Source organism: Boleophthalmus pectinirostris, unplaced genomic scaffold, assembly GCF_026225935.1.
Source record: "Boleophthalmus pectinirostris isolate CB_2022bp ecotype Guang Dong unplaced genomic scaffold, ASM2622593v1 HiC_scaffold_4, whole genome shotgun sequence".
NCBI classification, from domain to species: Eukaryota; Metazoa; Chordata; class Actinopteri; order Gobiiformes; family Gobiidae; genus Boleophthalmus; species Boleophthalmus pectinirostris.
This window is the reverse complement of record NW_026571353.1, coordinates 8,197,606-8,341,784: the sequence shown is the minus strand read 5'-3', so window position 1 is coordinate 8,341,784 and position 144,179 is coordinate 8,197,606. Positions and strand designations below refer to the sequence as shown.

At 38.9% G+C, this 144,179-nt stretch overlaps 2 protein-coding genes across 2 annotated transcripts; both read right to left on the bottom strand.

Moving 5' to 3' along the window:
- Nucleotides 1-5,937: 5,937 nt before the first annotated feature.
- LOC110161056 (cholesterol 25-hydroxylase-like) lies at nt 5,938-13,540 on the bottom strand. Its single transcript, XM_020925765.2, has 2 exons — nt 13,004-13,540; nt 5,938-10,101 (listed from the first exon to the last, which is right to left on the bottom strand). Exons 1-2 carry the CDS (start codon nt 13,423-13,425, stop codon nt 9,744-9,746), a joined length of 780 nt encoding a protein of 259 aa, XP_020781424.2. The 5' UTR covers nt 13,426-13,540; the 3' UTR covers nt 5,938-9,743.
- A 21,859-nt stretch (nt 13,541-35,399) lies between these two features.
- On the bottom strand, nt 35,400-112,214 carry LOC110161061 (erlin-2-like). Its single transcript, XM_055161820.1, has 12 exons — nt 112,084-112,214; nt 108,946-109,053; nt 96,201-96,282; nt 96,006-96,052; nt 94,073-94,134; nt 91,457-91,582; nt 61,348-61,421; nt 56,070-56,128; nt 46,988-47,079; nt 46,785-46,874; nt 40,163-40,242; nt 35,400-37,375 (listed from the first exon to the last, which is right to left on the bottom strand). Exons 1-12 carry the CDS (start codon nt 112,167-112,169, stop codon nt 37,205-37,207), a joined length of 1,077 nt encoding a protein of 358 aa, XP_055017795.1. The 5' UTR covers nt 112,170-112,214; the 3' UTR covers nt 35,400-37,204.
- Nucleotides 112,215-144,179: the final 31,965 nt, after the last annotated feature.

Sequence of the window (144,179 nt, the reverse complement as noted above, 5' to 3'; positions counted from 1 at the left end):
GGATTTGGTGCATTATTGGTTAAATCATGATTGGTTAAATAAAAAAGTCCCCACCTACCATCGAGCGAACGAATCCTGATGCTGCGAGGTCAGACGGTTTCCATGAAGTGAAACCAGCTGATGAATCAAGCTAATGAAAAACGCCCATTTTACCCAAAACTGTGAAAATGTCAACACAACTGTAGCTCTTACACAAAGTAATTTAGTAAAATAAACCAAAAAATACTCTTAGTGATATATCGATACAGCAGCCCAAAATATCGATCAAATTAAATTATACAATATATCAATATTTTGATATTTTTGCATACCCCTAGTGGTAATACAGGAAGTGCTCCACTGTGTTTTTCAACTCCATACACCTTGACTAGAATCATTTAGACAATTTCAGTCCTCTCTACTCTCTACTAAACTAAAAGGTAAAAGGAGCTGTTAGCTTAAAACTACCACTGCATGACATCACAAGGTGGAGCAGAGCATTTTGAGCTTTGGAGATGTACACAGAAAATACAAATAATAATAAAGGGTTACTCAAACACACGTGAATGAAAAAAAAACAAAAAAACACACACACACAACTTCAGGTATGTTTTTATAACATTACAACATGACTTAAAGTTCACAAGAATCCATGTTTGTGTAATATAGAACCTTAAAGCTGATCTGTTTTAGATTGTATAGTCATTCTCAACTAGAGGGCAGTATTCAGCTATTTTCTTTAAACAATATTGTCACATTTTAATCATGTTTTTAAATTCCCTGTACCTATAATTAAAAATAATAAGTAGGTTATAAAGAGCAATCTCCCTAACATGTCTCCATGGACACAACCAGGAGCTGGACTGACTAACCATCCAGTTTCTTTCACTTATCCGGGGCTGGGTCGTGGGGGCAGCAGTCTAAGCAGAGACTCCCAGACTTCCTTCACGCCAGACACTTCCTCCAGCTCCTCCGGGGGACCCCGAGGCGTTCCCAGGCCAGCCCAGAAACATAGTCCCTCCAGATTGTCCTGGGCCTTCCCATGGGTCACTTTCTGGTGGGATGTACCTGGAACACCTCTCAAGGGAGGCGTCCAGGGAACAGATGCCTGAGCCACCTCAGCTGGCTCCTCTCGATGTGGTGGAGGAGCAGCAGCTCTACTCTGAGCTCCTCCTGTGTGACTGAGCTCCTCACTCTATCTCTAAGGGAGCGCCCAGCCACCCTGCAGAGGAAGCTCATTTTGGCCGCTTGTATCTGCGATCTCATCCTTTCGGTCATTACCCAAAGCTCATGACCACAGGTGAGGGCAGAAACAAAGATTGACCAGTAAATCGAGAGCTTTGCCTTTCGGCTCAGCTCCCTCTTCTGCCCCTCCCTGAACGCCACCTTAACATGGTGGAGGGGTTTGAGTGCCCGAATGATCCTGGGATTGACATGGAGACTAGTTCTGGGGACATGGAGCTGGACTTGTACCAGAAAAGTTACCTCTTAATGTTTGGGTTTTTTTTATATTTCAGTTATAGCATTTGATTATTTTCCAAGCCATTAGGTTGTGTAATAAGTGAAAAGTGTCAACAGTTCCTGGGTTTGTTGCAGTAGCTGTGTGTACGGCCTGGACATGTCTGAAGCCTGGAGTCTTTTCCATTTGGCATTGAAAGAAATACCTCTGATTGATTATTTAGTTCTTCCCTGAAACATCCCTGAAACCACCTTATGATGTCATGTGGTCATACAGGAAGTGCTCCCCTGTGTTTCTAAACTCCATACACTGTCACTGGAATAATTTGAATCATTTCAGCCCTGGAATTGCCACTCTCTGCTGAACTAAAGGTAAAAAGGAGCTAACGTCACATCACAAGGTGGAACAGAACATTTTGAGGTTTGGACATGTAGACAGACTAACAATGCAGGATTACTCCAAGGTGTGAATGAAACAAAACATAACTCCAGGTTTGTTTCTGAGGAATTAACAACGTTATTACACGATTTAAAGCTCACAAGAGTCAGAATCAGAGTCAGAAGATACTCAATTGTGTCTTTTGGTTTTCACTTTTGGTCAGAATCTGTTTGTTAAGAGAGCTAAAGTGCCTGTAAACAACATTGAGAAGGTGATTTGTCCCAAAACATTGGTCCAAGTAAAATTATGTGTACTTTAATTAAGTACATTTTAAGGAGAATTTTTACTCTTTCTTCACTACATCTGAGAGCAGGTAGCTGTACTTTCTACTCCACTGCATTTTTGAACAGGATTGAAAAATAAAAGTATATTTTATTATAGTTTGAGATCTGAGACATAGAAAAAAATCTAGGGGAAAAAAAAAATCGATTCAGTTGTTTCTGTTTTGCACAAATTTTTACACTTGAAGTACATTTTAAAACAAGTACTTTAATACTTTTATTTAAGTAGATTGTTTCATATGATACTTCTACTTTGCTCTGCTTAAAGGTGCATTGTGTAACTTTTCTGGCGGGGGTCTGTCAAACGCTTTTCTCCATGGAGATGTCATCGCTTTGTCTGGAATGTTTCACAGTATGGCATTAAACCTTTCTATCTTCACTGAGACCAAACCAGACCAAGTTATAAGTCAGATCTGTGGAGAGGCGATACCGCTCACAGTCAGAATGCCAGTTTTTGTAGATATTTTTGAGTTATAAAACCACCTGTGATTGAATAAATGTAAAGTAGAGCTGTGGAACATTCTGGGTAAAGCGGCGACGTATCCAGGTGATGGACCAACCAAAAAGTTACGCAGTGCACTTTTAAGTAACAAAACTGAGTACTTCTTCCACCACTGCTAATGACATTGAAAATAGGAATACAAGCGTCTGCAGGGGGCACCTTTAAAGCCTGTGCCAGCATATAAAGCCTAATTTGCTCCATACTTCAGGGAAAACATGCCACTTTAGAAACTTGACACTCCTAATGGGGGCTGAAAGTAACATATTTTGGACCATGTCTGTCATAGCTCCAAAAACAGTGTTATAATCAACCTCAGACTCCCAAGAATTTACTACACTCATATTTTTGGTCAGACATTCAGATTGAATATTTTTATTTCACAATATTCAAACAGCCAAACATTCGAGTCAACATATCAAGGCAGTGTAATAAATATAATAAACCATTTCAACATCTGTGTTCTTGGTTATGTAACTGTCATTTTTAAAGGCACTTGAGAAATGCAGGTAGGCTATTAAATGACTGGTCAACCCAACTTAAAGAGCCCATTTAATACGATTTTCAGATCTGTGTTGTAATGTAGTTTCCTCATCACACAGCAAAAAGTGGAGTGTTAAAACTGACTCTCACTGAATCAGTTTTAACATTTTATCAGAGTTTATATGAGTCCAGTTTGTTGTAGAGTTAATTTAACATTTTTGGAAATGTCATTTAAGTAATACTGGGCCAAAGTTCCTGTTTAACACTGGGAGGAGGCCCCAGGGAAGACCCAGGACACGCTGGAGGGACTATGTCTCTGGGCTGGCCTGGGAACGCCTCGGGATTCCCCCGGAGGAGCTGGAGGACGTGTCTGGGGTGAAGGAAGTCTGGGAGTCCCTGCTTAGACTGCTGCCCCCGCGACCCGGCCCCGGATAAGCGGACGAAAATGGATGGATGGACACATAGAGTTGTTTTATTTTTACACTCTATTTTAATAAATTTAAGATGAAATTATGTGCAAAACTGGTTCAAACTGGTCTTCTCTTGCAGGAGTTTGAATTGGTGGGTGAGAGGAGCCAAATGAACACTAAGAGAAGTTGAATTAACACTAGTGGGGGTTGAATTAACGTCAACCATAACAACTCTGGCAAATAACTCCAACTCAAACCCCCATTTCACTTTCAAATAGTTAAAATAACACAACTCTGAAATATTTCACCCTGAAATTTTAACCCTCCAGTTTTTGCTGTACACAAACAGACCTGGAGTTGTGTTTGTTTCATTCACACATTTAACACACAAACCATGTATATTTAGGCCGATTCTCTCAAAATTAACACTGTTCCACCTTGTGATGTCACGTGGTCATACAGGAAGTGCTTCACTGTGTTTTTAAGCTCTGCACACCTTCACTAGAATCATTTGGATAATTTCAGATCTGGAATTGCCAATCTCTACTGGTAAAAAGTGGCTGTTGAAACACCATAAAACTACAGCTTCAGGACATCACTAAGTGGAACAGAGCATTTTGAGCTTTGGAGAAGTAGACCAACTAATAATAAAGGATTAGTCATGTGTGAATGGAACAAAAACAGCTCCAGACAATGTTTTGATGAGGCAACAACATTATAACATGGCTTAATGTTCACAGGAGTCGATGTCAATACTGGACCTTTAAGTTAATTACTCCAGTCTGTATTATCTGGCCATTTGGAAGAACGTTAAGGTTATATTCAATGTCAAATTTATTTATAAAGCACATTTAGACTTAGACTTGGACAAACTTTATTGATCCACAAGGGAATTTTTTTGGACACTAGCTCACAGCATATTATAATAACCAAGGGAAATTGTACAGATTGTCCCAAAAAACTGCATTCCATTGATTTTGGCGATTTCACATAATCTATAGAAACAGATCAAGATTTTTTTATTGAATGTTTTATTATTGTTCTGTTTTCAGGTTGACCTATTCACTCCCAAAGAGAAGTATTTTTGCATATTGGAACATGCTCGCACACACTCACCCAACACTGTGCAGCCTTCAGTGCAAAATCTGGAAAAACTTCCCCAACTGACTATTACGGCCTCCAGTTCTAACTTGTTATGTGTTCTTTTCATTCCTTTTGGTGGCTGTCCTGATTCCTGCATCAAAGTCCTGGTCCGTGATTGTTGGGGCTTGTCTACGCCCACCTCACCTGCAGCCACCGCCCCCTGTTTAGGGAGAATGCCGGCGCCTGTTTGGGGCTGTGGCCTTTGTCGCCAGTCTGACATTTTGTGTTTGTCCGTGTGTCTCTTTAGTGTCAGTCATTTCTTTCGTTATTAGTACATGTCTGACTTTTTTGTGTTGAGACACTTGTTGAGTTCTGTTTAGGGTTAGGTTTTACTTTGAAGCACTTGTGATTTAGTTTTACTGTGTCCCTTAGATTAATCCCTCGTTTTTGTATAGACCTGCGTGACCTGTTTTTTTTCTTTGTGTTAATTGTGTCAGGTCAGTGGTGTCAAACTCAAACTCTCATAGGGTTAAAATGAAAAACTGGGACTAAGCCATGGGCCAAACTAAATATTTATTGAAAAATTTCAACAACATCTGCATGTTTTCTCTTCTTTCGAGATATATAATGTTAAACCATTTCTTATTAAAATAAATGTTTAATAATAATTTTACTTAAACATTGAATTCAGAACAAGCAAAATATAAAATAATAACAACAGCTCTAATACATATTTGATATGGTTTTGAGGGCCAGCATTATATTATTGTATGGTTTGGTTATTTTCTGTACCTATTTTAGTTTGTTTTTGTAAATTTATCTTTAACATTCCAGTGAACAGTAACAGTGAATTAAACATTACTTAATTTATTCCATTCTCCACCTTGGATTTTTTGTTACTTCCCTGACCCCATTGAGCTGGGTCTTAACACTGGCAAATAAAGTCTCAGAATAAACTTATGATGAACACCTAAACTGTTCAGTTTCTTAAGGTAGACTTGATAGTTTTCAAGATAAATACTTTTAAAATGATGTCAAATTTTTTGGGACACCTTGTATAATAAATTTTAAATAAGAAGCAGAAATAGCAAGAGACTTACGTTAAATAAAGCATAATGCAAAATGCAGAAAAAATAGTCACATTTTTGTCCCAGGACTGTCTCAACCGGAGGGTCTGATCTATAGCGCATGTTTTGGGTTGATGTAGGAAACTTTAGTGCCCAGAGGAAACCCAACCAGACACAGACACAACATGCAAACTCCTCACAGAACCCCTTATATGTGTAAAAACTCAACAAGACTCACTTCACATTTGTACATAATCTTTATTGTTACTCACATCCTGCTACAATACATATAAACATTTATAACACTTCACTTGCATATTTACACTCCCATGATTCCACACACTGTTCACATCATTTACAGTCATTCAAAACTTTTTTTCTGTAGCAGTGCAAAAGCGTTTCAGTACAGTAAATCTTAAATATACAATCTGTTCTGTGTCGGCTTTGGCTCACTGGGGTAAATCTGGAGCCCATTACTGAAAGCATTTGTTGAAAACTGAAGCCATTTAAAATCACAATAACCCTTGGCTAGTTAAAGTGCATTTGACAGATTTTCATATTTTTCTAATTATGATATGGTTTGGTGGGAAAATAATGCCACAGTTTTACTTGAAGGTGCATTGTGTAACATTTTCTCCGTGGAGATGTTTTTGCTTCGTCGGGAAAGTTTCACAGTATGGTTTTAAAGCTTTCTGTCTTCAAACCAAACCAAGTTACACATCAAAATGCAAATCCAGAATGTTTTTCTTTGTATTTTGCACTATAAAACCACCTGTAATTGAACAAATATAAGGTACATATCTATAGAAACAAGCAGGTGATGGATCCCTAACCAAAAAGTTACATAGTGCACCTTTAAGTTAAGTTTTTGCAAAAAAGTTGAAACAAAAAAATACAAAAATACAGAGTTCTAAAACAGTTTAAACCTTCATTTAACAAAATAAACATGCTGCCATTTATTTTTTTATTAGTCTAAGCTTATCCATTGTGTAATTTTAACAAGTTTTGGCCTTTGTTTACATTGTGGTTGCTAGGTAACCACAAATTTTCAAATGAGTGCTTGAATTTGGGAATAATTCAGTGATTTCGGTGATTATTTGACCAGTTTCAGTCATCTAAATCAATAATAAGACTTTGAATTGAATTGTATAAAAGAAAAAAAATAAAAGTTCCACAATGTTCACAATCAAGCCAGCTGAATTGAACATTATTATTAATTATTATCGCTTTTGTGAAAATATTCCGCGGTATGGCTTTAACCCTCAAAATGACATTGAAAAACATGCATTCTGAATGTGAGCAGGCTTGCCTCTTCACAGATCTGACCTTTCACCGGGTCTACAGTGGCATCATCTCAGTGTACATACGTTTAATGCCACACTGCGGAACATTCCAGGCAAAGCAATGGCATCTTCATGGACACAAACAGGTGACAGACCAGACAAAAGTTACATAGTGCAAAAAAAAACAAAACAAAAAAAACAGTATATATACTAAAGCTGCATATGAAAACACTCTGTTCCATCTTGTGATGTCATGTGGTAATGCAAGAAGTGCTCCACTGTGTTTTTAAACTCCACACACCTTCACTAGAATCGTTTGGATCATTTCAGTCCCAGAATTTCCGCAAATCAGCTAAAGAAAAGGTAAAAGATAGTCCCTTACGACATCACAAATAAATAAATGCATAAATAAACAAAGTGGAACAGAGCATTTGGAGATTATGGAGAAGCAGAAAGACTAAAAATAAATTCAAACATGTGTGAATGGGACATAAGAATCACCCCTCTTGTATTTAACAATGATTATATATATATATATTTTTTTAATCAAATTCCAAGCCTGATTTATTGAAGCTTTAACTAAAAACTGAGTTGAAATTTTGCTTTCTCAAATAATATCCAAAACTCCCTGTATATGTATTTATATTATTTTTTTATTTTTTTATTTTTTATCATCTAATATGTCAACAAAAAGAAGCAACATTTAAACCTGGCTCTTGAATCACAAAAATGGTAAATTTTGTCAGCTTTTATACATAAAATGCCTTAACGATTACATGCTGAAAAACTCATAATAGATTTTTTTCTTACATTTATATGAGTAAAGCCCAGGAGAAGTTTCAAACTGATATCTTTACACTTACGTTTACTCTCACACTTACACTTACACTTACACATTTTTCCTTTTCACCTGCAGTGTCTTGTCTTCACTCTCTGACCTAAATGATGAAATGTCTCGTCTCTTTCAGTAGCGTTTGTTTAGATATGCAGTAAAGACGGTTCAGGTTGCAGCACGCTCCATTAATTTGAGTATAATTACAGATAAAAGAGTGACGCACCAAAAGTCATTCATAAAAAATCCTGATGCGTATCTCCGAGCTTCAGATCACATTACAGTTTGGGCTTGGTCTGAAATGCCCCATTGTTTCGAATATTGCTGGATCCTGTACCTGATTTTTGAGTTTCGTATTTGAGTTTTGTATTTGACTTGCCCCGGTACAGCTCGTACAAGCGGCTCTTGAGATCAAAATAAGTCTGCAGTGGTCTGTCTGCTACTTATAAACCATTTTATTGTCCGATAATCAGGAAGGGTGTGTTAGCATGCTTGGCAAAACTCTGCTTTATAAGGTTTTATTGACCAGGTCCATAATAATCTTGTTTTGTAGTAGGGATGTAACAATACCTGAAATATCGTGATATCGTATCGTCAAAAGTCTCACAATCGAATTATAAGTTCCTTTGCTTAAATGTTTTATAGTAGCAAAATCTTATAAACATCAGAAACTACATATCCCATGATTCATTTCAGCACAGACAACATGAAGAAATATGTTTTTGACTTGAATTCTTGGGATTAAGACAAAAATAATTCACACCAAAATCTTATCAAGGTATTTTAAAAGTGTCCAATCTAGAATTATATTAACCTCAAATCACTATCGCAATAAATATCGTATCGTCAGATGCATATCGTGATAATATCGTACTGAGAAATTTGAGTATCGTTACACCCCTAATTCATATTCGACAAATATTAAGAGAAATTACCGTTTGAGGAAGTGCACGCATTTTAAATCATGCCTCATTAATATGCACTAGTTGGAGCTTGATTTTATTGTCCAGTAATCAGGAAGTGCCCGTTAACATGCTGGTTTTTGTTAGTTTCACCGTCACAGCAAAACTGCGCTTCATATTATTAGACCAGGTCCATAATAATCTTGCTTTATATACAACCAATATTAACAGAGTCGGTCGTATGAGGAAGTGCACGTTAGCATGCTAGTTGATGTCAGCACTTCGAAACGCATCACGGTGAATAATTAGAATGGTTGGAATGGATACAGTAAGCGAGGAATAACTTTGGATCATCGCGAATCTTTTATGATGAGCTATTTCCATTTTTTAAAGTTTTTAAGAGACTAAAAAATCAGGTACAGAGTCTTTTAAAATCTTTGCACACTTAGAAAAATAACATTTCCCCCCAAAAAGCACTCTTTTTTAATGCATTTTTTATACAAAGTGCTGAAGTGCTAAAGTGCAAAAGTGCGTTTGTTATTCAAAGGTTAGATTCCCACAAGTTGGCGAAATCTTTCTCAGTTTTAATGCCCTGCTAGTATTGTGTGGGCTCAAAAAATATATAAAAAAAAAGTCGTGCATTCTTCATTCACTCCATACTCGTTGGCGGTAAGCTTCTATTTTATCCACAGCTGCCTTGCGCAGTGTTTCTAAGCAGTGTCTTGCTGAACGACACGAAAACAGTGAGCACCTGAGCCACTGCTGCCCCATTGTTGCTCTTGGAGGTTAAAAGCGGTTTTCCGTTCACGTACTAACCAGACTCCGCCGTGTTTGGCTTCCAAAATCAGACGAAATCGGCAAGATGGACTGACTCAAGTTTCTGTAGCTGCCTGTTTTTACGTTTTTTTTTCATTGGCTTGGTTACTTGTTTATGTCCTGAAATGTATAAACCCTGAACCAGCTGCTAAAACAGGTACAAACCACGTAGAAACAGTGATAAACTGGTATACTGAACCTTATCTACGGCTCACTGTTTGTACGTGCCAAAAAGCAAGTCCCAGTGCGTAAAGTAGGGGGCGTAGTTCCACTTGTGCTTGGTATGGTGCAGCTGATGGAACGGAGCGCCCCCTAGTCCTAAACTGGGGAGCAGTCGGTGCAGGCCCCACGGCAGGTCGTACCCGCAGTGGTCCTCTATGGCCAGCCAGCTGTTGAGGAAGTGGAAGAGGGCTTCGCTCAGGGGATGGCACCCCACCCACCAGGAGCTGATGAGGGCCAGGAGGAGAAGGGACAGCAGCTCCCACCCGTTGGCATCCTGGGCGGACAGAGCGATCAGGGCCTTGTTCTTGTGGTGCTCCTGGTGCACTTTGCGGAAGAGCCAAGGGATTCTGGGTAAGACAAACACATGAGACTGGTTAGGAGGATGACAAAATGGAAAAATGTGGCAGGCTGAGATTTACACAGCTGCTATTGGACCTGTGAACACTAATGGAAACATCTGGCTTATAAGGCTCCTGTTGGGTATCAAGGCCATTATTTCAAATTATATTAAAGATCATTTTCATTTAAAGTGAACAGTGTAGGGTAGAGGTGGAGGATCTGCCACTTAGTTAGTCTCCATGAAGCTTTTACTGCTTGGAGATAAAGCCCAGGCGGTGCTCAAGCCTCATGGCCTTTTCCTTGTGCCCTTTAAATGCTCTCATGGTCAACATATATACTCTCCATCCATCTATTTACTTCCACTTATCTAAGCAGGGACTCCCAGACTTCCTTCACCCCGGACATTTCCTCCTTGCCAGGCTGGTGCCACCTACTGTCTCCACTCAATTTCATTTCTCTCCAGCGACTAGGTCAGGAATCAGAATACAGTAGAGAGTTTGCGAGAACCCTGGAAGTTGTAGACCCACACTGGCCAATCAGTGAAGAGCTGTGAAGCCATGATGTCAAACTCAAGCGCTTGTCTGGGTCCCTTTTGTGGTACAACACAACAGTAAACAAAGCGGTCGAGATGGATGTAGACGAAGCCAAACATTCTGTGTGGTCGAGGATTTTCACTCTCTGCTTTGTTTGCTGTTGTACCGACAATTACTTGGACATAAGTAAGCGTTCTGGTGCATTACATACGTCGCGACCAAATAGCAGCGATTGGTTAAATAAAAAAGTACCTGTCTACCCTTGAGCAAACAAATCCTGATGTTGCAAGATCAGACAGTTTTCACAAAGTGAAACCAGCTGATAAATCAACTTCCTTCAGCTCGTCTGCGGGACCCCGAGGCATTCCCAGGCCAGTCAAGAGACACAGTCCCTTCAGCGTGTCCTGGGTCTTCCCCAGGGCCTCCTCAAGGTGGGACATGGCCGGAACACCTGCAGGCATCCAGAGCAGATGCCCGAGCCAATTCTGAACTGGAGGAGCAGCGGCTCTACTCAGAGTTCCTCCCCTGTCAGTGAGTTCCTCACCCTATCTCTGCCTCTGAAGTCAAAATATATTTTTCGTTTTATTTTGCCCCATGAAGACAGCAGATGTTTTTGCTGCAAGTCTCTCTCTGTCTCCTGTCTGCCTCTCACACTATGAAAATACACTTTATATAATTTTAGTCTTTTTTGGGCTTTAAAATTATGTATCAAACCTTTAAATCAGTGTTTTCCTAAATAAGACTCACATTTTCAAGTCCAGACCAGCTCCATCAACCATTCTATTATACTGTATTTATATCACAAAGTTTCTGTTTTTACTTTACTTGTACATAAACATTTATATAATTCGACCTTATTTGTAATATAATGTCTTGAGTGAGCTTCTGTGTCCAAGTCATTTCCCTGGTGAATCAATAAAGTTTGTCTAAGTCTATTACCGTGACACTCAGTGCTTCCCCACACAGAACCCCACTGCCTCATGTAAAAACAGAAATGAACTCAGGCGTTTCTTGACATTTTCTTAGAGGGAGAGTCTCTGTGATCGATGTCCGTGCAGTTTCAAAACAAGACTGGAGACTGCACGGTCGGGAGGTTAACAATTCAGAGGATTAGCTGAGGGGCTGTGGTCATGATTACTGCAAACCTGGTCTCCTGGTGCTTAAATCCTATTATGTGTTATGTGGGCTACTATACAGACCCAGATGCAGTACATTTGTCTTTAGGGCCCGTCCTGTCCGGGTCATATGTCCTCTGTCACTTACATAATGACTGGAGCCCCGTGATAACTTGAGAAAACGACCCATGAGAAAAAAGACCCCGAACAACCCCAAAGCGGACTCATTTGTCAAAGTATTCTGCAGGACTATTAAAGGGCCAGTGGTGGTGCTGTGAAAACACCACGCAAACCAGTTTGACCAGACGCAATTAGCAAAAGCTGTAATTTTTTAAGTGTAATTATCTCCACAAACAACTAAATGTCTTGTTTTACTCTGCTAATCCTGTAGTTTACATCTGGACAAACATCTTATATTAGTATTTCACTCTTTTTGTCAATTCTTCTGGACATAATTTAAATGTGAAATTAATTATTAAATATATACATACATACATACATACATACAATAGATTTTTTTTTTATTTCTACTTTTAATTGTGCAAGGTTTTGATTCATGTGGACTATGCAAATAAGACAGTAGGCCATGCTGTTTGTAACTTAAGTTCATTCTTATATAATAAAAGCATTTTAGTTCAACTGTGCTTATTGGAGTTTTGCTTTTTGAGTTAGGAACCAATAACCTGCGTCCCAGACCGTCTTACTATTTCAAATTAATATCACACTATACGTCATTACAAACACATGTCCAAAAATGACTTGAAAGTCCGAGGACTCAACTGGGAATTTCCAGCTGCCCTGTCACAGTCTGAGAGCGGCGCGCTCTCTTCCTGATTGACCGGGACAGAGGTTGAGCCGGTCCCGCTCTGTAACGCGCTCTGACTCTCTCTAGTGGTCAACATGAGGCTCTCCTCTTTCTAACTACATTAAATTGTCATGACATCTTAGATGTCTGTGTAATCCCTCAGTGGTCAAGGTAGGATCATAGCAAAAGAAAAATTTTATACTGTGAACTGAGCAAAGGTTTTGTGAGAGTCTCATTCAAAAAACTTTTTTTTTTTTTTTTTCCAGTTGACTGAATTTAATTTTCTTTTGCTATACATCTCAGCCTAAGGCTGTAGTCAGCTTTTACTCTGAGAGTGGCTCAGGCTGAAAATATGACATACATTTCCTTCACGCCAAACAGGTTCATTTTGTAGTATCTGCAATAATCATAATTTGCCTTAGTCTTCATAATCCTAAAAAGGAGAGCGTGCTCTTACCTGTGCATGGAGAGGTGCCAGACAAAGAAGAGCGCGTCGAACAGCAGAAAGCACGCCAGCACCTCCACGCAGAACCGGTAGCAGGATGGGGCTCGCTCGGGTAACACGGGGGTCTTCAGGGCGCACTGCAGGAGCGCGGTGACGGGGAGCACCACTGTCAGGTACCGGACAGTCAGCCTCCCCAAACACTCCATCCAGCATCTCACGCTCGGCACCGAACCCGTATCGATTCTCCACGAGCGGATCAGAGGGCAGACGCACGACAGTAAGTCCATAATAAAGAACGGCACGCACAGGAGGACGTGCGTGATAAACGCACTGAAAGCGGGCAGGTAAGGGGACAACAAGATCTCCTCCTGACCGGATCTCACAAAGTCCCACAGCCCCTGAAGTAAACAGTATTGGTGTGTTGACACATTCATCACGGCTTTAGAGCACCTTCAGTGGGCTATGCGCTGATGCTGTAATTGTAACAACACAAGTTGTGTGTGTTTAGATCAAACTGAAATCCTTTCACAAAAAGTGTCCTGGTGAAGCACTGAAAGCCCCTCTGACCCTCTCAGAGATGCAGCAGAGGTTTTCTTCTTCTGGTGGGAGGGACAGAACTCCATCGGAGGAAACGATCCATACAAGTACAGGAGTTCCGCCTCTGCCCGTCACACAGCCCGCGGGGATGGAGGGGATTTCTGAAGATCGACACGGAGATGTCATGTAGGGATCTTCTATGCAGGTCTAACATATGTGTTCACTTTAAAGGTGCATTGTGTAACTTTAATACTGGAGGGTCCCTCAAATGCTTTTCTCCATGGAGCTTTGCCTGGAAAGTTCCACAGTACGGCATTAAACTTTTTTGTCTTCTCTGAGACCAAATCAGATCAAGTTACAGGTCAGATCTGTGGAGAGGTGACCCACAGTCACAGTCACAGTCAGAATGTTTGTTTTTCTAGGTATTTTTGAGCTAAAAAAACACCTGTATTTGAATAATAGTGATATATATATATATATATATATATATATATATATATATATATATATATATATATATATATATATATATATATATATATATATATATATATATATATATATATATATATAAAACTGTTTAATGTCATACTGTGGAACATTCCAGGATAATGATATCTTGAAGTTAACATAAACATGATTTATTTAAACATTCCAAAGAGTTCAAGCTCCTTCTTTTCAAATTCCTATGTCATGCCCTGCATTTCCAGTGAATGTAAAAAAATGCTCATGATGCTCAGACTTGTGTGTCCCAAAAATTATGTAAGCAGCTGCCAGTTTTCCGTAGCAATTAATATAGTTTATTCCTTTTAGTATAACATTTGTGGTGGTCTAAACTGAGAAATAAAACCGTAATTTCAATCTGAAAGAAAGATGAAAAGAACTGCTGCTAAAAACTATACTTATCTGCTATTACACCTCCACAAATGGGAGTTTAACATGGACTTCTGGGGGCATGACGGGTGAATGCATGGTTATAGTTGAATGAAAATGTGTTATTTTACAGGCAAGTCAGCGCAAAAACTACCTGAAAAAATAGAAAATCCAAATGTATTCATAGAACACATTTAAAAGTGCACTGCGTAACATCTCTTGTATATGGTCCATTGAATTTTCCATGGAGATATTTTTTTTATTTGCCAGGAAGGTTTTTGTTTGTCAGGAAGGACTAAACTAGTCTTCATGATTCATTTAATGATTAATGATTCCTTTATTTAGAACAATATTAGGTTTGGACTTGGTCTTGTTTAGCTTGAAAAACTAAAAGAACGACTTCGTGTTCGCTTAATTGCTCCAGGAAATTGACCATTTCTAGTAATCACATGACGTTGTGTGGGGCTCTCTTCACTCTATAGCTGTAACTTAAATACTGAATCGATCCGAGACTGACCAAAGTTATAACTGCAAAAAAACAAAAACAACAACAACAAAAAAAAAAGTACAATCAGAGATAGTAACCTGGTCCCCATGAGGCGTCAGTGGGGTCAGTTCATCACCACAGAAGCAGATTATGAGGAGCCCAGTCCATATTACATGATCATTTTATCCACAATGTAATGTGTGTATCTGAACAGGCCCATGAACATGTGTGTGATGTTGGTCACACATGAGAATGTCTGTGTTTACTAGTGTGGAACCAAAATGTTATTTTTCATGAGTTGTGTGTATGTTAGTTGTGTGACTGTAGATCAGTGTGTTGTGTATCACCAGAAAAAGAAGAAATGGAAATGATTTTCATGCCAATTCCAATTTTAACAGCATATGCTGAGAGAGAAAGGAACTGTTATAATTAGTGATTATCTGGAAAATTATTAATATTTTACTATACAAATGATGTCAACTTGTGTGATGATTGGGTGAATATTTTAGGCCGCAGATGGTTTAGAATTTGCTGAAATTGTCTATCCTTTATAATGGCGTGACCTTTCAATTGACCCGTGTGACCTCACATGACCTCGGATCATCACCAAACTTTTTTTGCTGCATTGGGCACGGGGGCTTGACACTCGTACCAAATTTGGTGACAATCGGTTCATAAATGGTGGAATTATCATGGGTGGACAGGAACACAGACACACACACAGACACATACACACACACATACGCACACACACACACAGACACACACAGGGTGAATACAAAAGCTGGTCAACCCTTCAGGGACCAGGTAAAAATATATGGAGATTTACTGACCTAAAATATGTCTTCCTCCCTGAAGCAAGAGCACCCGAAATCTGGATAGAATTAGAATTTAAAAGGACAATATGTAAATTTTAGGTGATGTTACTGTTTTACCTGAATGTTCCAGAGAAAGAGATGAATTCCAGACTTCTTTGGAAAGCAGAAAGGGGTCTGGATCACTTTACGCAGTGGAAACACTTATCAGCTTCTCCTGGAGGCAGCCTAAACAGAGGATCTTAAGAAAGAGACTTGGAGAGTTAGAAGTCTCTTTATTTGAGTCAGGCAGGTACAGGTCTCAAGATTCAAGTTGATTCAGCATGATTTTGCCTACGCGGCGTCTCTGTGCGTCGGTCGTCCCTCGACAACGCAGTCGGCGTTCCCCCACTGATGCACAGAAAAACTGGGTGCCTTTTATACCAGCATAACTGTTGAGTTAACATCTTCATGGAAACATACACAGCACTTTGTCCCAACACGTGTCCCATAACAGATTGGCAGATGCTAAAGGTTAGAGATACACCCCTTATCTGTCCCATATACATTCACCATTGACACTCCAAAGTCCAAAAACATACACAGCATGTAACGGGGCAAATTACAGGGCGTATTAACATATGAATGAAACTTTAAAAACACAGGGTAGAAGCCCACACACTCCACGTTCAAGTTTGTATTCTCAAGTGTGTTTTTCATTCCTAATAATACATTCATAATAATAGTTGATTTTATTTATATAGCGCTTTTTCAAACAATCAAAGATGCTGCACAAAGAATACAATAGTAAAAAAAGTACCTGAAAGTTTCGACTGCTTTGTCTTCCTCAGAGTGGTCATGTGACGTTGTTGTGACGTGTCCGTTCAGATGATTCCAGTGCTGCCTGCAGTTCGACTTCCTCAGTATCAGTAACAGTATCCCAGGTGTGTGAGAGGATAAAAGCCTTCGTCCCGGTCTATAGTCCCGTGGGAATGTTTCGGTGTTTCGATTGCCTCATTCTTTCAGTGATGGTGTTTGTTGTCCTCTGTTCCAATGTTGCTGTTTACACCCAATGTAAGTCAATTGGAGCCAGAGTCAGAAGGAGCCGGAAGAGCCTGCTGGAGAACTTCCTATTTGACACACGGTGGCGAGTGCTTTAGCTATGTCCACTCATATATATGCTCTATGTGCTTGTACCCATCTTTTACACGCAAATAATGAATTCACCTGAAAAAGAATCTTTCTAAAAACTCAGATGAGAGTGGAGATTCTGGAAAACTACAGTTTGGCGTTTGCGTGTAAAGTGAGATAAACAGAGTTCTAGGTTCTAGGAGCTGATGCGTCAAAAGTACGACCAATGTTTACCTTTTGCTCTGATGATGATGATGATGGAAGCATCAGAGCAGCAGTCACATTTCTTCTGGTGAAACACTTTCATGTGTTTGTATTTACCCACACAGCTGATGTTTCTTATCCATCACCAGAGACCAATGAGGCTCGGAGGTCAGCAATTTTGCCACTTCTTTAACAGATCTGTGGAGAGGCGAGCCTGCTCAGTAATGCACGTTTTTCAAGGTATTTTTGAGTCATACTTAACTGTAATGAAATAAATGCTACAGGTTTGAATCTAATCCAGGTGCCGCCCAGAGGTTTGGTGTAGTTATGACGGCGCTCGATGGAGTATTTATGGGCATTGATGTAAATTAAAACTTTTTTGAAAACGATGCTGTGTGCACGATGTTATTTTGGAAAATGGAGGGAGGGAAATATTCGTTTCTCGACATACCCGGCTCTGTGTAAACGTATCTTCTGCCATAGTCCATTGGTAGGTTTCAGATGATATCACAACATTTTATAGGCCAAAAATGAATATTGTTCATAATATTGTACTGCACATTTTCTTTGTAATAGAGTGAATTTGTGGGTGTAGTCAATAATAGACATCATCAAGTTCAAAGTTTGTGAATTCATCTTTTAGATATTTCATGACAAATACAATGTATTTATGGGAAGTGTGTCTCTTTCCCACATCTGTTAGTATGGCATCATCGCATTATAGAATCTAAAACCACCAATATCTATTCAATTCATCATCAACTATGGAGAAATTAAAGATTGTGTGAAACTGGAACTTTCACATGACACTTCAAAATACTAGAAACGTTTAACTCTCTAATCTACAGGATTTCACAAGATTTAATTTTAATTTAATTCTTTCATAATGTAGTACTCTCCAGCACTCTGACGAAGCCCGCAGACCGCAGCGAGCAACTGAAACTGTCCGTCTATCTAATAACATAATCCATGGATACATCTTCAAAGCTCCAAATGCTCTGTTCCAACTTGTGATGTCATGTAGTGGTAGTTTTCCGCTATATTTGACTTTTAGTTCAAGAGTCTGATGATTCTAGTGAAGGTGTTTAAAAAGTTGTGCGTTAGTTTAAAAAAATTAACGCACAAATAGGGAGCCCAGCAGGTTGCGATGTCACGTGAACCCAACCTAGTGGCCCATTCACAGACTACAGAACGACGTCACACACAGCGAATGTGCTCAGTGTTTACGGATGTCAGCTAAACGCTGGGCTTGTCTCCGAAAATACGATCCAGTTCTTCGTAAAATGGACAGGTTACATGTCGCTTCATTTGTTTGAGTCTTAGGAACTCATCCTGGACTTTCGGCGGAACAGAGCCCCCCCTGCCTCCCTGTACATCAACGGCCAAAGTGTGGAGCGACTGGAGTCCTTCCTTGGGGTTCACATCTCTGCTGATCTCTCATGGTCAGTCTCAACACCTCAGCACTGGTCAAAAAGGCCCAGCAGCGGAAACTAAACACAAGCTGCTGGTGACTTTCTATCGTTCGACCTTTGAGAGCCTGCTGACCTCTGCTGTGACAGTGTGGCACTCTAGCTGCACAGAGGCCGACAGGAAGCGTCTGCAGAGGGTGACTAACACTGCACAGGACATAATTGGCTGCCCTCTCCCTTCCTTAAAAACAATATACAACTCCCACTGTCTCAGCAGAGTGAGGAAAATAATTAAGGACAATACACACCCTGGATTCCACCTGTTGAACCTGTTGCTTTCTGGCACGAGCTTCTTAACAAAGCTGTCGTCATACTGAATGAGAACTATTAATTTGTTTTATTTATTTTATTTCATTCTTGCACTTTGACGGAGCAGCTCTGAATTTCATTATACTGTATAATGACAACAAAGACTTTCTGTTCTATTCTATTCTTTAGCCTCCTTGTATTTGGTTCACAGGCTCTTTATTTTTTTTTACATTAGAGCCAGGACCGCCTGCAGCTGTGCTCGGCCATTTCTTTGGCAATCCTTTCAAAAAACTACAGGTTTAGCTCCAATTTGGCCTGAATACAGCGATCCCATCAATTATATTAATAAACTCACTGACCTCACTTTCCCTCCATTGACAAGACTCCGAGGTGGGATGAATGTGACCTGGCCGTTCAGACTGAAGTCACATGTCAAAAGATTGGATATGTATCAGTTTTAGGAGCATATATCCAAGTGGCCACATTTGAAAAAATCGGATCTGTGTCGCTCTGACTGTCATTAAAAGATCAGATACAGGTCACATGGGGCGAAAAAATCAGATTTGGGTCACTTCAGGCTGCAGTCTGAATGTGGCCTAAGTTTTGTTTTGTTTTGTAGTGCTGCAAAATGACCCAATAAACTACTACTATATACGCAAAAAATTCCATAAAAAAATAAAATAAAAATCACAGACTACATGAAAACAGGGACTGAGGTGTTTTATGTTATTAGGTTCTTTTTTCAGACCTAGAGTTTTGTTTCATAGCTGACAGTTTCGACTGCGCTCTAGCGTCTTCCTCACAGTGGTCACGTGATGTTGCTGTGACGTGTCCGTTCAACTGATTTAAACAGGGTTTTGTCTCTGTCTTTCTACTGGTGGAGGCAGGACGACAGCGCCATCTGCAGTCCAACTTCCTCAGGACAATAGTGGTGTGTGAGAGTAAAAAAGCCCTCTCGTCCTGGTTTATAGTCCTGTGGGCACGTTTCCGTATTTCGATTGCCTCTTTAATCCAGCGGCGATGTTTGTTTTCCTCTGTCCCAGTGGTGTTTGCTCCATCCCAGTCCATAATGTGGTTCTCTCTTTTACAATGGTCAGAAACGGCCGATTTGAGTTGTTCCTGTTCTGCTTTGTGTTTTGTTGCTCGTGTTTCGCCTTCGCTGTTTCCTTCTCGCATTCTGTTCTATGTTCCTTTTTTCGTGCACTGAACGCCCTCTCTGTTTCCCCGATGTATATTTTATTGCAGGATATGCAGGGTATTTCATATATGACATTACATTTATGCTCCTGTTCTATTTTGTCTTTCGGGTGGACGAGTAGTTGTCTGAGTTTTTTGTACGGTTTCAATGGTGTGTTGATATTGTGTTTTTTCATCGCCCTCTGCACTTTTTCTGTTATGCCCCTGATGTAAGGTCATGTCACCATGCCTGTGCTCCTTTTTTCTGTTTTGTTTTTGTTTCTCTGGTTCTGTTTTTCTTTCTCTCTAACCTGTTGTTTCCCTTTGTTTATCGCCCATTTTGGGTATTGGCATTGCCTTAGTGCATTGTGAACAGTGTTGGGAAGGTTACTTTTAAAATGTAATCCCCTACAGATTACATATTACACACCCCAAAATGTAGTTTGTAACATAATCCATTAAATTACTTAAAGTGAGTAACGTAATCTGATTACTTTGGATTACTTGATATTGTCATGTTTTATTAAACGACATGAATGTAGCAACCACATCCTGAAAATTCGTGTTTGTTGTCTTCAATTTGTCTGAGTCCAAGTCTCCATGAATAAGCAACTGTTTGCTGTAGAGAAACAAAGACCACGAGATCTTAATATAAGAGGTTTTGTCTGTTAAAAGACAGTAACAAGATCAGCCTTTCCTTCACCAGATTAAAAAATATTATTGATAGAGAAATTATTTTTTATATGAGATCACCTTAAATTATGTCAACCTACTGTTAGGTGTCATGTTGTTTAAACCTGGTTTAGTCCTGGTTTAGTCCTGATTTTTAGACCTGGTCTAGACCAGGTCTAAAATCTGGTCTAAGACCTGGTCTAGACCAGGTCTAGACCAGGTCTTTAGTTCTGGTTTAGTCGTGGTTTAGTCCTAGTTTAAACCTGGTTCAGTCCTGCTTTAGTCCTGCTTTAGTCCTGGATTAGTCCTGGTGTTAGTCCTGGTTTAGTCCTGTATTAGTCCTGGTTTAGTCCTGGTGTTAGTTCTGGTTTAGTCCTGTATTAGTCCTGGTTTAGTCCTGGTGTTAGTTCTGGTTTAGAGGCGCACAGGAGGAGGTTTACGTGAGAAAACACGGTCCACACGCGGCGCACAAGACGGTGGTGTCTGCCCTGTAACTACGGAAGGAGACGTGGTCCGCGGGTTCTCAGGTTGATGACGATGATGAAGGTGTTTGTGTGTGTTTGTGTGTGTGTGTGTTTGTGTTTGTGTGCACGTCTCCTCATGTGGCAGGTCATTATAGGACAGTGGTGCAGATATTATGAGTCTATGCAGGTTGTTTTCACCAGTGCCAGTAGCTCCTGTTTCACATTTAAGTTGTAGGCGATTTTATATATATATATATATTTTTTTATATATATATCTCACATCGGGAGAAGAATTTCCAAGACACAAATGCGTTTTTACCAATGCACTGCTGCTTCCACTGTGTGACTGACACCGCCAACTTTAACACGACGTTTCCATCGCTCTTATTGCGCGCGTTCTGTTTGAGTTTCCGGCAATGAGTGGAATTACCGAAATAAAAAAATAAATAAATGCGAGGTAGCACAAAATGTGAAAACAGGAAAATACCGCCTTGTAATCCACTTATTTCAGCAAAGTAACTGTAATCCAATTACCACTCATTGAAACAGTAACTGTAACTGAATACAGTTACTCATAATTTGTACTCTGATTACGTAACGGCGGTACATGCAATCTGTTACTCCCCAACACTGATTGTGAATGTGTCTTCTTCCTGTTTGTCTTGAAGACCAAATGAATCTCATTGGAATACAGGAATTGAGGTGTTGACGCAACGTAAGCCCATCTTTTAGTTATCTGTAGAAAGACATGCTCCCAGGCTTCAAACGTGTCCGGACGGTCACATTAGAGTTGTACATAGTGTGAGTGTGAGTGTATACAGTATGGAATGCATGAACTGGCACATTTTATTATTTCTATCCGTTACACAATATGAGGGCTTGGAGAAACATTGCTCAATAAATGAAAGGAAGTAATGGTGTAACAAAGCTGAGTCAGAGGTACTTTTTTCTCACATTCTTTGTAAACGACAGTGTGATGACACGGATGAAAAGTGGGACATGTAGATATACGTAACTTCAAAATACAAATACCATAAAGGTGAGACAGGAAACAAAAAACCTTTAAACTCAGAGATATCAATTTGAAACTTATGAATGAGTTTAAGCACATAAATGTAAGAAAAAATATCAAATTTACTTTTTTAATCTTGTAAAATTTACATATAGATTATTATGCGCAATTTAACAACAAAATGACCATAAATGTTAGCTATTTGGTTATTTTAACTGATTTTAATATTTTAAGTTTTGTATATCTTATTTGAATAATTGAACTAATTTGGTGTAAAAACTCAAATTTTGCTTAATTTTTTAAGTTAAAACATAAATAAATCAGACCTAGAGTTAAATATCTATAAATCCTTTACGATCTGTTAAAATGGTTATTGCTTTTAATATACGTATGTTTATGGAATAGGTTGGTTAATATGCCAGACACAAGATTATCCAAACATGTGTTTAACTGGAGTCTGTTACAGAAATCGTTCTGGAGTAGAGAGATGGAGAACATTTTTGTGGATGCTGATCTCCAGTTCATTTATAGAAATAAGTTCATCTGTAGTATCAGACAAACTAGGAACATTTACTTTGACAAGTATAAACAGAAGTGGCACAGTGAAATCTTATGTAAACCAAAATTAAGAACACATATTTTAATTAAAGACTGTTTTGGTCTTGAGCCTTATGTCACTCTGGGCTTGAGCAGAGGTCAGAGGTCAGTATGTGCCCGGCTGAGGTGTAGGACTCTGGCTCTGGAGACGGGACGCTTCCACTCAGGCTACGTCCACACAACAATGCTCCTGGATTTTTTGTTTTGTGAGTTGAAAAGTCGACCTGTAGACCGTATATATATGAGTGGACATAGCTAACGTACAAGCCACCGTGTGCCAAACAGGAAGTTCACCAGAAGGCTCTTCCATCTCCTTCTGTTTCTGGCTACAATTGACTTACATTAGGGTCTTGTGATTCATCTTTGTAACTGCTGCAGTGAGCCGCGTCACTTTGGTCTTAAAATGTTCATATTAACCTGCTCTACATGATCCAGAATTATTTTTATTCATAACATTGAGTCTTGCTCTAGATTGGTTCCTGTAACCATGAGCATCGTGAGCCTCATTTGAGCGGTGCTGAAGGCTGTGGGTGACATCACACTCTCTTAGTCCACTTCTTTGATACAGTCTATGGTGCCACTTAAAGGACATTGAAAATAAAATGCATTTTCTGTCCTTCTGTCCTTTGTATCATGACCTGCGCTCTCAGTTGTGTCTAACTGTTGGTTTGCTGTGTCTGGGGAGGAGAGACTGGAGTATTTGTTTAAATGTAATGTTTTCAAGCTGGCTCAGTTTGTGTTAAAAACCTGGAACCTCCATAAGTGGACACTTTATGTTTGATGTGGGATCTGTCTGCTTATTGTTTTATGTGGCTTATAAGTCCATGCGGGCTGGGCACCAACTAAATGGTGCATGACACTAAATAAGTACAATAAACTAAACTAAAACGTATAACATTTGTGGTGGTCTAAACCAGGAAATAAAACTGAAATTGCAATGTGAAAGAAAGATGAAAGGAACTGCCACTAAAAACTATATTTACCTGCTATTACACCTCCACAAATGGGAGTTTAAAATGGACTTCTGGGGCCATGTTGGGTGAATGCATGGTTATAGATGCTCTGAATGAAAACAGGCTATTTTACTGGCAAGTCAGCACAAAAACCATCTGAAAACATGTATTTATAGAGCTCATTTAAAGCTGCATTGTGCAACATTTCTTGTAGAGAGTCCATTGAATCCTCCATGGAGATGTTTTTGCTTTGTCTGGAACATTTCACAGTATGATATGAAACCTTTCTATTTGCATGGAAACCAAACCAAACCAAATTACAGGTCAGATCTGTGGAGTCCTTTCAGTAGACTGTTTGAAATTTAGGGAAATATTGGGTTTGGACTTAGTCTTGTTTCTTTGGAAAAATGAAACCACAACAAGAACAATGCTGTATCTCCTCCGGGAAATTCATATTTACCGGTGACCACATGAAACCGTGTTGGGACCTCTTCACTCTGTAGCTGTAGTTTATTATTATTAGTCATGTTACTTCTGTTCTAAATCAGAAAAATGGATAGAGCCCAGATTTAAATTGTGTATCTCATCTTATATGTACTGTATATTAAGGTGGGCGGTAATACAGTGTTATGGTATCCCACGGTATCAAAAAGTGGCAACAGTATCAGTTTCATTACTGTCATTTAAAAAATCTGCAGCGCATAAGGACCTAATATAATATTATAATTTACTGATACCTACATTTGCTTGCTCAGCACAAATGAATGTGTGGTTGTATTTTCAGTTTAATGCTATCACGATAGTACTTCTGCAAGTAGTAGCATTTTGACTTCAGGCCACATTTGTTTACATTTTACAGAAACAAAACTTAAAACCACATGGCTCATTTGCATAAACTATAAAGCACTGATAAAAACAGCTGTTTCCTTGTTCAGCTTCTGTTGGACTAAAGGACACGACTCAGTGGAATATGAGTGTTCTTTCTGTGACAGAGGATGTGCGTCTGATGGTGAGTCTATTCTGTACGTGCATCAGAGTCCTGCATGGGTCCATTTTTGGAGACCCACACCCGCCCCCACCCGCACAGTACAGCACCAAACCCACCAGTTAACCCGTGATTATATCAAAGTTAAACCTGCACTTGCCCGGAGTCATTAACATTGCACCCGTTACCCGCCCGTGCCCGTGATAAATCACACACAAATTACAACTGAAGAATACGAATTGAAAAGTTATGACTTCAAGAATTACAATCACGAATTGAAATGAAATGGTTAAAGTTTCTTCAGTACAAACACAAATTCACAGACGTGACTCGACTGTTAAAAATACATCATCTTCACAATTTTCACAGGCATTATTTACTGAGCTGAAGAAACAATGATCAAGATGCCAGACTTTTGCACCGCACACACCATGCACTGAACCAAGACTGTACCAGGACTAAACCAGGACTAACCCAGGACTGATTCCCAGACTGTACCAGGACTAAACCAGGACTAAACCAGGACTGATTCCCAGACTGTACCAGGACTAAACCAGGACTAAACCAGGACTGAAGCAGGACTGAAGCAGGACTCACTGTCGGGACAGGTCCGGAGGTGCGCTGGCGTAGTCCGTCGAGTGACCGCAGGTAAAAAGACCAGAGCAGAGCTACACGCTGCACAGATGTAAGTACGATGCTTTCCGAACACCCTGCTCCACGGGCTCGGGTTTCTCTCTCTTAAATCCAAGATTAGTCCTGGTGTAGTCCTGGTTTAGTCCTGATTTAGTCCTGACCCGCCCGTGTGTAATCATTACCCACCCACATACCCACCTGTAAAATTCCACAATGTTAAAACCTGCCCGTTTCAACAACTATTTGTTGGGTACCTGCGGGTTCCTCACCCGGTGCAGGACTCTGGCGTGTATCATGCTGGAGATGGTTCATATGATAATTTTCCGAGATTATAAGTGTGCAGGTCATATTCATAGACTGTATAGTGGTGCGGGTTTCTAGCTTACCAAAGTTGTACTAAAACTTTTTGTCATTAATGTATACCCTGGTAAAGTCCTGAGAAGGTTTAACTGTGTAGCAGAGAGGGGGCTTCAAAAGGGGTTCCCCCACTTCTATTTATTCAATTATTATTTACAACACAGGTAAGTCTGGCTAAAACACAAGACAAAGGCATTAAGTGGAAAAATATATGGTCCTTTATTCTAGTTAATATTAAAAGAGCAAATTTTACACATTTTTCTTAAAAAAAGACACACAACTGACACAATTTGGGAACTAAAACCTGGGACACAACTAAAACCAAATTAAAAAAAAAAAAGTGTTAATAGTGTATCCCAGGTTTCAGGAACCAAAGTGCTAGTGCAAATCTATACATTAAAAAAAAAAGGTGCACGATTGTACCCCCCCAGGATTAAACCAGAGATGAACCAGGACTGAACCAGTACTAAACCAGGACTACACTAGGAATAAACAAGGACTAAACTAAGTCTAAACTGGAACAAAACCAGGTCTTAACCAGGACTAAATTAGGACTAAACCAGGTCTAAACCAGGACTAAACTAGGACTAAACCAGGACTAAATCAGGACTAAACCAGAACTAAACTAGGACTAAACCAGGACTAAATTAGAACTAAACCAGGTCTAAACCAGGACTAAACTAGGACTAAACCAGGTCTAAACCAGGACTAAACTAGGACTAAACCAGGACTAAATCAGGACTAAACCAGAACTAAACTAGGACTAAACCAGGACTAAATTAGAACTAAACCAGGACTAAACCAGGTCTAAACCAGGAATAAACCAGGTCTAAACCAGGACTAAACTAGGACTAAACCAGGACTAAACTAGGACTAAACCAGGTCTAAACCAGGACTAAACCAGGTCTAAACCAGGTCTAAACTAGGACTGAACCAAAGCTGAACCAGGACTGAACCAGGTCTAAACCAGGACTAAACCAGGACTAAACTAGGAATAAACCAGGACTAAACTAGGACTAAACCAGGTCTAAACCAGGACTAAACTAGGACTAAACCAAAGCTGAACCAGGTCTAAACCAGGTCTAAACAAGGACTAAACCAGGACTAATCTTGGACTAGAACTTGGAATCTAGGACCACCCCTGAGAGAACCCCGAGCCCGTGGAGCAGGGTGTCTGCAAGGCGCAGTCGGGTGTCAGCTGCGGTTAGCCCCTTGGAGTGAGGAGTTCTGCTCGGTCTTTTTGCTCGTGGTCACCTGACGGTCTACGCGTTTCACTGCAGCTGATATCGTGGTGATTTTAGCGACTTTGACTTTGGCTTTGACAAAAAAAAAAAAAAAAAAGCATTACAGTAATTTGTTACTTTTATAACACGTTACTCCCCACACTGGTCACAGACATACCTGGAGTTGTGTTTTTTTTTCTTTCACACCAGAAAAGTTACACAGTGCACCTTTAAAGTAGACATACAATATTATTACGAGCTTTTAACAATGCAACCATGTTCTTCTCTTGTTATGATCTTATGATGAGTTAGATTTAGAGTTGGATTTTGTTTCATGCATGTTTGAGTAACCCTGCATTTTCCTGCAAACAAAACAAGTCAGTGTCAACACCTTTTGTTCATAAGGAATCAGGTCAAGGTACTTTCCATCATCAAAATGTAAAGAAGTACACACAAATGTACCAATCCCCTGAGAGACAAAGAGAGAGACAAAGACAAGGAGAGACAAAAAGAGAGACAGAAAAGGAGGGAGAGACAACAAAAGAGAGACAAAGAGAGAGACCAAAACAAGGAGAGACAGAAACAGAAAGAGAAAGACAGAGAAGGAGGGAGACAACGAAAGAGAGACAAAGAGAGAGACCAAAACAAGGAGATTTTTGATTTTTAACAGAACTTTATTGTGTCTGTCAAAAAACAAAACAAAACAAGGAGACAGAAACAGAAAGAGAAAGACAGAGAAGGAGGGAGAGCCAAAGAAAGAGAGAGGGAGGGGGGAGAGAAAGAGACATAGAGAGAGAGAACACAGAGGGACTGAAGAGAGCGGAGAGACAGTGAGACAAAGAGAGAGACAGAGAAAGAGAGAGACAGAAAGACTGAGAGACGGGGCAAAGAGAAAGAGAGACAGAATGAGACTGAGAGAGGGGGAAAGAGACAGAAAAAGAGACAGAAAGAAACAGAAAGACAGAAAGGGATGCAGAGAGATAGGGAGTGAGAGAGAGAGACAAAGAGAGGGAGAGGGGGATGAAGCGAAGGGGGGGGGGGGGAGAAAAGGAGACAAACAAGGAGAGAACAGAGAGGGAGACAGATATCAAAAGAAATGCAGAGAGAGGGGAGTGAGAGAGTGATAAAGAGAGGGAGAGAAAGGAAGAGTGAGACAAAGAAAGAGGGGGAGAGAGATGAAGAGAGAGAGAGATGGGAGAGAGACAGAGACAAAGAGAGTGAGACAGAAAGACATGCAGACAGAGGGAGTGAGAGAGATAAAGAGAGAGTGAAAGAAAGAGAGACAGTGAGACAAAGAGAGAGAGAGACAAAGAGAGAGAACAGAGAGTAACCGAAGAGAGCGAGAGAGAGGAGTGAGAGAGACACAAAAAGAGAGAAAGGGAAGGAGAGAAACCAAAAGAGAGAGAAAGAGATGCAGAGAGAGAGAGAGAGAAAGAGAGAAAGAGAGAGACAAAAAAAGAGAAAGAGGAGAGAAACCAAAAGAGTGAAAGAGATGCAGAGACAGAGAGATAGACAAAAGGAGAGAAAGAGAGAAACCAAAAGATAGGAAAAGATGCAGAGAGAGAGTGAGAGGGAGACAAACAGAGAGGAAGAGAAGGAGAGAAACCAAAAGAGAGAGAAAGACGCAGAGAGTGACAGATAGAGACAAAAAGAGAAGGCGAGAAACCAAAAGAGAAGGAAAGAGATGCAGAGAGAAAGAGCGAGCGATGCAATCAGAATATAATTATGTTTTGAAGAACACGTACACAAAACGGAGAAACTCAAAATGGTATCAAACTTTCTTTTATTGTCTGAACCAAACCGAACACAGTGATTCTTGCCAAAAAACGTCGCTATTCCAGAACTCACACCAAAAAAACAGGTGCAGAAACAGACCTATCGTAACGAACTAACATCAGTTCTAAACACACAACAAAGAGATCGAGTCCTTCGCTTCGGGGAATGTACCGGGAACTCCGACGGCAGCAGAAAGCCCCGCCATCGGATTTCCTTGTTTGAAAAGGAGTGGCCCGTGATTGGTCAGATTTCAAAACATCATAAAAATAAATTGGCTGTGAACAATATTGTAAAAACTTGATGCTTTTTTTAAGAATTAACCACCTAAACACGCACATAGCAAAAACAATTATGGAAACGGTATTCCAAAGTTTACAAAATACAAATAATTCTCTCCTCTTAACGACTAAATTTGAATATTTATAAGCGAAAGTATACAATAAAAACGTAGTAAACAAACGTTATTTTTGTGTTTTAGTTCTTTTTAGTCTTGGTGTATGTGGAGTTTTAAAATATAAAATATACAATTTATCTTTTATAACCAAAAAATGTACCGACCTGCTGATTGTCAAAGAGAGAGAGAAAGAGAAAAGCAGAGAGTGAGAAAGAGGGATGCAGAAAGACAGAAAGAGAGAGAGAAACAGAGAGGCAAAGAGAGGGAGAAAGACATAGAAATATAGAGAGAGAACAAGACAGAGAGAAGAGAAACGGGGGGAGAGTGAGAGAGAGACAGAGAGAAGAGAGGTTGAGCGGGAGAAAGAAAGAGTGTCTTGCGCTCTCTCTTTCCCTGCCTCAATCTTTCTTTCTCTAGCTTTCTCTCTTCTCTCTCTCTTTCTGCGTCCCTCTTTCTCTCCCTCTCTTTGTCTTGCTCTATCTGCCTCTCTCTTCCCCTGCCTCGAAGAGAGGGAGAGAAAGAGGGACGGAGAAAGAGAGAGAGAGAGAGGAGGGATGCAGAGAGGCAGAGAGAAGCAGACAGAGAGAGAGAGAGAGAAGCAAAGAGAGAGAGAGACAGAGGAATGCAGAGGCAGAAAGAGAAAGACAGAAAGAGGAAGAGAAGTGCAGAGAGAGAGAGAGAGAGACAGAGGGATGCAGAGAGGCAGAAGGGGAAAGACAGAAAGAGAAGCAGAGAGAGAGATAGAGGGATGCAAAGAGGCAAAAAGAGAAAGATAGAAAGAGGAAGAGAAACAGACAGAGAGAGAGAGAGACAGAGGGATGCAGAGGCAGAAAGAGAGAGAAGCAGAGAGAGAGAGAGAGAGAGAAAGAAAGAGGAAGAGAAGCAGAGCGAGAGAGAGACAGAGGGATGCAGAGAGGCAGAAAGAGAAAGACAGAAAGAGGAAGAGAAGCAGAGAGAGAGAGAGAGAGACAGAGGATAGAGAGAGGCAGAAAGAGGAAGAGAAGCAGAGAGAGAGAGAGAGACAGACAGAGGGACGCAAAGAGGCAGAAGAGAGAGAGACTGAGAGAGAGAGAGAGGGATGTGATCAAAACATCATGTAAGTGTAAAGGTTTAAGATTCTCAGTTCAAGAATACATTTACAAAAGGCTCCAAAAAATGTCAAATCAATTTCAAATTTCACTGCAAGTTTGTAGTGACTTAAATATCCCTGACACATTTACTGTTGCAGCCACTGATAATAAACTATTTTAAAAATTAAAACATAACTTATCAGGCTGGGACCCCAAACTTAAAAATAATAAATTCAAGAATCAAAAATGTGTAGAATCAGATTTAATGTTGATTACTTAACTATGTAATTGTTTTATTTGACCTAATATCACAAAAATATTCGATTGTATTATTTTAATGAGAGAATTGATTAAACGCAACATCTAAATTTTTAAACCATATCTTGAAATCGTCTCGTATCCCGACCCCCCTGTACGTTTCAACCCCCACTTTGAGAACCACTGCATTAGACTGTTACCCAGGATTAATAAATAGAAATATGAATATGAATAAAAAGGCAATCAAAAAGAACAATAAGTCATTAAACAAATTAAAAGTCCTATATTACGCAAAACTGACTCTTGTGAGCTTTTAGTCGTGTTATGTTGTTACCTCCTCCTAAAAACATACCTGGAGTTTAGTCCAAGTCTCACGATACGATATCATCACGGTATGAAGCTTACGGTACGATATTTATTGCGATATCGTGGGAAAGCTCATGATATGGTGGAGAGGCTCATGATTAGGGATGTAACAATATCCAAATCTCTCTGTACGATATTTACACAATATACCATATTTTCTGGACTATAAATCTCTCTGGAGTATAAGTCGCACCAGTCAAAAAATGGCTAATATTTTACAAAAATATGTTAACGTAATATATTCACAGTTATTCAGATAATTATAGCATAAACAACATAAGTTTACCAAACTCACGATCTCACTCTAAATTCTAAATTCTTCGTCCTCTGTGTCACTTCTGCGTGACCTCCAGAGATAAACCATAGATCCATGATGTAAACGGAGCACCACTTTCTCTTCTGTGTAGCTGTGGTCAGACTCAGCATCAGTTCCAGTTAGAATTATTCCGGCCTTTCTGAATCCCGACAGGATGGTTTCAGTTGTCAGTGAAGTCCAGGCTTTGTCGAATTATCCAGTGACTTCCAGGAAAGTTACATGGTGCATGTTCCAGGAAAGTTACATGGTGCATACTTCGGCTGAATAGTTCATTATTGGCAGCGAGACAGCGGCTTTTTCTACAGGAGACATGCGTGAGTCACTCATGAGTGAGAAGTGACAGTGGTATAGGAGTAATAGTAGTACGAGATACTGACACACGAGCCTAGAGCCTCTTGTGGCTGTCACTCTGAACATTTTAATATGTAAGTCGCACCGGAGTATAAGGTACATCTCACGGTACGATATTTATTATTGTTAATATGCTATTTTTTCCACTTAAAATGCCTTGACAAGCCTTAATCCAAAGACTTAAAACTGTTAGAACTGTTATTTACTTGTAGTCTATACTGAAATGCAGCAAAGGATCATGGTGTTTTTGCTATTGCTGCACCATAACTCTTAATTTAAGCAAAGTGACAAGTAATTCGATATATTGTGATGGTCCACGATATTATTGTGAGAACTTTGATGATACGATATCACGGTATTTCGGTTATTGTTACATCACTGCTGGAGTTGTGTTTTGTTTCATTCACACAAATAAATGGGTTAGGAGGGGTAGGTGCTTTGCCCAAGGAAACAACAACAGCAGCATTCATCTTTTTCAGTTGAAATCGCACATCCGACCTGTGGATCAGTGGATCTCACCGTTCAACCAGTGCAGAATAGGGCTTGAACCACCAGCCTTCTGATCAGTGGGCAAATGCTCTACTAACTGAGCTACTGACCCCTCCTGATTAATATTCTGTCTACATATCTACAGCTCAAAACACTCTGTTCCACCTTGTGATGTCATGAAGTGGTAGTTTTCAAGTTAACAGCTCCTTTTACCTTTAGTTTAGTTCAGTAGAAATCTGCAATTCCAGATCTGAAATAATCCAAATTATTCTTGTAAATGTGAGTTTAAAAATACAGTGGAGCACTTCCTGTATTACCACCTGACATCACAAGGTGGAACAGTGTTTTTTTGTTTGAGAAAAGTGCCTAAATATGCAGGATTTGTGTGTTAAACATGTGTGAATGGAACAAAACACAACTCCAGTAAGGTTTGTGATGAGCAAACAACATTATGACATACATCAGGAAAAAGCGTAATGCGGGCCCTTTAACTGTATACTATTAAATCAATCCATTTTCATAGGCTGATATTTTTGTATTTTTGTGCAACTTTGGCTATGATGACTACACAACTAGAATTACTCATGCTTAAAAAAAGAAAAAAAATGGAGCTTTCACCATTACAGCATTACAAAATAGCCAAAATCCCCTATAGCTTTCAAATGAAAACAACTTTCGGTGTTCTGTTGTTGAGTCACTTTCCTCAGTATTTACCGCGACTTTTTGGTCTTATTTTGGCTAACTACCCTAGTAAGATACAAATAGAAGATAAAAAAATGAAAGAAGAGGGAAAGTCTGGTTCACTGCCAAAACAAGTGATAACATTTCAAGTGAAACTGACCTAAGCTCCTGTGAAAATTCTCTGTAAATGAGATATACTAAACACTATTAAAGAGGGCGTACTAACTGCTAACACATACAGATTTTTTTTTTGACTCTGCCCTTGTTTTGCTCTCCATGCTAAGCCACTCCAACTTCAGAGAGGGTTTGTGAAGTGTATTGTTTTGTATCATGCCTCTTATACACTTACGGAGATTTGTCTAACCTGCTAACCATAAGGAGGGTTCGAATTAGTTATGGGCATGATTAGTCGACTAATCGATAATTGATCATTAAGAATTTCGTCGATTACACGTTTGGGCTCTGGCACTTCCTTGGAGATCACTATATCACTCAGTGTGTGTGTTCACATGCACATCAGTGTCCCGGTGTTGTCATGGTCCATGTAAACGCAGTATCCCGGTGACTGCAACAGAAAGAGCTGCGCTAAACCTGCACGTGTCTGATCTCTGAAAGCATGAATCACCTCCCACGCGGCGCACACTCACACAGAACAGACTCGCCATCAGCAGCATCAACATCCCCCCGTCACAGAAAGAACACTCATATTCCACCGACTCCTATACTTTAGTCGGACAGAAGCTGAACCGCATCAGCGCACAAGGAAAGAGCTGTTTTTTTCAGCACTTATAGTTTATAGGCTTTAAGTTTAGTTTCTGTAAAACACAAACAAATGTGTCAGATCTGCCTTAAATACATTATAATCTCAAATGTGGCTCTAGAGTGGTGAGGGTTAATATGTTGTAAAGTTGAGTTTATTAATGTAGATTAGTCATAGTAATAATAATGATAATTTTAATATAAAAACGTTAATGATTAATTCGAAAATTGATCTTTAATTCTCCTGACAATCGATTAAGAAAATTTGATCCAATGCCCATCCCTAGTTTAAATAGGGACTGAGAGATTGCTAGATTACTCAAACCCGGCTCCTTCTGACTCCCATTGATTTACATTGGAATATTGCGGCTCCTCCCTCCATAACTGCTGCAGTGAGCCTCGTCATTTCGGTGTTAAAATGTTCGTATCGTTCTACATGATTCTGGTGTTTTTATTTCGCTATTTTGTTTGTTAAAAAAAAACTATTCATAACATAAAGCCTGGCTCCAAAATTGACTCTGTAACCTTTAGCACCGCGACTTCATTTGAGCAGAGCCGAACGCTGTCAGTGACGCCACACTCGCTTAGTCCACTGTTTTATAAAGTCTGTGATTGCCGTAATTTCCGAACTGTTGAGCGCACCTGAATAAAAGCCGCAGGTGTCCACGTCTTCAAGAGCATTTTCAAGTTCGGGCCGTCTGCTTTTATTGCCTCTGAAAGCTTTTGTCGTCTTTTCGCGTTGAGTCAGATCGTCACGCTGCCGTCGCCAAACGTCGCGGTGTTGCCAAACCATAGAACGTACAGTGATCCCTCGCTATATCGCGCTTCACCTATCGCGGCCTCGCTGCTTCGCGGAATTTTTTACAGTGCTTTATTTTTTACAGTGAATCCTGATTGGCTTAGGGGCGTTACTGTTGTCTAGAAGTGAAAAAGGTTTATATTGGTTTTTCATTACACCCATGCCAACAGTTTTCGTTTCTGTACATTCTGCCAAATTCAGCGCGCGGCACAAGAATGGGACCCTTTGATGTGTCGTTCATTGCAGTTCTCAAATATAATTGAAGGTGGGATGTCCGTTTATAAAAATCTTCTTGCTCAGAAAAAGAAAGAGTGCCAACAACTACCCATAACGATGTTCTTCTCTCGGAGAAAGACCCCTGCGCAGCCTTCAGTAGGAAAAAGACGCTACAGCGCAACGGAGTCAGGACGAAGAGGCGCAGCTGGAGGGACTGTGAAATACGCGAGTGACAATGTTTCCTACCTTGTATTCATTACTATATAAAAATATTGTTTTACAACACCGTTCTTTAAACTATTATAGTTATTTGTAAGAAAACGTTAATATTTCTATTTCTTTAACACATGTTGGGCCTGAAAAGAGGTTTTATTTTTTGTTTCATTCTGCAGTTCAGTATTGCATTGTAAAATCACAGTAAAAAATAAAGCTGACTACTTCGCGGATTTCACCTATTGCGGGTTATTTTTGGAACGTATCCCCCGCGATAAACGAGGGTTCACTGTATATATGAATGGACAATGTGCCAAACAAATAATCCGTCCATATATTACGGAAGTTGAGAGATGTCACAACAAACGCTGCAACAAAAACAAATGCGACAACACACCAAAAAAAGCCACAACGGAAAAGACCGCGGGACTCTATTTTAATGCAAACGCAGCAACAAATACAAACGCCACAACACAAATGCCGCAACACATTAAAAAGCCACAACACAAGTGACCGCGGGACTCTATTTTTCGATGGACCGATCAAGCGAAGAGTGAAGAAGAAGAACTACAACGTGAGAAGTAAAGGAACGGAGAAGTTGGAAATGTAAGTAAAAGTAGTTTATTGTTTTATCATATATTCATTTCATGTTGTAGTTCTTCTTCTTCACTTGCTGCTTGATCGGTCCGTCAGAAAATAGAGTCCCGCGGTCACTTCCGTTTTGGCTTTTTGATGTGTTGTGGCTTTTTGATGTTTTGTGGCTTTTTGATGTGTTGTGGCTTTTTAATGTTTGTGTTTTTAATTTTGCGGCATTTGCGTTTGTGTTGTGGTGTTTGTATTTATTGCGGTGTTTGCATTAAAATAGAGTCCCGCCGTCATTTCTGTTGTGGCTTTTTTTGGTGTGTTGTGGCTTTGTTGTGGCTTTTTGTTGTGTTGTCACATTTGTATTTGTTGCGGCATTTGCGTTTGTTGTGACCCCTCTCGGCTTCCGTAATATATTAGCTGCGTCATTGTTTAAGCCGCAAGGTTCAAAATGTGAGAAAAAAGTAGCTTATTGTCCAGAAATTGCGGTATAACATTTTAGAAAACTCAAGAGTCTAGAGAGAAAGTCAATTTTGCATAATACCCCCTCTTTACATTTTTAAGTCTCATAATTGTAACTGATAACCCCGTAGTTTAGAATCGTATAAATATGTTCTAAACGTGATTCTTGTATTAGTTTGTCAGTTTATAATTCACTCTATCAGTTCTTTAAATACAATTCCATAATATCACAAAAAAATCACAATCGCAATGCTTGTCAAAAAAAACCCCCAAAAAACAAAAAACAAACAGAAAACAAAAACATCAATTACAAATTTTTCCCAAATCATTCAAGCCTCAAACTTTTCCGGTGGAGGGTCCGTCAAACGCTTTTTTCATGGAGATGTTATTGCTTTGTTTGGAATGTTTCACAATATGGTATTAAACCTTTCTTCATGGAGACCAAACAAGACCAAGTTACAGGTCAGATTTGTGGAGAGGCGACGCCGCTCACAGTCAGAATACTTGTTTTCCTGGGTATTTTTGAGCTTTAAAACCCACCTGTAATTGAATAAATCTAAGGTAGTTTAAACTAAGGTTTAAAGCCATACTGTGAAACATTCCAGGCTGAGCAGTGACATATCCACGGGAAAAAAGCAGGTGACGGAGCTCCACCAGAAAATTTACACCTTAAATAATGAAACGGTCTAGGAAAGAAATGGAAAGGAAAAAAGCAGGGAACATCATATCGAAAATGGAATGTACAGTAGTCATTTGTCCAAATTAACAAAAGATGTTCAGCTTGCCTTCAATTTCATAAGGCTTGATTCATTTTCTGATCTGGAATTTCACTATGTCATACTTTCACAATTTTTCAAAAAGTCATCACAGTGAATCAGGGTTAGTGTTCATGATATTCAGAATGCGTAAGACAAGTGTACCACAACTTTGGACCATGGTTTAATATGAACTAATTCTGTTTTTTTTTTTACATTTTTAACACAGTGAAAATAAATTAAAGGGCCCGCATTTCCGCTATAATGTTGTTTCCTCATCAAAAACATCTGGGTTAGGGTTGCGTTTTGTTTCATTCACACATTTTTAACACACATCCTGGAAATTTTGGGGGAGTTCTCTCAAACTGGAAACACTTGGGATGTTCCACTGTGTTTTTAAACGTCATACATCTTCACTAGAATCATTTGTACGGTTTCAGACCTGGAATTGCCACTCTCTACTGAAAAAAAGTTAAAAGGTAGACGTTAACTTCAAAATTACCGCTTCATGACATCATAAGGCGGAACAAAGCATTTTGAGCTTTGGAAACGTACAGTAGATAGATGTTATGTTATTAAAGGATTACTCAAGCATGTGAATGAAACAAAACAACTCCAAGTATGTTTTTAATGACTCAATAACATTATACCACGGCGAAAAGCTCACATGAGTCAATTTTGCGTAATATAGGAATTTTGAACACCAGAAAGTTATGGAATGTTGTGTTATCACGTGAAATCCAGCTATTCTACCTCTCAGCTAAAACAGACTTTGGTCATGTGCGTTACAGTGAGTCCTCTGAGAAAATCTTGACTATGAGTGCTTGTAAATTCCCCCCTTGGTATCAGCCCAGACCGGTAGTCAAGTCCCTAGGTGGTCCGGGGTCCCGTGGGTCGTCCAAAAGCCGGTCTAATCCAGGTCCATCAGCTGCTCTCCCAGGATGTCCATGGCTTTGACCGAGCTGCCCGCTGACCCCGAGTCCACGAACATGTGCGGGATGTCGCTCCCAAAGTAGATCTTACTGTTGGAGGCGATGGCTTTGTACTTCATCAGCTGTAGATACTCCGGGGTTAGTTTCAACTGTAGAAAAATATAAGAATGTAAATTAAAGGGCCCAGCATACGCGGTTTTCTGATCTATGTTATTATGTTATTTCCTCATCACGAACAGACCTGGAGCTGTGTTTTTTTTTCATTCCCACATGTTTAACACACAAACCCTGCATATTTAGGTTGTGTTCTTCTCTCAAAAGTGCTCCACTGTGTTTTTAAACTCCATACATTATCACTAGAACAGGGGTGTCAAACTCATTTTGGTCCGGGGGCTGTATCCAACCTACTTTGATCTCAAAGGGGCCGGATCAGAAAACTCATGTCATATAAACCCCAAAAATAACAATAAGTTCAAATATTTGTGCAGAGAAACGCAAATCTATTACAGAAATCTTTTTTAATTGATTCACTTTTTCTTATTATAATATTATAATATTATAATATTATGAACAATCTGAAACTTTAAGAAAAATTCAATTTCAACACAATGTTTTAACATGAACTTGTGTGCAAATAGGAGTAAGTAAATTTTTCTTGGAAAATCCTGCACTCGGCTCCACTTTTGTCATTTTGACATTTTGCTGATGAGGGTGTCACGGTCAACAGTCAAAACGATTGTCCTTTAAGAGCGTTTGGAAAGAGACAAGTCTTCATTTGTGCTGCTCTGGTGGGAGGGGCCACGTACAGAGACGCTGGAGACGCTGATATGCTAAGCCCTGAAGAAAATTACCAATATTTTAATAGAAAATATAATTAAAATATTTTTAGTAGAAAATCACCCAAGGGCCACATTAAAGGTCTTGGGGGGCCGGATCTGGCTCCCGGGCCTTATGTTTGACACCTGTGCTCTAGAATCATTTGGAGATGGTGGGAGAGAGCATTTTGAGCTTTGGGGATGTAGACAGACTTATAATAAAGGGTTACTCAAACATGTAGATGAAACAAAATGTAACTCCAGGTATCATTTTGATGAGGCAACAGCATTACAGCATGTCTCAAAGCTCACCGGAACCAGTTTTGTGTAATATAGAGCCTTTAATAATAGTACGAATTATAATGCCATTACAGTGCATTATTATCAAGCATAACCTCACTTTGACAAGGCTCTCAAAGCTATACAGCTGCTCTGGAGTAGACTGACAGAGGGCAGACTGCTAATCTGCACCACTGGCCCACATACCACATTCATACTAAGCGAGGAGGGTGAAGTGTCTTACCCAGAAGTGGGACCAAGTCGTTGTTTTGCAAGTCTTAAGTAAGTCTAAAGTCTTTGTTCTCAAGTAAGTCTCAAGTCTTTACCCTCGAGTCCAAGTCAAATACAGGAAAGTCCAAGTTGAGTCTCGAGTCACCGGCCCATAAATCCAAGTCAAGTTCTAGTCGTCTGCTTTGAGCTTCAAGTCATTTCAAGTCTTTAAACCAAAGCACCAAATATAGCTTAGATTTTTGCTATTTATATGATTTTTAAGCTTATTTGTACTTAAAAAGTCACTGTATATAGTAGAAGTAGTAGAGTAACAGAAATGCAAAGTTCTCAGATCTCAGTGTGAATCATTATGGTCTGAACAGATATAATTCAGATTTAAAAGTGCTAAATAACACATGTTCTTTGTAGTTCCCTCTGTTTTACTTTATTGTATTGTATATTACTGTATTATACGTTATTGTTATGTATAGTACTGTAGTACATTTGAGGATATCACAGTACTTCAGTTACATCCAAAGTAACAGAGAAGTGGGAGGGACATGTTCCAGTTTGTTCCTGTAAAATTAAGTGCTGCATTAATTAACTGTAAAGAGAAAAGTGTTTTCAAAAAACATCATTTTTTTTTAGGAAAAGCATCAAGTCTTCTCAAGTCACAGGCCTCAAGTCAAGTCCCAAGTCACTGACCTTCAAGTCCAAGTTGAGTCCCAGGTCTCAATTCCTAAAAATTGTGACTCAAATCTGACTCGAGTCCAAGTCACAAATCGCAATTCCCCACCTCTGGTCTTGCCCAAGGACTCTACCACAGCATGCACTAGTTGAAGCTGGAATTGAACCGCTGGCTTTCAGGTGGATGGATGAACACTAACCACAGCTGACCCACAATTAAAAAGAAATGAAATAAAAATAAAACAGCTCAATATTCAAGATACTGTATGTATATTAGGGCTGTAAAAGAAATTCATGGCTGAATAAAGACATGTCTTGCTGACCGCTTAGACTAAAAAAAAAACTAAAAAGGAGACATGGCAACAAGGGGATGTCCAGAACTATTTTGTTTATCTGACCTTTTCACAAATACCAAATCTTCAGCCCAAAATACCAAATCTTCAGCCCACTCACTATCTGAAATTTCTGCTGTTGTGCCACATCAATCTTTAAAATCCACATACAATGATCGACCAATGCATAACAACTAAAGGTACTGTCAGTGGTGAAGAAGTACTCAATTTAGTTTTTTAATTAAGTAAAAATACAGATACTGCAGCAAAAATCCTCAAGTAAAAGTAAAAGTATCACATGCAAAATAAAATTATTAAAGTAGCCATTTAAAAATGTGAAATACTTTTACTTTAGTACAAAGATTTTGAGATCTTATAAGGCTTCAAATGTAGTGATTCTGAGGACGCGCAGATGTTGGCAGTTCTATTCCCACAACTATTTATTCTGTGGCCGCTGTCGCCTTGTTGACTTGAATAAAATCACGTCATTGTCAAAGTATTCCGGACTGGTTTCACTTTCATTTTTAGTTTACATTAATTGTGAGAAAGTCAGGGACAAGACTGACAACAGAACATGAGAACATTTCAGTAGAATGTCTTTAAAGCCTTTTACCTTATTAGCTTCAGCTGCTTTCTGCGCTGTGTAAAACTCTGCATCTGCTTTGGCCCTCTGTCGCGCCAGGAAGGCACCGTCTGTGAAAGAGAAACAGACTTCATTCAATTTTATAACATGACCCAGATATGAGGAATACATGTTCAAATCAAACACAGCTTTTAATGATAACATCAAAACAGTATTGCAATTGTTATTTATGGTGATGGACAAGGTGTTTCATCAGAGATAAGTCTCATGCCTCATGCCAGTTTGGGAGGAGATACAGGGCTTCTTTATGCAAAAATAACAGGTATAAAAATGTATTAACAACACAGACTAACTGTGCAGATGTGTGGAGTGATTGTATATTGCCCAGTTTTACAGTTTTTCTTTGTCTTTTGTTATGTCATGTCTGTAAGTCCATGCTACTGACCCCTGCTCCGAGCCAAATTTCCCCACAAGGATAAGAAATAAATAAAAGCCTTGGGAACCTATTAGGACGATTGTCCAATCAGAAAGCAGAATGAGCCTCATGTGAGTCTCATTTAGTTTCAGTACTGGCACCCCTCTCATTTGGGGTGCCAGTTTTGTCCTGGACTTTACTGTGATCCTGCAGGACACAAAGTGGGACACCTTTGTCCAGAAGCTTCAAGTCTTTTCAGGTCTTTAAGTACCAAATATAGCTTAGATTTTTGTAATTTATATGAATTTTAAACTAAATTGTACTTAAAAAGTCACAGTATATTTATATATAAGTATTTATAGAGTATACAAGAGTTGTAGAAATTAACTTAGTTAATTTTTCCTTTTTAAATGTCTTGACAAAATTTTAGTGTGAATCATTATGGTCAGAATAGAAAGAACACAGGCCTCAAGTGCGAGTCAAGTCCCAACTCATTGACCTTCAAGTCCAATTCGAGTCCCAAGTCTTAGTCCATTTTATCAAGTCAAATCTCAAGTCCTAAAAATAGTGACTCAAGTCTGACTCGAGTCCACGTCATGACTTGCATGTCCCCACCTCTGGGATCTGCTGACCCTCCATGACCCGTCCTCCTGATAAACTGCACTGAGACCTTTGACTGAGACATAAAGGCCACTGAGAAGCAGAGATCAACAAAGTTTCTCTCTACCTCTCTCTCTCTCTCTCTCAATCAATCAATCAATCAATCAATCAATCAATCAATCAATCAATCAGTCAATCAATCAATCAAAAAGCCTGTTGTCCAGTTGTTTCAAAAGCGAAAGGCAAATAGTGCTCTTAAGGACCTAAAAAAGGAGTGACTTAAAAGTGCATTGAGTAACTTTCCTGATGTAGGGTCCCTAAAATGCTTTCCTCCATGTAGATGCTTTGTCTCTAACGTTTTTCTATCTTCATGGTAACCAACTCAGACCAAGTTATAGGTCAGATCTGTGGAGAGGCGACCCCACTCACAGTCAGAATGTCTGTTTTTCTAGGTATTTTTGAATTATTAAAACCACCTGTAACTGAATAAATGTAAAGTAGAGCTGTTTAATGACATACTGTGGAACATTCCAGGCAGAGCAATGACATATCCATAGAAACAAGCAGGTGACGGACCCTCCACCAGAAAAGTTACACAATGCACCTTTAACTAAAACTCGTGTGTAAAACATGTTAATACATTATTTTGGCAAACATAGCATTTTCAATACAACAAAAGTTATGGTGATCTAAATATATAATGCATGAGCACTTAATACCCCATAATAATGTAGAACTGATGAAACCACGTGGATGAATAGAAAAACATCTTCACTCCAAAACTATAGTCCAGTTGAGTGATATCAACTCTTTTACCAAAAACACTTGAGACGTGACAGTTCTATTAATTCTCAACTGCTCTAAAGGTTATGTTTATTCAGACTAAACCGATGGCACCTTGAAAACCACGCAAAGACTTGGCCGACATGGAGACTCCACAAATGAATGTCTGGAATAAAACTTGCCAGGAACTGAAGGTGAGAAAGGCGCCGGCCACTGCCATAGTGCCTGGAACTTTCAGTTTTAAATGAAAATCTCTTTTAGGAGGAATAAACTGGACCCAAAAAAAATACAGTATTTTCCGGGCTATTAGGCACGCTCTTAAGCCTCTAACCCTATCAAAAAACGACCACACGCCCCACAAGCGGTGGGTATGGCTTCAGTAAACTACAAAGCCGCACCACCCACAGCGCACTCAAACACGCACGGAGCAGACAGCGACCGCGAAGCGACAGACACCCACAGCCACACTCATCACTCCACGCAGACCGAGGAATGGAACAGAGGAACGAACCGAAAAAGTGGGTGCAATGTGCCACTTCTAGACACAACTGAACAACTGAGTCACTGAGAACACGCCGACAATCCGTTGGTCCCAGACAGCACCCTCCCTACACGCCACAACAAAGCCGAGAGTGACCGTGAACGTGCCAAACAAAATCCCACTGAGCCATCCTACTGTTGTGTTTCGTTTAAAGTCTGGTGCGGTTTATTTGTGGAAAAAGTTCGAAAGTAGACCATTTAATGACAGCGCGTTTTATAATCCAGGGTGCCTAATAACCCGGAAAATACGGTTGTCTACATCTCTAGTAACTAAACCCCTGTGTCTTCTCAGTATTTTTAAGATGTTTGAAACTAGTTTAACTACACTAAACAGACCTGGAGATGTGTTTTCTTTCATTCACACATGTTTAACACACAAATCCTACATATTTAGGCTATACGGTAAAACAGGAAGTGCTCTGCTGTGTTTTTAAACTCCATATACCTTTACTACAACCATTTGGATAATTTCAGCTCAAGAATTGCCAATTTCTAATGAACTAAAGATAAAAAAGTAGCTGTTAACTTGAAAACTACCAAAGCATGACATCACAATATGGAACAGAGCATTGGGAGCATTGAAGATGTAGACAGACTAATAATAAAGGAGTGTGAATGAAACAAAACAACTCTGTGGAATACGACCTTTAAAGCCCAAACAACAAAAGTTAAACACTAATTTTTACATCTTGGTCTGAACATTTACAAGATGAGGTTGTATTTCACTGCTCTCTCGTGGTCTGTAACATTTTAGAATTGCATCACCGTTCAAGCTAATCAATAGCCTGTTCATTTTCGAGTGCATGACACAGGTTTTCCTGTTTTTCTAATTATTACAGGATTTGGAGTAGTAGTAGGAGTAGTATTTGAAGTAGAAGTAGTAGTAGTTGAAGTAGTACAAGCAGCCACCTGCACACACTTGCATTGCATTTGCAAGTGAAAAATTGAAAAAAAAAAAAATTTTTTTTGAAAACGAAGCACAAATAAATAAATGTAGCAAAAAAAATTTTAAGTGGAAATAAATGAGTAAATGTAAACGTAAGATTAGTAAAAGTTTGTAAAAAAAAAAGTAAAAAAATATATCAGTGTAAAATATATAAATAAATGATTAAAAGTGAGTAAAAATAAATATATTTAAAAATAAATACATGTAAAATAAATGTAGAATAAAATAAATTGAAACAGAAATGTAGAAACAAAAGCAACCCTTAATGGCCCTTTGTGTAAACAACAAAAAAAAAAAAAAAAAAAAATGAAGTAAATGTAAACAAAAGTACAAAACTATGGGATGTATACTAACTGTAACTGTAACTATAAAAATGTATATTTTCATATTATATATGCAAAGGACATTATAATCCTAAATAATTACTGTATTTTACGAGCTATTAGGCACTCTGGATAATAAGACGCACTGTCATTAAATGGTCTATTTTAGAACTTTTTTCCACAAATAAACCGCACCGGACTTTAAACGAAACACAACAGTTGGATGGGTCAGTGGGACTTTGTTTGGCACGTTCACGGTGACTCTGGGCTTTGTTCAGTTGTGGCGTGTAGGGAGGGTGCTGTCTGGGACCAACGGATTGTTGGCGTGTTCGCAGTGACTCAGTTGTTCAGTTGTGTCTAGAAGTGGCACATCGTACTCGCTTTTTCGGTTCGTTCCTCTGTTTCATTCCTCGTCCGCGTGGAGTGACGTGTGTGACTGCAGGTGTTTTTCGCTGCGTGGTCGCTGTCTGCTCCTTGTGTATTTGTGTGTTCTGTGGGTGGTGCGGCTTTGTAGTTTACTCAAGTCGTGCTGGGACACCAGAGTGGATTCGTGAATAGGGCGCTCTGGCTTGCGGGGAGTGCTGTCGTTTTTTGATGGGGTTAGAGTCTAATAGCCCAGAAAATATGGTACAAAAATGCAATTGCAATTTAAACTTGATGGCAAATAACTGGTAATAGACTAAAATAAAAGTTTTTTTTCTCCATAACACTAAAGGACAGTGTACCAAACATAAAAAAATAAATAGAATTACTACTAAATAATAAATGCAAAGTAATATAACTGAATTCCCCGAAATAATATACAAAACGCTGATGACCGAAATTAATACATTCATACGTAAAATAAAAAGACTCAAATAAATCAAAGTTTACAGAATCAAGCAGGCGACGTTCCAACTCCACACAGCTGCCTACTGCAAATAAACCTGCGGCTGAGAACTCAATGCTTTTCATCGGCATGAAAAAAGAGATAAGCATTAAACCAACAATTGAAACAAAAGCCCTCACTCCTCACACCACCCAGAGGTGCATGTAAGGACAGGACGAGTTCAGTTCAGGGGAATGAGCTGTTGTTCACTCTGGATATCAACTCTGGCCTCCTGACATCATGAGCTTGAGTCCATGGCAGTGGTGGAGAATTGCTCAATTTTGCTGTTATGTAAAATCATCATGACTTAAAGGTGCACTATGTAACTTTTTGGTTGAGGGTCTGTCACCATCTTGTTACTATGGATATGTCATTGCTCTGCCTGGAATGTTCCACAGTATAACATTAAACAACTCTACCTTACATAAATTCAATTACAGGTGTTTTTACAGCTCAAAAATACCTTGAAAAACAGACATTCTCACTGTGAGCGGGTCACCTCTCCACAGATCTGACCTGTAACTTGGTCTGGTCTAGTTTCCATGAAGATAGAAAAGTTTAATACCATACTGTGAAACATTCCAGACAAAGCAATACAGGCCTTTTACCAAAAAAAGTTAAACAACGCTCCTTTAAGTAAAATGTACTGAAAGAGTAAAAAGTAAAAGTATTTCATCCAGATTTTGAAAGTATTTCATGTAAATTTTGAGAACTAATAAAGCTTAAAATGTAGTGATTTTGATACAGATTTGTGCTGAATTTGGTTCAGCAGAAACACCTGAGTAGCTATGAACATGTTAAAAATAAATCCTCAACCTTTTCAGCAGGTCTCAAACAATAATAAAAAAACCTTTTACTTTTCAGTCCTGTTCAAAAATATAGTGAAAGTACAGATACCTGCTCTCAAATGTAGTGAAGTAAAAGTAAAAAGTATTTGCTGTAAAATGTACTCAAGTAAAGTAGAGATACCTAAAATGTATACTTAAGAGCAGTACTTTACTACTTATACTTTGTTATGTTCCACTACTGGTCCATGGGGATACAGTTGTGCTCGTAAGTTTACATACATTCTGGGCTCCTGACAGACCCTTGCCCTGACATCTCTAGATTCTGAGTCATGCGGAAACCAAAAGAATTGTCAAAAGATCTGTGGGAAAAGGTAATTGAACTCTATAAAACAGGAAAGGGATATAAGCAGATATCCAAGGAACTGAGAATGCCAATCAGCAGTGTTCAACCTCTAATTATGAAGCGGAAAATGAGAGATTCTGTTGAAACCAAACCACAGGTCGACCAAAAAATTTATGCCACAATGGCCAGGAAAATTATTTGATATGCAATGAAAAACCCACAGATGACAATAAGGAGGCACTTATTTTTCACCACAACCATAAATGTTACATTTGAGGAGGAGTCAACAAGGCCTATGATCAAAGGTACACTATTCCTACTGTGAAACATGGAGGTGGATGGTTTGTGAGCTACAAAGGCCAGGGAAACTTGGTCTAAATTGATGCAAGATGAATGCAGCATGTTATCAAAAAATACTAGAGGAAAATTTGCACTCATCAGCCCAGAAGCTGCGCATGGGACGTACTTCGATAATCCAACATGATAATGATCCAAAAACACAAAGCCAAGTCGACCTGTCATTGGCCACAGTAGAATAAAGTGAAGGTTCTGGAGTGGCCATCTCAGTCTCCTGATCTCAATATCATTAAGCCATTCTGGGGAGATCTCAAGCATGCAGTTCATACAAGCCAGCCCAAAAATTTACAGGATGGAGGCCTTTTGCCAAGAAGAATGGGCAGCAGAGAAAATAAAGAGCCTCATCCACAACTACCACAAAATACTCCAACTTTTAATCAGGGCCATTTGTGAAGTTTCTCTTGTAATTATGATTTAAAAAGAATAAACACAGTTGTTTGATTATAAATGGCTTCATCCAAGCACTAACCATGAGTGAACGAAAGGTTTTTGTGTTATCATTCATATTCTCTGAAAAATGGCCAAGAAATCACAAATTCCGCCAAGGTACGTAAACTGAGCACAACTGTAGATTTAGGTATGGCATTAAGGTTTAATGCCATACAATGGAATATTCTACGCAAAGAAATAACATCTGAAAAGACAATGAGGTGAGCCATTCAGTCAAAGTTTCTTTTGTAATGACAAACCTTCAATTCCAGAGATCTTCTTTTCAGTTTCCTTTTCCATCACCTTTTGTCCAAACTTGATCTCCGCCACCTGCGCAACTTTCTCTGCCTCTGTGGAGCATAAACATATAATTATTGTGGTATTGGAACACTTTTATGGCCTTTCACCAGACGTTAGCATTTATCACTTTAATTGCAGTTTTATCTATTTATTTTTTTTTTACCAATGACAGCCTTGATGCGCTCAGTCTCCGCCTCCTTCTCCACAACTTTCTGGGTTTGTTGAGAAATGAGCAGCTTGGTTTTTTCGCTCTCCCTGCAAACACAACACAGTAACCTAAAGTCTAACTTAAAAGTTCTTAGTTAAACCACTTCTTGTGCAAACTTAATATGAAACACACCCATTTTACTCAGTGAATATGTCAAATGTGTTGCATACATGCGTTTCCTTCCCTATGAAGCAACAAAACTGTAGCAATGTAACAAAATAATTGAGTAAAATATACCAAAAAAAATACTCTTGGTAATATATGGATACAGCAGCCTGCAATATCAATAGTGTATCAGCACATTAAATGATACGATATATCCATATTTCAATATTTTTGCACACCCCTAAGTATGACATGAAACATTTATTCAATAGCTCAAAAACCCCTTGAAAAACAGACATTCTGACTGTGTTGCCTCTCCACAGATCTGACCTGTAACTTCATCTGTGGGTCTCCATGCAGATAAAAAGGTTTAATACCATACTGCGAAACATTCCAGACAAACCAATAACATCTCCACAAACAAAAGCATTTGACGGACCCTCAACACTGTCTGAGTTTTATTTGAAGGTCCTATATTACACAAAATTGACTCTTGTGAGCTTTAAGTCGTGTTAGAATGTTCTTATCTCCTCAACAACGTACCTGGAGTTGTCAGATAAAGAAAAGAGCTAGAGCGCTTCACTGGGTCATAAAAGAGTTAAAAAATAGCAGTATAGGTGCTCTATGAGGGTTAAACTAGTAGTCGTTTAAACATAACGTTGCCCTTACTGGAAAATGTAAAAGTGGGCAAGGTATAAACCCGAGATAGTCTGACTGAATATATTAAAAGTAATTTATTGCATGAAGGGACGCCAATGCATTTCGACCAGTAAGACAGTCCTATACCTGGATATATATTATACCTATATACCAAGCGATTAAAACAATTTAGTGATTAATTAATTATGTAATTGTATGTAATAAATTAATCTAATTAATCTCTTTTTTAATCTCATCAAAAATTGCTGAGAAAGCTTCAACTTGAGGTATTTTAATTTGAATTCATTATTACATTATTTTCGTACTATCATTAATGTTTTTATAGAAGTATCATCATTATTACTATTACTAATATGCATAAATAAACTCAAATTTACAACATATAAACCATGATCACTCTAGAGCCACATCAACCTGTTTGACAATAATAATGTGTTTAATGCAGCTTTGTGCACGTCTCACAGAAACAAAACTTAAAACCGCATGGCTAATTTGCATAAACTAAGCAGAGAAAAGAAAAACGCTCTTGTGCGCTGATGCGGTTCAGCTTCTGTTGGACTAAAGGGACACGACTCAGTGGAATATAGATGTTCTCTCTGTGACAGAGGGATGCTGATGGTGAAGGTGAGTTTGTTCTCTGTCTGTGTCGCGATGTTTTCAGAGATCAGACGTGTGCAGGTTTATCGCAGATGCAGTGAGAACGGGAATGAAAATTACAATTCTTTTTGGGAGCGAGAGGAGCAGGACTGCACAGTGTGGGACTGTGTCCTAACAACACATAAAAACAGATTTTATAATGAGGCAACTCGCATACAGAAACAGTAAAGTTAAAGATTAAAAATGAGATTAACGTGATTAAAAAACATAACGCGCTAAATATGACTGTAATTAATTAATCACGATTAAAGTGATAATTTGAGACCCCTCGTTAAACATGTGTGAATGAAACAAAACACAACTCCAGGTTTATTTGTGATGAGGAAACATTTTAACATAGATCAGAACATACTGTAATATGGGTCCTTTGATAACATATTTTCTGATTTAAGAAAAAGTAAGCACATGCATTAAAATTCTGTTGTGCAAATAAAATTCTTTCAAATCTACACTCACAGCCTCAGTTGGATAACACAGACAGCACTGACAAGACTGCAGTCCACAAAGACATGTATCAGCTGGTAAACCTAAATGACGCCAGTGTAGTAGTTGGTGGGAAAACAATACTTCACTACTAACCACCAAAATGGCCCAATTGTGAATCAAGAGACGGGGGAGCTTGTCATTGCTCTTCCTGTAATATCACACTGTGAACCATTCAGCAGCTCTAACTCACATTGATTCTATTACAAGTGGTTTTATACCTCACAATAAATGTTTGTGATGAGGAAACAATATTATGCCATTAAAAATACTGCAATATAGGCCCTGTAAAAACGTATATCGGTTTCCGATTTAATATCAATGATCTTACTCTGTTAAATTTGTGTATTTCTCAATCATTACACTTGAAGTCATGCATAAGACCAAACCAGTCGATCTAAATTGTCCATTCCAAGTCACTAACAAGCCATCCGGTTATGTAAAATTGTCTGACACGCAGATGAACTGACCCCCAGGCAGAGGAGAATACTGAAATTCCCCAGACCATTACAGTAAAGTTAATGTTTCGCAGAAGTCAAGGAGAAAAAGAAAAATAACTTTCAACTTTCAACCCCAATCTACAATTCATACCTTCTATCATCTATAATTAAAAACATAGACTACACCAACTTTCACACTCATAGCTTTTCAATTACTCAGTAAGGATTTGAGAAGATAGAAATATGAGCAAGGGATGCACTGATTCAGCCTTTTCACTTACAATACTGATTTTGATACTACGGCTTAAATGGTGCATTGTGTAATTTTCTGGTGGAGGGTCCATCACCTGTTTGTTTCTCTGGAGAGGTCATTGCTCTGCCTTACATTCATTCAATTACAGGTGGTTTTGTAGCTCAAAAATACCTAGAAAAACAGGCATTCTGCCTGTGAGCAGGGTTGCCTCTCCACAGATCTGACCTGTAACTTGATCTGGGTTGGTCTCCATGAAGATAGAAAGGTTTAATGCCATAATGTGAAACATCCCAGATAAAGCAATAATGTCTCCATGGAAAAAAGCATTTGACGGACCCTCCACCAGAAAAGTTACACAATGCATCTTTATGTATCTGCCGGTACCAGTGTAGGAACTAAAAGTAGACTTTATTTTCCTGAAAACAAACACAACTGTATGACAAAATGAGTAATGTAGCCGTTATTTATCTCTCATGTAATGTATATGTCCAACGAGGAAACTGGCTGAACCGATATTTGGAGGGCGATATCTGAACCAACAACAACATTTTAAAGATCACATATTGTGCTTGAGCCTGTTATATAGTTAAGACGTACAACACCCATGTACCATTACTTTATTATTACACATTTTAAATTGCAATAGTCACCTAAAACAATTTAATTAAAGTCATATTCCAAAGACTACCGCTTTAGAAAGATGTGGTGCCCAGTGGGAGCAGAAAACACCGTAATCATCAACATGAACTGTCTGTGTTATGAATTTGTTGAGGTCAAAATGGAAATGGCCACAGAAAACAGTCCTCTGCAGACACCTGTCCCTGGGCATCTGGGGCGCTGTCTAAATAAAATGTAAAAGTTCTTCTGTGACTTCCTTTCCGCTCTATCTCAAGAGGAGATGTCGATTTACAGACTCGTTTGCACTAAAGTAAAGCAGTGAGAGCAAGGTTTATCTACCTGCCACACACACGGCGAGTATTTCATGTCTCAATTGGAATCAGTGCAAACGGGTTATGATCAGTTTCGGGCAGAACACATTTATCGCTACATTCATGCTCAATATCATTACATCCCTGTAGCTTAGCACCCAGGCCCTGCCCTGGTCAGAAAATACAGTAGACGTTTTGTCTTGCCACCAGTTTCTTTCTGCATTCAGTTACATCCAAGTCGATAAATAAAATTAAATTCTTTGATTTGTCATCACATAAATATGATCAGGCACATGAGCATTTAAGTAATATATCAATTATCTTAATATATTAAAGTTCTTAATCTTCACACGTGGAGTCTTGCATTGTTTCTTTCATAAGACCAAGCCAGTCAATCTAAATTATTCATAGTAAATTAATTACAAGGCTGTGATGCGCAGGTCAAACCATAACCCACGAGTCTGGGTGAGTCTGATAACTCAGTGAAAAGCTCAGCGGGTGCAGGTGGATCAGGTCCAAACGCTCCTCTGCTTTAATTTAATGTGGCGTGAACATCAGCAAAATGAGCCTCACCTAAAGCATGTAAGCTTCTGCAGCTCTTATTAAATGAGAATACGGGATTTTTGTATTCACTTTAACTGCACAAAGAGAACAACTTTATTAATGCAATAAACTCCAAATTAAAAAAAGCAAGAGAGGAGAAAAGCACAAGGAGCTCTGTGTGCTCTGAAAGTGGTGAAAAGTGTTTATAAACTCAATTTGGGAATACTTAACAGTCACCGGAAAGTATAAGGTAAGTGACGAATAACTTTGGACCACTGCAAACCCTAGTTCTGGTTTTCACATTTTTAACACCTTAAACCTATGGTACAGTAAGAATCAGATACAGTGGAAATATGCTCTCAAATAAAGTAGTTGTCTTGCCACTTACTGCTTTTGGCATTCACAGTTTTACATACAGGTCAGTTTGATCAGGTAGACTGGCATTTCATTAATAAATCAATTCTGTTAATATATAACATTTCTCAGTCTTTACACATGGATTCCTGCATTGCTTCTTTCATAAACAGTGAATTGTGCATAGAAACAAAGTAAGTCTTCTGTAAAGCCCTATTTGCTTATACTGGAAACACTGTCCAAACGCAGATGAACGGACCCCCCCCCCACAGAGGAGAAAGAGGAAATTCTCAAGACCATTACAGTAAAATGAATGCTTTGCTGGAAGTACGGGGGGGAAAAAAAAAAAAAAAAAAAAAAGCACAAATATAGCTGCAAGTGGCAATGATTGGCCCTCACCCATTGCCACCCAGACACTCACAGAAGGGCCCTAATGCGCTCTATTCCACCCCTTTATTTCCAAGGCCCACTAGGTACAGTGAGAGTTTATCCTGTGGGGTGCAATAGGAACAAAAATGTTATAGTAACAACTCCCCTTAAGTCTGCCATCTTGGATTAAATAAGTTATATGTCATAATGTAATCCTATGGAGACATCAAATTCTGCCACATATTCATTTATTAAACTTTTAAAACAAGCACAATATAAAATGTGGACAAAATTGCAAAAAATACATATTAGCACCCCCAACTGGGTGAAATAGAAATGATAGTGGACATACTAATGCAACCTAAAAAAGGAATAATGGAGTGTGGAAACTAGGGCTGGCAGTTGATGATGTTCAGCTCTTCTGTTCAGCTCTTCTGTTTCACTGGTAAAATGACACACTCCTCTTTGTTTGTATAACGTGTTGAACATGTTAAGCATGAGCGCTGCTTGTGCAATACATTGGCACAGAGCGCAGTCATGACAAGTGAGCACTGGCACTGCTGATAAATAGATGCAGTTTTTTAGTACCAGTGCTTAGTGGACCTTCCAAAATATTTAAAGTGTAAAACATGTAAAAAAAACAATTAAGTCGAGATTAACAATTATTTGTGTAGCCACATGGTATTTTCACAGACTAACACGTCATAAAACATAAACTTGCATGCATATTAGCAGTGTTGTGCAAGTTCACACTTTTCATGAACTAGTTCAAAGTTCAGTTCACACTTGTTCAAAGTGAATAGTTCACGTTCATAGTTCACAATTTTAATTTTGAACTTGTTCAAAGTTCAGTTCATTTTATATTTAGATGAGATCTGTAAATGAAAGGCTGCATTTATTTTTCAAACTGACTTCTAGTTTACAACAACTTTATAAGATACACTGTTGGACAAGTGACTTTAAAACTGTAATGTGTTATTTATGACTTGTTACTGTCATTTCAAAGTCATTTGTTACATTATAATATTACTGTATTTAAAATGTAAAACATTACACGACTATTGCAGCACTTTTAATTTACTCTCACCAAAACGAACTGTTAAGATGCTGAACTTTTGCGCCGTATATGGACTAAACCAGGACTAAACCAGGATTAAACCAGGTCTAAACCAGGACTAAACCAGGTCTAAACCAGGTCTAAACCAGGTCTAAACCAGGACTAAACCAGAACTGAACCAGGTCTAAACCAGGACTGAACCAGAACTGAACCAGGTCTAAACCAGGACTGAACCAGGTCTAAACCAGGACTAAACCAGGAATAAACCAGAACTGTGAACCAGGACTAACCAGGACTAAACCAGAACAGAACCAGGTCTAAATCAGGAATAAACCAAGACTAAACCAGGACTGAACCAGAATTGAACCAGGTCTAAACCAGAACTGAACCAGGACTAAACCAGGTCTAAACCAGAACTGAACCAGGACTAAACCAGGACTAAACCAAGACTAAACCAAGACTAAACCAGGACCAAACCAGGACTAATCCTGGACTAGAACTTGGAATCTAGGAGCGCCCCTGAGAGAACCCCGAGTGCGATCGGGCGTCAGCTGCGTTTATCTCGGTGGAGCGCGGACTTCTGCGTCGGTCCTTTCGCTCAGGATCACGGTCTACGCGGGCGAACTTCCGGCGTTTCACCGCTGCTGATATCACGGGCGGTGATTTTAGCAAATTTGTATGAAGAAAAATGAAAAACCCACCATTTCAATCCAGGTTAAAAAAGCATTGTGACGCGCGTTACTGACATATGTACCAAGTAAAATAATACGCGCGCGGAGCAGCACGTCCTGTGCGTGTAGATTTCAGAAAATAGGATCCATTTTATTTTTTGACGCTCTACACGAGCGTAGGTGCGTATCTCCGTCAAAATCCACAGAGAGCATGTATCTATTGTTGTATTTGTGCATTTACCATCAGCACATTGTGCTCCCTGGGCAGTTGTGTATCATGTGAAAGAGCCCAGATCCACATACACTGTTAATTAGTGCTTTGAAATTAACTTTTGAAATCCTTGCGTTTGCCGTGGTCAGCCTGTACAGAAGGTAAATACAAGCAGCTAAACGCGCCCAGTCAAGTTTGATTGACTTCCCATTGAGAGACACAAGAGCCCGTACGTTCCGCTAAAGCTGCCGGTGGAGTCGCCTTCGCGTTGACACGCGGCTGTGGTTTCGCGAGGTTAAGTGCGAGCAGATCGTCACTCGTTAAATTCCGACGTTTAACTGAACCCCAACAGTGACGTACGTCGTTCATCACACATAATTTGAACAAATTCACGTTCAAGTTCTTGATTTACAAAAGTGTTGCGTTCAGTTCAAAGTTCACTGAAAAATGAACGTGTTCAATGAACGCGTTCTTTTGAACTCGTTCATGCACAACACTGCATATTAGTTATATCAGTTATGTTTGTGATTTAATTTATTTCAGTGCAATCCCTGCAAAGTTTTTAGGGTAATTAAGCTTACATAAGATCAGTGCATGTTTCTGACAGGAAGGGGACTGGCATCACGATGGCAGCTCTCCATCATGATGCTGGGTCATCCATCAAAATGGAGGATGACAACCCTAGTGGAAACTTGTGAGCTGTTGATCTGAAATGACCCTATGTAGTAGAAGGAGGGAAAACAGTACGTCATACTAATTACCAAAATGGTCCAATTGTGAATCAGAGAAGGGGAAGCTTAGAATGCATGAGCAAAGCATGGGGGTGACATGGTTTCCTCAAAGTACTTTGTATTCAGCAAAATGGCCCAATTGTGAATCTGGGGAAGAGGGATCACAGAGTGGACATAGATGGCCTGCGGGTAGTCACCATATTCCAGATAAGAAGTGAGCATGGGCGCAAAGTGGCTTCTTCAAAGTCTGGTTCTAATTCACAGCAAACCTCTGCCCTGGCCTTTAAAAGTGGTGAAAAGTGGTTATAAACTCAACAAAGTGAATAGGTCAGTGCAGAATAATTTTGGATCATGTGCTTTTGTTTTTCATGTTTTTAAGTGCCTTTAAGCAATCTTAGATGTTTTGTCTTGTTACTTATTGCTTTTGGCATTTACAGTGTTACATCTGAGTCTAAAAAAGACCCTTGAGTTGGCAGTCTGTTTGTCATCTCATAAATTAGATCAATTAATTAATCAGTTATCTTGATTTCCCTATAATGTTTCTCAATCTTTACACGTGCAGCCCTGCATTCTTCTGCTTCCTTCAAACCAGTGACTTTAAATTATCTAAATCTAATCATGAAAAACCAGTGCCCCCTTGTTCATATTAACTCGCTCTACATGATCCTGGTGTTTCTAATTCACTATTTTGTCCGTAAATCAAGATGCAAACGTTAATAACTGACCAATAAGGTGCCTTCTTTCCCAAAGGTCAGCACTGCTACAGTAGTGTTAGTTTGATTGACAGCTCTCAACCTGGTTGCTAAGTGCTTGCCCGGTGCCAAATCAGCGATGAGAGTTAGACTTAGACAAACATTATTGATGCACCAGACAAATTACTTGGACACACACTCACACATCATGATATATTATAATAACAAAGAGTAAAAAATATAAATGGCAAAAATGAATTCTAAATAATAAGAAAAAAAGATAACAAGAGACTGGTGTGAAATAAGCCATAATTATATAAATGTATAAGTACAAGTCAAAATAAACTTTAAAAGTAAGTAATTAAAAATCTCAGCTAAGGGAAACAACTTTGCTCCTGGTGCTTTGGTCACGCACTGTCATTTCCAAATATTGAACAATTTAGATTAGGTGCAGTAAACATCAGGTACAGTGCCTTTAATTATTGTGTTTCAATGGTGCTGCTGAAAATTAAATTTCCCGGGATCAATAAAGCATTTATCTATTCAGCTTTAAGCACTCCTACTTCTCTGGTAGGAGTGCTTAAAGCACTGGTGCTTACACCAGACTGTAATTGCAAATAAGCCCACAAATTCAGTAGATGTTTTGTCTTGTCACTCATTTCTTACACAACAGTTTCTGATCCAAGTCCAAAAAGACCAATAAATAAATAAAAAAAATTCTTCATTTGGCAGTTTGATTGTCATCACATAAATTAGATCAATTATCTGTTTTACGTTTGTCAATCATTCATTTGGGAAATAAAATAAAATTTAACACTGAGGGTAAAAGAGGAAAACTTTTTTGTTTTGTTTTTTTACTTACATAAATAAGCTCATACTTACATAAGCTCATAGTTTCGGCGAATGCTTTCTGGTATGTTTGGTTTGGTGACACGAACCGCCTGTGGAGAGGACAGAGACTAGTTCATATAAACACTGAAATTTTATGCTTTTCATCTGCTTACTGTATAAATAAAATATTATTCCAAATCTCACCTTTTGGTAAAACAAAAAGAAGTCATTTTAAATATTTTTACAGTCAAAGGGCAAAAAACACATTTTTACATTAATACCAAAAAGAACACAGGGTTTCTGGTGAAGTGTCCAGCGCCTACTAGTAGTCTCTATGGAGATGCTATTGCTTTGTCTGAAATGTTCCAGTAAGGCATTAAACTTGTTTGTTTTACATTTATTCAATTACAGGTGTTTCTGATGCTAAAAAATACCTCATATTCAGGAATTAAATAACAATAATATGTGAAAATGCCATTGATCTAAATGCAAGATATTTCAACAGAATTAAAACAAAGTGCACAGGACATGTTTTCATGTGTTTGTAATTATTACTTGGTTTGATATGATAGTACTTGTAGTAAAAAAAACAATTGTTTTACATCAGTTAAGTAGCAGTTTGTGGGGAAAAAAAAGTTGAGAAGTACTAAAAAACAGGAAGTAGTCGAAAGTTCTAAAACAGAATACCTCTACCTGTCATGGTGTTAATTTTCATTGAATTATTTTATTATTCTTGACCTGGTTTTATTTGGTATTTCTCTAGCCGTGTGTGTGTTTTGACTTCCTATTGTATTGATTGTTGCCCTGCCCTAATGTGTCTCACCTGTGTCTCATTCATTTGTGTGTATATATACCCCGTGTTCTCCTTTGCCCGTTGTTGGTTCATTTGTCATTATGAGTGTCACGTCTATGTGGACTTTTGTGTTGTATGGTCATAATTTGTTTTATTAAAGAACTTCAGAAATGCAGTCTTGCATTTTGGGTCCTACTTCTGCTCTAAACATGACATTACCTATGTCATCCACACCAAAAATGCCATCCAAAATGCATAGACAATTTACGTGCAAGCATTCTTCTGATGAATTAAATACTGATTTAAAGATGACCTTTGTGTTTGTGTCTACTATATAGTTTTAATCTATGACACCTGAAGATAATTATGTTACAATTTGTACATTTTAAAATCGCATTCATCTAAAATGACTTAATAAAAGACACAAGTGCACTGACTTCTGTGTTAGAAACCTGCAGTGCCCAATGGGAGCTGACGTCACTGTAAACATCATCACAATAAAGAGTCGTCATCTCATATGAAGCTGCAGATCACACTAGCGAGGAGTGGATTTTTTTCATCTTCATTTGTACCAGAATGACTATATGACGCTGCCGAATCCTACATGTATCACAGATTTTTAAAAGTATTTCAAAGTGGGGGTATGCCAGTGGTGTGAGTTGATCTCTTGAATATGGCATCTAGAAAGTAAGTGATTAAAGATTGCTCAAACTTACATGAATCACTCCAAATACAACTCTGAGAGGGTAAAAGAGAAGGGGAAACTATGCTATAACATGGTTAAAAGCCCTAAAAAGTAATATGTTAATGTTAACAATGGTTTTTGACCATTGTTAACATTACAGCTGCTAGGGAACAGAAATGGAATTACCTCTACATATGTCATATCTGCAGCCAGTATACAGCCAGTTGAACCAGTATATACTTAACAAAAGATAGACAACATTTCTTAAATCTTAAATATAATGACATCAACTATGTTTCAGTGGAAAAGTACTGTAATCTGTCACGCATTTACTAGTTAAATCTAAAAATCTATATCACCCATTGATGATTTATTACCCCTGTAGCCTAGATTTGGAATTTCATGAGTGAGAACTATGATATGAAATATGTCTGGGTCTGCTAAAAGCCATTAGCAGCAATTGTTCAGTGAAGCAAAAAGCTCCAAGCGGGTTAAGATTACAGTAGTAGTTATTATTTTAACTACTTCTTAAACATCTCCGGGAAACCGGCAGTCCCAGTGGGATGGTTACAAAAAAGCCCAAAAAAGTTTAGTTGTGTTTAGGGGATTAGAGAGGAGCAAGACCGCAGGAAAATTCTAATGTAATGTTTGGGTTGGCTTTGTAATATAAGGATTTGGAAGTGGTCAGTGTCCAAACGGGAAAGCAGACTAAAAATAGAAGCTTGGGAAACATATCAAGTAGCGAATTTTTCAGACTATAAGTCGCACTTTTGTCCATGTTTTGGGTGGTCCTATGACTTATACTCTGGTGCGACTTATATATTAAAATTTTCACAATGAAAGCCACGAGAGGCTCTAAGCTTGTGTATCAGTATCTGCTACGACTGTACCACTGTCAGTTCACCCTCTACTGTGCATGTCTCCTGCAGAAAAAGCCGCTGTCCTGCTGCAAGCAGTGAAATATTCCGCTGAAAACAGTAATGGAGCATCAGAAAGAAAGTTTGGAGTAAGCGAGAAACTTGTGATTGACTGGTGGAAAGCAGGGATGGAGAACACAGCTTTACAGCAACCGTGAGGGTGCACCATGCAACTTTATTGGAAGTCACTGGATGAATCGACAAAGCCTGGACTTCAGAAAGGCCGGAATAATTCTAACTGGAACTGATTCTGAGTCGGACGACAGCTACACAGAAGAGGAAATGGCGCTCTGTTTACCTCCGGAGGTTGCAGAGTTGCTCAAAAGTGACACCGAGGATGAAAAATTCAATAGATTTAGTAATTTGGAGTGAGATGGAGAGTTTGGTAAACTTGTTCTGTTCTGTTGTTTGTGCTATAGTTATCTGAAGAACTGTACATATGTGACGTTAACATACCAGACGCCTCTTCAGCCTGTTTTTCTATGTTCTATTGCTATTACAATAACTTGCGTTTCAAGATGAAACGTTGGTTCCTGGTCTCTGATTTTATAAAAATAAATTTCCTCCAAAAAGTGCGACTTATAGTCCAGAGTGATTTATAGTCCGACAAATACGGTAATTGAACATTTATATGCAAGTTATTTTAAGAAGTGGTTAATACACTTTTATGGGGTATTATTAATTGCTAATTGTTAAACACATAACTATTTAGATCACCATGTTACCTATATTTGATGAAAACAACGTATTAAAATGTTTGATATGTTTCACTTTCATTTTTGATGCGCTGAATTACTATTTGCCACTCACACAAAGGCAGGAATTATAGAATCCCATGAAAAAACTGATTTTTAAATATCAATCATCAAAATCTAAAAAATTAAAACAACCAATTGAAAATAAATTAATTCAAGTATTTACGCTAAGTATTGAAAGTATTGCAATGGTTTCAGTTTTTGATACTCCACTGGTGTGAATTAACCACTGAAAGAGAGGCTTCAAGGCTTGATTCTATGAGGACAACAGCATGTCCCTTGAACATTCACTGTGTTATTTGGGTAAAATGTAGTAATGACTGCATTTGGAAAATATACTTTATAAACTTCACCTTCATTTCTAAGGAGGCATATAAGCACTGAAGCTCCCCCTGCTGTCAGCCTTATCCTCCATGAATGCAATGCTAATACAGCCATGTGTTGGTTGTGAACACACCGTAGAACAAGCCTGGTGATGGTTTATGGGCTTAAAAACTGCACAGGAAAAATCTGTACAATTGACTGTATACACCAAAATAGGGATGGGCATTCCAAATTGTCTTAATCAATCATCAGCAGAATTAAAGACTGATTTTCGATTAATCATTGATGTTTTAATATTAAAATTTTCATCATTATTACTATCTATTAATAAATAAACTCAACTTTACAACACATAAACCATAACTACCATAGAGCCACATCAGCCTGTTTGATCATATATAATGTGTTTAATGCAGCTTTGACACGTTTGTTAATGTTTTACAGAAACGAAACCACATGGCTCATTTGCATAAACTGTAAGTGCTGAACACAACGGCTCGCTCCTTGTAGTGCTGATGCTGCTGATGCAGTCAGCTTTTGTCGGATTAAAGGACACAACTCAGTGGAATATAAGTGTTCTCTCTGTGACAGAGGGATGATGATGATGATGGTGTGTGTGTCTCGTTGGAGATGGTTCATGTTTTTAGAGATCAGACGTGTGCAGGTTTAGTGCAGCTCTTTATTTAACAGTCATTTCACTCACTTTAATTATGTTGGTCACTTTATTTATTTTGGCTACTGTTGTGATGAAAAGACTGAAAAGCATTTGTCTTTCGGACACACGTGCACTCAGCTTTATGTGGCAGTAACTGCGATACTGTGTTTACGTGCACTAAACCGAGATACTCAAAAAACGCAATCATACCTGGGACACTGATGTGTATGTAAACACACTCACTGAGAGGTACAGTGATCTCCAAGGAGGTGCCATAGTTGAAACATGGGACTGTAAGGCCGCAACTCCAATGTTTGTGTTAGATGCAGCCTTGTCTCCTTCCACTACGCTACGCACAGCAACCTACACTCGGTTTGTCGATGAACATGATCGACAAAATTCTTAATGATCAATTATCGATTAGTCGACTAATCATGCCCATCCCTACTACGAAATATAATTATCTGTGAAGCAACTCAAATGGCACATAGTTCAAGAGCTCCTCTGTCAGCATCAGATTGTATTAAAATAAACCTCAGAGTAAAGATTTGCATAATGTGTGTTATTTAAAGAGGGGGTATTACATCTCTGCACACACATTAAAGATTTTTTATTTATATTTTTTTATTTAGATAATCATTTTATTGTTTTGAAAATTGTGTCATTTGAAACTACTATATATCACATCAGGTTTGTGAAGTTGTGGTGTATTGGTTCGTATCACGCTTTTGTATTTCCATTTATTTTCTTACGCTTTATCCATTCTGAGCAGTGAGGCCCACACTTCCCTTTCCAAACACACTTCCTACACCTCTTCCTTTTGTAAGTTTTTGTATATTTATGGAGAATTGCCTGGCTGAGTCTTGGACAGAGTGGCACTGCTAATAAAAAGGAGGGTTTGAATAGGGCCCGGAAGAGATTGCAAGATAACACAAACATGCATGGATGAAAGGTCAAAAAATAATAATTAAGCATGATACCTCCTCTTTAAACTATCTGTATATTATAATTTGCAGATCAATTGTCAACTTTTGATTATTTTTAGATATAATCCATAGGTTGTATCTAACAAATAAGCATTAATACAATACAACCTGCTATTTTTCCATGCATAGTAGCCTAGTAAGACAGCTAAGTACTCTTGACCAAGATTCTGGCTCAAGCTCTATGGAAAATCAAACATCTGCTATAATGATGTACCTGTATGATGAGTCCAGGTGCCATTGTCGTCAGATCCTCCTGTAATGTTCTCTTAAGGTTCTCATCGATTTGATCTGAAAAACAGAATACATTTTTTTTTAAATGTCACAACTGTACAGTAGGATAATGATCTGCCTTTTACCCCTGTCCCAAGATAAACTTCTGTCATGCAAGACAAAGGATTATCTTATCTTAGTCTTCTGCCTCTAATCCAAAGAACATGTGATTAGAATATTCCCATTATTGGTATTAGAGCCCTACTGATATATCGGCTGATATGTGCACCTCGAGGACATATCGGCTATCGGCCGATATGCTTGCTGATAGGGGCCGATATTTCACGTGGGCATGTGATACGTCGTTAAAAATCTTAGACTCTCTACATTATGTTCATTTAATCCAATTTACAGACAGATAAATGTCCTAATATGTGGCTCCACATCAGTATTTATCTACGGAGTCATTTATCCGTGCGTGTGTCCATATTGTCCCTGAACACACCATAGAGTCGCATCACTCACGCGTGTTTGTTTACACCTGCAGACACAGATCCAAACACTGAGATTATATTCTTTTTACGGACAATCGGTTTGAGTCTGAATTAAAAGGACATTTATTAGTGCAAACTTGTGATGTGAGAGGAGCCTGTATGAACGGTGAGTGTTGGAAATATGTCGACTTTGAAGCTAGTTTTAGTCATTCGTTATGGGTTAGCTGCTGTAGCTCCCGCACATAAACAGGCTGTTTTCTATTGGTCTATTGTAAAGTGACTACATTGGCCGTATATTTGTTACTGGACCTGCACTGATATGGAAATGAGCTGTGAATAGACGTGTGAATTATGACATTTGCGCATATAATTAATTACCGCGGCGCTAGTTTCTTTACTAGTTATGGGTCCGTCGCGAACGAAATGACTCTTCGAGCCGGCTCTTTGAAGCGAACGACGGGAGCCTGATCCTTATTGGGAGCCGTGTTTTCTCTTTCTGTCACTTTTTTTCCTGTTCACGCCGCGTGCAGACTCGAGGTTTGACAGCGGCAGCGGCTGAAAACGAAACTTTGAGAAATTTGCGTGTACATAGGATAAAAAAAAAAAAAAAAAAAAACTGAGCATATTTGGCTGTAGTTTAGGATAAAATAAATAAGTCCTGGTTTAGACCTTTTTCAGTCCTGGTTTAGACCTGGTTCAGTCCTGATTCAGTCCTGCTTTAGACGTGCTTTAGTCCTGCTTGCAACAAAACAATCTGAAGAGCCACTTGGGAGCCAAAAGAACCAGCAGCTTTTAGTGAGCTGAGCCAAAAGAGCCGGTTCTCTAAAAAGAACTGGAATACCCATCACTAGTGTCTAGAATGTGATGCAAAAATGCCATTAAACCAACCTACTGTCTGTAAATATGATGTAAAGAGGCAGAATAACAATAAATGTTGCCTAAATAAACCCAATTTAAAATCCATCAGAGCCAAACCTAAGTTTTTTAAACAATTCAACATTTACAGTGAATTTTTACATCACTAAATATATCGGCGATTATATCGGCTATCGGCAGCGCCAACTCCCATTATATCGGTTTCATATCGGCCACAGCAAAATCTATACCGGTCGGGCTCTAATTGGTATATTATATGTAGAACTCCCAGCAGTTTTTAAGTCCATAAATTGTCAAAATAGAAATGTTTTGCCCTGGTTGGTTTATTGTTAATACTGATGTAGCTGGGCCTATCCACATGAAACAAAAAAAACAAAACAAAAAAAAAACAAAAACTGATTGTCTCTGTCAACCTAAATTAAGAAGTTATTTTTGGTAAATTACAATTTTTGAGAAGCTGTAGTCCCAAAAAGCAGTGCTACAATGACAGCAAAAATATTAAATACAGTAAAAATTGCAAGGCTAAAATTGGAAACTGGATCACACCATTTATAACAAATTATGTCAAAATTGTCTTATTGTCGTAGATCCACTCTCATTTCTCATCTTGTCTTATGGAAATTGTATCTCATCTCACCCCTACTGGATATTTCTAAATGTACATCATTTAAATGGAAGATGCAGTGAACATAGAAAATTCCATCCAGAACGCAGGGACAATTTATGTGCAAGGAACACAATTTTCTGGCTGTTTATTTTCATCAGCCTAATCATAACTATTCTATAATTTACCGTATTTTTTGGACTATAAGTCGCACTTCTTTCATTGTTTGGGTGTTTCTTGCAACTTATACTTCGGAGCGACTTACAGTGTTGTGCAAGTTCACACTTTTTAATTAAGTTCAAAGTTCAGTTCACAAGTTCAAAGTTCAATAGTTCAGTTCATGAAGTTCATATTTTTAAATTCGAACTAGTTCAAGTTCAAATTGAGATCTGTAAATGAAAGGCTGCATTTTTTTCAAACTGACTTCTAGTTTACAACTTAAATAAGATACACTGTTGGGCAAGTGACTTTAAAACTGTAATGTGTTATTTATGACTTGTTACTGTCATTTCAAAGTCATTTGTTACATTACAATATTACTGTATTTAAAATGTAAAACATTACACGACTATTGCAGCACTTTTAATTTACTCTCACCAAACGAACTGTTAAGATGCTGAACTTTTGCACCGTATATGGACTAAACCAGGACTAAACCAAAGGTCTAAACCAGGAACCAGGTCTAAACCAGGTCTAAACCAGGACTAAACCACTAAAACCAGGACTAAACCACGTCTAAAGGACTAAACCAGAACTGAACCAGGTCTAAACCAGGACTAAACCAGGTCTATACCAGAACTGAACCAGGACTAAACTAAACCAGAACTGAAAAGGACTAAACCAGAACTGAACCAGGTCTAAACCAAGACTAAACCAGGTCTAAATCAGGACTGAACCAGGTCTAAACCAGGAATAAACCAAGACTAAACCAGGACTGAACCAGAATTGAACCAGGTAAACCAGAACTGAACCAGGACTAAACCAGAACTGAACCAGGACTAAAACAGGACTAAACCAAGACTAAACCAGGACCAAACCAGGACTAATCCTGGACTAGAACTTGGAATCTAGGAGCGCCCCTGAGAGAACCCCGAGTGCGATCGGGCGTCAGCTGCGTTTATCTCGGTGGAGCGCGGACTTCTGCGTCGGTCCTTTCGCTCAGGATCACGGTCTACGCGGGCGAACCTCCGGCGTTTCACCGCTGCTGATATCGCGGGCGGTGATTTTAGCAAATTTGTATGAAGAAAAACGAAAAACCCACCATTTCAATCCAGGTTAAAAAAGCATTGTGACGCGCGTTGCTGAATATGTACCAAGTAAAAATAATACGCGCGCGGAGCAGCACGTCCTGTGCGTGTAGATTTCAGAAAATAGGATCCATCCTATTTTTTGACGCTCTACACGAGCGTAGGCGCGTATCCCCGTCAAAATACACAGAGCGCATGTATCTATTGTTGTATTTGTGCATTTACCATCAGCACATTGTGCTCCCTGGGCAGTTGTGTATCATGTGAAAGAGCCCAGATCCACATAGACTGTTAATTAGTGCTTTGAAATTAACTTTTGAAATCCTTGCGTTTGCCGTGGTCAGTCTGTATAGAAGGAAAATACAAGCAGCTAAACGCGCCCAGTCAAGTTTGATTGACTTTCCCATTGAGAGACACAAGAGCCCGTATGTTCCACTAAAGCTGCCGGTGGAGTCGCCTTCGCGTTGACACGCGGCTGCGGTTTCGCGAGGTGAAGTGCGAGCAGATCGTCACTCGTCAAATCCCGACGTTTAACTGAAGCCCAACAGTGACGTACGTCGTTCATCACACATAATTTGAACAAATTCACGTTCAAGTTCTTGATTTACAAAAGTGTTGCGGTTCAAAGTTCACTGAAAAATGAACGTGTTCAATGAACGCGTTCTTTTGAACTCGTTCATGCACAACACTGGCGACTTATATATTAAAATTTCCAGACTGACAGTTGTGAGAGGCTCTAGGCTTGTGTGCCAGGATCTATTACTCTTATTACTCCTATACCACTGTGACTTCGCACTCACATGTCTCCTGTACAAAAAGCTGCTGTCCTGCTGCAAATAGTGAAATATTCAGTAAAAACGGTAATCTAGCAGCAGAAAGAAACTTTGGAGTGAACGAGAAACTTGTGAGGGACTGGCGGAAAGCGCGAGGATGGAGAACACAGCTTCACGGGAACTGGGCGGGTGCACCATGCAACTTTCCTGGAAGTCACTGGATGAATCGACAAAGCCTGAACTTCAATGACAACTGAAACCGAAACCATCCTGTCGAGATTCACAAAGGCCGGAATAATTCTAAGTGGAACTGATTCTGAGTCTGACAACAGCTACACAGAGGAGGAAGTGGTGTGCTGTTTACCTCATGGATCGATGGTTTATCCCGCGCAGAAGTGACACACAGGATGAAGAATTCAATGGATTTAGTGATTTGGAGTGAGATTGTGAGTTTGGTAAACTTATGTTATGTTGTTTATGTTATAATTATCTGAATAACTATTGATATGTTACGTTAACAAATTAACGCCTGTTCAGTCTGTTGTTCTCTGTTCTATTGTTATTACTATAATTTGCCTTTCAAGGTGAAATGTCGGTTCCTGGGCTCTGATTTTATAAAACAGATTTCCCCAAAAAGTGCGACTTATAGTCCTGTGTAACTTATAGACCGGAAAATATGGTAGTCAAGTTTGGACCCTTGCTAAAGCCACCATCCACAAGCTTATTTGTTTGATTTTTTCCTTTTCTTTTCACCAGTAGACAGCAGAAGTAACACCTGTTCCCCCTCTCCTCTCCCATCACCTCCCTTGGCTTTTGTTCAGACTCACCTGTGCTCGCTGGTCTTCTATCAGATAATAGTAATTTAGATGATAGTAATTTAGTATTTGGTGGTGATATGTGAGAATACAACATCTCCCAGTTCACCAACCTAGTTACAGATGGCATCTTTAAGATTATGGTGGCTAGGTGAAAGGTGTGGAACTACATTTACATTTGTCACAACTGCTGCCAATGTCCAACCAGGAAGTAAAAATGATAAACTTTACCAAAAATAAAACTAAGAACTACAGAAGAGGCAGAAAGAAAACTACATATATGTAAGTATGAAATGTTCCTCTTCTCATGATCCAGATGTGCATTAGATTTACAGCAATACAACAATGATCATAAGGAGTTTCCAGTGGCTATAAGAGTCATGTTTAGTGATATACAACTGACATCTAGTACTGTTCTATTTGAGTATGTACAGTGGCCTTGTGTTTCATATATGTACTTGTGCGTATATTCCCTGTACCAACAGCTCATGTGTACAAGCCCATTCTACTCACTATCATATTCTATAAATGCTGATAGTATCTTTTGTCTGAACAGAAGACTCAAAAGTGGCGTCACATCCTCACTTTTTATTCTGCGTTTACACAAGCGTTTTCGGGAGGAAATCTGAGTGCATACGATGACGCAAAAGTGTGTGGAATTTGATTGGGTGTGCATGCCAGGCAGCTAGGTGGTGCTGTGATACTGTATATATGTGACGTAAACGTGTACGAGACGTGAGAAGATCTGACCAGCGTCTTGTGCAGTGTAGACGGAAACGCTACGGCGGTGCGTATTCAGCTTTTCCACTCTGGAGGGTGGGTTCCGATTTTTGAGCTTTTAATCCCCCAAAACACCGTCACCATCTAAACGAAAGGCACTTACGATAAAATATTTTATCCTTTTTTACCCACAAGCATTCTTGTGTAAACATGCCCTGAGCCTCTGAACTGCTCGCGAAGATGTAACATGGAGCATCCTGATATTAAACTTCTTTCATGTAACTGTTCATCTGGCGATGGAGTCAATTCTTATCAACCACATTCTCCCAATATCCATATATAAGATAATGTGAGGATGCCATTTCTATTTCAGTGAAATGAGTAGTCTGACCTGCCACATGCACTTCAAGTACTGCTATTATTCATACAGCAAATCTTATCTTTAAATAATGATAATGAAATAATGATACTTTGCAGTGACATTACAGTGGAGGAATTCTGCATGTGTGTCTATGGTGGAATGTTCAGTGGTTTTCCTGGTGACACATTGCACACATTAGCAAAGTTAAAGTTAGTCTAGTTAAAGTTTTAAGATAGTGATTTTAAGATAAGATAATGTTATTTGAGAGGGACTTGTTTAGCAGCACAAAATCAGTTCACTTGTAATAGTTTGTTAGAGCTTTATAGTTTCTTTCTGGTTGGATTGTGTTAAAATAAAAGTTAGATTTAAGTCTACCAAAGCCTCAGGCAGAGCACTGTCTACAGTTAGCATCACACCCCCAGGGAATGTTGATGGTATCTGTAAGCAAAATACCAATACAATGACTCTCCCATAGAGTTGTAATGGCCCATGCTGAATTTCTGAAATATCAATATATCGTATAGTTTAATGTGATGATACAGTATCAATATCGTGGGCTGCTGTATTGAGAGTACTTTTTGGTATATTTTACTGAATCATTTTGTTACAGCAACAGTTTTGTCGCTTGTTTAGTGGAAGGAAACTCGTTTATGCGACACATTTGACATTTTCACTGTTTTGGTGATTAAAATGGGCAGGTTTCATATTCACTTTGTACAAGAAGTGGTATAACAAAGACTTTTAGAATCACGGCCAGGATTTATCCTTTATTTTTTATTGAACCATATCAAATCGATTTGATACTGAATCGAGTCGAAAGTGCATTGAGATTTGTATTGTATCGTGGCCTATGTATCGAGGTATGTATTGCATCTGCAACTTCTTAATGATCCCCAGCCATAATTATGATCTAAAACCATAGAACGTGGCACACAATTCATTCAGAAACAGAAAATCAAAAACACATTTTGCAACCGCAGCCGATGGTCTCAAGTTTTATGGAGAAAAGTCAAATGTGACAGATCCCAGAACAGGACCCCACTGGGAGAATATAAAATGTTTTTCTTTCTGAAGTTTTGGCAGTTGTTTATTTGGCTGTCGCAGACCATGGGGGCGCTTAAGAGGTCGCCAAGTGTTGATCTTGAGAGGTTCATTTGAAACTGGGAAACAGCATTGTGTAATCTAAGGAATCTTTACTTCGTGATTAGTCAACTATAAATAAATAAGGCAACGCTGTTCTATGTAGACAGACATAATGGACCTACATTCCAAAAAATTGAATCTTATGAGCTTTAAAGGGTCTATATTAGGCTATTTTCTGATCTATGGTATGTTTTGTTTCATTCACGCATGTTTAACACAAACCCTGCAGATTTAGGGTTAGATTTAGAGTCCTTGGTAAATGGTAAATGGTCACATTTTTCTATAGCGCTTTTCCACCTTCAAGGCACTCAAAGCGCTTTACAACAAGGAACCACTCACCCATTCACACACACATTCACACACCAGTGTATGCAGACACTGTGGGCAAGGTGGGTTAAGTGTCTTGCCCAAGGACACAATGACAGCATTCATCCATGGGAGCTGGAATCACACCAGCCAACCTGTGGGTCAGTGGATCTGACTGCTCAACCTGTGATGTTTATGTTGAGAGCTGGAGTCCTTCACACAAACAGAAAACACATGGTTCCACCTTTGATGTCATGTGGTACTAAAGAAAGTGCCCCACTGTGTTTTTGTAAACTCCATACACCTTCAGAATCATTTGGATCATTTCAGTTCTGGAATTGCCAATCTTTGCTGAACTCAAGGTAAAAGGCAGCTGTTAACTTAAAAACTATTGCCTCATGACATCACAAGGTGGAACAGAACATTTTGAGTTTTGGGGATGTAAACAGACTAATAATAAAGGATTACTCAAGTATGTGAATGAAAAAAAAGACAACTCCAGGTATGTTTTTGATATGACACATACAACATTCTAACATGGCTAAAAGCTCAAAAGAGTCAATTTTGTGTAATGGGCATCCCCAGGTTTGACTACCCCANTATTGTAATTGACTGCATTGGTAATTCCTCCCGAGATCTGGCACCGAGGTTGGAACGCTGATGGCTGCCAAAAGCAATAAAGTCTCCCAGACATGACCCCCACTGTAAACACAGCCTCCCATACGCACATAGGTTTACAGGAAAGTGGGAATTTTTGTGCCGCTCTGTGCTTTCCAATAAATGTGGGAGTGTGTTTATATTTTTATGGGGACTAATATCTGTATGTGCAGTCAATTCATTTTCAGTTCATTCATTTTTGAGCACTGAAGATGTAGACAAACTGAGAATAAGGATTACTTATCGAACATGTGTGAATGAAACAAAACACAACTCCAGGTATGTTTTTGATGAGGTAACAACATCCTAACATGACTTAAAACATATGAAAAATTATATCAGGTTTAGGTTAAATCTAATAGCGTTAGCTGGATGCTTTGGGCCTATTTAAGCTGCATTAGATCCTATTCTGTTCTATTTTTTATCTCTACAAGTGGCCACTGAAGTAGCCTCTGGTCACATGCATGAAATTTCAAGTGGGGACAGAAATCAGAACCCCATGACATAAATCTTATATTTTTCTTTTTATTATTCTATTATAATTTCAAGTGTAGATTTTGGTTAAAGTAGGCTAGAGTTAGTTTAAGGTTCGGCAAGAATATTGTTATGGTTAGAATCAGTCTCCAGAAAATGAATGTAAGTCAGTGTAAAGTTCCCAAGAGGCATGGAGACCCTACATGAGTGTGGTGTGTATTTTTTATTTTATTTTTTTTTCCTTTTTCCAGCTCCTTCTTTTACATACCTTGCTTTTTTTTAATTACATACCCTGCACGTTAGGAATATTAGAAGGCGAAACTATAACTTTTCAGACTTTTTATGGCGTTGTTGGCAGGATATGGTTATTTGAAATAATTGTGCTGCTTTATTATGTTGTGCAATAGTCAACACATAATCACATCCAAGAAATTTGATTAAGCCATTTATAGACGACAAGAGCAGGTGTTTGCTTATATAGCTTCGAAGCTGCAAACTGGCAAGATGGCAGCGGCTCAAAGATGCACAGATGCAGTGTAAGGGGGTGGATTGAAAAGTTGTGCAAACATGTAAAAGTTGTACCTTTAGATGTTAATCGTAGTCATATATATTTTATTTTTTGTGGTAGTGGTTTTCTAGATTTTCTATATTGGTTTTCAAGTTGAAAACACTCCATAACATATAGTTCCATCCAACAATTTAGAGCAGGCTGTTTTTAAAGATTAAAGGGTCATATTACACTATTTTCTGATATATGTTATTACATTGTTTTTCATCAAAAACATACCTGGAGCAATATTTTGTTTCATTCACACATTTTTAACACACAAATTGTGCATATTTAGGCTATCTATTTCTCAACCAGAAACCACCTTGTAATGTCATGTGGTAATACAGGAAGTACTCCACTGTGTTTTTAAAGTCTATATACCTTCATTAGAATTATTTGGATAATTTAATCTCCTGAATTGCCAGTCTCTCCTGAACAAAGGTAAAATGTTTGTTGGTTTGCTCTTTGATGGACTTTACTCAAACGTGTGTGAATGAAACAAAACACAACTCTGGGTATGTTTTTTGATGACGTAACAGCGATATAACGTGGCTTAAAGCTCACAAGAGTCAGTTTTGTGTAATTTAGGACCTTCAACACTTTGTATTATTTCTCAGAGCCAACTATTATGCACACCTTTTTGTAATACCAGTATGTTGTTAACCATTTCGTGAGGCTGATACACAAGAAGTCTGAGCAATTTGATTAAGTGTATCATACTGTATTAACTTGGCCTATATCTGAAGAATACATATTTTAACATAAATGCTATTCTGTATTCTGTGATTTTTGGGTAGCAGGTTCAAAATACAAGAAGTAGTTATAATTCAGTACTATGGTTAGAGTACTAGACCTATAAGCAAGTGTACTACTGCTAAGTATGCGCAGTGTAGTCCGTATGTTTTAACTGAGCACAGCTAATATTCAGTGTACTCACAGATGCAAAGATGTGATCAAAGTTAGAAGCAACTGTTTAAAGCACAAGTTTGCAAGCTGATGTGCTTTGGTCTTAGCTTATAGGCTACTTTAGGTAATTTACATGTAAATAACATGGACCAACTCCTGCTGAGAGGCGCTGTGGGAGTGAAATGTTGTTAGCACATTCACTGTTAAATAAGCAAACTGTAGCCTCTGTAATCAGCTGAAGTAAATAAAAAGCTCATATATGAAAGAGTGCCTGTTTTTAATGATGCTACATTATCTCAAAAGTGATTATTTTGTACCACAATATACAGCTGTCCCTATTTTAAAAGTAATTACATTTGGATGTGATTATAATTATGATTAGCGCATTGCCATTTGCTGATTTACCTTTATGTATTTAAAACCATATGATTTCTGTCTTGCAGTGGGACAAATCCCTCATTATCATCTCGGCTTTTATCTGCGGATTTCAAGTAAATGCAAATTAAAAGAGGAAATAGGGCAAACGTAAAAGGATTTGCTTCTTGGTGTGCGCGCAATTAGTGGCAGATTTGATTGTAAAGCACAGGTACCAGATTTATACCCACTAGCACTGTCATGATGCTAAAATTTAAAACTCGAAATTTGCAATTCAAGACTAAACCAAAACTAAATCAAGACAAAGTAAGTCTCTAAAATGTAATACTACAAAACACTAAGTTAGCAGTTGTGTTTAGTTTTTCCAACACAGTCAAACATGGACTGGCGGGTGAAATGTCTTGCCCAAGAATCCAAAAACAGTGATTTGGAATTAGTCCACCAACAATGCAATCAAAATTATATTATAAGGCAGAGGTGGAGACGTGCAAGTCGTGACTTGGACTCGAGTCAGATTTGAGTCACTATTTGAGACTTGACTTGATAAAATGGACTAAGACTTGGGACTCGACTTGGACTTGAAGATCAGTGACTTCGGACTTGATTCGGACTTGGGACCTGTGACTTAAGAAGACTTGAAGCTTCTTCTAAAAAAATATGTTTTTAGAAAATACTTTTACCCTTTACAGTTGATATGTGTGGCATTTCTTTCTTTTTTTTCCTTTTTTTTTTCATACAGGAACAAACTATAACATATCTCTCCCAATTCTCTCTATTTGTTACTTTGGGTGTAACTGAAGTACTGTGAGTTGGCATCCTCAAAGATCTTAAAGTAATATACAGTACAATACAGTAAAACAAAGGGAACTACATAGAATATAATCCTTTCATTTCAATGCACACTACATGACAAAATAACTATTATTTAGCACGTTTAAATCTGAATTCTTTCTATTCTGACCATAATGATTCACACCAAGATCTTGACAAGACATTTAAAAAGGAAAAAATTGCATTTCTACCAGTCTTATTTAAATACTCATATATAAATATACCATGACTTTTTAAGTACAATTTCCTTTACAAATTAACATAAATTGCAAAAATCTTGTTTTAAAGCCTTGAAATCACTTGAAGCTCAAAGTGACAACTTGGACTTGACTTGGACTTATGGGCCAGTGACTTGAGACTCGACTTGGACTTGCCTGTGTTTTACTTGGAACTTGACTCAGACTTGAGGTCAAAGACTTGAGATTTACTTGAGACTTGTAAAATGATGACTTGGTCCCACCTCTGGTATGAGGGATCATAAGGACTTGATATCAACTTGATACTCAGTACCGATTCCGATACCATGATGAGATTAAAAAACACTTTCACTTTCTTTAGACAATAGAATGTGATTTTCAAGTTTAAATAACAGTACTTTCTTTTATATTACCATGTGCCCTTATAGCTGTGTAATTCCTCAGTCATCCAGGTAGGTTCCATGGCATACACCAGGTTATGTGGTCTTATGTTATATTCTAAAGCTATTCAGGAAAGGTTCATTTCTATCTTGTGATTGTGACTTCTTTAGTATTGATACCGGCTTAAATGTTTTAAATTCAATACCGATTAGGATCTGATTTTCAATACTTTTGATATCCTAATATCCACTATATGAGCAGTCAAATTCACACACAGTGTTGTTTTCTTTTGTCTTTTATCTTTATCTTGTAATTACTGCACATGTATGCTGTTGTTTAGAATGTGCTATATTTTTAGTGATTTCTTAGCCTTTAATGATTCGCTTATTGATTTTTTGCCCTTGTGCTACTGTTCTCTTGAGCTCAAACCTTCACTGTTTACAGCTAACAGTGTGGACCAAGTTTTCTCCTTGTCCGTAAAATTCCCTCATTTACCACCTCTGTTGTTTCTGCCGTTTTAACATCGCATGATCCCAGGTAATCAGAGAGAACAATACATGCTGCTTTGTCAAGGCACACAATTCACGTTCTGTGCTACGTCTTTGATTTTAGCTGAAAGGGGGACACGTACGCTCATGTTTATGCTTTTGTCTCCAAGTCACCGTCTCATTTCCAATTCACTTGAAGGTGCCACCAACAAGCTGTGTGTGTGTGTTTTTTTTTTTTTTTTCTCCAGGCTCGTCAACCTTCCCGTCGTTCTATATTAAGCTTGGAGCATTTAAAGTAGATGCACTTAATCATTGTGTTTTTGTAAACTGATCAATAGGCAATTCAAGTGTCATGTGATGGATAAAGCCGTCAGCTCATGTGTGCTGGCTCTCCAAGGTCACCCCACTGTCCGCACATTCTGTCCTGGACATGTTGAATCTTTTTTTTTTTTTTTTTCATTATTTGTTCACCTCCCTCCTTGCACATATGGTTAGAAGAGGAAATGGCGCTCTGTTTACCTCCGGAGGTTGCAGAGTTGCTCAAAAGTGACACCGAGGATGAAAAATTCAATAGATTTAGTAATTTGGAGTGAGATGGAGAGTTTGGTAAACTTGTTCTGTTCTGTTGTTTGTGCTATAGTTATCTGAAGAACTGTACATATGTGACGTTAACATACCAGACGCCTCTTCAGCCTGTTTTTCTATGTTCTATTGCTATTACAATAACTTGCGTTTCAAGATGAAACGTTGGTTCCTGGTCTCTGATTTTATAAAATAAATTTCCTCCAAAAAGTGCGACTTATAGTCCAGAGTGATTTATAGTCCGACAAATACGGTAATTGAACATTTATATGCAAGTTATTTTAAGAAGTGGTTAATACACTTTTATGGGGTATTAATTGCTAATTGTTAAACACATAACTATTTAGATCACCATGTTACCTATATTTGATGAAAACAACGTATTAAAATGTTTGATATGTTTCACTTTCATTTTTGATGCGCTGAATTACTATTTGCCACTCACACAAGGCAGGAGAATCCCAGTAAACTGATTTTAAATAGATAGCATCATTAAAAAGCCTGAGCTGCAACAAATAAATGATTCAATTATCCGATAAGTCGCCATCGAAGTTATAGAAGTTATTTCCCTCTACTCAAATCTTATCGTATTACATTAAAAATGGCTAAAATCCCAGTATTGCAAAGAAAAAGTACCCACGATATTGTCATTATCATGACAGGTCTAGTATCATGTATCATCAAAATCTAAAAGGCCCGCTGTCTGGAGAGTCTTTGGTTCAGGAGTGCCAAGGTGGACTCCCAACAACAAATGAAAAAAAACTTAGGAATAATATTGAAAGTTTGGCTTAACTAAGAAAACGAAACTGGACAATTGCCAGACACACACCATTTGACAATGATTTTTGGCATGAACATAGTAGTTTCCAGTATTGCAAAGATCAAGGACTTTAGGTCAGTTTTTGATACTCCCACTGGTGTGAATGCGGACCACTGAAAGAGAGGGCTTCAAGGCTTGATTCTATGAGGACAACAGCATGTCCTTGAACATTCACTGTGTTATTTGGGTAAAATGTAGTAATGACTGCATTTGGAAAATATACTTTATAAACTTCACCTTCATTTCTAAGGAGGCATATAAGCACTGAAGCTCCCCCTGCTGTCAGCCTTATCCTCCATGAATGCAATGCTAATACAGCCATGTGTTGGTTGTGAACACACCGTAGAACAAGCCTGGTGATGGTTTATGGGCTTAAAAACTGCACAGGAAAAATCTGTACAATTGACTGTATACACCAAAATAGGGATGGGCATTCCAAATTGTCTTAATCAATCATCAGCAGAATTAAAGACTGATTTTCGATTAATCATTGATGTTTTAATATTAAAATTTTCATCATTATTACTACTATTAATCTGAATAAATAAACTCAACTTTACAACACATAAACCATAACTACCATAGAGCCACATCAGCCTGTTTGATCATATAATGTGTTTAATGCAGCTTTGACACGTTTGTTAATGTTTTACAGAAACGAAACCACATGGCTCATTTGCATAAACTGTAAGTGCTGAACACAACGGCTCGCTCCTTGTAGTGCTGATGCTGCTGATGCAGTCAGCTTTTGTCGGATTAAAGGACACAACTCAGTGGAATATAAGTGTTCTCTCTGTGACAGAGGGATGATGATGATGATGGTGTGTGTGTCTCGTTGGAGATGGTTCATGTTTTTAGAGATCAGACGTGTGCAGGTTTAGTGCAGCTCTTTATTTAACAGTCATTTCACTCACTTTAATTATGTTGGTCACTTTATTTATTTTGGCTACTGTTGTGATGAAAAGACTGAAAAGCATTTGTCTTTCGGACACACGTGCACTCAGCTTTATGTGGCAGTAACTGCGATACTGTGTTTACGTGCACTAAACCGAGATACTCAAAAAACGCAATCATACCTGGGACACTGATGTGTATGTAAACACACTCACTGAGAGGTACAGTGATCTCCAAGGAGGTGCCATAGTTGAAACATGGGACTGTAAGGCCGCAACTCCAATGTTTGTGTTAGATGCAGCCTTGTCTCCTTCCACTACGCTACGCACAGCAACCTACACTCGGTTTGTCGATGAACATGATCGACAAAATTCTTAATGATCAATTATCGATTAGTCGACTAATCATGCCCATCCCTACTACGAAATATAATTATCTGTGAAGCAACTCAAATGGCACATAGTTCAAGAGCTCCTCTGTCAGCATCAGATTGTATTAAAATAAACCTCAGAGTAAGATTTGCATAATGTGTGTTATTTAAAGAGGGGGTATTACATCTCTCTGCACACACATTAAAGATTTTTTATTTATATTTTTTTATTTAGATAATCTTTTTATTGTTTTGAAAATTGTGTCATTTGAAACTACTATATATCACATCAGGTTTGTGAAGTTGTGGTGTATTGGTTCGTATCACGCTTTTGTATTTCCATTTATTTTCTTACGCTTTATCCATTCTGAGCAGTGAGGCCCACACTTCCCTTTCCAAACACACTTCCTACACCTCTTCCTTTTGTAAGTTTTTGTATATATTTATGGAGAATTGCCTGGCTGAGTCTTGGACAGAGTCGCACTGCTAATAAAAAGGAGGGTTCGAATAGGGCCCGGAAGAGATTGCAAGATAACACAAACATGCATGGATGAAAGGTCAAAAAATAATAATTAAGCATGATACCTCCTCTTTAAACTATCTGTATATTATAATTTGCAGATCAATTGTCAACTTTTTATTATTTTTAGATATAATCCATAGGTTGTATCTAACAAATAAGCATCTAATACAATACAACCTGCTATTTTTCCATGCATAGTAGCCTAGTAAGACAGCTAAGTACTCTTGACCAAGATTCTGGCTCAAGCTCTATGGAAAATCAAACATCTGCTATATAATGATGTACCTGTATGATGAGTCCAGGTGCCATTGTCGTCAGATCCTCCTGTAATGTTCTCTTAAGGTTCTCATCGATTTGATCTGAAAAACAGAATACATTTTTTTTTTTTAAATGTCACAACTGTACAGTAGGATAATGATCTGCCTTTTACCCCTGTCCCAAGATAAACTTCTGTCATGCAAGACAAAGGATTATCTTATCTTAGTCTTCTGCCTCTAATCCAAAGAACATGTGATTAGAATATTCCCATTATTGGTATTAGAGCCCTACTGATATATCGGCTGATATGTGCACCTCGAGGCATATCGGCTATCGGCCGATATGCTTGCTGATAGGGGCCGATATTTCACGTGGGCATGTGATACGTCGTTAAAAATCTTAGACTCTCTACATTATGTTCATTTAATCCAATTTACAGACAGATAAATGTCCTAATATGTGGCTCCACATCAGTATTTATCTACGGAGTCATTTATCCGTGCGTGTGTCCATATTGTCCCTGAACACACCATAGAGTCGCATCACTCACGCGTGTTTGTTTACACCTGCAGACACAGATCCAAACACTGAGATTATATTCTTTTTACGGACAATCGGTTTGAGTCTGAATTAAAAGGACATTTATTAGTGCAAACTTGTGATGTGAGAGGAGCCTGTATGAACGGTGAGTGTTGGAAATATGTCGACTTTGAAGCTAGTTTTAGTCATTCGTTATGGGTTAGCTGCTGTAGCTCCCGCACATAAACAGGCTGTTTTCTATTGGTCTATTGTAAAGTGACTACATTGGCCGTATATTTGTTACTGGACCTGCACTGATATGTAAATGAGCTGTGAATAGACGTGTGAATTATGACATTTGCGCATATAATTAATTACCGCGGCGCTACTTTCTTTACTAGTTATGGGTCCGTCGCGAACGAAATGACTCTTAGAACCGGCTCTTTGAAGGGAACGACGGGAGCCTGATCCTTATTGGGAGCCGTGTTTTCTCTTTCTGTCACTTTTTTTCCTGTTCACGCCGCGTGCAGACTCGAGGTTTGACAGCGGCAGCGGCTGAAAACGAAACTTTGAGAAATTTGCGTGTACATAGGATAAAAAAAAAAAAAAAAAAAAACCGAGCATATTTGGCTGTAGTTTAGCATAAAATAAATAAGTCCTGGTTTAGACCTTTTTCAGTCCTGGTTTAGACCTGGTTCAGTCCTGATTCAGTCCTGCTTTAGACGTGCTTTAGTCCTGCTTGCAACAAAACAATCTGAAGAGCCACTTGGGAGCCAAAAGAACCAGCAGCTTTTAGTGAGCCGAGCCAAAAGAGCCGGTTCTCTAAAAAGAACTGGAATACCCATCACTAGTGTCTAGAATGTGATGCAAAAATGCCATTAAGCCAACCTACTGTCTGTAAATATGATGTAAAGAGGCAGAATAACAATAAATGTTGCCTAAATAAACCCAATTTAAAATCCATCAGAGCCAAACCTAAGTTTTTTAAACAATTCAACATTTACAGTGAATTTTTACATCACTAAATATATCGGCGATTATATCGGCTATCGGCAGCGCCAACTCCCATTATATCGGTTTCATATCGGCCACAGCAAAATCTATACCGGTCGGGCTCTAATTGGTATATTATATGTAGAACTCCCAGCAGTTTTTAAGTCCATAAATTGTCAAAATAGAAATGTTTTTCCCTGGTTGATTTATTGTTAATACTGATGTAGCTGGGCCTATCCACATGAAACAAAAAAAACAAAACAAAAAAAAAAAAAAACTGATTGTCTCTGTCAACCTAAATTAAGAAGTTATTTTTTGGTAAATTACAATTTTTGAGAAGCTGTAGTCCCAAAAAGCAGTGCTACAATGACAGCAAAAATATTAAATACAGTAAAAATTGCAAGGCTAAAATTGGAAACTGGATCACACCATTTATAACAAATTATGTCAAAATTGTCTTATTGTCGTAGATCCACTCTCATTTCTCATCTTGTCTTATGGAAATTGTATCTCATCTCACCCCTACTGGATATTTCTAAATGTACATCATTTAAATGGAAGATGCAGTGAACATAGAAAATTCCATCCAGAACGCAGGGACAATTTATGTGCAAGGAACACAATTTTCTGGCTGTTTTATTTTCATCAGCCTAATCATAACTATTCTATAATTTACCGTATTTTTTGGACTATAAGTCGCACTTCTTTCATTGTTTGGGTGTTTCTTGCAACTTATACTTCGGAGCGACTTACAGTGTTGTGCAAGTTCACACTTTTCATGAACTAGTTCAAAGTTCAGTTCACACTTGTTCAAAGTGAATAGTTCACGTTCATAGTTCACAATTTTAATTTCGAACTAGTTCAAAGTTCAGTTCATTTTATATTTAGATGAGATCTGTAAATGAAAGGCTGCATTTATTTTTCAAACTGACTTCTAGTTTACAACAACTTTATAAGATACACTGTTGGGCAAGTGACTTTAAAACTGTAATGTGTTATTTATGACTTGTTACTGTCATTTCAAAGTCATTTGTTACATTACAATATTACTGTATTTAAAATGTAAAACATTACACGACTATTGCAGCACTTTTAATTTACTCTCACCAAACGAACTGTTAAGATGCTGAACTTTTGCACCGTATATGGACTAAACCAGGACTAAACCAGGACTAAACCAGGTCTAAACCAGGTCTAAACCAGGACTGAACCAGGTCTAAACCAGGTCTAAACCAGGACTGAACCAGGTCCAAACCAGGACTAAACCACGTCTAAAGGACTAAACCAGAACTGAACCAGGTCTAAACCAGGACTAAACCAGGTCTATACCAGAACTGAACCAGGACTAAACCAGGACTAAACCAGAACTGAACAAGGACTAAACCAGAACTGAACCAGGTCTAAACCAAGACTAAACCAGGTCTAAATCAGGACTGAACCAGGTCTAAACCAGGAATAAACCAAGACTAAACCAGGACTGAACCAGAATTGAACCAGGTCTAAACCAGAACTGAACCAGGACTAAACCAGAACTGAACCAGGACTAAACCAGGACTAAACCAAGACTAAACCAGGACCAAACCAGGACTAATCCTGGACTAGAACTTGGAATCTAGGAGCGCCCCTGAGAGAACCCCGAGTGCGATCGGGCGTCAGCTCCGTTTATCTCGGTGGAGCGCGGACTTCTGCGTCGGTCCTTTCGCTCAGGATCACGGTCTACGCGGGCGAACCTCCGGCGTTTCACCGCTGCTGATATCGCGGGCGGTGATTTTAGCAAATTTGTATGAAGAAAAACGAAAAACCCACCATTTCAATCCAGGTTAAAAAAGCATTGTGACGCGCGTTGCTGACATATGTACCAAGTAAAATAATACGCGCGCGGAGCAGCACGTCCTGTGCGTGTAGATTTCAGAAAATAGGATCCATCCTATTTTTTGACGCTCTACACGAGCGTAGGTGCGTATCCCCGTCAAAATACACAGAGCGCACATGTATCTATTGTTGTATTTGTGCCATTTACCATCAGCACATTGTGCTCCCTGGGCAGTTGTGTATCATGTGAAAGAGCCCAGATCCACATAGACTGTTAATTAGTGCTTTGAAATTAACTTTTGAAATCCTTGCGTTTGCCTGTGGTGAGCCTGTATAGAAGGAAAATACAAGCAGCTAAACGCGCCCAGTCAAGTTTGATTGACTTTCCCATTGAGAGACACAAGAGCCCGTATGTTCCACTAAAGCTGCCGGTGGAGTCGCCTTCGCGTTGACACGCGGCTGTGCGGTTTCGCGAGGTGAAGTGTGCGAGCAGATCGTCACTCGTCAAATCCCGACGTTTAACTGAAGCCCAACAGTGACGTACGTCGTTCATCACACATAATTTGAACAAATTCACGTTCAAGTTCTTGATTTACAAAAGTGTTGCGTTCAGTTCAAAGTTCACTGAAAAATGAACGTGTTCAATGAACGCGTTCTTTTGAACTCGTTCATGCACAACACTGGCGACTTATATATTAAAATTTCCAGACTGACAGTTGTGAGAGGCTCTAGGCTTGTGTGCCAGGATCTATTACTCTTATTACTCCTATACCACTGTGACTTCGCACTCACATGCCTCCTGTACAAAAAGCTGCTGTCCTGCTGCAAATAGTGAAATATTCAGTAAAAACGGTAATCTAGCAGCAGAAAGAAACTTTGGAGTGAACGAGAAACTTGTGAGGGACTGGCGGAAAGCGAGGATGGAGAACACAGCTTCACGGGAACTGGGCGGGTGCACCATGCAACTTTCCTGGAAGTCACTGGATGAATCGACAAAGCCTGAACTTCAATGACAACTGAAACCGAAACCATCCTGTCGAGATTCACAAAGGCCGGAATAATTCTAAGTGGAACTGATTCTGAGTCTGACAACAGCTACACAGAGGAGGAAGTGGTGTGCTGTTTACCTCATGGATCGATGGTTTATCCCGCGCAGAAGTGACACACAGGATGAAGAATTCAATGGATTTAGTGATTTGGAGTGAGATTGTGAGTTTGGTAAACTTATGTTATGTTGTTTATGTTATAATTATCTGAATAACTATTGATATGTTACGTTAACAAATTAACGCCTGTTCAGTCTGTTGTTCTCTGTTCTATTGTTATTACTATAATTTGCCTTTCAAGGTGAAATGTCGGTTCCTGGGCTCTGATTTTATAAAACAGATTTCCCCAAAAAGTGCGACTTATAGTCCTGTGTAACTTATAGACCGGAAAATATGGACCCTTGCTAAAGCCACCATCCACAAGCTTATTTGTTTGATTTTTTCCTTTTCTTTTCACCAGTAGACAGCAGAAGTAACACCTGTTCCCCCTCTCCTCTCCCATCACCTCCCTTGGCTTTTGTTCAGACTCACCTGTGCTCGCTGGTCTTCTATCAGATAATAGTAATTTAGATGATAGTAATTTAGTATTTGGTGGTGATATGTGAGAATACAACATCTCCCAGTTCACCAACCTAGTTACAGATGGCATCTTTAAGATTATGGTGGCTAGGTGAAAGGTGTGGAACTACATTTACATTTGTCACAACTGCTGCCAATGTCCAACCAGGAAGTAAAATGATAAACTTTACCAAAATAAAACTAAGAACTACAGAAGAGGCAGAAAGAAAACTACATATATGTAAGTATGAAATGTTCCTCTTCTCATGATCCAGATGTGCATTAGATTTACAGAAATACAACAATGATCATAAGGAGTTTCCAGTGGCTATAAGAGTCATGTTTAGTGATATACAACTGACATCTAGTACTGTTCTATTTGAGTATGTACAGTGGCCTTGTGTTTCATATATGTACTTGTGCGTATATTCCCTGTACCAACAGCTCATGTGTACAAGCCCATTCTACTCACTATCATATTCTATAAATGCTGATAGTATCTTTTGTCTGAACAGAAGACTCAAAAGTGGCGTCACATCCTCACTTTTTATTCTGCGTTTACACAAGCGTTTTCGGGAGGAAATCTGAGTGCATACGATGACGCAAAAGTGTGTGGAATTTGATTGGGGTGTGCATGCCAGGCAGCTAGGTGGTGCTGTGATACTGTATATATGTGACGTAAACGTGTACGAGACGTGAGAAGATCTGACCAGCGTCTTGTGCAGTGTAGACGGAAACGCTACGGCGGTGCGTATTCAGCTTTTCCACTCTGGAGGGTGGGTTCCGATTTTTGAGCTTTTAATCCCCCAAAACACCGTCACCATCTAAACGAAAGGCACTTACGATAAAATATTTTATCCTTTTTACCCACAAGCATTCTTGTGTAAACATGCCCTGAGCCTCTGAACTGCTCGCGAAGATGTAACATGGAGCATCCTGATATTAAACTTCTTTCATGTAACTGTTCATCTGGCGATGGAGTCAATTCTTATCAACCACATTCTCCCAATATCCATATATAAGATAATGTGAGGATGCCATTTCTATTTCAGTGAAATGAGTAGTCTGACCTGCCACATGCACTTCAAGTACTGCTATTATTCATACAGCAAATCTTATCTTTAAATAATGATAATGAAATAATGATACTTTGCAGTGACATTACAGTGGAGGAATTCTGCATGTGTGTCTATGGTGGAATGTTCAGTGGTTTTCCTGGTGACACATTGCACACATTAGCAAAGTTAAAGTTAGTCTAGTTAAAGTTTTAAGATAGTGATTTTAAGATAAGATAATGTTATTTGAGAGGGACTTGTTTAGCAGCACAAAATCAGTTCACTTGTAATAGTTTGTTAGAGCTTTATCGTTTCTTTCTGGTTGGATTGTGTTAAAATAAAAGTTAGATTTAAGTCTACCAAAGCCTCAGGCAGAGCACTGTCTACAGTTAGCATCACACCCCCAGGGAATGTTGATGGTATCTGTAAGCAAAATACCAATACAATGACTCTCCCATAGAGTTGTAATGGCCCATGCTGAATTTCTGAAATATCAATATATCGTATAGTTTAATGTGATGATACAGTATCAATATCGTGGGCTGCTGTATTGAGAGTACTTTTTGGTATATTTTACTGAATCATTTTGTTACAGCAACAGTTTTGTCGCTTGTTTAGTGGAAGGAAACTCGTTTATGCGACACATTTGACATTTTCACTGTTTTGGTGATTAAAATGGGCAGGTTTCATATTCACTTTGTACAAGAAGTGGTATAACAAAGACTTTTAGAATCACGGCCAGGATTTATCCTTTATTTTTTATTGAACCATATCAAATCGATTTGATACTGAATCGAGTCGAAAGTGCATTGAGATTTGTATTGTATCGTGGCCTATGTATCGAGGTATGTATTGCATCTGCAACTTCTTAATGATCCCCAGCCATAATTATGATCTAAAACCATAGAACGTGGCACACAATTCATTCAGAAACAGAAAATCAAAAACACATTTTGCAACCGCAGCCGATGGTCTCAAGTTTTATGGAGAAAAGTCAAATGTGACAGATCCCAGAACAGGACCCCACTGGGAGAATATAAAATGTTTTTCTTTCTGAAGTTTTGGCAGTTGTTTATTTGGCTGTCGCAGACCATGGGGGCGCTTAAGAGGTCGCCAAGTGTTGATCTTGAGAGGTTCATTTGAAACTGGGAAACAGCATTGTGTAATCTAAGGATCTTTACTTCGTGATTAGTCAACTATAAATAAATAAGGCAACGCTGTTCTATGTAGACAGACATAATGGACCTACATTCCAAAAAATTGAATATTATGAGCTTTAAAGGGTCTATATTAGGCTATTTTCTGATCTATGGTATGTTTTGTTTCATTCACGCATGTTTAACACAAACCCTGCAGATTTAGGGTTAGATTTAGAGTCCTTCACACAAACAGAAAACACATGGTTCCACCTTTGATGTCATGTGGTACTAAAGAAAGTGCCCCACTGTTTTTGTAAACTCCATACACCTTCAGAATCATTTGGATCATTTCAGTTCTGGAATTGCCAATCTTTGCTGAACTCAAGGTAAAAGGCAGCTGTTAACTTAAAAACTATTGCCTCATGACATCACAAGGTGGAACAGAACATTTTGAGTTTTGGGGATGTAAACAGACTAATAATAAAGGATTACTCAAGTATGTGAATGAAAAAAAAGACAACTCCAGGTATGTTTTTGATATGACACATACAACATTCTAACATGGCTAAAAGCTCAAAAGAGTCAATTTTGTGTAATGGGTATCCCCAGGTTTGACTACCCCAAATTTAAGACATTTTTAAGACCTTTTTAAGACCACTTAAATGAAAATTAAGACCAACATTGCAGCCATTATGCAGGCGAAAAACACCAGATCCAATTCTAATAATGAACAATCAACTACTGTATCTCGAATCTAAGAGCCATTGTGGTTTAACCTACACTTCCCCATGATCCATCCAACGTCTTCCTCCACACTACTGAATGTTTACTAATTGCCGCCGGCGCCAGAATCCAAAGTATTGTTTGCGCATACTCCACATTAGACGTTCATTCGTGTTACGCGATTTTACGTTGTTGTTTTTTTTCCTCCCTCCATTGCACTGCAGCCCGGCTGAGTATACAAAAAAACAGGCTAATGAAATTGAAGACTTTTGTGAAAAAATAAGACTTGAACAACATAATTTAAGACTTTTTAAGACCTTAATTTAGGAACTTTTATGACCCCATGGCTACCCTGAGGCCATGTCATAATGTTGTTATGCCATCAAAAACATATCCGGATTTGTTTTTTGTTTCATTCACACATGTTTCGTGTTAGACTGTCTACATTTCCAAAGCTCAAAATGCTCTTATACGTTTTACTTTTAGTTCAGTAGATTGGCTGAAGTCATCCAAATGATTCTAGTGAAGGTGTATGGGGTTTAAAAACACAGTGGAGCACTTCCTGTATTATGAGAATGCATTATTATAAGAACGCAGCCTAAATGTGAAGGGTTTGTGTGTGAAACATGTGTGAATGAAACAAAGAAATAAAAAAAACATAACTCCAGATCTGTTTTTGATGAGGAAATAACAACATAATATAGTTCAGAAAATAGTGTAATATGGGCCCTTTAAGTGGTCCACTAAATGTTAATTGCCGGACCATACGAAAATTTTCACTAAGTTCACCTGACCTCAGCCTATACAAAATTATGTATCATAAAATTAGACTGGGAAAAATCTGTAATTACCAAGAACAATTATATAATAGTGTATTGTGCAATAGTGAGCCCACACAAATTCACTTGGCAAAAGGTCTAGTTGAGACATTAAAGGCCCTATAATTTATTTTTATAGGAATTTATTACGTTCAAAACAAAGCTGAAGCTGGAGAATTTTATAGAAACCCACTGGCAATGTTATGAGAGAAAATGAATGTGCCACAATGAAGTGTGATTTGTATGTTTAGTGTGTTATTATAACAGTTTATAAATTTAGTTATAGTTATCGTGCCACTAAAAACAGTTGATCCACAAAACACGCAAGGCAAATCTATTATAACACCAGACTGTCGATGTAAATGTCTGTGTTGAACTTGCATTTGAAGGATTTATGTCTGAGCAGCAACAGCGAGTTGTATTTCCTGATAGAAAGTTTGGTAGCGGCGGACTGATATATGAGAAAATAGTCTCTCAACATGCGACGATTCATGCGATGCAAGGTTAGTTTATTTCAAACATTATTGTATCAACACACACGTTCACATCGACAGTCTGGTGTAATAACAGATTTGCCTCGGGTGTTTTGTGGAGTGGGTAAGTGTTTTTAATGTCAGGATAACTATGGCCATTGACATGCACTAGCCTAGCACCAGTGACCTCTGCAAACACAAGGACTGGATGGAATATTTAAAAAAAGTGTTTCCATATGTCTCCAACACTCTGGCTCACTAGGAAATGAGGCCCTATGTCCAAAATTCTGAACTGTCCCTTTAAAAGAGCAAATAAATCCTACTTTTTGTTTTTATTGTTTAGCTTAACCTGTTAACAGCTAAGAGAAGTTGATTTAAGTTGCTTTTTTACATTTTCTATACTATTAAAAAAAATTATTGCATTTTACTACATGAAATTTGGTACAGCCTAGAGCACCCGACGTTATTCAGTAAATAACCGCCCACCCAACACTTCTAGAAGTAAATTTCTTATTAATTTTTCCCATAGAGTTAGGTAACTGAATCTTGTTTTGGGGGGAAAAAAAATGCAGCGGTCATCACCTAATATTTACAAAAGCAACACTAGGATGGACTGAGTTCTGGCAGTCTGCCCTAGTTACAGTTTGAGGTATGAAAAAAGCTGTTCTAAAGCTGTGATCACACACTAAAATGAATGCATGTGGATATAAAGTTTTTTTTATATCCTAACTGTATATGGTGTTTTAATAGCATTATCTTCTGTTCTTTGTAGCGTTCTGGTCAAAAACATCCAAATCTACGTTTGTGCTGCCTTCAGTGGCCTCTGCAATTTCAAGTACTTGGTGACATCACACAAGACTGCTCTATTACAGCTAGACAGTTAGACCAGTGCTTCCCAATTATTTTCCTGTCACACCCTCCCAGGAAGAAGAAAACATTTCGCGCCCCTCCACGCTCCGACAGGAGTATAAACAGTATAATTTGCATTCACGAAACGGAATGATTGTTGGCAATATTCGGCATGTTTTTGCTGAAAAAACTCAAGTGGCTTATCAGTGTGATTGGGGTGTAACGTTTTTAAGTGTTGCTGTAATTTATTTAACTTCATACTGTCCACTGCCAACATTTTTAGACACAGTAAACACCGCAGTTTTTCATCGTTTCCCACCATAGTCACAGTGAAGTCGAGCGCTACGTACACGTCGTCATACTTCCTTGTCTTAGATTTCGGGTGACTTTTATTATCTCCGTTCCTATTAAATATTTTGTTCTATTGTGTCTCTTGAGCGTTTGTGCAAAAAACCCAACACTATACTGTCAACTACTGTAGTGGATGTGCAATTACACTTTATTCTAGTACGGCAAAGTTAGACCAATCACAGCGTTAATTATACGACTAGACTCCGCCCCTCATTCCCCCGCACTGTCTTCTTTAGTCCTCCACGTACTGCCTAGTTTAGTGGCTCAATTTAAAATATAATTGTGGGCAGAGTTTAGGCGTTTTTGAGAGCTACGGATGAGTTAGATTTAAATACTTGCCTTCCGTAACTCTCACTTTCCAAATGAAACAAAGTCAGCAGACAGTGACGAGACAAGTGCATCCATTTCCATTATCTATTTTCTTTGGCAGGATATTCAGAAGGTTGAACTATGACCCACGTATCTAGCCTTGTACCGCTCTTCCCTAGAAACTGTATAATGTTATTTTAGGTCTTGTGTCTTTTAACAGCTACAGTGAGTAAGGAGGGAAATTCTTGTATGTATTGGAGGTGTGCGGTGGTGTAAAACATTTTCTCACTGGTTGTAAAGTGAGTCAGAGGAAGTGTTGTAAGACTGCATATCTCATTAAAGATGAGGTATTACGGCTTTTTTGAGCTTTCAACCATGTTATAATTTTTTTTTTCCCTGGTGAAAAACATGCCTGAAGAGTTTTTAGATATCATCCATGCACGTTTCAGTAATTTAGTGATCTCTCCCGGGCCCTATTCGGTGCGGTTCACAATAAGATTCCGTTGTGACTCCTTGACATTTCTCCATAAATATACAAAAGCAAAGCATGATACAAAACCGTACACAACAACTTGCGGTAGTTTCACTAGTGGGACGTAATCTGTGGTGTGATTGTGCTCTGAAGGAGGGGTGATATAGTGCAGAGAGCAAAAGGATGGGAGACTCAGAACATCGAAAATTGAAGTGAAACACAACGTAAAGCATGTCAATACGCTGTTTTCGGCGAATATAGCATTTTCAAAACAATAAAAGCTAAAATGGTGATCTAAATATGTTATATGATAGCAGATTCAATTTCATTTCTCTCCAGCGCCTAGGTCAGGAATCGGAATAAACGCGACAATTTGCAAAAACCCCGAAAGTGCAAGTCCGGGCTCCAGCCAATCAGCAAACAGCCATACATTCTGTGTTGGCAACGATTCCCGAGATCGAGGATTTAAAGCCGGAACTAAGAGAATGTTTGGTGAATTTTATCAAGGGGAAAGACGTCATTGTCCTTCTTCCTACAGGATTTGGGAAAAGCTTAATATGCCAGTTAGCCCAGTTAGCTGTGCAGCACATAGGTCACGACCAAATAGCAGCGATTGGTTAAATAAAATAAAGTACCCGCCTACAGTCAAGCGAACGAATCTTAATGCTGCGAGGTCAGACGGTTTCCACAAAGTGAATCAGGTTAAGTTAAGACCCCATAGAGGTAAAATCCCCGCTCTCTGTAAAGTGAGTCAGAGGAAGTGTTACTCTGTTTAAAGACTCCAACGCCCATTAAACACACGAGCACCTGATTATGAGTTGGGCCAGTACATCTGTGAGCCCACCAAGGTGAACTCAAGGGAAAAGCTACATTTGACCACTAAATGAACTGCATATGACAGTGTAATTTGTCATAAGATTGAGAGACTGTGAATAAGTCATGTCTAATCGTCATTCGTCAGTGATATGGTTGGGGTTTTGAAAGAAGTTTCCAGCTAATCAGTAAAAGTATGTGGTGTTGAGAAATTGTGGTCTGTCTGGGTCGCTCCAAAAGTTTTTTGCTTCTGTCACCAGTGCATACAGTCCTCAGTGTGTAAATAGCTTCAGGTGAAAGAGCGCCATGTATAGCACCAGTGAGAGGGTGAGAACATATTCACAGGGCCCGTCTTCAATGGGCTCTGTCCGCTTAAAGCACATTGTCATGGAAAAAAGTTTGTGGATCAGCTGACGTGTATGCGAACACACTGGAAAAAACAATAGCTAGGCAAGTTAAAATGACTTAAATTAAGAACATTTTTTACTTTATTTGAGTAGATTCAACTTGACAAGTCAAATGATCTACCAATGGAACAAGTGTGTTTTTCTTAATTCAAGCAACATTTAATTTTGTTTCTTATTTTAAGTGCAAAAAGTTGGTGTTTTTCTTATTTCAAGTGTAGCAAGATGTATTTTCATATTTTAAGTACAAAAAGTCTTGTTCCACTGGCAAATAATTTTACTTGTCGAGTGAAATTTACTCAAATCATTACAAAACTTTCTTAATTCAAGTCATCTTAAGTTGATTAGATTTTTTTTTTTTGCAGTGCAAGACCCTCCCAAAAGTGAAATAAACAGAACTAAATCTACTCCATACTGGGACGGTCCATAGAACGCACTAACATGTGTGAAAACAACTTGAGTTACTTGTTTTGGATGCTCTGAGTCCCCCCTTTAGAGCGCTATCACACCAGTGTCAAGTTGCTGAGCACAGTTTTGTATGCTTTTGTATATTTATGGAGAATTGTCATGTGGGACGTGCCATTATAGGCTTTGTTTTAGCTCATACTAACAACTGTCCATTTCCAAATAAGAGCTGCATATAAATGTCACTCACGCCATGACTAAAACAAGGATTCTCTGCATAAATTACTAAACAGTGCCAAAGGCTTGCTATCATGTATAAAAATCTCTTTAAATGCATAATATAGTTCCTTAGTTAGACCAAGTTACATCATCTCTGATATAAATAGTGATAAGTCACATGTGGTAGAACACAAATGACTAAAGATTCTGGTAATCTACTATTTGTTTCATACTAAAGAACAAATCAAGCCATATTCCGATAACGACACAACTATTTACATGACCTGCTGCTTTTGTGGGAAAGTTGTCTGCGTCAAGTCCACAGTAACTATTAAACAATTAGCCTGATTCACTAGGGGTAGAAAAATGCACAGTGAGTCTGTGCATATGTAAAACAGCTGTGGAGGGAGAAGTGGTCTCTATAAAACTCAGAGGACAAATTAGAAATGCAGGGTGTTTTGAAGCTTCCTACCACCTGCTGTTTATGGCGTCATTTAAAAAACAAAGATGTAGTGTGTACAGTACAGTAAAAAGAGATGGAAGCAGGGCTGGGCAAAGAAAAGTGCCATGGACATTTTTACACATATTGATTACAATTTTCAATTAGATTTTCATTTTATCTTATTAAAGCTAGAGTATGTAACTTTTTAGTCAAATAGCAGACTAAAATAAAAGCACTGAAAAATATACTGCACTGAGAAGCTTACAAAACATCTCTTCTGTGCAGGTTTGCAATTCCACAAACCTTATCTGACCAGGATGAGGGCATCCTCTTACTTAGACAGACTTTTTTGTCATTCAGATACATGTATACATACAAGTATATGCACAGAATTAAAGCAGCAGCATAATATTATATGAAGTGTGTTGTTTTTAGACTTAAAAAATTTGTTAAAAGTGCTGACAAAGCTTCATAAATTGCCTATATATTTACGAGGAATTCCGCAGTCTGACAGCCAGAGCATGAAAACTTTTGCAGAACCTAGATGTTCTGCATTAAATGTTGCAAAACTTTTCATTCTGCTTATTTCCATGGAAATGTTCCTTTGACTATAACCTTCCACAGTATGTCATAAAACATACAGGTGATGTGCTGCCTCCAGAAAGTGACACACTTAAAACACCTTTAAAACAACTTAAAAATATTTCAGTTTTAATTTCCTAAAAATATAAGTCATGTCAGTGTGATTTAACAAGAAATTAGTCAAATGCGTCTTCCAAAGCCTGACCACTGCTCCAACCCACATGCTTTTACTGGTGGAGGACTGGGTGTAGACCATTAAAAGGACCTGAGCCGTTTATTGTAAATTAGAACTGACTGAATTTCAATCTCTATAAAAATCTAATAATTGTGCTGCTGATAAGGAATGTAAAAAAAAGGGCTGCAGACTTTGTTGATATGAAATGTAAATAAGAGTATAAAGGGTTGCAAATAGCAAATTAAAGATCTGTAATGATTTAGGTATGAATTGAAATGATACATGAAATAGTTTTGATAGAGCGGCCTCACCAAACAGGCCGATGTAGACCTCCTGCAGAGAGTGAACGCTGCAGAACTGGTTGAGCTCGTGGTGAACTTTGTTGAAGATCAGAGCTTTGTCATAGTCGGCCGTGAAGTTTCTCACTATGTCATAGACTGAAGAGAAAAGAAAGGAAAATATTATTAGAGATACAGTAAACTAGAAACATTTTTTTCATTCTATCGTTTTGTTCTTGAAACGTACGGCTGTGTCACTGTCGAAAATATTTAACACTGAACTAAAATCTGTAAATTTTTAGCCAAAAAATAGACTAAATTTAAAGCATTTTTATTTTATTTTATTTTGGTTGTTTACTACACTGAAAAATATGCATCCTCACTCTAAGCAGGCTTGCTTCTCCACAAACCTGGCTCTTACTTGACATGGAAACCAATGCAGGTGATGTACAAGCTCCAGAAAGTTACATACTGTATCTATAAAGACGATAAGTTAGGAGATGCCTCTTTCCACAGTCTGGGAACCACTATACTGTACTACACATAAGTCTATTACATTTGCAGTTAAAAGTAGCCAGCCATATACCTTTTATATGTTGAGCTGTAACAATTATTAGTAACAGTTTAATTGTGCATTTATTTATTATGTATTATTGTATTTATTATGTATATTATGTATCTATTCAAACAATACTTTACACTACCTGCCAAAAGTTTAAACTCAACTTCTCATTCAATGTTTTTTTCTATATATTTTTTTTCTACTTTTGACATTTACATTTATTTACATTAATTTAGATACAAACAGAAGACATCTATATATGTGTAAGATATTTGGAATTATATAGCAAAGAAAAATAAAATAACTCAAGGGGTGGCTAATTTGAGATTTTATTTTTTAATAGTAGTTTTATTTAACTTTTTCTTCCTTTGCTACATTAGTCCACATATCTCACTTCATACATTTGATGTTTTCTGTATGTATATCAAATGTAGAGTTGTAAGTAGTAAATATATAGAAAAAACATTGAATGAGAGGTTGAGTTTTTGGCAGTGTACAGTAAAGGCAAAAGTTAAAATCACAATAGAAACAAATCAAACATAGATAATCATAAAATTACAGAGAGAGAGAGATATTAAATGAGAGAAAAGAGCCCAGAATGAAAATCTTTCAGTCATATGCACAGCTGAACAGAACCAGTTTGAGCCTGGATTTAAACAGAGTCAGAGTAGAAGCCTGTCTCACATGTTCAGGAACACTTTTCAGATTTTAGCTGCATAAACCTGAAACGGTGACTCCTTGTGTTTAGTCCTGACTCCAGGCACCAGCAGGAAGCTGGTCCCTGAGCTCCTCAGGTTCATATGGCACTAACATGTCACAGATGTATTTTGGTGCTAGGCCATGGAGAGAATAATACATAACTGACTTATGTATAAGTCAATTTTAAGTACATTTTAAAGTCTATTCTCTGAGCCACAGGAAGCCAATGCAGAGACCTGAGCACAGGATGCATATGCTTGTACTTCCTGGCTTGAGTCGGGACCCGAGCTGCAGCGTTCTGGATGTTCTGCAGCATGTCACACATAACAGTGTGTTACATCAGAGTCTATTTTTAAGTCTATTTTTTAAATTATTTTTAAGCCATTATCTATTATCTATGTTATTGCATGTTATCATTTTCCAGCTGTTCTTGAATTGCGCGTTGCAACATTGGAATTTCCCCACTGTGGGACTGATAAAAGCATGTCTTTTCTTATCTTATTTGGAGAGGTCAGTCAGTGGGCCGTTACAGTATCTAACCTACTGGAGACAAACGCATGGATAAGTCTTTCCAAGTCTGCTTTAGACAGTAAACCTTTGATTTTTGCTCTGTTTTTAGGTGGTAAAAGGCTGCTTATTGATTTGATGTGGCTGTTAAAGTTCAAGTCTGAGTCCATTATTACCTCTAGATTTCTTGCCTGATTTGAAGGTTTTAGAGCGAGAGACTGGAGGTGACTGCTGCCACTGTCTCTTTGTGTCTTTGGGCCAAACACTATGACTTCAGTGTTGTCTGAGTTTTGCATCCACCCACTGATCTGAGACATCGATCTGAGTGTCATATTGTTGGAATAGACACATTAATAAATAAACGCTAAATTATACTGTTATCAGTACTTGTTAGTGCACAATATAGAAAATGACATTTGGCTGGCTACTTTATAATGGAAATGTATCGTGTTTCCCAAACTGTGGAGAGAGGCATCTCCTAACTTACTGTCTTTAAAGGTTCAAAATGTAACTTTCTGGAGATGGCACATTACCTAGATTGGTTCCATGTCAAGTAAGAGTCAGGTTTGTGGAGAGACAAGCCTGCTCAGAGTAAGGATGCATGTTTATCAGTGCAATAAACAACCACAATGGAAAAAAAACAACTTTAAATTGAGTCTGTTTTTTGGAATATGATGCGAAAAACATTTGGTGGATTTGCTAGAGCAGAAACCACAAGTCGTGCACATTTGACTCGGTGTGGGCCCCTCTGCTACAAGATTTATGACTGTACACTTAACTTACGGACTGTTAATGCAACTCAGAGCTGACGAATCCTAAAGAAAACAATGGGAGCTGACACATGTGTTTTCGAATGGCTTTGGGAGACTGAGAGATATTACCTGCTGTGGGAATGAGGTAGTTGACCACTTCTATACGATCAAAGTAAATCATCACTCCTCCACTGAAACAAAAACAGGGCCAATAGCTGGTGAGACATTCATAAAAGATAAAACAGGATTATGAAAAATTATAGTTCTGCCTTCAAATGCTTCCAGAAAATGGTTGTGAAATCTGTGATGACAAATGTCAAACTGTATAATCTCAAGGCAAAGGTAAGTGTGCAGAGTTTGTAGAGTGAAGTTTGTAGACAAAGTAATATAAAGTGCTTTAAGAAATACATGGAAATCCCAATATAAGATTAAAAAAAAGATAATCATGGTAAAATTATGTTTGCCATGGAAGAGTGCAGATTCAGTCACATTTGTACAGTAGAGCAGTGCTGTCACGGTACTGAAGTTTCAAATTGGATTTCGGGGACAAGCTCAAAACTGATGATAATTTAATAATACAATTGAATGCCATTTTCAACATTAAATCATAGTAGTTTTTTTTTTTAATTGCCATATTGCCATTGTCTTATATCTGTATACTAGTCTATGTGCTCTTATAGTTGTTCTGATACAGCTCAAGACCGCTTATCAGAAGACGTTGGTAAACAGGCGGATGACGACTTCCAGTGTAGTTCCCGACACATGGCGATAAGACGCCTCTGCCAAAGCTTTTCCATGTTAATTTCATCTTGGATGTCACTTAATGGCAGCTGGTTGTAACTGTTGTTCTGCCAAACTAAACACTACAATGACATCACTTTTTAAAAATCAAGTTAGACAAATGATTAGGCAATTTATAAAAGGAAAAAAGAAAGGATACAATCACAAACCGGGTCATTTTCCCAGTTTTCCCAGATTTTGTCAGTTGCTATTGCCAACAGAGCCCAAAGGAAGTCGCATGTTTCCAACCGTCTTCTGGTTTTGTGATGTAAGCGTAAATAGAGCCCATTTTAGTATTGATACTTGCTCACATGAGTATCTAGTTTCAATTAGCATCTGATTTTCCATACTTTTGACAACCCAAGAACAGATAAAAGCCTTACACTGAAGAATATGTGATATATGAAAGTGGGTGTTATACAAATAAGTTGTTGAGTTTTGTGTAAAATAAAATCATATAAAATCAACATAAAAAGTAATCTTTTGTTGTGTGATCATGGAATTTGATAACATTTACTAACTGAAGCTGTCTGTTAGTTCTGTTGGCTTCACAGCAGCTTTGATGTGGGCATGTCGTGCCATTTCTAAACCAAGTGTTCTCAAACTATAGTGAAGTTAACCAGCAGTGTGTTCATTGTTTAGTTTCACTTTTGCTGCTTTCAACTTTAGTTAAATCTGTTGCAATCTGACACAGATTTACAAAACATGCATGCATTTTCAACCGCCAACTTTCTTTTATATATTTTATTTTTACATATTCTCTCTTTTTTTTTTTTTTTAACATACTTTTACATAGTCTCTCTCTCATTTTTTTAGCATTCTACCATGCTATATTTGCCTGAAGATGTTATAGATTATTGTCCAAGCATGTTTAAGTAATTTAACAGTCTCTCGGGCCCTATCCGAACCCTCCTTGCAACATTTTGGTCACTGCAAACCTTCAGTAGCAAGTAACATTTTCCATCATGTTCTTAGTGCAGAACTTAGTCCTCTTGTACAGAGAGCCATTCATCCTACTTCATGCTTGATTACAAGGGATCTGGGACTAGACTCAGCAAATAATTCTTCCATAATTTTTTTTAATGATCCAATCATACACCATGCATTTCTCTAATCAGGAAGTGATCTCAACTGTGTTTTAGTAAAACTAGTGGTTTAACCTGTCATAGGGACTTTAGTCATTTCGAATGTGTAGAAATCAGATATTACACAGATTTTGGTTGAGCTTGTAACAGCAGCCACTGTTCATCTGTAAAACTCAAAGTCCAACATGTGATCTCACCTCGTCCCACAAGGAACATTCTTCACCTCATCCGTCTGTAACGTGGTCTGCACACAGGGACAGCAGCAGAGTTCATTTAGCAGCACACACACAGGCACACACACATGCACACGCACAGACACCACAGACCCCCACACAAAGTCACCAACACATAGTAATAGAATGAGACAGTAGGCAGTGGGACAGAGGACTCACTTGCACAGACTTGTATGTGGTGATGAATGGGAGCATTAGATGGAAGCCCGGGCCGCTGGTGGTGGTCAGGAGCGCCCCCCCTCTGTCAGATCACATACAGGAAGTGAGTCAGTCAATGTCAAAAACTCAAGGTACAGGGTTTCAGAGAGTATCCAAGCAGTCAGTGTTAAGCTCTCAAAATCCCCAGTGGTGCGTAAAGTAGCCAAAAATTATTTCTAAGTAAGCCTAATGTTAATTCAAAGTATAAGTACAAAGTAGTGGTTCAAGATTTTACAGTAACAGTGTACTTGAGAACTACTCAAGTAAGAGTTTTTCTCAGAGTAAAAGGAAGCTGAAGTTAATTTAATTCTAAAGACAAAACTGTAGGAGTGCTGCAAGAATCATCATTTCAGGATAAAGCTTTTGTCACTTGTAGACTAGTAACCAAAAATTTTACACTGTTGCAACGTCAAATATATTACTCAAGTAGGAGTAAAACTGCAGTCTAAAAACAACTCCATGAAGTACAGTTTCTTTAAAAAGTTACTCGAGTAAATGTATCTGTGGATAAAAACACTGTGATGAAGTTACTCAAATACAAGTTGGTATGTTAAGTTTGAAATAGTCAAACGACATATGTAACTTTTCTACAATGTAGTAGTAGTAGTAGTAGCAGTAGTAGTAGTAGTAACTTTTTATTATTATTATTATTACTATTATTATTATTATTATTATATTTGTTTTAAATTGCATTATCATTACTATTTTACTTAATCTTCATCTGATCTTAGCACTCAATTTTTACTATAACCTTTAGGAGCTTTATGTTTCTGTTTTATGTTTCTATTTAAATTGTTGTAAATATGGATGAAACAATGGGGTATGGGGGGTCAGGGGGGTTGCTGTTGTTTTTAATTATTGTGTTGTGATTTTTCTGTTGCATGTGAAGCACTTTGTGTCACATTTCAAATGTATGAAAAGTGCTACACAAATAAAGTTTGATAGTAGCGGTATGACCAGTAGTAGTAGTAGTAGTAGTATGACCAGCAGTAGTAGTAGTATGACCAGTAGTAGCAGCAGTAGTAATAACAGTAGTAGTAGTAGTAGTAGCAGTAGTAGCAGTAGCCGTAATAGCAGTAGTAGTTGTAGCACTAGTAGTAGCAGTAGTAGTGGTAGCAGTATGACCAGTAGTAGTAGTATAACCAGTAGTAGTAGTAGTAGTGGTATGACCAGCAGTAGTAGTAGCGGTATGACCAGCAGTACTAGTAGCAATATGACCAGTAGTAGTAGCAGTAGTAGTAAGAGTAGTAAGAGTAGTAACAGTAGTAGTAGTAGTATCAGCGGAAGTAGCAGTAGTAGTAGCAGCAGTATGACCAGAAGTAGTAGTAGTATAACCAGTAGTAGTAGTAGTGGTATGACTAGCAGTAGTAGTAGCAACATGACCAGTAGTAGTAGCAGTAGTAGTAACAGTAGTAACAGTAGTAACAGTAGTAGTAGTAGTAACAGTAGTAAGAGTGGTAGTAGTAGTAGTAGCAGTATGACCAGTAATAGTATGAGTATGACCTGTAGTAGTAGTAGTAGTATGTTGTTAAGAGTATTACACTCCCGATGATGTAGACAAAGATAACAAGGACTGAACTGTCAGGAAGAGCTTTCACTACAGCAGACGTGGAATTTCCCGAGTAGGAAGTCCACGGAAGTTATTCATTTCCCATTTGAGTTTTAAGTCTCATTTTTAGATTCACGTTCTACTCTAATTTTTTACTGTATTGATAAAAAAATGTCTACATAGAAATTGTCTATAGATTCTAGACATTTTACAAAAACTTTGAAAATATATGATGCACAATCTGGTACAGTTGTCAAAAAAATCAATACAGGGATGTAGCAATATCCGAATTCCGAAATATCCGAAAAATTGTGATATCGTATTGTCAAAAGTCTCACAATAATATCGTGGGCTGTCACAATATATCGAATTACAAGTTCCTTTACGTAAATGCATGGTTTTATAGTAGCAACAGCTTATGAACATAGGGAACTACATATCCCATGATTCATTTCAGTGCAGACAACAAGAAGAAATATGTTTTTTACTTCAATTCTTGGGATTATGATGGAAATAATTCACACCAAAATCTTGTCAGGGTATTTTAAAAGCAGAAATGTGTCCTAGCTACAATTATATCAGCCTCTTCAAAGTATTGTAATAAATATCGTACCGTGAGATGTATATCGTGATAATATCGTGCTGAGATATTTGGATGTCATTACATAATAAAATAAATAATAATAAAAGTAATATTGAAACTAGATACTCAAAAGTTTTGATACTAAAAAACAAAAAAACAAAAAAAACAAAACGCATAAATAAGACAGAGTTAGACCTTTCCTAATTTTTTTTCTTCATTAAAGTTTCTCCTTTTCCAAAAAATAAACAAAGTCACTGTACATGTATTACAAGAATGGTCAAAATTTTAAAAAATGCTTAATAATAATAATAATAATCATAATCATAATCATAATAATAAACAAGAAAACATATATTAATAAATAAATAAATAAAAATACAATGGTTTCATCAGGTCACAATCAATTGAAATCTGATCTAAATGAGGCAAAAAACACTCCAAGTTTTCCAATAATTGTCAATTTTGTCAAAGTCAAGTGTCATAGAAAATGTCAGTTTTTCCATTACATAAATAGTATGGACTCAAGGCTAGAGACTTTATCACTAAGCCATCTTCCTAAATCAGGGGTGTCACACTAAAGTTCACATTCACAGAGGGCCAAAATTAAAAACTGGAACTAAATTGTGGGCCAAACTAAATATTTACTGAAACATCTACATGTTTTCTCTTCTTTCGAGATGTGTGACGTTAAACCTTTTCTTATTAAAATGAATGTTTAACAATAGTTTTGATTAAGCATTGAATCTAGAAGAAGCATAATATAAAATAATATATATATATTTTTAAATAAATAATATCTTTATAGCCTATCTGCAGTCGGTGGGTCAGCTCTAATACATATTTGATATGAGACCACATATAATTATATTGCGGGCCAAATTTGGACCCCGGGCCGAGTTTGTCATGTCTATCCTAAATGGGATCTGAAAATATATCGGTAATCGTCAATTCCACAAATGCTGCCATCAAATCCACACTACCAGTCTAATATTTGGAAATAAGGTATGTGGAATTATGTAGCAAAAGAAAAAGAAAAAAAAGTCTAGTAAATATATTTTTAAATATTTTATATTCAAATCCTCAAATTTGCCACCCTTTTCTTTGTTGAAAAGTTGAAAAAATTATCGAGTTATTCACATTTTTTTTCTCTACAACATAATTCCATAGATCTTGCTTCATATATCTTCCTTGTGTATTTAAAATGTAGAAAGTGATAAAAAAAAAAAACATAGACAATGAATGAGAGAGTGCATCCAAACTTTTGACTTGTAGTGTATGTTTAAACAGCTGTACAACTGAAATAACTTGTTGTTTTGAAAAAGCAAACAATTTATCATTTATCCAGTGCAAACCATGCGGTGTTTCCCCCTAGTGGTGTTCAGTTTGTCCAAAAGGCAGCTGCACTAACAGGTTGAGGAGAAGAGGGGGTTCTGCTGTTTACAGTGGGTTTTATGGTACACTGAAAGGCAATGGCTTCCAGATTTACACAATGCAAAACACCGGCCAATTCCAATTAAAAACAGATATGCATTTTCCATTGTAATAAACAATGCAGCATTCAAGTGGCTGCAATATGTTGGGGAAATCATGATTTATTAGGAGCTAAAACGTATAAAAGATTTCAGAGGGGCTTTTATAGATATCTTTATCAGTTTTGTCTTTTTCAAATTTTTGAACTTGACATCCATTTTTCACTTTAAAAGGTCCAATATTATGTGAAATTGACTCTTGTGAGCTTTAAGCCATGCCTGTTATAATGCTGTTACCTCATCAAAAACAGACCTGGAGGTGTGTTCTGTTTCATTCACATGCTTGAGTAATCCTTAATTATTAGTCTGTTAACATCTCCATAGCTCAAAATGTTCTGAAACACCTTGTCATGAGGCAATTGTTTTCAAATTAGCAGCTGCCTTCTACCTTTAGTTCAGTAAAGATGGGACTTTCCAGGACTGAATATACCCAAAGGATTCTAGTGAAGGTGTACAGATTAAAAACACAATGGAACACTTCCTATATTAGCGCAGGACATCACAGGATGGAACAGAGTGTTTTCTGGTTGAGAGAAGAAGAAGAACAACAGACCAGAAAATATTGTACCGGTAATATGGTCCCTTTAAATTAGGTCAGGGGTCTCCAACCTGTAGCTCTGGAGCTACCAGTAAGTCTCCACCCCCTTACAAGCAGCTTGCCAAGGGATTTCTGAGTTATACACATTGTGCAGAATGACTTTGATGAACTACCATTGTTAATGTATTATTTTGACGCGTACCTTTGTGCACTAAAAAAAATAAATGTTTTATAGAAATCTAACTGTTCCCCTAGCCAGGCTGGCGCCACCTAGTGCCTCCGCTCAGTTTCATTTCTCTCCAGCAACTAGGTCAGGAATCAAAATAAACTAGCAAGATTTGCAAGAACCCTGGAAGTGCGTGTTCGGGCACCAGCCAATCAGCGAAGAGCCATACATTCTGTGCTGGCAAGAATTCCTGAGATCAAGGAATTAAAGCTGGAACAAAGAGAATGTTTGGTGAATTTTATCAAGGGGAAAGACATTATTGCCCTTCTTCCTATGGGATATGGGAAAAGCTTAATATACCAGCTAGCGGCACATTACATACGTCATGACCAAACAGCACTGACTGGTTAAATAAAAAAAGTACACGCGTACTGTCGAGCGAACGAATTCTAATGCTGCGAGGTCAGACAGTTTCCACGAAGTGAAACTGGCTGATGAATCAGGCTACTGTTCCCCAGCTAAGGCTTTCCAATGCTCAATTTCCTGTGACAGCTAAAGTAACAGCTCTTCAGCATTTTCTTTTTGCAAAGGCAGCTCACCGAAAGAAAAAATGTTGGAGATCCATGAATTAGGTCTTAAACAATGTTTTTCTTCCTCCAAAATTCAAATCAACATTTTACATAGTTTTTTAGGTTATAATACAAAAATATATTAAATGTATATAGTGTTTTTGTATCACTCAAAGACTCTTAAAATTGCATGACTCTTTCAGTCCACATTAAGAGATGGCAAAACGAGGCTGCCAAATGCTCACAGACCACATTCAAACTTGGTGTCTTTCCTAAGGACACAATAACAGTATCCAGTAGTAGACCTGACTGTGGCGCCTGGTATTCCCGGCAGTCTCTCTAACTAGGGCTTATCCTGCTTAGTTTCGGACATCAGACGAGATTCTTCAAATATTTAGTCAGTTTTGAGATAGTTTATAAAAGATGTGACATGTATGTATATATTTTATCTAAAAGTACACATTCATCTGTACTTTAAATATGGTCCATATTACTCGATTTTCTGCTCTCTGTTATAATATTGTTTCCTGATCACAAACAGACCTGGACTTGTGTTTTGTTTCATTCACATATGTTCACACTTGAAAACTACCACTACATGACATCACAGGGTGGGACAGAACATTTCAAACTTGGAAGATGTTGACAGACTAATTATAAAAGGTACTCAAACATGTATGAATGAAACAAAACACAAGTCCAGGTCTGTTTTTGAAGAGGTAACAACATTCTAACATTGCTAGAAGCTCACTAGAGACAATTTTGCATCATCTGGAACTTTAATAAACCTTTAATGAGAGTGAAATGAAAAAGACACTAAGACAGACAGAGCTCATCTGACAAAGTTCTATGAAATTCTAAAAAACAACTGAGTTCTTCTATATTATGTAAACATCTAACGCCCATTGTTCTAGGTGCAGCAGGAAGCTCTGGCTCTGGACCAAACCCTCTCTTGTCCCGGGGTTTGAATCTTAATAAATACTATTACAGACAGTTCCAAACTATTATCAGATGAGATTTACCTGGAAGATTCCCTGGAAGATGAAAATATAAAAACATATGATATTTACAGTGGTGGTGGTGGTGGAATATAAAAAATGTGGTTGGGGAAAAAAGCAAAAAAAAGTTGTACAAATTAAAGGTTGTATGGAGGATTTTTTTTTTGTTTCAAGTTGTCAATGATAGCATTATAGAGGTGCAGTAGCCTTGTAATTATGATGACCAAAAAAAAGAGAATAAAAATTCATCAACTCTGGACGTGGTGGGGCTAAACATTTGCCAATAGATAACGACACTGCCTCGTTATCTGTTAGCTGACAGGCTGTCAATCAATCTCCCTACTTTTCTAGCGTAACTGACTTGCCTGCGCGCCGCCGGTACGTGGTTTACGTACGCCTGTCACGCAGTCCACAGACGCAAGCCGCACAGACGCTGTTTACTCCACCAACGCAACAGTTCTTAGCGGCTTTTTTTTGACCTATATATCTTCCTCGCAGTTAGCACAAAGTTTGTTGCAATGGCAACAAGAATCCAGGAGCAGTTAGCCACAAAAGAAAGTCCATTTTTGAGGTCGCTGAAAGAAGAAGACAAGGAGAAAAGCAGCGAAGCCAAACTAAGGTGATTCTTATGGATTCATTCCAGCGATGGCGCGACTGAAGCAGACGCAGGGTCTAAAGACTGACGCATTGGTCGCCAAATTACTCCTGGACAGGTCACTTCTGCTTATTATGAAAACGTACTTTATTTCCAAGAGCTAGTCAAACGTTTTTCAGGACACGAAAGCGATATCCTATGTCTGAAAATGTAATTTTCAAGGCAAAGAAAGAGTCCGCTTGCTGCTGCGTGTTGTAGCTAGTTCATGCGCACTGAATCTCCGTGCACTCTTCTCTGCACCCCTTTCCTGCTCCTGTCCCCGCTGCCCGATCCGCTCTTCCCCCTGCTCCTCACTTCTCCGGGCATGGAATCTCCGCGCACCGCTCCCCTCTCCTCTCTCCTCTCCTTGCTCCCTGCTCCGCTCTTCTCCCTGCTCCTCACTTCTCGTCCACGAACGAAATGTCCGCACACCCGCTCCTCACTTCTCCGCCTTGCCTAACCAACACTGTAGTTAGTTGTTTACAAGTCATGTGCAGTGCACCGGCTGTAAACAAACCTGTTTCTGGCGTAAGGAGGAGGCGGGAGGAGGCGTTTCTACGTAGGGAGCTGTGGGGGAGGAGGGGTGGTTTCACGCATGCGCAACATTTGAAAAAGGAGAAACAGTCGCTGGATTTCTCGTTCCTTGGAAAATCCTCTATACAACCTTTAAGTTCACTGTGTTTGAGAGGGGGTATTTTACATCTATTGGGTGTTAATTGCTAACACATAACATTTACCGTATTTTCCAGGCTATAAGGCGCACTGGATTATAAGGCACACTGTCATTAAATGGTCTATTTTCAAACTTTTTTCACAAATAAACCGCACAGGACTTTAAAAGAAACACAACAATTAGATGGGAAGGTCGGATTTTGTTTGTGGCATTCACGGTGACTCTGGGCGTGTAGGGAGGGTGCTGTCTGGGACCGATGGATTGTCGGCGTGTTCGCAGTGACTCAGTTGTGGCTAGAAGTGGAACATTGGACTCGCTTTTTCGGTTCGTTCCTCCATTCCATTCCTCGTCGGCGTGGAGTGATGAGTGTGGCTGTGGGTGTTTTTCGCTGCGCGGTCGCTGTCTGCTCCGTGTGTGTTTGCGTGCGCTGCGGGTGGTGCAGCTTTGTCGTGAAGTCGTGCTGGGACACCCGAGTGGATTCATGTATAAGGTGCTCTGGATTGCGAAGCGCGCGGTCTTTTTTGATGGGGTTAGAGGCTTAAGAGCGCGTCTAATAGCCCGGAAAAATCACGGCAGATCACTAGGTTACCTTTTATGGTTTTGATGCTAAATGCTAAATTTGCTTATTAACATGTTTTATAAGTTGACGCTGAGTTGAAAGTCAAACTACTGCATATCGCAACAGGTTTCCAAAGCTGTAGTGCATCGGTCTCCAACCTTTTTTCCTCTGGTGAACTACTTTTATAAAACAGAAATGCCAGGGAGCTACTTGTTTTAGCAGTCACAAGAAATTGAGCATATATAAGAGTCACGGTGAGCCTTCGATGAAGTATAGTTAGATGCCTATAAAACACAAACCATTATCCATTTATTAGTGTACAGTCGTCCCTCGCTATATCACGGTTCACCTTTCACAGTCTCGTTGTTTTGCGGATTTTTTTTGTGCAATTTTGCATGCTTTTAAAAAAAAAAAAAAATTTATTTTTTCCAGCGTATGAGTGCGTATTGTGTTCCTCCCCCTGCGTCCTGATTGGCTAAGGGGCTGTAGACCATTGTCAATCAGTCTCCTCTGTGCCGTGTCTCCTGTACAGTACAGAATGTGTTCAGCTGCCAAATTTACAGAAATGTTCGATCGCTAGCAGTGTGATTCTGAAGTGCAGCGCGATCGGGCAATTGCCGCGCTCACCTCCGTGAGGTACGGAGCTCTCCTGCGGTCACCTCTGAGCCTGTCCCGAAATTGAGTCCTGGTTCAGTATGGTTTAGCCCTGGTTTACTCCTGGTTTACTCCTGTTTTAATCCTAGTTCAGTCCTGGTTTAGACCTGGTTTAGTCTTGGTTCAGTCCGTGGTGTAGGCAGAGCAAAAGTTTGATATAATCTCGGGTTAATGGCCACATGTGGTGCTGTACTGCGTGGTTGCGGGTCTCCAAAAATTTACCCGTGCAGGACTCCATTACAGAATTAATGAATCTTCAGTTCGTTACATAAAGGAGGAAAATAACATAAGGACGAAGCAGCAATAAGTTTTAAGAAGGATGCAAAAAGGGTTGTAACTGTCCTGTGTGAGAAAAGTGTATAAAGTGTGTGGTGAGGGGTTTTACAGCTTTAAAACAGATAATAATTGTAAAATATAAAGTTGACTACTTTGCGGATTTCACCTATCGTGGGTTATTTTTAGAACATACCCCCCGAGATAAACGAGGGACACTGTACAAAGTTAGGCATCAAAATGATACATGTACAATGGTAACAGACATTTATTTGATTCAGGACAGTACGTGTAGATTCAGAAACCCCTGGGCGAGCTACTTGGAATAGGGTGGAGAGCTACCGGTAGCTCCTGAGCTACAGGATGGAGACCCCTGCTGTAGTGTAGAGTTTTATATTATGATTTAACGGAGAATTGTCTTGTGAGAGCATGGGTGATTAAAGTTTGTGGGTGGAGCATTAGATAAAACTTACAGCTACCCGTAAAAAGGGTTCAAACAAGGTCTGGGAGAGATTGCCAAATGACTCAGACATGCAGGGGATGACATTTAAAACCGTTTCTGGCAAGTTTTTGATGAGGTAACATGGCAGATCCCCTATCCGTTAAAGGATTTTATTAAAGAGATATTATCAGTGGGATGAGAACTAGGGCCACGACCCGGGGGAGCGGTGAGGTCCAACACAGATGCACTACATTCGGACAAAGTGTGCGCTCAGTCAGAGGCACAAGTTCTGGAACAGTCTCCCATTATCAATAAGAGAGACTCCAACACTGGACACTTTCAAATTCCACTTGAAACAGCAGCTAAAGGAAAACCAGACTTGTGGACACTTGTATTTACACTGCAGTGTTGTCGATGTTCATTAATATGCACTGTCCCAAATAACTAACTAACTAACTAAATCAATCAATCACATAAAATAAATAAGATTAAATAAAACAAAATAAAATAAAACCAAATAAAACAGAAAGTGCTTTTTTTTTTTTTTGTTTTTACTTAAAAAGCTCATTTAAAGGCGCATTTTGTAACACTTCTGGTGGAGGATAAGGGTCTGTTAAATGCTTTTCTCCATGGAAATGTCATTGCTTTGTCTGGAATGTTTCACAGTATGGTATTAAATCTTCCTATCTTCATGGAGACCAAACCAGACCAAGTTACAAGTCAGATCTGTGGAGAGGTGACCCGCTCAGTCAGAATGCCTGTTTTTCTAGGTATTTTGGACCTATAAAACCACCTGTAATTGAATAAATGTAAGATAGAGGTGTTTAATGTCATACTGTGGAACATTCCAGGTAGAGCACTGACGTATCCATCTATAGAAACAAGCAGGTGATGGACCTCCACCAGAAAAGTTACACAGTGCACCTTTCAGTACAAAAATCCAAGGTTTAGTTGGGGGAAAACAGAAATGACTCAGTGTTTCCCATTAGTACCGGAGACTATGGTGACTATGGAGATGTCATTGCTCTGCCTGGAATGTTCCGCAGTATGACATTAAACAGCTCTACTTTACATTTATTCAGTTACAAGTGTTTTTATAGCTCAAAAATACCTAGAAAAGAGACATTCTGACTGTGAGCGGGGTCGCCTGTCTGCAGATCTGACTTGTAACTTGGTCTGGCTTGGTCTCCATGAAGATAGGAAGAGTTAATGCCATACTGGGAAACATTCCAGACAAAGCGACAACATCTGGTTAGTTGTGGGAAAAACAGACTGGACTAAACATACTCCAAGGTCTAGAGTTATTGGATAATGAGAAAAGTATTCAAGCAAAACTCACTAACAACTTTCCATGGAAATAACAATAGCTGTAGAAACGAGAGACAGATGATTTATTCTTATTCCTGAGAAACTGAAAGACAAGACAAGACTCCACTTGCTGATGACAAAGTGATATTTAAAAGTATGCAGGAGTATTAGAGTGATGAAAAGTAGGACCGCTGCCCTTGTGATTAAAGATTTAGAATAAAATGTTACAAATTTTGGATGGGAAAAAGTCCTCAAACTGAAGCATAAAATGGTAAACTGAACTGATCCATAATAATTTGTGGCTTAGGTCAGTGTTTTTACCCAAACCGTGTTACATGAGCTCCTTCTGGTGGTACTTGGACAGCTCATCCGTTTGTGTGCTTGCCTCATTTAGAGTTCATTTTTTCCACTTTTTTGTCCTTTTCTGGATAATTTCTTGTTTAGACCTACAGTGGAGATGATGTAATCCACTTTTAGACCTCGTTTAGCCCTAAATTTTATTTTTACTTGTCTATATTCATCTTTTTCTATTTTATTTTGACTTGTACATATTTGACACCAGTCTCTTGCTCTTTTTTGAAACTTACTTAGAATTTATTATTACTACCATTTATATATATTTTTTTACTCTTTATTATTATATTATATTGTGATATGTGAGCTACTGTGTCCAAATAATTTCCATTGTGAATCAGTAAATTTTGTCTAAGTCTAAGATTACATGTTCCACAAATCTATCTAATTTATTTATCACTGTTAGCGATTATACAATACTTTAGATTCATATGCCGATTTTGACAGCAGTATAATCCGATATCAATACAGATATTCATACATTTTTTCTTGGTAAATATTGCTTACGACCACCAGCAGCCCAAATGTTGGATATCGATATAAACTCAAAAAAAAACAAAAAAAAAACAACAATACATTTTGGCCCCTTTGCTACATGCTTGTAAATATGTGAAAAGTGAGATTACTGGTCATTATTATTTTTCCATTATTTCTAGTATATATTTTTGAGTTCACAACGGTATTGAATGTATTGTGACATTTAACATTCGTTTTTGCCCTTTAATCCAGCGTTTCCCAAACTTTTTTCTGGGGACCCATATTTTAAAAGTTACAAACCTTCGTGACCCAAGTCATAGACATTATTTGTAAATCACAAACTGAAGGTGGATTTGACCATTACTGAGGATATTTTATTGCTAAATGAATGATTGTGTCTCTTTGAACAATTTGTGTTACTCATGTTTTAAACAATGAAAACCAGCAATAAAAGGATCCATAATTCGCTTATTTGGACATTAAATGCAGCCCTGTATATTGCAGACCTACATGCAGCTCGTGACAAGGCAACCCAAAAAAAACATCTCTTGCGACCCACTTCAGGGTCGTGACCCGGTTTTTGGGAAACAATGGTTTAATCAACAACTCTTACAAACATGTGCACTGTGAAGAGGATAGGTGCACAACAGGCTGTTTGTTTGTTTCTGTCAACTTCTTTTGGGCATTGCTTCTGGAGTTTTCTGTTATTTTAACTGAAACTGAATTAAAATAACAAACAAAAAACTTTTGTTGAAGTGTGCTGTGTAACCTAAGGGAAATAAGACTGTACTCCAACCTATACAAAACAGTGGTTCTTATCTGTTATGTTAGAGTGATATGTTGTCAATATACTTGGATACAACATGGATATGGATATGGACTTTTTAATAATGTACACGATAACTGGTCACATGACCCCTATAAATAGGACCACACTTGCTTTTTATTCTATCAGTCCTATTGAAAACTCATAAGTAGTCGAAACATGTTGGTGTAAGCACAAATAAATACACTGCAAATCAAGAGTGCCTCTGCCGTCCTCTTTCTTCTCTACAAGAATTCAAGCGCCCTGGTCTAATGAGCACCTGCGTTTGTAAGTTTCCTGTTTTATCGTTAGTGCCACCACAAGAAAGCTCGGTGTAGGAGTATTTAGAGGAAAAAGTGAGCAGGATGAATAAGGAGAAGAAAATGAATATAGATACAAAGTCACTTCCCCCTGGCAAATCTGTTTGGCAAAATTATATGAGCTTTTTCCATGTACTCTGACATTTTATTACCCCATAAACATTTAGTACTATTGCAAAGTATCACAACTGTACGTAATTAACAGCTCTTAGTCTGACTGACTAAACTGGCAGGTGTGACACAGACTTGGAGCAGATGTTTTTTCCTTGTCTCACCTGTAATAAACTCCTGTGTGGCCCTCGTCGATCTTGTGCACAGAGGTTAACAGACCAGCTCCTCCCAAAGCCGCCACTATGGCCAGTATGGCTCCCCACTGCGCCATCCTGTCAGGAGAGGAAAAGAACAGAGCAGAGTTAACAATGGGATGAAATTTCTGCTCAAAATGTTGTTTAAAGGTCTGATATTATGCAAAATTGACTCTTGTGAGCTTTAAGCCATGTTAAAATGTTGTTTCCTTATCAGAAACATACTTGGAGTTGTTTTTTGTTTCATTTACACTAGAGATAGCCAATGTCCTAAACATTTTGGTCAACCAGCTAACTAAAGAATCCACCTGAGACTTTGTTGGAACACTTAAATTTGAAGAGATAACAGCACAATATTTGACTATACCACTTTCTTAGAGATTTATGGTAAACAAAGGACTTTAAGTGAGTTTGTAGTAAATCTAAATTGCATAACTTGAGCAAAAATAATCAAAACTTGCCCTTCATACTTATCTCTATAATCTGTACTATCTAGTTCTTATTATTTTGCATAAATTATGTAATTATGTATGTATGTTATGTAATTGTGTATGTACATATCTATATGCGGGGCCAATAGACACAAAATATCGGCAGAGCTTATTGCTCAGGATTCTAAACAATCTGCAAAAAAAAATATCGGTCCACCTGTAATTCACACTGTAATAATCCTTTATTATTAGCCTCTCTACATCTCCAAAGCTCAAAATGTTCCACCTTGTGATGTCATTTTGTGCAATTCCAGGGTTGAAATCATCCAAATGATTCTAGTGTGCGTAGTAATATGGAGTTTAAAAACACAGTGGAGCACTTACCAGACATAATTTATGTGTTAAAAATGTGTGAATGAAACAAAACATAACTCCAGGTTTGTTTGTGACAAGGAAAGAACATTTAACAAAGATCAGAAAACAGCATAATATTTAAAAGAAGATTTATAAAGTAGTTTATGTACTGCCACAGAATGACACTGAGCTGCAATAAATTCTGTTTTTTGTTGTGGTTTTGAAATTCGATCTGCACAGTTTTGTAGTTTGCAGAGAACATCCTTTTAATACAGATGAAAATGAACATGTAACTAAATCTGGTCTGTGCATTATATTTATTGAGCAATGTCCCTGTCAAATAAATAAATAAATAGATCAAACATTTTTATTGCAACCACTGACCTTTTGATCGAATTGTGATTAATAATGCAGTCCTATTAATAAACAATATATCCCTTATCACTAATGTCAATACTATTACTACTACTATTACTCCTACTACTCCTACCACTATTACTCCTGCTACTACTAATAATGATAATAATAAAGCATTGTAATACGTGCTTTATGTAAAAGTACCTATAAGCGTCACTATACCATAATTTCATACTCTATTTCAATACTAAGGAATAAACTCAATACACAAAAACACTCTTTCTTTAGATAGATAATAGAATGTGATTTTCAACATTAAAAGCAATAGTACTTTCTTTTATATTACCATGTGGCCTTATATCTGCGACTGTGTGGTCTTAATCTTGTTCTGATACAGCTCAAGATCACTGTAAAGCTATTCAATATGACTTGACTTGATGATTAACACTTTTTGAATAGTTTTTTTCAAATCTAAATCTTTTAAAATCTTTCTTTTCTTTTTTTATTTTTACTACTAAACTGCTTAAGAGGAGCTCAGTATGCTTTGGCACACCTGTAAAGCTGTCTGTGTGAATAGAAACAGGTTTATATTGTGTAAACACACAAATCAATGGGCAGCGTTCCAGTGAATCCTACAGTACACGGCTTACAAAACACAGACACACACACATACACACTCTCATACAGACACACACATACACACACACACAGCTTTTCTCATCTGCTCAGGCTTACCAACTTAGCCACAGGTAGCTCCTCATCCTGTGACCTTCTTGTACTTAAATAGGATTGGGGCTAAAGTGTACGATCGCGGTCACCCTGCTTGGAAGAAACCAGGCTCATCTAAAAACTAGTATCAAAACTAGATAATAATTTGAACAGGTATCGATACTAAAAAAGTCATATTCACAGGACGGAAATTAACCTTTCCTCAATAGCTTTAAATAATCTTGAGCTGTATCAGAACAAGTATAAGACCACACATTTACTGAACCTATATGGATGACTGAGGGATTGCACAGATATAAGTTATAATAACATAAAATAAACTACTAAGATTTAATGTTGAAAATTACAATGTAGAAATTCCAATTCAAGAATTACTTCAAAATCAGTTGATAAACCAGTATAATATCTGACAAAATGTATGCGATATTATTATTTTTATTACTATTATTACTGCATATACAAATAGTCAAGATTCAATAGATTTTTATCAAAACATTAACATTATAAATATTTTTTGCTGATAAAATGACAAGCTTTAATTAGTGGGGAAAAAAAAACTAAACAGGACTTTCCAAAGAATATAATTAAAATACACCCAGCTGTATGTCACTGCTATATTTTGTATTTCTGTCAACAATAGTTTACTATGTTAAATTTCCAATGCAAATCAATAAGCAAATGAACTGATTTGTATAACTGTTTACTACACGACAAATTCAACTTAAATCTATTTGAACAAGCCATTTGTAAGTTGTAAGACATTTCATAAAAATGTGTGTCAGCCGATTAAAAGATAAGCATTAGTAAAGTCTTAAAGGTTGTAAAATCGTTTTTAAAAATTTACTTGTTACATGATTTAACTAACTACAAATTGTAATTCCCACTGCGTTTGAATGGGAGTTCGTGTGGAAGCTGCGGAGCTAACAGCGATAGCATTTTGCAAGTTACAATATTCAATAACTACATAAAGGCCGACACTCTATTGTTAATATTTTACAGTATGCAAACTATGAGATTACAGTTTCATGCTAGAAACAATCTGATCTCAATGTATTTAAAACTTAATAATGCTCAAAGGATACGCATGGGGATAACCTTGCAGCAACTTAGCTAATAGCATTTTCACGTTGTTTACGCTTGTTTCGCGGCGGAATTAGCGATCAAACCGCTCTGGTCCGGCCGGGTGGTGTGAAGGAGAGGTCCTCACAGATCGGCCGGTAGTTTCGGGGTGATTTACCTGTTTGGGCGGCGGAGATGGCTCGGGTTTGGTTCAGAGGCACCTGCTTCTGCTGCTGCTGCCTCCACCTCTTCCTCTGCGCTCATACTGATCCATGTTCCTCCTCGGCAGCTCCCGAGCTCTGCGCTGTGTCCGTGGCGCCCTCTAGTGGACACCAGCGAAGTAGCAGTTATTAAAAGGTCGGGTAAAGGCTACTGAGACATAGGCTTAAGGTTAGACAATTATATACATGTATAGAATTATGTCTATTTGTCATAATTATATACATTTATATAAATATATGTGTAAATGTACAAATACTTTTATATAATTTTGTATAGTCTATTTAACACCAGTCTCTTTTAGAATTTATTATTACCATTTTTATATATATTTTAAGATTCTTTACTAAACCCATCCATTTTCTTCTGCTTATCAGGGGCGGGCCACGGGGGCAGCAGTCCAAGTACGGACTCCAAGACTTCCTTCACCCCCGACATTTCCTCCAGCTCCTCCAGGAGGAACCGGGGCATTTTCAGGCCAGCAGAGAGACATAGTCCCTCCAGTTTGTCCTGGGTCTTCCCCGGGGCCTCCTCCTGGTGGAACATGCCCGGGACACCTCCCCAAGGAGACATCCAGGAAGCATTCGGCTCTACTCTGAGCTCCTCCAGTGTGACTAAGTTCTGTGTACTCTTTGTTATTATATTACATTGTGATTTGTCAAAATCTACTTGAAAAATAAGTAATAAAATTAAATCTCAGCTTTAGATAAGAAGTAATAGGAAGACGGTGCAACAAGGATATGATGATTGACAAGACATAGGGTTATTCGTTCCATAAGGGTGAGTTGTTGTACAGTTGTAGGGAGTATTATCCATTCCATAAGGGTGAGTTGTATGAAGGTGGAAGTTGAGGTGAGGTTTTCCACTGGAAAAGTTACAATCCCAAGTAGCCTGTCACAGTACAAGCAAAATGTGAGTATGTGATTCACTGGAATTTTGATATTGTAATTTTAGATTTGACACCATTTCAGGTTGACAATAACTTACTGTCTTTATATTTAGACCATAACAAGGCAACGCTCCATTATCCTGTTTTGGAACTGTGTTATTTAAAGCGCCTGTGACATGTTAGACTACTCATTTTACTAAAACACAATTAAGATCATTGTATTCAAGATTTTTGCTAAAAACATTTACACTTTTTCACAGTTATCGGTCATATTTTAGGTTTCAAATTTAGCTTCCTGGTTGGAACAAGGGAATTCCATAACTGTTACCTAGAAAATCTCCATTAAAGTGCACAGAAAATATTATCTGACAAACACAAATATAAGAAAACACCTTTATTTTGCTGAAATCATGTTTAAAGTATCAAAAGTATCAGATGTATTTTTCTACTTTTCTTCTCAAATGGTCTCTTTCTTGGTGTAAAATTATAATTTATATTTACAATAGTTATAATTCTGCCAAATTAAGTCAAAATTTGAGAATCATAAACGTCCATCGTTTACACTTTAAGGTTGTATGTTCCCACACCTGAACAGCAGGTGGCGACAGAGACCATGTCATGTTTACTTTGGGACTTCCATCTGAACCCAAAACCAACAACATCCTTGATTTTTAGATCTCTGGAGTGCTTTGACTCATCGCCACTTACTCACAGAGTTATTTAAAGTAACACCGTGTAACTTGTGGCACTGTACGATTCCATGGAACTAGAAAATAAAATCCATAAAAACTCCCTGGAGATCTGTTTACGCAACACTGTGGAATATTACAGCAAATGAACAGTTCCAAATAAATATTTTTTAGTGAAATAGAAATATACAAAATGGGAAAAAAGCACTTCTATCATTTATGCCTTGGTTAAAAAGTTACGTAATGAGGCTTTAATAATATCTGCCATTGGAGTTAAGACCAGGGGTGGAACGAACAAAGTAACAAAGTAACAAAGTAAAAGAAGTACTGTACTTTTGAAAAACCTCTTAAAGATTTAGGGGCCCGGTCAAGCAGAAGTAAACAGCAAGGTCAAAAATTCAAGTTAATGCATCTGATATAAAAATGTATTGAACAGATACATATGTACTCTAGTTTATCAAACTGTTTACATTTTTTCTGTACCATTTTTGGTTCTAAAGTTCCATACGTTTTAAACAGACCATGTATGAAACATGGAACAAAAATTATTTCCCAAATTTCAAAGACCTGCAAATCATGTAAATAAATGGATGTATTTCATCATATCTTGTGTTTATTCCATCTTTGAACTGTTGATGAAGGTACATGATTAAAAAAAAAAAAAAAAAAAAGTATTTAAAATGATAAAAATTTGCTTGGAAGGACTGACATATTTTATAGAAATAGTTTCTTTCATTTTGAAGTAATATTAAAGTTTTCAGAAGAAAAAAGTTGACAAATGATGTAAAATCATGCACCTTCTACTTGTTTGTACAATTTTCCCTCCGTTACTTTTCCCTCCGTTACCATGACCTTTCTTAATAAAAAATGTCATTACTCAAAAAGTAAGAGGTTTTTCAACCTAATCTTGTACCATATGGTAGAAAACTATATGAAGCAAATATTCAAACCAGTTTGTTAAGGATATGGAAGTGAGAACCAAGAGTTATCACTGTTTGGATTTATTGCCCAAAAAGTGCTGCATATTTCATTCCCTCCGTTACCGACATGAGTTTTAACATTTTTTGTCAACAACTTGAAAGAATATCACAGGTTTAACTTGACCCTGTTGGAGTGTAACTCTTTCCTACATTCTGATACTTTACTTATTTCAATAGTCCCTCTAGTTTCTGAATAAGAGACATTTGAATGTCAAAAATCTGCCCCTGTTTCCCTCCGTTACCACTTGACCGGACCCTTAGGTATCTGTACTTTTAAAGTGGATACTTTTTGGTTTATACTTTATTACTCGTTGGTTTATACTTCATAAGTAGACTAAAAAGTAAAAGTATTTTTATGAGCTGCTGAAAAGGCTGATGGTTTATTTTTAACATGTTCATAGTTTGAGCAAACCAAAAATATAAAAACATAAATTAAAACAGCTCAGGGGGAAAAAACTACTGATTCATTTGATTCTGTTGGACAAAATTTAGCATAAATCTGTAAAATCACTACATTTGAAGCTTATTTCACTTCAAAATCTGCATGGAATACTTTTACTTTTTCTCTTTTTAAATACATTTTTAAACAGGTACTTTAATACTTTTTCATGTAACACTTTTACCTTTGCTTCAATATCTGTACTTTTACTTAAGTAACAAAACTCGAGTACCTCTTCCACCACTGGTTAAGACATGATTTCCACTTTTTTTCTTTTCTAACTGGAGTAATTTGATCATGTTTTTGTAGATCGTGTCCTGAAATCCAAAAGAAAATCGATGAAAAACAATGCAGTGATATACCTGTTCACCTTTACCTTTAACAAATCAGAAAAATACAGAGGAACCAGACGAAAGCTCTATTAAAACAGAACTCGGAGCACTTGATCATGTGTTTAATGAAGCCGTCAGGGGAGTCCATGTTGGTTAGGCTCAGCTCTGTGCACACTCAGCCTCTGGAAGCAGCAGATCAGCACGAGGACGAGCGCAGACGAGCACCTCGCACTAAAAACCCCACGCCGACACCTTTATTTTTACACCCCACCCTCCTGGGACGTCCACAGAGAGACCGGCACCCTAACCCCAGAGGGAGAGAGAGAGACAGAGACAGAGAGACAGACAGAGAGAGTGAGAGAGGGAGAGAGAGACAGAGTGAGAGAGAGAGAGAGAGAGAGGAGAGAGAGAGAGAGAGAGAGAGAGAGAGAGAGAGAGAGAGAGAGAGAGAGAGAGAGAGAGAGAGAGAGAGGGAGAGAGAGGGAGAGACAGAGAGAGAGTGACAGTGAGAGAGAGAGAGAGAGAGACAGAGAGGAGAGAGAGAGAGGAGAGAGAGAGAGAGAGAGAGAGAGAGAGAGAGAGAGAGAGAGAGAGAGAGAGAGAGAGAGTGAGAGAGAGAGAGAGACAGAGAGAGAGAGAGAGAGAGAGAGAGAGAGAGAGAGAGAGAAGAGAGAGAGAGAGAGAGAGGAGAGAGAGACAGAGAGAGTGAGAGAGACAGAGAGAGAGTGAGAGAGAGAGAGAGTGAGAGAGACAGAGAGAGAAGAGAGAGAGAGAGAGAGAGAGAGAGAGAGAGAGAGAGAGAGAGAGAGAGAGAGAGAGGGAGAGAGAGAAAGAGAGAGAGAGAGGGAGAGGGAGAAAGACATGAGAGAGAGACAGAGAGAGAGAGAGAGAGAGAGGGAGAGGGAGAAAGGGGGAGAGAAAGAGAAAGGGGGCAGGAGAGAAAGAGAAAAAAAGGGAAGAGAAAGATAGAGAGAGAAAGGGGGTGGGAGAGAAAGAGAGCGCGTGAGAGAAAGGGGTAAGAATAGAAAGAGAGAGAGAGGAGAGAGAGAAGAGAGTGAGAAAGAGATGAAAGAGAGAGAGGGCGAAAGGGGGAGAAAGAGAGAAAGAGGGGGCAAGAGAGAGAGAGAAGGAGAGGGACAGAGAAAGAAAAAAAGTGGAGAGAGAGCGAGAGAAAGGGGGAAAAAGAAAGGGGGAGAGAGAGAAGGAGAGGGAGAGAGGGGGCAGACAAGACAGCGATAGAAAGCGGAGAGAGAGAGTGGGAGAAAGGGGGAGAAAGAAAGGGGGAGAGAGAGAGGGGACAAGACAGAGAGTGGAGAGAGAGAAAACAGGAGTAAGGTGGGAGAGAGAGGAGGAGAGAAAGAAGGAGAGAGAGGGGGGGCAAGACAGCAATAGACAGTGGAGAGAGAGATTGGGAGAAAGGGGGAGAGAGAGAGAGAGAGAGAGACAGAGGGAGAGAAACAGCAAAAGAGCGAAAGGTGAGAGACAGAGAGAGAGAGAGAGAAAGGGAGGGCAAGGGAGAGAGGGAGAGGATAAAACAGAAAGAGAGAGAACGAGAGAAAGGGGGGAGAGAGAGAGAGGGAGAGAGGGGAAAGAAATTAAATGAGAAAGAAAGAAATAAAGAAAGAAAGGGAGAGAGAGAGAGAGAGAGAGAGAGAGAGAGAGAGAGAGAACAACAGCGAGGGAGAGGAGAAGTTTGTCAGAGTTCATTAAGTATCAAGGGAACATGGCTGGAACTGGCAGTGAGAGCCGCGCCGGGGCCCGAGAGCCATTAATCACGACTGACAAGGAACCAGGGGCCCGGTGGGAGGGGGAGGGAGGGAGGGAGGAGGAGGAGGAGGAGGAGGAGGAGGGGGGTGTACAAGGGTGAGCGGGTGAGGAGAGGGGGAAGGTGAGTCGGTGGGTCTCTGGTAGTCATTACGGAGAGAGGTCCTTGCAGGAATAAGGCCATGTGCCAGTTAAATGGTTTCGAAATAGGCTAATAAAAGGCAGCAGACAATGGGGGATTTAGGTACACGACACAGATTGATTTAAAGCTGCATTGAGTAACTTTTCTGGTGGAGGGCCTGTCAAAAAACCTTTCTATCTTCATGGAGAACAAACCAGATGAAGTTACAGGTCATATCTGTGGATAGGCGATGCCGCTCACAGACAGAATACCTGTTTTTCTTTTTTTTTTTTCTTTTTTTTTTTTTACTTATTATTATTATTATTATTTTTTATTTTTTTTATTTTTTTGGTGCAAGCCACCTAATTATGAAACAGCAGTAAAAATGCAATACAAGTAAAATGACAATAAAGTTACTGTAGATACAGTCATACACATTGTCTCCTCATCTATCATTCATAATATACAATTATATATAATTAAATATATATATATAATTAAATGAATGTAAAGTAGAGGTGTTTAATGTTATACTGTGGAACATTCCACACAGAGCAATGATGTATCCATAGAAACAATAACACTTTTAAAAACAATGTTTATGAAGTGCAGTATGAGCAGCAAAGAACTAGTCAGGCTGGCGCCACCTAGTGCCTCCACTCAATTGAATTTCTCTCCAGCGACTAAGTCAGGAATCAGAATACACTAGATAAAGAATAGTGAATTTTATAAAGGAGAAAGATGTTATTGCCCTTGATTAGTTCAATGAAAAAAGTACCTGCCTACTGCTGAGTGAACAAATGTTAATGCTGCGAGGTCAGACTGTTTCCACGAAGTGAAACAAGCTGATGAATCAGACTAGCAAAGAACAATACAAAAAGTATCAAAATAGCAGACAGAAAGCACAAACACGGACAACGATGCAAAGACATATTTTGTATATTTTGTATTTTATGTCTCTTATATATGTGAAGAATCCCTCAGTCGTCCAGGTAGAATCCATGACGAAGAGAAAATTCAGTTTGTCGACTGGACAAAAGTTAGTTTGGTTGAAGACGTTTTGCAGCTCATCTAAGCTGCTTCTTCAGAACTGAAGAAGCAGCTTGGATGAGCATGTCTCTTATAGTTATTATCTATGACATCCGTGGAGCTTTATGTTAAATGTTGGACATTTTAAATCACAATAATCCTCTAAAACGACTTAAAGGTGCATTGCGTAACTTTTCTTGGAGGGTCTGCCAACTTCTTGTCTCCCTGGAGTTGTTTTTGTCATTGTTTTGACTAGAATGTTCCATGGTAAAGCTTCAAACTCATCTATGTCCAACCAAGATACAGGTCAGATCTGTGGAGAGGCGTCTGAGTGTATCCTGAGAATGGCTGTTTTCCATGGTATTTAAAGCAATAAAAACACAGATAATTAAATAAATGCAAGTTGAATATCGGATTGGGGAACATTCCAGGAAAAATAATCACATCCCCATGGAGACGAGCAGGTGGTGGACCCTGTACCAAAAAGTTACACAGAGCACCTTTCACCATTAATAAAAGAAACACGTCGCTGAGTTCCATGTTAGAAATTTGAGTTGCCCAATGGGAGATGATGTCGCTGTAAACGTCATGACAACAAAGAGTCTGCACCTTGGATGGATAGCTGCGGTTCACACAAGCAGATTGACACAAAGAAAATAAAACTGGAGAACAATGTACGGGTCGAGCAGTGGGCATGTATTGGTGGAGATAAAAACGGGGGTTTAATCAGCGATATGGCGCAGCGAGAATGCACAAATCACTCCAAATACAACTTCAGGTGAGAAAATAGCGAGGAGAAACAACTTTAACCTATTAAGAGCTCTGAAAAGTCAATTTTGCAGAATTTCCATGTGTATCTGAAAAATATATTGTTATACAAGTTTCAGAATGAGCAGAAATCAACTTTAAGATTTCACACATTTGCTAACATAAACAGATTTCAGGTTCCCAAATTTGACCAACAGTGCAACAATTCAAGTCACTAACTTTTCAAACTTGATCTATTCTACCCAGTATGATCCCAGCTGTCCTTGGGCAAGACACTTCCCCCACTTATGTACATGTAGTGATGATTGTTACCATCAAACTGCCTTAAGGCCTACAGAGAGCTTCCTTCTAGAAACAGCCCGTAACTTATCTGATTTAGCTGAAAGTTAAGGGATAATAACTGCAATGTAATGTAGGTATTTTTAAAAGCACAATCTGTCACATTCTCATCTCCATGGCAATAGTAAGTTTAAAGGTCCTATATAATGCAAACAGCTCGAATTAGCTTCGTCTCCATGTTAGAATGTTATTAGGTCATCAAAACAGATCTGGATTAGTGTTTTGCTTCATTCTTTCACCCATCCATCCATTTTCTTCCGCTTATCCAGGGCAGCAGTCTAAGCAGGGACTCCCAGACTTCCTTCACCCCGGACTCTTCCTCCCGCTCCTCCGAGGGACCCCAAGGCGTTCCCCAGTCAGCCAATAGACTAAGACCCCGTTCACACTGAAACTAATCTGTGTATCACTATATCACCGTTTCGGAAAAAATCTGCGTCCACACACGTCGTTTCTGTATCTACAATCCTTCCTTATCCACACAGCTTTGAGCATGTGTGTTTACGTTTTACAGAAACAAAACTTAAAAGCGCATGGCTAATTTTCATAAACTAAACCCTCAAAAAACAGCTCGCTTTTGTGCGCTGATGTGGTTCAGCTTCTGTCGGACTAAAGGACAGGACTCAGTGGATTCTATGTGTTCTTGCTGTGACAGAGGGGTGTTCTGCTCATGGTGAGTCTGTTCTGTTCTTCTATCACGTTGAAGATGGTTCATGTGAAACTTTTCAGAGATTATACGTCTGCAGGCCGTACGCATAGACCGTAGCGTCTTGGAGGTGAATGAGCTACTTTGCGGCGCATAGACCTACATCAGCGTATCAGCGTTTTCAGGCGTCCACACAGTGGCGGATCAGATCTGTGCTGATATGAATTCATGGGAGCTGGCGGCACCAGATCGTTCCATCTCTGGAGCCGTTTCCAGTTGGATTAGTGTGGACGAACACTGCGTCTGCAAAGAAAACCACTCAAAGACATACTAGTGTGGACGGGGCCATAGTCCCTCCAGCATGTTCTGGGTCTTCCCTGGGCCTCCTCCTGGTGGGACATGGCCAGAACACCTCTACATCCGGCAACAGATGCCCAAACCACCTCAACTGGCTCCTTTCAAAGTGACGGATCAGCGGCTCTACTCCGAGCTCCTACTGTGTGACTGAACTCCTCACCCTATCTCTAAGGGAGCCACCCTGCGGAGGAAACTCATTTGGACCACTCGTATCCGCGATCTTGTCCTTTCAGTCATTATAGAAATGACATTGTTTCATTCACATGTTTGAGTCATTCTTTGTTATGACTATGATCTCCAAAAGTCAAAATGCTCTGTTCCAACTTGTGATGTCATGCAGTGGTTTACAAGGTAACAGCTAGTCCCGCAGAGATGAAATGATCCGAATGGATTCTAGAGAAGGTTTATGGAGTTTAAAAACACAGTGGAGCACTTCCTTGATTACCACATGACATCACAACAGTGTTTTCAGTTTGAGGGAAGAACTCAGCCTAAATCTGCAGAGTTTTTGCTTTAAATGTGTGAATGAAACAAAACAACTCCAGGTCTGTTTGTGATGAGGAAACAGCATTATAAAATAGATCAGAAAATATAGTAATGTGGGCCCTTTTTTTTTGTTTTTAAATTGTTTTTTCCCCTTTTTTCCTACTCATTCAGCATTTTGGTACACTTCTGTTTTAGTTCAACTCATTTAAATATTCCAGTCTTCGTAATTTAGTGTCACAATTTGTCAGTGAACCTTGAAATCCCCTGTTCTCTTGTGCAGTAATTAGCAGTAAATGAGTGAATTCATCGTTTTAATATGAGGTCATGTGGCCACTGCCTTTTGCCCCAGTCGGCCTGCACTGAAGAGAGGGAATACATGGAGGTGTGTGGAGAAAGACAGGAGAGAAGAGAGAGAGAGAAAGAGGAGGGGAGACAGAGGTGAGTAAGAACGCAGAGACAGAATCAGAGAGAGGGAAGAGAAGAGAGAGGTGGGGGAGTAAAGGAGAGCTGAATAAAACAAAAAAGAGAAATGGGAAAGAAAGAATAGGAGAGAGGACAGAGAGAGAGAGAGACAGAGAGAGGATGGAGGCAAAGAGAGAAAGTAGAGGATAGAGGACGGACAGAAAGAGAGAGATAGAAAATAGAGGATAGAAACACATACAGAGAGAGAGAGAGAGAGAGTGGAGGATAGAGACAGACAGAGAGAGAGAAAGTAAATAGAGGATAGAGACACACGTACGGAGAGAGAGAGTAGAGAATAGAAATGCAGAGAGAGAGAGAGAGGGACAGAGAGAAAACAGAGGATAGAAACACATACACAGAGAGAGAGTAAACGACAGAGACAGAGAGAGAGAAAGGAGAGAATAGACACATTCAGAGAGAGAGAGAGTAGAGGATAGAAAGAGAGAGAGAGAGAGAGAGAGAGAGAGAATATAGAGGATAGAGACACATACATGAAAGAGAGAGCACAGAATAGAAACAGAGAGATAAAGTAAATAGAGGACAGAGAGAGAAAGCAGAGGATAGAGAAACACACACAAGAGAGAGAGAGAGAGAGTACAGGATAGCAACAGGTAGAGAGACTAAATAAATGACAGACAGAGAGAGAGAGAGTAAATAGAAGAAAAGACAGAGACAGAGAGAGAGAGCGAATAAATAGATGACAGAGACAAGACTGAGAGAAAGAGAGAAAGAGAGAGAATATAGAGGATAGAGACACACACGTGAAAGAGAGAGCACGGAATGGCAACAGAGAGAGAAAGTAAAGAGAGGACACAGAGAGAGAGAGAATGCGAGAGAGAGAGAGAGAGTAGAGCATAGAGACACAAACACACACACACAAGAGAGAGAGTACAAGATAGCAACAGAGAGAGAGAGTAAATAGAAGATAGAGACAGAAAGATAAAGAGAGAAGACGGCAGCATGGTAAACAAGAAAGAAAGCAGAGAGAGAGAGAGAGAGAATGCAGAGGATAGAGACACAAATACACACACAAGAGAGAGAGTACAGGATAGCAACAGAGAGAGAGAGAGAGAGAGAATAGAGGACAGAAAGTGAGAGAGAGTAAATAGAAGACAGACTGAGAGACGATAGCGATAGACTGAGAGAGAGAGAGAATGTAGAGGGCAGAGACACAAATACACACACACACAAGAGAGACAGTACAGGATAGCAACAGGGAGAGAGAGGGAGTAAATAAAGGACAGAGAGAGAGAGAGAGAAAGTAAATAGAGGACAGAGACAGACTGAGAAAGATAAAGAGAGAAGGGGACGGCAGCACGGTAAACGAGAAAGTAAGCAGAGAGAGAGAAAGAGAGAAAGCAAAGCTGCGACAGAGAAAGAGAGAGTGCTCCTCCCTCTCTCTTTCTCTTTCTCTCTCTCTCTCTCTCTCTCGTCTCTCTCTCGGTCCCTGGCTCGCGGCTGCTGCCTGGTGCAGACGGAGCCCTGTGTTAAGTGCAGTGCTTGAAAGCCCGTCCGGCCTCATTAGCTGTCAGTTGTAACAATAGTGCGCTGGCAGCAGAGACTAGCTCCCGGTCCTGGTGCCATAAATCACCCCCTGACAGCTCCTGACAGGCTGGGAACTCGCACACATGCAAGGCCTACCCTCTCCCCTTCTCTCCATCCCTCCCTCTCTCTTTCTCCGGCTTCTTTTCATCCGTTTGTTGGCGATTTTTTTTGTCTTTTTCGCGACCACATGTGTCTTCGGTCGCTCGGTGAAGTCCGTAGGCCGATGTCATGGCTTTATTTGGAGATTGGTAAAAGAGTCGGATGGTGTTTGGAAACGCTAGGGCTTTTTGCAATACACTATGTCCTCGTCTTTCCATCCCTTTTTCCTTCTCTTCTTTTCTCCGGGTTCTTTTCTTCCGTTTGTTGGCGTTTTTTTTTTTGTCTTTTTCCGCAAGCACATGTGTCTTTGGTCGCTCAGTGAAATCTGTAGGCCGCTGTCATGGCTTTATTTGGAGATTGGTAAAAGAGTTGCTATACACGATCTTTCCTTCTTTCCATTTCTCTTTCTTTCTTTCTCCTCTTTTCTCTTTTCTGTATCAGTATGTTGATCTTCTTGACAAAAAATCTAAAAGGTTATAGTAGGTAGTCTATAGTTTTACTTGATATTGAAGTTGATGGATGATACAAGTGATTTTTGTTTTCAATCCGATATGCAAGACTTAACTTTTTTTCTTTCTTTCTTTCTTTCTTTCAGTTTTTTTTTTTTTTCACAACCTTATGTCTCTTCAGTCTCTCGGTCATGGCTTTATTTGAAGATTGGTTGTTTTTTGCGGTCTTGGTCTCGTCTCAGACTCAACCGAGGTCTTGTCTTGGTCTTAAAGGACCTTGGACTCGGTCTTGTCTCAGACTTGAGGTCCAACACTCGACGAGTGATAAAACATTGATATTATGTGCCACAATAAGTGTAAAATACAAATAAATGTTGAAAATGACAAGGATGGTCTTGATTTGTGTCTTGATAGGCTGTGGTTTGGCCTTGTCTCGATCTTGTCTCAGTCTCGACTCTCAGAGGTCTTGGTCTTGTCCTGGTCTCGGGATCCTGTGGTCTTGGACCGGTCTTGGTCTTGACTACAACTCTAGTAAGTAGTCTATAGTTTTACTTGGGTATTAAAGTTGATGGATGACACAAGTTATTTTTGTTTTCAATCTGATATACAAGACTCTGCGGTTGGACTCAGTCTTGTCTCGGACTCGAGGTCTGACTCTCGACGAATGATAAAATGGAGATACATTTATAAAAACATTGCTATATATGTGCCAAAACAACTGTAAAATACAAATAAATATAGAAAATGACAAAGATGGTCTCGATTTGGTCTCGATGGGCAATGGTCTTGGTCTTGTCTTGGTCTTGGTCTTGTCTTGGTCTTGGTCTTGTCTTGGTCTCGAGAGTCTGTGGTCTTGGACGGTCTTGGTCTTGACTACAACACTAGTAAGTAGTTTATAGTTTTACTTGGGTATTGAAGTTGATGGATGACACAAGTGGTTTTTGTTTTCAATACGATATGCAAGACTTAACTTTTTCCCCTCTCTCTCTCTCTTTCTTTCTTTCTTTCTTTCCTTTTCCTCTTTTTTCCTGGTTCTTGTCATCAGTTTTTGTCTTTTTTCACAACCCCATGTCTCTTTGGTCTTTCGGTCATGGCTTTATTTGGAGATTGGTTGTTTTTTTGCGGTCTTGGTTTTGTCTCGGACTCAACTACATCTTGTTTCGGTCTTGAAGGCGCTTGGACTTGTCTTGTCTCGAACACGACGTCTGATACTCGGCAAGTGATAAAATGGAGATAGATTTATAAAAATATTGCTATATATGTGTAAAATACAAATAAATGTTGAAAATGACAAAGATGGTCTCGATTTGGTCTCGGTGGGCCGTAAAGGCTTGGCCTTTAAATGTCTCAGTCTTGTCTCGGTCTTGACCCTCAGAGGTCTTGGTCTTGTCCTGGTCTCGGGAGCCTATGGTCTCAGACTGGTCTTAGTCTTGATTAGTGCGGTCTATAGATTTCCTTGGGTATTGAAGGTGATTGGTGATACAAGTGACTTTTGTTTTCAATCCGATATGCAAGATTTAACCTCTCCCTCCCTCTTTCTTTCTTTCTTTCTTTCTTTTTCCTCTTTTTCCTGGTTCTTTTCATCAGTTTTTGTCTTTATTCACAACCTCATGTCTCTTTGGTCTCTCGCTCATGGTTTTATTTGGAGATTGGTAAACGAGTTGGACGGGGTTTGGAAATGCTTGGTACTTTTTGCAATACACTATGTTCTCTTCTTTCCATCCTTTTTTCTTTCTCTTCTTCTATCCTGGTTCTTTGTTTCCGTTTGTTGGCGTTTTTTGTCTTTTTCAGCAACCACATGTCTTCAGTCGCTCAGTGAAGTGGAAAAGTTGTTCATTTTTGTTCATACTGCATATGATTTGGCCTATAGTTTTTCTTAAGTATTTCTGACAAGAATTGACGTTCCTCTTGTGATGGGTGACACAAGTGATTTTTTATTTCCATCTGATATGCAAGACTTACCCTCTCCCTTTTGTCCATCCCTCTTTCATTCTTTCTCTTTTTTTCTTCTGGCTCTTTTTGCCCATTTGTTGCAGTTTTTTGTCTTTTTTCCTCAACCGCATGTGTCTTGGGTCTTTTAATGAAGTCTGTCAGTGCGCACACAAGCTGAAGTCTGTAGGCTGCTGTCATGGCTTCATTTGGAGACTGCTACAGGAGCTGGATGAGGTTTGGAAATGCGGTGATGGATGAGATCTGTCCGTTAGCTTGTAGGCTGACGATGATGCATACAATAATTTCTTTAGGTTCCACAGGAATGTTTTTTTCCACATTGAGGTATGGCCTGATGAAAAAAAAAAAGGTTATTGTGATTTATAGGAGGTATATGAGGTGAACCAGTTTTTCTTGTGTATTTCTGACACAAATTCAGGTTCCTATTGTGTTTTTTGTTTGTTTTCAGTAAGAAACTCGAGTAAGTATTGGTAAAAATGTTATATACAGTGATCCCTCATTTATAGTAGGGGGGGTACGTTCTAAAAATAACTCACAATAAGCAAAATACACAAAGTAATCAGCTTAAATTTTTATGATTATTATATATGTTTTAAGGCTGTAAAACCCCTCACCACACACTTTTTTTCCCTTCTTTATGTAACGAACCGAAGATGAATTTATTCCGTAATGGCGCCCTACAGCTTTGTAACTTCTACCTTCCATCAGCATGTCCAGAAGTCCAACGTTTTGTGCAATGGCTAGTGCCTCAAGTAGGAATTCTGTTTTGTCTCCACTGTTGCTCCTAATGAAGTTTAGGAGAAACAAACAAGACTCACGCCAGACAAATCTAGAACTATTATGAGACTTTGTTTTCCGAGCTTAAAAAAAGACATATTTGAGCAACAAATTTTTCCTCTAGGCATCTTCCTCTGCCTTTTGGGTGCGACTAGGGCTGTAAAGATACTCAATAAATCAATTAATCGTACGATAACTTTTCCGGCCGTGATCAATTCTATTTGCATGCTTGTTTGTTTGTTTTCCTCGCTCTCAAAGAGACTGAATGTTAGAAGGCTTCTGTCGCTCTCTGACTCCTCTCGTTTAACAGTCGTAATGACGCTTGAACCAACGTGGATGCGCGCGTAGCCTGAGTGCAGAAAGCGTCACTGTCTGTACGCTGAACATGAAGCCGCAACACCAGTGCTGCTGTCAGAGTGGCAAAACACAGTCACAATGCCGAATCAACACTGGTGAGTGGGACATGTCTCAACAGCCACATGCGTCAAATGCAGCGAGCGTGCAAACGACGAGAAGAAATGTCTCAAACCCCAACAGTCGGCATAAACCCATACATGATCGACACAGTTAGTTTAGCCCCCGAGAAAGACCGAAATCCACTTAAATCCCACAAGAAACCGACACGATACCAGACAGAACAGAGGCTCCCTCATAGTGAAACAGGATCCAGTGTTGCAGGTTAATACGAACACTTCAAGACCAAAATGCCGAGGCTCACAGCAGCAGCCACAGAGAGACAAGACACAATATTCCAATGTAAGTCAATGACTAAAATCACTTTTAAGGGCAATTTTGTTACAGAGATTTAATAATCAATATTATCATTTATCGCAATAAATTCTTGGTCAATTAATCATCCAGCAAAATTTATTATTGTTACAGGCCTAGGTGCGACCACAGGTGCCTTTGTCAGTGCAGAACATGAATGAGAAAACATGCAAACAGCACTTCAGAATCCAGTGTTGGGAAGGTTACTTTTAAAATGTATTCCCTTACAGATTATATATTTACATATCCCCAAATGTAGTTTGTAACGTAATCCATTAAGTTACTTAAGGTGAGTAACGTAATCTGAATACTTTGGATTACTTGATTTGCTGTAGAGAAGCAAAGACTAGGATATCTTCACATAAGATGTTTTGTCTGCTAAAAGACAATAAAAAAAAAAAAACTGTCTTTACTTAAAATATTATTGATAGAAGGAGGAGACATGGTCTGCGCAGTATGGTTTAGTCCTGTTAAATCCTGGTTTAGACCTGGTTTAGACCTAGTTTAGACCTGGTTTAGACCTGGTTTAGACCTGGTTTAGACCTAGTTTAGACCTGGTTTTAGTCCTAGTTTTAGTCCTGGTTTTAGACCTGGTTTAGTCCTGGTTTAGTCCTGGTTTAGACCTGGTTTAGTCCTGGTTTAGACCTGGTTTAGATCTGGTTTTAGACCTGATTTAGACCAGGTTTAGACCTGGTTTGGACCTGGGTTTAGACCTGTTTGTAGACCTGTTTTAGACCTGGTTTAGACCTGGTTTAGAACTGGTTTAGTGTCTGGAAATGAGTGGAATTACCGAAAAAAAAGAAAAAAAAAAGAAAAAAAAAAAGGGATATAGCTCAAAATGTGAAAACAGGAAAATACCGCCGTGTAATCCATTTATTTCAACAAAGTAACTGTAATCCATTTACCACTCACTGAAACAGTAACTGTAACCGAATACAGTTACTCACAATTTGTACTCTGATTATGTAACTCCGGTACATGTAATCTGTTACTCCCCAACACTGTCAGAATCACACTTCTAGAGATCGAACATTTAAGTAAATTTGACAAGCTGAACTCATTCTGAACTGTACAGGAGACACGGCACGGAGCAGATTGATTGACAGTGGTCTACAGTCCCTTAGCCAATCAGGACGCAGGGAGAGGAACACAATACACTGTAAAAAAATAAAATAAATAAATCTAGCAAAATTACACACAAAAAGATCTGCGAAACAGCGAGACTGCCAAAGGTGAACCGAGTTATAGTGAGTGACGACTGCAGTGCTTTTCCACCTTCAAGGCACTCACACATTCTTACGCCGGTTTACGCAGACACTGGGGGCAAGGTGCTTTAAGTGTCATACCCAAGGACACATCTCATCTGTGGGCGCTGCATTTCGGTATTTTCGCTCCACCTGACTTAGTACTGATGCAACAAGATACAACATAATTACAACGTCTTTCCCACTACCGTAAGAAAGATATGGACGTCATACACTTTATTGTTCCTGCAAATGTTTCCACTGCATTTGAGCCATCCTTCAGCGCTTCAGTGTAACCTGTCAGGAGCAGCGAAGGAACCAACTCCTCGAGCTTGAGTCAGGTTTCATCGTCATTACCTGGAGGATTAGATTATGTTTTGCATGTTTTGAATTGATTGGAAAAACAGGAGTACTGACGGGAAATCCACCCGCCCTGACAGTGAGGGCCCTTGGTACAGCACAGACATTGAACTTCTCTGACATTGACAACATTATTTTTCATTATTTATGGATTTATTTTGGGGCAAGTACACATTTTACATTCTTTTACAATGGAACAGAATATTCTCCATATAACAATAATGGAATCATAATAGAAATAATAACAAGAAATTTGCCCAAAAAGCAGTAATCTAATTTAACATAATGAGCTTTCTTTTGCATTCTTCAGACATTTTACATTACACTATATGAACTACAGTGGTCCCTCGTTTATCGTGGGGGTTACGTTCTAAAAATAACCCATGATAAGTGAAATCCGTGAAGTAGTCGTCTTTATATTTTACAATTATTATATCTGTTTTAAGGCTGTAAAACCCCTCACCACACTCTTTATTCACTTTTCTCAGACAGGACAGTTACAACCCTTTTTACATCTTTCTTAAAACTTATTGCTGCTGTCGTCCTTTTGTTATTTTCCTCCTTCTTTATGTAACAAACCAAAGATTAATTTATTCCGTAATGGAGCCCTACAGCGCAGTCCTGCACGGGTTCATTTTTGGAGACCTGCACCTGCACAGTACAATGTTGCACCTGCCCGTTAACCTGAGATTATGTCAAACTTTTGCTCTGCATACGACACGGACTGAACCAAGACTAAACCAGGACTAACCGAGGACTGATTCCAGGACTGAAGAGGAGGACTAAACTAGGACTAAAACAGGACTAAAACAGCAGTAAACCAGGACTAAACCAGAACTGAAACAGGGCTCACTGTCGGGAAGGGCTCGAAGGTGACCGCAGGAGAAAGGACCGGCTCAGCTCCGCACCTCACAAAGGTAAGCGCAGCCGAAGCCCGATCGCGCTTTACTGACACCCTGCTGCACTGGCTCGTGGTTCTCTCTCTCAACAGCTATTTGCAGGTACTCAGCCCAGTGCAAGACTCTGCTACAGCGCATAATTTCTACCTTCCTTCAGCACGAAGTCCAGAAGTCCAACTTTTTGTGCGATGGTTTGCATCTTCTTCTGTCTTTTGGGTGCGACCACAGGAGCCTTGTCAGTCATCATCATCATCATCATCTTTATTCCGGACTTATGGTCCATTTAAAAAACAGACATGGACAGTGACAATACAAAACAATAAACATTCATGTTTTTAAAAGACAGACATACCAGTGTCTCCACATGTTGGACTGATACCTTATTGCACTGAATCTCAAATTTGGGAGTGATATTATTATTTCATTGTCTGATTTGTTCAATCTGCAGATAAAACTGTACATTAAAATTCTTAGTGCAGCTTGCAAAGTGTTCACTCAAGCAGTAACAAACATTTCAGTCAAACTCGTCCATCGTGGCCTCCTCAAAAGCACCCGTAAAGCGTCATTGTAGGCCACCTGCAGTCTTTGCAAACTGGCTTTTTTATAATTAGTCCAGAGGTGAGCTGTGTACAACGGTGTACAGTAATCAGTGTAGAAGGTTTCGTCGACATTGTGGGTTTTGTCAGGGAGAAAACTTGCAAACATACAGCACTTCAGAATCACACTGCTAGAGATCGAACATTTATATAAACCTGGCAAGCTGAACACATTCTGTACTGTACTGTACAGGAGTCCCTTAGCCAATCAGGACGCAGCAGGAGGAACGCAATGTGCATTCATAAGCTGTAAAAAAAGGCATGCAAAATTACACTAAATAAATCCACAAAATAGCAAAACCGCGAAAGGTGAACCACGATATAGCGAGGGACGACTGTATTTACAAGTGAGGACAATGAGTAACTGTTATACTGTATAAAGAAATGGACAAAGCGAGTACAACATCATCCATAGCGTTCATTTTGGGCCCAGGCTATATATTATGAATACAATGCTTTTAACTGACAAAACAGCAAAATAAAAACACCAGGAGCATGTAAAGCTGGTTAATATGAACATTTTAAAACCAAAATGACGATGCTTATTGCAGCAGTTACAGAGAGAGAGGCAACAATATACCAAGTAAGTGGGAGCCAAGGTCAGAAGGAGCTGTTGTTCTGTTGATTTGAGCTCTTAGTACTACTGCACACGCGCACAACCCCCAAGAGCTGTTACAGTTTAAGGACAGTCGATTTGAGCTCCCGAGGCTGGTAACATTTTAAAAGTGTACTGGTTTTATTGTATGTTCTGACCAGTTAAGCAATGGCGTGTGTTAGATTTTCAGCAGAATACCAACGTTAGATGATTGAATAGTTTGGATTTAATATTTGATTTTATTGTTATAATTTTCATTACATGGTATTTTATTTTGTTTCCATGTGTAGAAAATGTTGTAATTTTTTAGAAAGGCACTGTATAAATAAAATATCATGTTGAAATGAGTCATGGGATATGTAGTTCCTGATGTTTATCAGCTGTTGCTACTATAAAACCTTGCATTTAAGCAAAGGAACTTGTGATTCGATATATTGTGACAGTCCACGATATTATTGTGAGACTTTTCACAATATGATATCACAATATTTTGGTTATTCTTACATCCCAAGTGTTAATATATAATATTTAATACTAATATCATAGGCTACAGTGTAAATTTCCTATTATAATATAGGGCCTGTTTACACAAGAACCTTTGCGGGGAAAAATGACATAAAATTTTCTCAGAAGTACCTTTTGTTTAGACGGTGACGGCGTTTTTGGGGCTTAAAAACTAACAAAATATGAAACCACCCTCCAGAGTGGAAAAGTTGAATATGCTCTGTCGAAGCGTTTCTGTCTACACTGCCCAAGACGCAAAACTCTGGTCAGATCTGCTCATGTCCCATACGCGTTTACGTCACATATATCACCACCTAGCGTCACCACCGAGCCGCCTGGCGTGCATACCCAATCGAATTCCACACACTTTTGCATCACCGTATACATGCAGATTTCCACCCGAAAACGCTCATCTAAATGCAGAATAAAACGTGAAGACGAGACACCACTTTTGCGTCTTCTGTTGAGACTGTGATCATATAAACGTTGCCTTAGTTTGTGCATTTTGTTCACTGACAATGGCAATAAACCTTTTTCTCATTCTTTTTGTCCTGATTCTGATATAACAAGGTTAAAGTCTCATTAAAGTTGACTTTGCATAATACGCCCCCTTTAAATGCACCTTTGATTTTAAACCCCTGCCTTATATTTGCATATGTAACCACCTCCAGTCACCTCCAGGACCCGAGCCTGCCTGTCAAAGTGTACCGTGTGCCTGCGTCCATTACTGTCACATGTGCTGAAGAAAGTGACAGAGAGAGGGAGAGGGAGAGAGACAGAGAAAGAGAGAAGCAGGGAGGGAGAGAGAAGGAGGGAGAGGGGAAGGAAGTGGAAGAGAGCGCGCCCTGGGTCATTAATCATCGCGGTCTGACACGCGAACATGCAAGCGCCAAGGCAAGCCGCAATGAAGTACTACTACAAAGAAACTACTTCTACTAGTACTGCTGTGTCTGCAGTACTGATACCCAGCAGAGTAACTCGCACGGACAAGCGGAATGAACCGGCGTGTGTGTAAGTGTAGAGCTGAAATGAGAAGGTGAACCAGCTCTGTTTTGGTCCAGTGAGGTATTTTTGTAGATCGTAAGTCAATATTACACAGGGTCAGCTCGGGTTAATATAAGACTGGTCTATACTTAACATAGAGAGTGAGATTTATGCTGGCTATGGGAGTGTATTTTGGTCTTGGCTTTTTTCGTCAATCAAAAGTGAATGATGAGGTTAAAAACGATGTCAACAACACATGAATAGTGAAAAGAGAGATATGTCCAGAAAGTGCTTCAGAAATTTGCTGTGATGGAATATCATTTGGAAATTTGAAACACTGTGGGGTCGTTTAAAAGGAAAAAAATAATTAAATATAAATAAATGTAGTCTATGGGTGTTTATGGGTGTTTCAAATCTACTTGGTGTTTAGTACTCACACCCACAGCAAGAAGGTTCTAGGTTCCATTCCTTGGTTTTCTGTGGATTTCACTTTTATTCTCTGGCTTTTAACACTACATGAGTCGTATGGTTCTCTGTGTCTTTTATTTATTTTACTTGTTTATTGCTATTTTATGACTTTTATGGTTTTGCTTTTATTTGCCTTTATTGGTTTTATTGTTTTAGGACTGGTATGACCAAATTTTTGCAATTTACCTTTTTTTTGTCTTGATTTTATGTTCTCTGTGCAGCACTCTGGAAACTGCTTTGTTTGTAAAATGTGCTATAGAAATAAAGTGGATTTGGATTTGGGTTGTGTGTGGAGTTTGCATGTTCTTTTCAGTGTCTGGGTGGATTTCCTCCAGGCTTTCCATTTTTCCCCAATCAGCCCTAAACATGCACAAGATCTTGAGGTTTCCCGGCATCATTCCTCACCAGTGTTGGGCACATACTTTGAAAAAGTAATTAGTTATAGTTACTAGTTACTTCTCCCAAAAAGTAACTGAGTTAGTAACTGACTTACTCCACTATAAAAGTAATTGATTACTAGGGAAAGTAACTATTGCGTTACTTTTTTTTTTTTCCAAGGGCGCACTCTGGGTAGGCACACTAGGTCTTTTGGAATGTGCTGTGCTCAAGCACGATTGCTGTGGGTTCTATGTTCTGCACTCACACATACACAACCAAACTATGATGACGTCATCACACGGTGCTGTTTGTTTACATGTGGCAACATTTAGAGCAGCAAGTAAGTCCATCTATTAAATAGTAAGAGCGATATGAGTCCTGTTGCGATACATGCTCCCCTGTGAGTTTATGGATATAATAACTGCTTGGAGGTGTGATGACAGCCAGAGAATTTCTGTCTCTGTTACCATCCTTATTGAAGGTAAGAGTGGATTTGCCGTGTGTTTTGGAGCAGACTTTATTCACTGTTTTCCTCATATGAGTAACATCAGCGCGTGACAGGGCCTGTATAGTGAAGTCGTGCGTGTGCACGTACATGAGCAATCGTGCTGTGCTGTGTCTGTGTCTGTGTGAGCCAAGTTTGATAACAGCTTCAGTGAGTAGCTTCAGTAATGTGCAGTAAAAGCGTGTTGGTAATGGTAATGGCGTTGTAAGCAATAGAAAAAGTAATTAGTCAGATAACTTGTTACTGCAAAAAGTAACACTGTTAGTAACGGCGTTTTATTTTAACACCGTTATTCCCATCACTGTTTCTCACTTAACTTATCACAGTAAAGTTAACAACAGTAGTATGCTAATGCACACTTCCTGTTTATCAATAAAATGCTCAGCAGCTCATACAATATATCTGTTCTAGAGCAAATTTTGCTCTAATATGAGTAAACAGGACCTTTAAGTCCCTATGTTTGTAAATGTACCTCCATGAACTTGGCTCAAGATGTGGAGATACAGACATGTGGCTGGCGCTGGTTGGATGAGTCAAATACAGAGAACACATGTCACTTCTAAGACAAAAGACAAACAAATACAATGTTAGTGAGGTATATCAGAAGCATTACCGCATACATTTCTAAGTTGGCGCTCGGTTTTGCACGCAACCTTTAAAGTCATTTCAATGTAAACTCAAATTTGGTTATCAAATAGGCGTCTGGGTCATGCCTGTCCTGTCACCCTGTCATGACTTGGTGGTCAGAATGGTACACCAGTTGGCAGTAAAAGAAAAAAGTCCTTCTTTTAGGGTTGGGTCATATAAAAAAAGTCACACACAGTTTTCTTGGAGCCAGATCACGATTTCGATTTGATGCTGAAGACATCTGCTTTTTCGGAAAATTGTCACTTCTTTGCAGTTGGTTAAAGCCACATCTCACTTTTAGCTTTAAGTATCTGCCAATGCTCGATATAAACCTGATACCAGAGTTGGGATGGAAAATGACACTTATTTCCTTAAAACACCAATTACACAAGAAATGCAATTTGTTACGTAAATGTAAATAATCCTTCAACTGCTTACTGAAGGACTTCATATGAATAAAAGTTCAAACATGTGCTTGGCCAAATCAGCCTGTAAAGAGTCTTATTACATCCAATTAAAGGTCCACCCAGAATATCGGCTTAACTAATATTATGGAAGAGATACCCCGTCCAACAAAATTTTTTGTATTTTCATGGATATTTGCATTGCATTTGTCACTCACTCAGAGCCTTAATGACCAGTAGCAGGCGTGGTCAATGGGAAAGTGTTTTTGTTTGAGTGTAGAGTTGCTTCAAGAGGAAATTAGTGAATCATAATATGGTGATTTGACCAAAATAGTATATCGCCACAAGAATGAGATCACAATTCGATTTTTATCACCATATTCCCGGCTAGCCCTACCTTCTGCAAATTAATAAACCTTCCCATTCCAAGGCTGCGTCCCATTTCTCTTTCCTCGCTTCCTTCTTCCTTGATTCCTCACCTCGGTCTTCCATTTTTTAGCTGTCAATCAAATGTGTCTTATTTAGTGGTGTCCAAAAGAAAACCACGGAACTAAGGAGTAAACATGAGGGAGGCTTCAGGAGGCTGATCGGATAAAAGAATCAAACTTTCTTGGTCTCAGTGAGGAGTTTATGTCCTCTCTCCTCAGTTTGTCTACGTTTAGACTGCAGGGCTTAATGCTCAATTTGTATGTGATCACTTGTATGTGATCCCCAGTGTGAACTTTAAATGCCCCAGAAGTGTCCTGCATGCGCACTGGAGGACACAATGACGTCACACACAGAGAACGTGCTCAGTGTTTAGGGAAGTGGCTTATTTGTTTTAAGGAGGAGATTGAGAAGGAGAAGGACGAGGTTTTTGGCCTTGGTGTTTTGTGGGGCAGTGGCAGCAACGTCCGTAGAAAGGAACGTGTGGATGTGTGAAAAGTGGTTGGGATTGCAATGTGCTTCACTGCTTCACTCACACGGAGTTCGTAAACAGTTTTTACACTTTTCCTCCATTGACTAGACTCCAAGCATTCAAGAGCTTGAAAATTCTCTTGCATTGTCGTCCACTATGTTTGGTGGTCTTTCTTCCAGTTCCCGCCTACTTCAGCGCAGAATAGTGATGTTTGTTGTAGGTCGGATGAATGTGACCTGGCCATTCAGACCAAAATTGCATGTCAAAAGATCAGATATGTTTCAGTTTTAGGAGCACATATCCAAGTGGCCTAGCCAGGCTGGCGCCACCTAGTGCCTCCGCTCAATTTCATTGAGCATTTCATATCAGCCAATCAGTGAAGAGTCAAACATTCTGTGTTACGGCCCCCAGGAATTCAGTTGTAATTTGTTTTATGTGATTTGTTTTATGTGATGATCTGGTCTGTGATTGGTGGGGCTTGTCTACGCCCACCTCACCTGCAGCCACCTCCCCCTATTTAAGGAAATTGTCAGCAATTGTTCAGGGCTGCTGGCCTTTTGACCAGTCTGACATTTTCTGTTTGTGTGTGCGTGCGAGTGTGTGTGTGTGTAGTTCTGTAGTTTAGTTCTGTTTTGTGCATTTTTTTAATGTTGTCACTCAATTCTGTTTTTGGGCTTATGTGGTTTAATTTTGTGAACTTGTGTTTTAGTTTTGTGTGTGTCCCTTTAGTTAACCACTTGTTATTGTGTAAGCCTGCGTGACCCGTTTTGTGGCATAAAACTCGTCTGTTAATTCTGTTGTTCTGTTTTTTAGTGTAGGTTATTTTCTGTATATTTTAGTCTGTTTTGTTAATTTACCTTTTACACCCCTGTTAATTAAACATTATTTAATTTATTTCATTTTTCATCTTGGTTATTTTTGTTACTTCCCTGACCCTAATGAGCTGGGTCGTAACAGGCAATGATTCCCAAGATTGAAGATTTAAAGATGGAACAAAGACAATATTTAGTGAATTTTATCAAGGAGAAAGACATTATTGTTCTTCTTCCTACGGGATTTGGGAAAAGCTTAATATACCAGTTAGCCCAGTTAGCGGCGCATTACATACGTCACAACCAAATAGTAGTGATTGGTTAAATTAAAAAAGTACCCGCCTACTGTTGAGCGAACAAATTTGAATGCTGCTAGGTCAGATGGTTTCCACAAAGTGAAACTGGCTGATAAATCAGGATACAAGTGGCCTTGGTCCCTTTTGGAAAAATCTGATCTGTGTCGTTCAAAGACCAGATTCAAGTCACATAGGAGCACAGAAATTGGATTTGGATCACTTCAGGCTGCAGCCTGAACATAACGTTAGTCTCCTCTGTGGACAGGAGTTCCTCAACCATTTCCTGCAAAATTGTCGAGAGGAGTCAAGGAGAAGGAAAAGAGGAAAGAGAAATGTGCCCAAAAGTGTCCTCCTGATGTACCCTCCTTGGCATCCGCCTGTTCTTGAGGGTATTTGATCTTTAGACCTGGATACATTGGACGAGTGGGGTAAACATTTCCAGGCCTGTTCACTGTATCCGACTTCCACAGCGAGACTCTGGGTGTGAGAAAATATTCAGACCCTGTGCGGAAGAATCAGGAAGTCCGTGCAGATTCGGCTAATGGGGGCGCGGAGGGAGGAGGCTAAAGGGCCAACAGCTGCTAGCGATCCATCTGGACCCACTCAGAGCAGAGCAGTGCGCCGTGACGCTCGCTCCTCCAGGGGACAGCCGTCAGATCAGGGTCACCGTGTGTTAGCCATATATTCATGAAGTTTGTTTGAACCAGGCTAGAATGGAGTTTTGAGTGACGGCTTTGGGGAAGGTTAGAGTTGACAAATGACTCAAATGACGAATGCTTTTTTTCCAAATCGACTAAGTGAAATATCTGATGTTAAAGTGGCTGAAATCAGATTTTTTTTTTTTTTTTTGTCTGCATCTCATCATAAAGCCTTGGCAAGTCAGAAAGTACGCTATTAACATGCCAGTTGTTTTTAGCTCCAGTATCATGAAGGCAAAACTTTGTTCTAAGCTCTAAAAGTTGTGAAAAGCACTTGTACACTTGTTGTGGAGAATAACTGATATGCTAATAATGTATTCTAGTTCTGTTTGTCAGGTTTTTAAGATTGTAAAAGTCAGTAAGTGCAGTTTTGAAACATAAAAAGTATCTATATAACAGTTTTGTACCTCCAGCAAAAGGACCTTACATCCAGGAACCATTCATCCATTCATCCACACATTTATCGACCAGAGTATGCAGACACAGGAGATGAGGGAAGTGTCTTGCCCAAGACAACAACAGTTTGCACCTGTGTCAGCGCTGAACGAACCACTAACTGCCAACTTCACTAATGCAGGATTCAAACTGCCAACCTTCAAATCAACATTTCATATTAATAGAAGGCAGACAGGCCAATAACTAGAGCGTCTGTGGATTAAGTCCTACTCTCCCAGGCTCATTGTTTAGGTGCATTGAGAAAGACAGTTCACTTTTCACTTTGCCCCAGGGCAGCTATGACTACATTACCAAAAACATAAACCAATGAATGCAAACTCCTTATAAATGTATAAATTGTAAGGAGATTATAGCATTTTTCGGATTATAAATCACACTTTTCATGGTTTGGGTGTTTCCTGTGACTTATACTCAGGTACGACTTATATTAAAATATATAATTTCACGTGTTCCTTTTTTTTTCATGCAGACAGCTGTGAGAGGGCGCTCTAGGCTTGTGTGCCAGCATCTGCTACTCCTATTACTCCTGTACCACTGTCACTTGCCTCTATTGCGCATGTCTCCTGCAGAAAGAGCCGCTGTCCTGTCTGTATCATGTCTGTGTCTTGTAGGATTTCAGCAGATTTCAGGCTCTCCTGGGGGCGGGGATAGGTGTATTGATCAGTTATGAGTGGATGTGCGGCTACTAAAGTTTGAGACGTTTCTTCTCATCATTTACGCACTCACCTGATTTAAAGCATACGAGTCATTAAGACGTAACCCACTCACTAATGTTCATTTAGCATCATAACTTATTTTATCACACACCAATAAACAGTTAATCATATTCTGCAGGTTACAAGCTGCAAGTGGTGAAATCTGCAACTGAAAACAGTAATCAAGCAGCAGAAAGAAAGTTTGGAGTGAGCGAGAAACTTGAGGGACTGGTGGAAAGCAAAGGATACTCAAACTGCAATGAAGAATTTTTTTTTAAAAAAAGCTCATCGCGGGCTAAAAGCTAGATTTACCTAGAGTTGGCAAAGTTGCTCAGAAGTGACACCAAGGATGACGAATTCAGTGGATTTAGTGATTTGATGTGAGCTCGAGAGTTTGGTAAACTTGTTCTGTTCTGTTGTTTATGCTATAGTTTACGGAAACCGAGAGGGGCCACAACAAACGCAAACGCCGCAACAAATCCAAATCCGACAACACAAGAAAAAGCCACAACAAACCAAAAAAAGCCACAACACACCAAAAAAAGCCTCAACGGAAATGACCGCGGGACTCTATTTTCCGACGGACCGATCAAGTGGCAAGTGAAGAAGAGGAACTACATTACTTTACTTTTCACATTGTAGTTCTATTTCTTCACTTGCCGCTTGATCTTTCCGTCGGAAAATAGAGTCCCGCGGTCACTTCCGTTGTGGCTTTTTGATGTGTTGTGGCTTTTTAATGTGTTGTGGCATTTGCGTTTGTGTTGTGGCATTTGTATTTGTTGCGGCGTTTGCATTAAAATAGTCCTGCCGTCATTTCCGTTGTGGCCTTTTTTTGGTGTGTTGTGGCTTTTTGTTGTGTTGTCGCATTTGTATTTGTTGCGGCGTTTGCATTTGTTGTGACCCCTCTCGGCTTCCGTAATAGTTATCCGAAGAACTGTTCGTATGTGACGTTAACAGCCTGTTGTTCTCTTTCTATCCTTATTACTATAACTTCACTTTAAAGATGAAATGTTTGTTCTCTTGTTTCTTGATTTTATAAAACACATTTCTCCCCAAAATGCAACTTATAGTCCAGTGTGCTTAAAGGTTGTATGGAGGATTTTTTTTTTGTTTTTTTTGTTTCAAGTTGTCAATGATAGCATTATAGAGGTGCAGTAGCCTTGTAATTATGATGACCAAAAAAAAGAGAATAAAAATTCATCAACTCTGGACGTGGTGGGGCCAGCTAAACATTTGCCAATGATAACGACACGGCCTCGTTATTGTTAGCTGACAGGCTATCAATCAAACTCCCTACGTTTCTAGCGTAACTGACCTGCCTGCGCGCCGCCGGTACGTGGTTTACGTACGCCTGTCACGCAGTCCACAGACGCAAGACGCACAGACGCTGTTTACTCCACCAATGCAACAGTTCTTAGCGGCTTTTTTTGACCTATATCTTCCTCGCAGTTAGCACAAAGTTTGTTGCAATGGCAGACAAGAATCCAGGAGCAGTTAGCCGCAAAAGAAAGTCCGTTTTTGAGGTCGCTGAAAGAAGAAGACAAGGGGAAAAGCAGCGAAGCCAAACTAAGGTGATTCTTGTAGATTCATTCCAGCGATGGCGCGACTGAAGCAGACGCAGGGTCTAAAGACTGACGCATTGGTCGCCAAATTACTCCTGGACAGGTAACTTCTGCTTATTATGAAAACGTACTTTATTTCCAAGAGCTAGTCAAACGTTTTTCAGGACACGAAAGCGATATCCTATGTCTGAAAACGTAATTTTCAAGGCAAAGAAAGAGTCCGCTTGCTGCTGCGTGTTGTAGCTAGTTCATTCGCACTGAATCTCCGCGCAACCTTCTCTGCTCCCCTTTCCTACTCCTGTCCCCGCTGCCCGTTCCGCTCTTCCCCCTTCTCCTCACTTCTACGGGCACGGAATCTCCGCGCACCGCTCCCCGCTCTCCTCTCCTCTCTCCTCTCTCCTCTCTCCCTGCTCCGCTCTTCTCCCTGCTCCTCACTTCTCGTCCGCGAACGAAATGTCCGCACACCCGCTCCCCCGCTCCTCACTTCTCCGCCTTGCCTAACCAACACTGTAGTTAGTTGTTTACAAGTCATGTGCAGCTCACCGGCTGTAAACAAACCTGTTTCTGGCGTAGTGAGGAGGCGGGAGAAGGCGTTTCTACGTAGGGAGCTGTAGGGGAGGGGGGGTGGTTTCACGCATGCGCAACATTTGAAAAAGGACAAACAGTCGCTGGATTTCTCGTTCCTTGGAAAATCCTCTATACAACCTTTAAATATGTTTTTTTTCTTCTACATTATGCATTTTTTGGCTGTTGCGACTTCTACTCTACTCTACAATTGTGTCACAAATGATCTTATTTTGGTCTCACACATTTGTACCATAGACTGTATATAGACGGACATAGCTATCCCTTTAGCCACTGCGTTCCAAATAGGAAGTGAGCATGGGCGAGAATTGGCTCCATCCGAATCTGGTTCCAACTGACTTCCATTGAAAAATCTGCCCCGCTCTCTTTTTAACTGCTGCTGTCAGATTTCTCCTTCTGACCTTAAAATGTTCTTTTAGCCCACTCTACATGATCTTAGTGTTTTTATTTCAGTGTTTTGTCTGTAAGTCAAGATCTGAACATTAATAACAGCCCAAACAGGTGCCTTCTTTCGTTACCGTTGGCAACAGTCCACTTCTATATACAGACTATGATTTGTACAATGTTTTCCTTTAGTGTGTATTATTTGGAGCCATCATTTGAAATCTTATAATCCTCAGCACTGTAAAAACATCTCAAACGCACTCACTCATATTACTAATAAAACTCCCTAGAAATTATTAAGTAGATTCCTTCCAGGCCATATCATTTATTTCCACTTTCTCGCTCCGCTCACAACCACTCATTTGTTAATTTAAAACTTTTACGGGCTAGTCCGAAACCATTACTAAATACGCTCATTTATCTTTGAGGTGTAGCGTCCAAACTAAATCAGAGCACAGGCTGTTCTTTCAAAACGTCCACACACATTGCCAGATATTCGCAATTTAAGACGGCGTAATCTCATAAACACTGCACGACATTAAGCGTTTTATTGAGTTGTAACTGTCTGTTTGCTTGGCCCCGATCTTGAAGTTGTTAGCTAATCCTATTTATGACCAAGTGAATGATAAATTTCGGTTTTCGGGGCGGTGTTGAGCAATGAGAGAAATGTGCTCCATTCTTTTCCATTATACGAGGAGGGGAACTACGAAATGACTGATGAGAGTTGAAGTGCGTCCGGACAGCTGTTTGATAGATTTTGGACGGGGAGTGGAGCCTTTGTTGATGCCTGATCACAGAGCCAAAATATGGATGAAAAAGTGAACAGTCTTGGCCAAATGCTGTGGTTTGTGTGAGTGATTTGTTGGAGCAGATGTGGAGAGCCAGTGAGGAAATGGCTGGTCTATTTAGATACAGATCTGGATTCTGACATTGAAGACGTACGATTTGATTTACACCAGGAATTGTCATGACAACCAGTTTCAATTTGGTTTTAGTCTTTTGATTATGATTTGTGTTTTTGTAAAGATTTCGCTCAATACTTTGATTTAAGTTTTAGTTGTTTAGACAATGAAATCTAAATACATTTTTCTTAAAAGCGTATCTGTTATTACACAGAAATGACTGTTGTGAGTGAGCTTTAAGTCATGTTAGAATGTTGTTACCTCCTCAAAAACAGACCTGGTTTCATTCACACATGTTTGTGTAACCCTTTATTATTAGTCTGTCTACATCTCCAAAGCTGAAAATCCTACCGTTTACTTTTTAGTCAGAAAGACAAGAAATGCCTAGCCTGATACATATGACATATGTGAGTGCTGGAACACTCAGTGGTGTTCAAGTAATTGCCAGCACAACAGCAAACAAAGCTGAGAGTGAACATGTCTGTCAACGATCATTGCAAAACAAAGGTGCAATTAGTACTAATAAATAAATACTACTAATAAATAATAATAATAATAATTCAATTTAATTTCTCTCCAGCGACTAGGTCAGGAATTGGAATACACTAGACGGTTTGCAAAAACCCTGGAAGTGCGAGTTCGGGCACCAGCCAATGAGCGAAGAGCCATACATCAAGGATTTAAAGCTGGAATAAAAGGAAATGTTCAGTGAATTTTCTCAAGGGAAATTGCCCTTCTTCCTGTGGGATTTGGGAAAAGCTTAATATACCAGTTAACCCCATTAGCGGTGCATTACATACGTCCCGACCAAATAGCAGCAATCTTCGAATCCTAACGCTGCGAGGTCAGACAGTTTCTACGAAGTGAAACCGGCTGAAAGGCAGGACTGAAATTTTCCTAATGATTCTAGTGATGGCGTATGGAATTTAAAAACACAGTGGGGCACTTCCTGTATTATCACATGACATCAAAGTATTTTCGTTTGAGAGATGAACTCCTAAATACACAGAGTTGTGTTATTCGTGAATGAAACAAAACACAACTCCAGGTGTGTTTGTGATGAGGAAACAACATTATAACATAGATCAGAAAGAGCGTAATATCCAGTATGGCCTATAATATTTGCTTCTTGAGCATTTGTAGATTTTATGGGACTCTATGGGACTCTAGCCTGGCAAGCAGTCTCTCCTTCCTTCTGTACGAAAGCGGGAGGGTCTGGAAACAGATCATACAGCACGGCAGACAACCATCTGCTTTATGTCAATCCAGTCACAGTTCTTATTTGCAGCATGTGTCTCTCAAAAAATATCTCCTCTCTACATTTGTGTAAACATTCCTAAATAAATGCCCTACCTTTTAAAAATTTGGACTCACCTTCTCATTCAATGTTTTTTTTCTATGTTTTTTACTACTTTCTACGTTTGACATAGACACCGAGTACATCAAATTTAATCAAGTAAGATCTATGGAATAATCTAGCAAAGACAAAGCAAAGGGTAGCTCGTTTGAGAATTTAATTATAAAATAAAAATGTATTTAGATAAAGTTATAGATCATCATTTCTTTTACCAGTTAAGTTAAATAATCAGTTAAGTTAAATAATCATAAATCTGTGTTGTTTCCCTTTCCTCAAGAGAGTTTTCTTTCTTTTTTTTTTTCTTTTTTAAGCCTGACTGTGGACACCTCAGAGTCTCCTGGCAAAGTCTTTATGTCCCACACTCTCTCTGTTTTCATCTGTGGGTTATCCATTTGGAATGTGATGATTAATCAACAAGAACCACAACCAAAGACGCCAAGTTCAACACAAACAGATGACTCCTTTCTCTGACTGGCTAATCCACCTGTCAATCATGATATTTTTATTGATTTTAAAGGTGCAATGTGTAACCTTTGGTGTAGGGTCCTTCGCCAAGTTCTCTCCATGGAGATGTCGCCTGGAATGTTTCACAGTATGTCATTACACTTATTGATCTCTACGGAGACAGCAGGTAACGCCTTAGGGCCAAGTTACATGTCAGATCTGCAGAGAGGCGAGCCCAGTCACGATCATGTGTTCCACCTTCAAGGCTCTCAAAGCTCTTTGCATCAAGAAACCACTCACCCATTCACACACACATTCATACACCAATCTACATAGACACTGGGGGAGAGGTGGGTTAAGTGTCTTGCCCAAGGACACAACAACAGCATTCATCTGTGGGAGCTGGAATTGCACCAAATGAAACAGAAAACGCGCACCAAAGTTATTTTAGAGGTGCAAATGCAAAAAAACAGCAAAAGTGAAAAAATGCGTACCGCACTCAGACAGATGATGTCC

What these genes read in the sequence shown, in the direction of transcription:
- LOC110161061 (XM_055161820.1), bottom strand. Translation starts at nt 112,169, where the DNA reads ATGAGCGCAGAGGAAGAGGTGGAGGCAGCAGCAGCAGAAGCAGGTGCC. An exon ending in CCACATACAAGTCTGTGCAA is followed by an intron (nt 96,053 to 96,200) that starts GTGAGTCCTCTG and finishes CCCTGTGTGCAG; the next exon opens with ACCACGTTACAGACGGATGA. An exon ending in AATGTTCCTTGTGGGACGAG is followed by an intron (nt 94,135 to 96,005) that starts GTGAGATCACAT and finishes TTTTTGTTTCAG; the next exon opens with TGGAGGAGTGATGATTTACT.
- LOC110161056 (XM_020925765.2), bottom strand. Translation starts at nt 13,425, where the DNA reads ATGAATGTGTCAACACACCAATACTGTTTACTTCAGGGGCTGTGGGAC. An exon ending in TGGCACCTCTCCATGCACAG is followed by an intron (nt 10,102 to 13,003) that starts GTAAGAGCACGC and finishes TGTCTTACCCAG; the next exon opens with AATCCCTTGGCTCTTCCGCA.